Source organism: Mastacembelus armatus, chromosome 22 (genome assembly GCF_900324485.2).
Source record: "Mastacembelus armatus chromosome 22, fMasArm1.2, whole genome shotgun sequence".
NCBI classification, from domain to species: domain Eukaryota; kingdom Metazoa; phylum Chordata; class Actinopteri; order Synbranchiformes; family Mastacembelidae; genus Mastacembelus; species Mastacembelus armatus.
The window spans coordinates 9,685,176-9,811,042 of record NC_046654.1 but is presented as its reverse complement, the minus strand read 5'-3'; the positions used below and the strand labels follow the sequence as shown (position 1 = coordinate 9,811,042).

Sequence of the window (125,867 nt, the reverse complement as noted above, 5' to 3'; positions counted from 1 at the left end):
TGTCTAGAGCTTTTCATATGTCTATTCTGGGCTACGGTAGAAACATGGGGGTGCAACATGTCTGTCTACTCACTTCCTATGTAGATTTAAAAGGCTCATTATAACATTAAGGAAATGCAGCAGTTGGTATTTTCCAGTGACTACACACTAATGACAACATATTTATGAATACTATAGATAAACTAATAGATAAACAAATCTCTAAATAGTAAACACTGAACATTGAACAGGCTTCCTTTTGTGCAGCATGCAAAGTGCGTCCACTTCACATGCTGCATTGGTTTGTCTAGTGTTGCTGAACATTGGTGTGGTGGCAATGGTGTGATCATCTTAATCCCAAATCTGAGAAAAATAAGACATTGTCTTATGTTATAAAACATTGTCTGTGATGTCAGAAACAATTGTGTAATTTGTGTTGTTTGTTGCCACTATATTACATTTGTGTACGAGGAATAGCTGAAATATTGCTTTAGATTGAACGGTCTTTGCTTGGATGTATGTATCTACGCTAACAACATCAATTTTGTTTCTTACCTTGACAAGAATATTGGTTGTCTCTTTCAACTGCAATGGTAACTAATGTAGGAGAGTAAAGAAAAGGCATAAAAAACAGAAAGATGAGGGAGTGAGGGACATTAGGACATATAAGGTCAGACTGTACTGTAAGTGAGGGAAAATGAATGATTGCCCCACCCTGCAGCCAACTGTGGGCTGAAAATGAAACAATGAGCAGGGAGAGCTCATGTTACTGCCACTGAAATAGATGGTAGCTAAGGATTTGACTTGATGTGGGAAAAGTATGGGTGTGTGTTTCTGCACCCAGTGTGTCTGTGCATGTGTGTGTGTGTAGGGGGAGGTAACATGTAACTGATTTGGGGTTTTATGAACTCTTCTCAGTTTCTCTCCTCCTCTCTTTACTGAGCAGTGTTGTACAATAACCAGAACGTACTAGCCAGCAATAAACTGAAGGATCCTTCTTTTTCTCAGTTATTATTAATGTAGAATAATAACAGGACTGGTTCTATTTCAAGATGCTTCATCCAGTGGGGGAACTCTGACCTGACTCCCTCATAACACAAAGACACTTTCTGTCTGATCTGTAAAGGCTGAATGTCCCTAGAGTGCAAAACAAGAACTAGTGACTATATAAGTAGCCTATAGACTTTGTCACCACAGCACAGATCAGCCATAGAGTTTAGCTTGTAAACAAATGTCTGTCACACGGTAATGGGGTGTATTTTTCAAATAGGCAAAAAAGAAAAAAAATAACAAGGAAAGGAAAAAAAAGACTGAATACACATGAGCTGCCTGGCCTTCATTATAAACAAGTAGAAACCTCCACTAACTTATCTACCATTCACACGCCTTTTAAATAGATGAGCACAGGCTTTGTCTCATTCTGCTTTTTCTCACCGTCCCTTTTCTCTCCCAGTAAACGGCACTCTTTAGGCGGAGTATCAGTCTGTGAGAGGGGCGGTGAGGGAGGAGATGAAGTTGCCATGACGATGCCAACTTAACGAACTGTGCCTCTCCATGATTGGGGGTATAATTGGATATCACTGGGGAAGAACATAAGTGCAGATGAGAAGAGTAATGTGAATGCAATGAATCTCTGTCTGTCTATCTGTGTGCCTGTCGTAATGTCAAACTCTCTCCCCCTTTGTGTAATTATGAATGATTAATGGTGATTACATAAGAGCCATAGTACATGAAGTGCACTGCGAGTAGTTCAGGAGAGCATGTAGTAATGTAGTCAACTGAACACCAGAGAAGGGATTTCCAGAGGTGCTTGGCATAAATAACTTATAATACTAAGAGCATTTAGCGCAACCAATCTCAAATGCTTTTAAGTAAATTAAATGTTTTATTTATTTAACAACAATTTATTATACTTTTGTTGCTCTGCTCTCAAACGAAATCTTCTGTTTTGGTACCAACGTGTTTTGTTGTTTTTAATCCAGCTTTTCTTTAACATTTAATGGATTTTTTTCCCCATTCACCATAAAGTACAGCCTCAAAACCCTCGTGATACACCAGCGATTGTTAAATAATTGAATATGCCCATCCCATTGCAGGCAGACACATGCATACACACACTATATGCGCTGAGTCATTCTTCCACATACAGACAAAACGACTCATAATGGGTTTCACAAAAATGCATTGCTTGACAGCAAAATACAGATGGTTTTGAAAGATACTCTTTAAAAACAAAAACCACAGCATAAAGTACAATTAAAATTGTGCGTTGGTGTGATGCACAATTACAGGCTGCTTAAACCACTGGGGCTACGAGCTCTGGAAATGGATGCAACTGTAAGAAACAGAAAAGGTAATATGCATTAGTTCATTTTCATTTTTATCACTTTGAGTTTGTTGATCTGCTCAGTGCTGCAGCTCATTTGATGATATTGAGATCTCCACTGAGTTGGTTGGCTGGAACTTCCTCTTATTTTGTTCCTCATTCTCCTCCTGCTCAGATGCGAGAAGAGCTCGGACATAATAACTGGAACCTGTCCACCAGCACACCTAAAGGTCTTTATTCTTTATTCCTCCACTACCTTTATTCTTAATTTGTCACCCACCCTTCATTGTGGCTTGTCCTTTCCTCTTGGGCGGTTTTGTATGTACAGCTAATTTACTCTGTAATAGCATGTGGCAGCAGATCAAAGAACTGGGTTTACACACTGACCTGTGCTGAAGTAGAACAATGGGACCTGGTCCAACTAGACCATGGTGGAGCTGATTAGAATATTCAGCAATTTTTTTTTCTACATGCCCAAAACTGAGTTGGTGCCTCTTGAATTCATGATAAGCACTGCACTAATAGTGAGGAGGTCAGGTCTAGAGCTGAGATAACATTCCTGTAAGAAAGAGGAAGTTTTACAGTGTAATCTGCTGCCAACTCTTTTCTATATAAGGTGAGAAATAGCCTCCACCTTTTAAAACTCAATAAATCTGAATGTATTTGCATTGAAATATTTCCTGTCAGAACTTTATTCTACCAGTGTCATTATGACAAGTATCATATTTATTTTTCTTTATAAATTAATTTCCCAAATGAAAGACACATACCAACAAAGACATAATAACATTGTGCATGGTGTATAAAACGTTTCAGTGAAAATAGAAGTCAAACCAGGTGAGCTGTAGATGGTTAGGAAGTGCTGCCCTCTATTGGGTAATGTGATTAGGTGCAAATAACTAATTCAATGCTTTAAACTGATTATCCATCCATCCATCCATCCATCCATCCATCCATCCATCCATCCATCCATCCATCCATCATCTCTACCCACTTATTCCTATTTAGGGTCACAGGATTCTGCTGGAGCCTATCCCAGCTCTCTTTGGGTGAAAGGCAGGGGTACACCCTGGAAAGGTCACCAGTCCATCACAGGGCCACATATAGACACACAACCTCACACACTAACATTCACTCCTATGGGCAATTAAACAATGATTATTTCAGCAATAAATAAATAAACAAAGTAATCACAAAATATGATGAGAAATCCAGAATAACTTTAAACCTGCAACATTCATATTTCATTAATTATGAATGTGGTATAAAATGTTGTGTATCATCTTCCCATATTTCAATTGTTTTCTATGGAAAGATTTGTTTACCATGTTTTATTGAGGAAATACAATACTTAAAAAAAAAAACTAAATGTAACAAAGTAGGACTGTGGGACAAAAACTGCGCACCACTAGATGGTGCTAATTTACAACAAAGCCTAATAATTACTCTGCAATTCCAACTTTCATTTTTTCTGTGTATCAGCATGCAACTGATTTGTCACATTAATTTACTTTTCAATACACGAACTGTAGTGCTCATGTTCTGTTTATGCAATATTTTCATTTTCCAACAGTAACAGGTCTTTATAACGTAGCTGTAGGCCTTTTCATGTTGCTCATATTCATTTTTGCTTTTCAAGATACACAGCAGTCAGTAGGGAAAACATCCTGCATAACACAGTTGACAATTAAAGAATATAGAGTATTATAAAATGTGCATAAATAGTCTTAACATCCAATTCATACCAAATGCACTTTAATTTGCTATTTGAGACTCTAGACAAGGACACATTTGTCCTGTGCACGACTTTAAAAATAAATGTGGCTGTGAGTCAAACCATCATATAATCCTAATGTATCAGTGTATTTTATTTCATGGAGCTAAAACAGCAATGCAGGAAGTGACGATAAAACGCAACATTGTTCAGTTCAAATTGATTTGTCCATAAAGACTGTCATCGAGAGTCCCCCAAGTCCATTTACAAAAGTGGGATTGGGTGATGGAGTTCACTTTCTCCACATGATAGGTTAAAATAGAAAACTAGATTGTTATTATGGGGGGGTGGGGGTGGTCGGATCGCCATCTCTCCACCCACACATCACCATTTTTATTGTAGCCAAAAGCAAATGCAAACGTGCTGGCAAGATAGTTCACGGCCCACTCGGTTTATCCTTCGTCGTTGGTGTACAAATACAGAAAGGATGAGTAACGAGGGACAGTAGTATGATTAGAAGTCAAAAGCTTGTGGCTGCAAACACCGAAACCATATAAATCCACGTGGTACTGCAATAAAAACGCTAAATGTGAGGCCGACTCGTACACACGCACATACGCCTCCTGTGCTCCTGCCATTGGGCGAAAGGGAAAGTGGGCAGCAGTAAACGTCTCGCAGAGTTTCTACTCTTTGGTGGATGTGTACCGTGGCTGGCGACCGTTCAGCACGTCGCAGCAACAGCGGCAACGTATTTATCCTCACAGCCGCCGAGGGGACTGAAGTGCACCGGAGGAACGGCAGAGAAAGGACCCACGGACACCCGCCAGGCATGGCTACCCAAACGACAGCATCATGTACTGGATCCACTCTGCTGCAGCCAATCAGCGAAATTATCAACCTCCCTCTGGACCAGGTACGTTTCGTATTGGGGGGGAATCGGTTAATAGCGTTAAAAATACGTTAAAGAGCTTTTATCGTAGTTAGCTAGCATAGGTGGGTATAACGGTAACGTAGCACAGCCCGGGGATGGCACCGCTGTTCTTCCCAAACGTTTCTTTATTTTATTGAGTGCGGACTAACTGAAAACGAGCACACAACATCACTGTTTGTGTTTCAGCTCGTACCCCACAGCTAATGCCTTTTGTCTCTTCCCTTCGGAGCCTATAGCCTAATCCAGTGGTTGCCAAACTGGGGTCCGAGGACCCCTCAAAAATCCTTTCATCAGCCTCAAGTCGGATCAACAATTTAACGGTAATCTGGATTAGATGGTTAAATTTCACTTAACGCTAAACGTTGAAGTTAGCCTCGTTACAGTGTAAGGCCAAGGTGATTAATCTGCTATCAAATGGAAGTTATGCTTTAATCTGTTTAAGGTTAAAGAAGACTTTGGATTTGGCATGATTCTCATAGGGTCGTCCAAGTGGTCCCTCAGTTAACAGCCAGCTGAAACACTGACGTTATTTATGTTCGGGGAAGCCATGCGATTCCTGTGTAACTGTGAGGCAAAGCTTACATTTTAGAAGTCCATAGGTGTGAGGATCACATATCCATATGTTTTGTATTTACAAACAGCATAAACATGTGGTTTACGGCGTCGTAAGTCATCATTCCTACATGTGTAAAAAGAGCACACCACGCCCTCTCTGTCAGCTGTCACATGTTGACATAGGCTGATGTGGGTTGGATGGAATCATGGGAATATAATAGCTAGTGATCCTGAAGTGGAGTTCATTACAACGTGTTTGTATTGCGGATGTTTACACTAAAACACTTGGATTACTTTTAAACTAACAGGTAGTGCACCTGTACCAATACACAGCCATGTAGGTATCATGAGCTTCCACAGCAGAGAATGCAAAGCTTATATACCAGAGAGATAGGCTGTGATTGGGTGTGGAAACGTCCAGCCATGTTAGTATGGATCAGCGGCTCAGGGATTTGTTTTCAGACATGCTTCGATGGAGATCAAAGCACCACTTTCTTCACTTTTTATACTGAAGTGCTGTTGTGGCTTGTTTGAATGAAGTTGGAAATAATCCATGTTAACTGTAGTGGTGTTCTCCAAACTCTGTCATGAGTTCACTGTCTTGACATGATGCCATTTTAAATCTCCCTCTGGTAATCTACCCTGTGTTAGCCACGTATTTGCAGATGATTTTAAATTAAACTTGGTTTTGTGTTCTCTGCTAATTGACACCATAAAAGTAAAAGCTTTTTTGTTCAATTTCTGTGCTGGCACAGGTTTCACAGGCTTTCTGAGCATTTTTCCCCTTTGGCATCAGCAGAAGAGTCACTTGTTCTCATCTTTGCTCTTCCCTTATCAGCATAGGGTCACGTACTGATGAGCCCGTTTCTGCCAATCACTTTTACATGCAAACCACAAACTAATGGCTCACTTTATTCTTCCGATTAGACACAAGCAGAGCCTTGTTGTGCACATCTGAGATTCTTAGGGTGTGTGTGGTAGGAAGGTTGTGTCTTAAAAAAGACTGACTTATCTTATACCATCTTACCCTATAGCTGTGCATTTGATTATTTACAGTGTCATTTTCAAAATCGTGGCTTTCGTAAATGCTAATGTGAACTTCACTTCTTCGTCAGCAGACACTGTTCACTGCTACCAAGTTTCAGGGCTTAAGTTGTTGTGGTTCCTTCTTGCATGTGCAGTCTGGAATGGTTATGTGTGCCTATCCTCACACAGGAATGTCACATGGTGAGAACTCCCCATCAAAGGATTTGGTCAACATCATAAAAACAAATATTCACTGAACCACAGAGGTGGGGCATGATACCTGGAACCTGTCCACCGGCCATTCCGATAAGTGGAAGATTGAGTATGCATCAGAGGCATGGGACACTGCCATCAGTTTTGTGCTTGTAATTGTGTTACAGTATCTTTTAATTATAAATAGGTATTTCTCTAGTGGAATTATTAGTTAGAGATGAGTGGAAAATGAAAGGGAAACCCTGAACAAACGAGTGGAGAAGCAACGACTGCAGACGCTTCCATCTCTGGTATATAAGCTTTCTATTCTCTGCTATAGAAATGTATCCAGAGAATTGTAGAATCAATGCCAAGACACATTAAGGCTGTTGTGGTGGCACAGGGTGGCCTAACACCTTATTCAGACACTCTGTGCTGGTTTTTCTTCTAATTTGGCCCCAGTCTCAATATTAGTGTTATTGATTCAGAAGCATAATCGCCCATCAAAGCAATCCTTTTTACCCTTACATCTACTGTGCCAAAGTTCCATAGCAGTCTAGGCAGAGGAAGTCTAGTTATTATGATACAGGAAATCAGACGTCACTGTCATCTGTTGCGCCTTTGACTGTGCTAAGTTTTTCTTTATTTGACTGAATGGTGTCTGAGTAAGAGCAAATTGCATTGTACAAATGCGATATACAGTCACAGGGTATGATGGCCCACAGTACTTTGTTGCATCAGTGTCACCCTCTTGACAGTGTGGTTTGTTAGCTTCCTGCCAACTGGGTGCACTACTGTGCCAGGTCTTGCTGTAGCCCTTGCTGTGTGTTGTTAGGACAGAAAAGATCCCATGGGTGAGACAGGCCTCTGTACTGGCCTGTGTTGGAGCTATAATGGGAGCTGGGAAATCTGAACTGACACTTGGCTTCTGCATCTCTCTTTCTTTCTCTATCACACATAGCCTGTCCTCTATGTATAACATGCTTTTTCTACTTTGAATAAGACCTCCTACATGTATGTGTGCCCACATGAACACTGTGTTCACCCACTCTGGTTCAGGGGGTTCTGACATGAAAAAAGATGGCTCAAAATTACAAATCCTGATCCAAGCTATGTCTGTCCCAGAATTGGTTGTATTTGACAAAGCTTGTGAGCCATATCCAGTATGAATTTATGATCATCTTGGAGACCTGAGAGTTTTCATTAATAAAATCCTTGACATTTTACTGCATCTCATCCACCATCACCCCCCACCCCAACAACTTAAACAACCACTTGTTCAACTATTGCTTTTAGACCTTGTCATTTCCACTCACCTTATTCCCAGCTGCCGTTTTTTTGTCAGTAAACAACTCAGGCTAGAGAAAGCCAGAGAAAACTAATTTGGTTTTCTTTCAGATGGCCACAGTGTACACTTAGACTTGCTCATATTGACACAAATGATGAAATCCACCTTTAAACGTTTGACTCCATACCTGGTAGTTTATTTGACTGTGGAAACTCCCAGAACCTGCTTTATCCATGTGAAACTTGTACACTGTGTCTGAAATGGACCTTAAACACTTTCTGTCTGTTTATCCAGCCCTCCATCGTCTTGCATTACTAATATTCATTGCTCAGCGCCCTTTGGAGTACCAACAGTCTTGTGTGGTTTTGTTTGATTGATGTTTTCACCTGTACAGGCTTGCCGGTTGTCTCTTAGGAACATGGCACCGTGGAAATTTCCACCTGCACTTTTTTTTTGGCTGAGAAGCTCCACCTTATTAGCTGACAAAACCCTAAATTAAGGTGTCTTTGCTGTTGTGGTTCTTTCGTTTGATCTTATTTTACATGTTAAAAGTTTTGTATTTTGACTGGTAGAGAGTTTGGCTGATATGTTTTTAATATCAACTGAGGCCTTAGTAATAGAGCATGCTTATATACAGGTGCAGATATAGCTGTGGATACTGAGCAATGTTATCTGCTGGCTGACACGCTGCTTTCTGATACCTCATACTTCAGATACCAGCCCACGGTGGAGAGGAGTTGTCGCTGTGTGTCCTGCAGACACAAAAGGCTCCCTGCACAGCTGTACAATTGCTCTTCTGTTTTATGTGACATATTGGATTGCAGTCAATTGCCACATCTATTATCATGATAACAAGCCTCCTTTTGTTGTGGCTGCTGCATTTTCCACCACGCTGTCATGCCGTAGGCCTCGGAGCCCACTCACTGCTGATGCTTTGACTCCTAGCTCGTCTTTTATCCACCGACACATCCCTGCTATCAGGGACACTAGCCTGACGCTGTAAAATAATGATCTGGTAGATTACAATGTTAATGTAATGTATTGTTCCTCACTGTGTGTGCTCACATGTTATTCAAAGTTAATCCTGATATCTGATAGTCTACTATTGCAGGTTAATCTCTTTAGCCCTAGTTTGAACATTTCCTTTTTGAAGTGTAGTAAGGTTGTGAGTAGCTTTCCCTGAGGGCTCATGTAGGCTTCCCCCGCAGGTCTCCTGCTACTGGCTGAGTCCCAAAGCCAATGCCTAGGGAAAGCTTCTTTTACTTTTAACCTCCTGGGTATCATCAGAGTTTCCCGGCCTCCCCTTTGTCTTTAATTGGCTTTCCTCCAGGGAGTCTTATCCCTTCAATTGATTTCATTTCCCTTAGCTGTCTCTAATGGAGTATTGCTGGCCGCTGCTGTTATTATGGTGCAAAATCAACAATACAAGCATGTGTGATTCCTCCTGGGGGACAGGGAAAGACTTGGCTGGATTGTTAACATTACTGTGCTGTCGGCTGTTGTCTGTGTCGTGCACCCAGTAACAGTCACAGCGCTCTTTACAATCATGTGCTTAACGAGCCTTGTCTGTTGCAAATCTAAAATATAATCCAGACTCACTTTGAGTTTAATCATTTTGTCATTTGGCCTCAGGGAGCCTGTAAAATGGTATTTGTCATGTTAGGGTTATACCATGATGATGACTTCCCTGGGTGTGTGGGTTTATTTCCTACTATCAATAAATGTAGTTATGGTATTGCAAAGCCACCATACTGAAATCATCAATCAAATATCAAACAAAACCTCTATTACAGTTTGGGACATTATTTAAAAAAAAAAAAAAAAAAAAAAAATCATGTATATGGGGAATCTGTGTGTCTGTCATACCTCTTCACTCTGAACTGCGAAAGTGGATGTCCACATGACTCAGCTTACGAACTCATTAGTTCTGTTGGTAATAGCGTGGTGTTATGAGGGTGGATTGGGTTTCTGTGCTAAAAAAGCCTGCACTCTCAGGCTTGGAGTACATCTCAGAGAGAGAGAGTAGAGAGAGCATATTTTCAGGGAATCATTTTAACAGCTGCAAATGAACAGGCCAAGCAAAGAGCCATATTTGATGTTGTAGAGTGTAGTGTAGTGTAGTGTAGTGTAGCGTAGCGTAGGTGAATGCTAACAAGCAAGCTCAGCTTAATTTTTCTTCAAAAGTCTTACATGCAACAGCTGTTCCTTTTCATTTTATTTGCTTTTCTTGGTCAGGAGTCTAATTGGACGAATGAGATGTATCCAATATAAATGAGAGGACATGAATATTTATCAGTGCGACTTTGCAGTGTCACTTGTAACTCCAATGAGGGACATCAGTGAGGACATTCAGCTACATCTACTTTGCAGGAACAGTCACTGACACATCTTCTTTTATTTCATTACCTTTCAATGTGTTTTACATGACCCCCACTTACTAACTCAGTTTTACCTTGTATCTGCTGGTGCTGTTAATGGAAAAAGTGAGAGCAATGTAACAATAGCTAGATGAAGTATTTTTAGTTGTTTATTTTGATTATTGCACTCAACCTCTTCAGTAAGGTGTGAGCGAGATTAAAAACCTGCTGTGAGTGATTGTGGAACAGGTATCTGTGTGCACACTCACACAAACCATGTCTTGTAAAGTGCTACCACTTGTCATTAAATAACCGCCGTGAATCATGCAACAGGGCTTCAGACAATAGGCAGCTTCCATTGAGCCTTGGCTGATGCTGTCCGAGGTGACATATCTAAACAGTATCACAGCAGAGCAACCACGGCACGTTCACCCAGCTGGCAAATATCAGTTACTTAACATGTTTATGTAACATTAGCTTAACATTTTCAGTCTTTTGTGACTTTACAGAAAATCCTGATTTTTGTGCTGCGTTCAGTTCTGATGCTCAAACATTATTGGGAACGTCTGAGTGGAATTTGATTGTGACAGGCCTTGTCAGCCTGCACATTGTGCTGTAGACATTTGAAATCAGCAATGTGAGTACTTGACTGCAGAGTTTTACCAAATTTTTTTTTTGTAAAGATCTGTTGTGTAAAAGGTTTCTCCTCAGTCTGACCACACTGTTGAGAACCTTTGCATATGTTGGTGCTGTTTTGTAGCAACTGACTCCTTTCTTTTTTCATCCAGGTGCTGTACCAGTTGCCAAAGTAGGAATATTGGTGCCTTTTTCCCTTTACACATAAATTATTGTTGAAGATTTGTAGTTTTAATGATAAGGGCATACATTACCTAAAGGCATAAGTCCAAATTTGTTGCTCCCTTTTACATATTGGTCCTACATAGATCCTAAATGCACTACTGAGCATTAAAATATGTCTTGTGAGTTGAAGCTTCCAATGCAGATGTGGCACATCTGTAATGGCGATGACTGGGCTTCTGAAACAAAGAACGTCATTTCAGAAACATTCAGACTATTAACTAAAAACTAGCACCCAAAGTAGTTTCAGATGATTTCTTGGAGGGATGGAATTGGATTGGATTAGGAATAGGGTGGTGATTAAAGATTGGTTAGAGGTTATCTCAGATATTACTTGCTGTTTGTTATGAGTAGTAGAATTTTTCTGCATGAATGAAATAGGCTGAGCTGAGCATGTTGCATTTTGCACAAGTGGCACGACTGTCTCTACTCAACTAGAAAAACTCGACCAGTTATCATTCTCCATCTCCAGCTGGGTGCATGCTCAGGCTCACGTATAATGGATTCATTACAGCAGAGGTGGGTTTTTTTTTTTCTTCAGGGGTCATAGCAGCTGGTGATGGCTTCAGCCTGTGTTATTTACATGTGGAACCTGTTTGCAGTTTGCAGCCCTGAGTAATAAAAACTTGGTGTAATCTTGGTGTAAAAGAAATAGACTAATAGTCTGCATGTTTCTGAAAAGACTTAACTTGAATGAGGTGTCGTGACAAATTTACTAGACTGTGCAGGATTGTTGGAGGGAATGCTTTCACCTCCCTGCATAAAAATGAAAAACAGTCATTTGCTTTGGCACCACACTCTGTGTGTTTGTCACATGCAGAACTTAGCAGACTGCGTCCCTCTTTTACACTTGGATCGACTGTGGGACTGCACTATCACTCATTTTCCCCGATGTCTGAAACCCAAGAAAACAGCAGTAGAACCCACTGGCAAGTCTGGGGTGGTTCCAAAATTGTCGAGATTTCTATTAGGAGCTTTTATAAAATATCCAGCACCCTTTATGTGTAAGGGCAAGCATGACACTATAAATCAAATGGCTGCACCTCTGGCAGTTGCTTACTAAGAGTTATGTGCACAATTAAGTGTTATATAATGCTGCATTCTTATATTGTTTATTTATATTATCCAGCACCATGGTTGCGACGGGTATCTGCAGGCAGTATGAATATATCTGATAGATGACAAAATCAATCTGCTATAATCTCATCAATTTATAAGGTTATGTGGAACAAAATAATCCATGGAGTGCACTCCATTTTTCATTTTGACATACACCAGATTTTTTTCTGTTTCCCCCTGTTTAGCTCTGACTACACTGATGCCAGTAAATAAATCTCTTGGATAAATGATATGGCTGGCAGTTGTTTGCTTAGAGTTGCATGTATTGAAAAGGGTAAGCAGTGTTAATTTAAGAGTTGTGAAATGTAAAGTATAAGAAGGAAGGAAATGCACTCAGAAAATTGTTGGCGCTCCAAGTCTGCATGGACCCACAGAGGACCTAACTGTGGAGAACGCAGGATAATTATATATACAAGGTTTTATCTTTGGACGACATGGCCGAGCAAAGATCACTCGTCACTAATTATTTCTTTCTTGTTAAATTACTGTGCTTTCACGTTTAACACCAGGATGACACAGCGCGGATGATGCTTCTGACTGAAAGCAGGCCTGTAATTTTTGGCTATGCCCAGTTCATGTGTTTTTTTTTAAAAAGCAGTCACACACATACACACTGTGAGCCTGGTTCTGGCCCAGTGCTTCTGGTTGCCTTGTGGGGAATGGCTGATTGTTTGGCTATTAATAGCAATCCTGACCGTACTGGGATCAGCACCATACTGCAGGCTTGAACACTCGTCTGTGTGTGTGTGTGTGTGTGTGTGTGTTTGTGTGTGTGTGTGTGTGTGAGATTCCTTTGGGCCACGTCTATCTGCGTAGCATTTTTGATTTCCAGCGTCAGCACAGACACAGTTTTATCCTTTAGAGTCATCGTAACTTCAGCTATTTCTGCATTAACACAGAACAATTCAGTCAGTCTTTCTTTTTCTTTTCGTAAGCGTCCCTAAGATGGGGTTAGTTATATAGTGTTCTTGTATTGTTTTTGTTTCCATATAAGCATAGTTTTATTTAGTGGGATTGTGCATTGACTTTAGGTGAATCTCTTGTGTTGAACCTTTCTTTTTGTTGTTTTTTTTTTTGTTTTTTTGTTTTTTTTGTGTGTTTGTGATTGGACAGAAGGTGGCGCTGCCAGTGGCACAGAACAAGTCAAAGCTTTGTTGTGTTGATGCAATAAACAAGAATACTGTTGTTCATACTGTCAGCATGATCTAGTTGTACTGAGTGCACACACACACAAACACAAAAGTCAGTTTGTCTCATGGAGCCATGGCCACTTGTGCCACATTTGTTGGCCAAGACTAAAGTAGTCATGACATTACCCGTGCCTTTGTCTGGGTGCAGATATTACGTGTGTTTATGCACATGTGCTTGTGAGCGTGTTTGCATGTGGGAGAACACTGGTAGACATTTCACTCGTCTCATTTTCCTCCATCCAAGGTTGGGGTTGAATGGCAGAGGATGGAGCAGCATAATTACAATCCCCTGGTGGCTTTTCTCACTGCATTAATCTGATCAGAAGCTGAAGTTACTGTTTCATGAGTAATGAAAGTTACATTTTGTGCTTATACAGTGTTGTACAAACTTCCTCTATTATATGAAGGCTGTTTATAAAATAAAAATATGTTAGCTCTTAGTTTCTTTCTTCTTTTTTTTTTGTGCTTTTTCATGCTTTGCGTTTGAAAACAGTGTAGAACTGAGACCATGGCACTCGTTGACTTTAACTTCAGGGCTTTGATTCCCCCCCTCCACTCTGGCAGCAGCGTCGTGAATCTGCATGAATCACTGTGGACTACAGCTGATGGAAATCAAAGGAGACTGTGCAGAACGGAACTGTAGCGTCACACAGGCTGTACGGGTGGAGGAGTGTGGGGGGGGAAGGAAGAGGGGATGAGCGAGTGTGACTTAATGACATGGAAAAAAGGGTTTTATGCTAATGGCGGTCTAAATTTATCTCCCACTTTGTGTACACACACACACACACAAACACATGAAGGCACATATGCCAAGGCAGGAGCCGACCAGTCGCTGTGAGTAAGGAGTGATATACTGCTCGTTGCAAAAAGGGATGATTTTAATCTCTGGGTGCTAAACACAGCCCAGGCAGGGGGCAGAGGATAGAAGAGTACTATTTATGCAAAATGACATTACCACAGTAGTGTGAGTCTGTGTATTTGCAGGTGTGTGTATGTGAAAGAATGCAAGTCATTACCAAAGCAAACTAGATGTTCTGCAGCCAAAGAGCCAGCTTTATCAAGATGTTTATCTGCTTCAGTGCCACATGGGAACCCCAAGCACTACATTTTCTCTTGTTTGCTGATGACTCACAGAATGACCGATACGTACTTAGAGAGTGATAGTGGACAGCTTAGCCTCATTGGGTTCAAATTCTCATCTTTGCATAGATTGCTGTTGGGATAGGTTCCATATGTTATATCCCAATACTTTAATAACACCTGAACTTTTCTTCTTGAACCAACATGAGGTTTACAGTTTTGGTAAATTTGCTCTAGATAATTCAAAGCCCCTGAACAAACAATTAGTGACCCCTTTACTTTCCATTTGTGAGCATGCTTGCAGTGACTGTATGTTTATCCTAAAGCACAGCTGTGTCTAAATACAGCCTCACAGACCTGTTAGCACGACTCCAGCTTCTTGGTCTCGTTTTTGTACAAAAAGAGGAAGAGCTGTGCCCAGAGGAGAAGTGACTCGCCATCTGTCTGTTCCTTCCTGCGCCATCACTCCTTCTTTTCTTCAGACTCATTGCATGACTGCAGCTCCTGTCCATCGTGACATCTCCAGCTGATCAGTTAGACTGAAACACAATCAGGGGCCAGGGACACACGTCATATGTCGCGTCACATTTGTTGTACAGGCAAAGCACGCGTTTTGGTGATCGTTTCAGGATCATTTTTTGTTCTAGACAACACAAAACCAGAGTTTTGGGGGAATGTGGTGCAAAAAAAAGCACCGTCAGTGCTTTAACCCTGAGGGCCTTTATTCTTCTGTCCCTCACACGTACACACAGGGAGAGACACACTGTATTTCACTCAATAATGAGCTTCAGGATGGCAGCTTATCTCTCCCCTCCACCGCTCCACAATGACTTCCTCCCTCCCCTTCCTCTTCTTTCCCTCCACCAGTCTGTGTCAGTCTATAATGTATCTTCTTAAAGCTGAGCTGAGCTGAGCCCTGTGCCACAGCTGTCAGGAGGAGCAGCCTGACAGCTTATTGCCCTTAAAAGCTAGTCGCTCACTGCTCGCCTGCTACCCATCAAAACAACTGCATCTAGTCTGTCACTCCCTGCGTCCCTCTTATCCATACATGTTAGTGAATAATCTGTTAAGAGACACAAAAATTTTGATGCAGATGGTAAAAATGAAAGTAGCAGGCTCATTTTTGTGTCTGGTTTACCTGTGACATTTTACTGTTAGACCTGCAGTTATAGCTAAAGTTTTTTCGGTGTTTTTCCTCCCATCATCCCCAAAGTTATTCCCTCACCCCCATTTTATTTAGTTATTTTCCCAGGAAAGATTTTCAATGGGTTTGCTGCAGTGCATTTATCCAAAATAGCAGCTTTCCCTTTTTCCCTGACTTCCTTTGAATCTCTCTACACACTCTTGTGGAGCACAGATATTCTGCCTTACATTCGGAGACAATAAGAGTGCCGTACCCCAGGGTAAGCTTGGCTTCGGAGTGAATCAATAATAGAAGAGGAGATCCATGTATTATGAATGAAGAAACCACGCACCCTGGCACACAGGCTTGTCTGTTGCAAAATGTTTATTCAATAAACCACTATCTCAACACATTTACCCTGGTCTTTTAACAGACTGATATCATTTCTTTTGACATTTAGATCTTGCTGCGTTTGTCATGCAGTGCATTATCTTACGTTCTGATACTTTTTTGTACAGCCGTTGCTACGTAACCCGCAATGCTTTGCATCTATGAGCAAAACATGTTTCATGTGATGGTATGCTGTCGGTTCACAGTGCAAAATCACATCTGTGAGTGAAATGTAGCGAGTTGACTGGCATGTGGTCTCATACAGCTGGTATTCAGCTGAAAGAACTGCTTGCATATGCATATGCTTAGTCTGACAGTTGATTTCTCAAATGCTGCCATTACTATCTAATGCCATTCTACTATATCACAGCATGTCTTGCATCCAGTGAACTGATAAAGTGATGATTTGGCACAAGCGTGTTGGCAAGCATTTATAACATACTACAGAAATGGTATGCATTCATATTTCTGCAATAATTGGCAACAGAATAAGTCCCTCTAGTACTGCCTTTAAAGGGGTTTCTTAGTTCATTAATCATCTGAGTTTTCTGTGTGATGCTATTTTAGTGAGCTCAGCTTCAGGGAACCTGAGATCTTGATAAACCAGTCGGTTATCAACAGCTACAATTACAAGCCTGCATGGGAAGACAACAGCAAGCTGTTTCATGGTCAGACAGAACAATTTCCACGTATCATCCTCACTGCCAAAAACAGCTCTTTGGAAGCTTAGCCAATCTCATCAACAAATACAGACTGGCTGTTGGAGAGGTTTTTTTTTTTTTAAAGTATTGTTGAATGTTTTGCTGCTCTGCCAGTATTGACATCAGTTGCTCTTTGCATTTGTCATATGTCATGATGTGTCATATTCCTGTTTTTTGTTTTGTTTTGTTTTTTGATAGTGGGTGTGGGGAGGGATTGTTTTGGGCAAACAGAAAGAAAATCACCTCCTTCCCGAGGGTTTTTAAGCAACAACACTAAAATTAATATGATTTTGAATGAGGTCGTAACAGCCAGGGTTCAGTCTGTTCTACAGATTTTCATGAAGCTGCTATCATGTAGTTCAAAGTTCTGTTTTAATCAGCAGTCATTATTTAATTTTATCATAATCAAATGGTTGTGTTCAAGATGTCACGTAGTCCCACCCCACACAGCTGGAGTATGCGGCTGCCTCAAACAATACTCTTCCCCTGTCACACCCTTCTAGTCTTCGACAAGTTCCTTTCTTAGAAATGTGTTGATATCCAGAGAAGGGCTCATTTCACACTCTTTCTGTCAGGCTGGTGTAAAGGCAGAAGTTATATTTCCTCAAGTTCAGCTTTGTAAGGAAACGGTCACTTGAATTGTGTTTGTTGTAACCAAAGATATGGATCTACTGTATCAAATTGCTCTTTTAATAACATATTCTGTAAGATATGTTTGCTTGTGGTTTGTTGATTCTTTTGTGGTGGAGGCATGGTCATGAACATGCACAAAATCGCTAGTTAGTTTCATGCACAAACTATCTATTTGCCATTACTGGCTATTTTTGCCTCTGTGGGTTGCTTAGGTAAGTCAGTGACTATAGTAACTGTGGGAAGTTTGCTGGTTTACAAACGATATGGTCAGGCACTGTGTGTGCTAATAAAAACTCATCTTTATTGACATATTGCTGGGTTGGATTGTTTGTCCTTGATCCATTCTAGGTACAGTAGATTAGTTTGTTTTTTGACATCATTGGAACGATATCTGCAGCTAAATTGAAACGCCCTGATAGAAAACAAATGGCCAGAGGGATACTTTGGGTGTAGTGTACGGAACCTACAGATTGTAGCATTAGGAACAGCTCACAGTCCTTTGTCTTATGTTCTCCTGCTGGAATATTATTTATTATACTCATTGTGGTCCCTAAACCAGCCATGACAGTAGATGAACAAAAGAAGCCAGATCCTGTTGTTGCATCTCCTATGCTTTTTGTGTGTGTGTGTGTGTGTGTGTGTGTGTGTGTGTGTGTGTGTGTGTGTGTGTGTGTGTGTGTGTGTGTGTGTGTGTGTGTGTGTGTGTGTGTGTGTGTGTGTGTACACACATGGACAAAGTTCACTACCGAATGAAATGTAATATGAAGCACTGGATGCTTTGTCACATCTGTTAGCTGATGCAGACTTAAAGGGCCTAGATACTTAAGGCTGTCTGTCCGCTCCCTCTCTTTTTCATTAATCATGCAGGATCCATAGATAATGGGTAGTGCACATTGTGTTTCTATCCTTTCAAAGCTTACTAGTCTGACAGATCTGATATCATGACCTATATACTTAATTGGGCCCTTGTCCCTTCAGACATGCAAAGCTGAACATGACAATAAACAAACATGAAGTGTTCTTAGTAAAGTTTTATTTATATTGCCCAATATCATAGATATTGATATTAAAATCTGTGCAGGATATTGACTGCACATCTGCCATGGACAGGGAAGACAGAACTTCAGTTGTTACAGAGGTGAAAAAGGCAATGTTAGTGACATCTTTACAGAAGACAGTAGGATCAAATTTTTGGCTGTCAGACTGAAAAAATCACACAGTTTTCAAGTTGCTGGTGCATGATCAAAGTGCTGTCTGTGTAAGGCTGGGCCAGTGGCCAGCATCTCAGTTTTATCTGAATTTAGGAACAGAAAATTATGTGACATTCAGCTTTTTATAGCTGACTAGCAAGCCTTTAATTTAATGATTCGAGAATGATCACTCGCTTTTATAGGCACATCAGCATAGCACTGTTATTTCCATGGCTTCTTGTGAGTTGGCCAACAGGTAAAATATAAAGCAAAAGGCCAATAACAGAGCCCTGGGGTACTCCATATTTCAGAAGAGGAAATACTGATGTAGGAAATGCATGGGTTTCAGATAAGTAGGACTTCAACCAGAAGAGAGCCATGCCAGAGATACTCACTTGGTTTTCCAGTCAGTCTAGGAATAAAGGCCCAATGGTGTTAAAAATCCACACTGAGATCAGGTAAGAGACATGGAATCTGAATCACAAGTAAGTTCTATAGTAACTGCAGTTTCAGTGGGATGACAGCCCCTGAAATGAGATTTAAAAAAGGTTAGAAAGATTACTGTCAGATATGTGAGCTGAAGTCTGCTGAGACACAACTCTTTTTCTAGTAGCTACTTTTGAAAAACTGTAGACACAGTCTAACTGTTATAGATTTGGTTGTCAGTTTTATAGTCTGCACTATGAGGATTTACCTGGCAGGAGATATTAACTAAGCTAGTAGACTCCAAAAGCATGCTACCCATAAACCTAGCAGGTAATTGTGATTTGCCAAGTCCCTAATGTCAAGCCTAACTTAAACACCTGTGTATATTCCCAGATTTAAAACAGCTGTGCCTGTTCCAGTAGGATAAAGAGCATTTACTTTCAGAAGAATGAGGTTGTCCCAGAAGGAAGGCTGGGCAACAAAAACAAATCTTTCTCTATTACAGTAATGAAACCACTTACTGAACTTACTGTTCAGTGCAGTAAGCCTACTATATGTTTCGTCATTACCCTGTAGGGTTAAAGGACCAGAGACAGATAATTGACGTAACTCTTAAATGGTGATTTTAATCTTTTTACAGTATTTAGTGTAGTAATTATTTTTTTCAATTACTGGTACTCTTTTGTCGTATATCGGCCTTTTAATATTACATAATTTAGCCTGGGATTTAAAAAGATGTGGGAAGTCGCTAACCATGCAATGTGAGGTGATGTCATTGTACTAGAATAACAGCTCTTGCATTGCAGTTACTCATATTGGCCTTGTGCTTAATGTCATGTTTGTACAGAAAGGACCGACTTGGAGAGGAAATGGAAAAATAAATCTCGAACCTTTTGCTTTGTGCTTAAGTGTGTGTGTGTGTATTGTCATGATGTGAGTAAAGTATTGATTTTTAAAGCAAAACACGTAACACAAGATCCCTGAGTCATTGCTTGTGGGTAAAAGGACATACAATATGCAGACACAAACATTAGACTGTGTGATATCTACAGTGATGTCAGTGAGCAATAATTCAACAGCACATGTTTTGTCCCCCCCCTCCACATGCAGGTTAACTTCGTGGCATGTCAGCTGTTCGCCCTGCTGATGGCTGTGTGGTTCAGGATCTACCTCCACCCCAGCAAGACCAGTCCCTTCATCAGACATGTGGTGGCCACTCTGCTGGGCTTCTACTTGGCTCTCTTCTGTTTTGGCTGGTGAGTCACTCGTCGGTTTGTCAGCCAGCTCTTTTCATGCCATCTCTGTCCTTTAGTACTATTTCCTCAGGAGATCCTTTCCTCCAGACTGTGGCCGCTTTCATTCCATTATAAATACATAACTACATGCTGGTGATTTGTTTAAAGTGATATTGTTATTCTCGTGGTTCAGTTATTGGTATACTAAATGTAATGTAATCAAGTGTCCATTTCTGCCTTGTCCATTTCTATTTCTTTCCATTTCTGCCAATTTCCCAGAATGCTTCTTTACAATGTGACTGAGTATTTCACCAACACCTAAAATGACAAGTCAGTGATGAATAAAAATCCACTCCATTGTTCACTCTCCATTGATTTAAAAGAACGTATTTATACTGGGCCCAGAAAACACAATCCACATACGAGAATCTTCTTAACAAATTCTTACGCCACCAGTCCATTACAGCAAACTACAATGAGGACAAGGTCGTCACAGGTTATATTGACACTTGTTTATTATTATTTGAAAACTTATTCAGCAGTGTCATGTTACATAGTTAAATTAACTGTAAGTACATTAACTTTAGTTACAGCCTTAACTATTCAGAAATTGAAACAGAATAGACAAAGGATAATTCACACTGTGGTTAATTTTAGGTTAATGTGAATTGAATCAACTACCTATCAAATAAAGGCAAAAAGCTAAAAAGAAAAGAAAAATAAATTTCTGTTCTTCAGTACTGTGTGTATATATGTATATATATATATATATATATATATATATATATATTCCCTATAAATAACTAACCAAATGTAGATAAAGCTTATGAATGGTATTAGTGAGCCATATCAGTGATTACTAATTATAATTACAGCAATTTAATTCAATGTATTATGTTTGCAGCGATGAATCAGTTGTCATCTATCTTTTGATCTATTGATGTATTATATTTGGTGGGGGGGGTTTTTTCCCCCTCATTTTTTCCTCCTGACATACTCTTACATCCTTCTCCTCATTTGCTATTATACTTTTTCTTTCTCTCCTCTCACTTGTGCTGCTCCCCTGCCTGCCTTTCACTTTCCCATTCACCCTCAACTCGTCCTCATTCTCTTCATCCTTGCCAAAGCAAATGAGTCGATTGGGTAGTAACTGATATCCAATTAGAAAGCTATCGCCCTGTAATAGACAACCCAGTGTACCTCCGGCAGAGTGCCTCATGAAGTACTACTATGTGCATGCATGTGAGACCGTTAGCCAGTTATCCAGCTAATGGGAAAATGCTAACCCGCTAAAATGTCATCAGGTAACAGTTGAAAGGACTCTTTCATAACCTTGCCAACAGATGGTTCATGTGCACGATGTACCTAATACTGAGCTGCGGTTAGATGTTATCACTGGCTGTTTAGGAGAGAGAAACAAGAGTGTATACTAAAAACATAGCAAGATATAGGTACATAAAATTGTGATTGTAAATGTTTCTTACTCCCATTTTTCTGAATCTACATTTAACATGTGAAGTACAAGTAAAAAATATTTGGAAGAGTGCCGGATGTTGGCTTATGGAAATGGAAAAAATTAAAGAATGCAAATGGAAAACCGGACAGATAATGCAAATAAAATTACTATGGTGGCTGAGCTGTGAATAGGTTCTGTGGAATATTTCAGTGCATTGGAGAAAAAGCAGATATTGTTCTTCTTGAGAGACTCAAACAAAAAAAATGTGTATCAAAAGTGAAATGAAAAGGAAGTAATTATTAACACAATTCAGGTCTTCTAAGATGGACAAGGCCGATTTGATGTCAGATCAATTTTGCAGCCTCTTTGTTCTAATGGGCCAAACAATCAATAAATAAAGTTTGTCTGTGAAAGCCTGCCGAGAAATGTATTCTACAGTAATGAAAAGACCAAATGTCCATCTAAATACCTATAAAAAATATATTTTAAAATGGTAATATATGGAATTTATTTGAGATAACTTAGAGCCATGCATATTATCAGATATCAGTTTGTTTGCTTGTGTGTAATGCATGAATGCACACACTTTGCTCTTTGTATTAATGTACCTTTACTTCTATGAACACACACAGATACTAATTTCAATTGTCATTGTGGACTCACACAAGCACTTTTGAGTCTTAAAGGGCACCTGGAGGATCTGCTTCACTGATGCCTCAGTGTTGGTTTATTTTAGGATCTGTTTCTTCTCTGATAGACATATGAGTCTGTTTCTGCACATCACTGGAGAGAACAACTGGAGATTGTTGAGCAGTTAAAACATTTCCTCTTTTGAGGTTTTGTTTTTAGACCTAAGAACAGATTGTCATCTTTCTTTAATGTTTTGTAAGTATATAGGTCAGAATGTCTTTTTTATGAATGCAGACACTTCATAAAAAAAAATGTCTTTTAGAATTTTAGAGATTTTTTTGGTCCCCTTTTATTTTTAAACCCCTTTTTTTTTGCTGGATATATAATTTTATTCCCTGCCAAGCCCTGGTGCTTTTGCCCTCTTTGTTGACTGCAAGCACACAATGTGGCATCTCTCCTCTGCTGGAGGGTTTGACGTCGACAGCATCACATGCCGCGCCCTTCAAAGACCCATCTGGTAGCTGCTGCTCCTGTTGAAATGTTTGTTTGTGCCCTGTATGTGTGCTTCACAGGAGAGGAGAGTTGGATCCAAGTTTAGGCTTGATCAACCCCAACGCAAGTTCATGCAGAATTCACTGTAATTATGCAATATGAGGAATCATGGCAGCTGGAAGGTGTGGAAATCAATAGAGAACATAATGTAATCAACCCTAGCCTGTCCTGTGACTAAAAATGACGCATTACTAGTTATTAAAGGAGGAGTGGGACTGCACATGGCTGTTGGTGTGATTGTGGTTTCATAATGTTGTAATTTCTTCTTTGTAATAATCTCAGCATGGGATGACAAAGCAGGGTATGGATGGTATTACCACAGCAAATACAGTATAATATTGTCTATCTAAGCAAGGGGCACATGCCTTTAAAAGAATACATTTCCAGGAAATGACAAACCAAAAACAGTCCCAGGAAAATGTTTAATGGTAAATAGAGTGTTAACCTGAGAGCAAGGATCAGTCACACCAAAGTGTCTTTAAGAGGCACACTGAATACCTATCAGTGCCTCTGTATTCTCAATTGGAGCAACAATGTACATTGTTATTTATATTGTCTGTCTTCTCACAGGTATTCCCTCCATTTCCTGGTTCAGAGTGGTTTGTCCTACGGTGTGATGGTCTTCGCTGGCCTAGAGCACATGCACAAGTAAGAATAAGAGGTGCACAAATAAATTGGCAAATTTTGATTGAAAGATGTACATAAAAATATTGGTTGCCCTTACAATCCAGAATCACTCAGAATAACTTTATGAATTCCCATATTGATAAACCTGAAATGAAAAGTATGACATTTGCTTCTTTATCCGTCTGTGTCTTTTGAGGCATCTAAGCCTGAGTCACAGTGATTTGGCCTGCAGTTGGCCATCTGTGTCCATGGCTCATCACGACAATCACACATGCAGACACATACCCATACACACACATACCAGAATTCAAGGTTATGAGTGCAGGTGTAAACAGTAGATGTTTCCTGCTGGGGAACTTTAAATAGATGGTGGCAAGGCACTAACCACAGTAGCAACTGCACTCAGAAAAAGAGTGAAAACAACTGACTTTTTTTTTAACCAGACTAAAATGTGACGTCTTTGTATTATCTGTGTTTTTACCATAACGTTAATAAATATTTTAAATGTGTGATTACAAATCACAATCATTTTTCCATTCATTTGTACAGTACCAGTCAAACGTTTGGACACACTTTCTCAGTCAGTTTAGTTGTAAAGTGTGTCCAAACTTTTGACTGGTAGTGTATGGATGTATATGCAGGTGGCTAGATAAGGAGCGACTGTGTCTTCTAACTGTAGCTCTTGTGATCCTGAAAACCATCAACCAAGCCAAAACCAACACAGTTCCATCATGTTCAGAGATTATGTTCAGCCAGCTCCTGGATAAAGGTGCAGTCCAGGGGCTAAAGATGAAAGGCAGGGCATACTGACATGATCATGTTTGCAGAGGGTGTTGAACCCACTGCTGCAGGTTTTTGCATAACAAATGAGATATATATCGTTGACATTTAACTTAAGCTCTGTGCTTTTGCAGACAGAGGATGAAGTCACCACGTTAGCAAACCTCTGGGCTTTTCTCTTATAACTAGTTTGTTGCTTAGGTAGTCAAGGCTTTCAGATATTTTAAGATAGGAGTAGACCTTTTGTGAAACTCCAATCTTGCCTGATTCTACACAGCTTTCTGTTATATATCCCTTTTAGTCTACATTTCTTACTTGTGTCTTGTGAAATGTTTCAGACCTTTTTTTTTTTTTTTTTTTTGTTATTTGCTTTAGTTGTGAACTTAGTGATGCTTACTGGTTGACAGTGAAGACAGGGACAGAAAGCTGTGAAATTGTTAGATTTGGTGTAAACCAATGCAGAAGACTGTGGCAGTAATGCATGTGACCTCGTTAAGTGATAACAATTATTGCAACTCAGAGTAACAAGAATAGACGACATTTCTCAGGCTTAATGAAAATATAGTTGTTTGCTTTTATTTATTTTTGCAGCATGGCAAGTTTTATTATTTTTCTAGATGTGTGGCTTCCAAACACTTGGACTAATAACCCTTAAAATGAAGCAATTTGCTTTTGGGTAGGTTTTGACATGGAGGAAGGAAGAGTGATGCTAACAGATACAATTTGTTCTTTTATTTACTTTACTTAACCAATATCTCAACCCTGCATAACATTGCAGTTCAGGAACACTAAGGCAGACCAGATGCTTTGCAGCACTTGCAGGAGCAATGAACCTGAGCTTTCTAGGGTGGACTACCCCTCTTCAGGAGGGCTGGAGTTTAGGAAAAAAACTGAGAAATGCTTATCTATGTGTAACATAACTAAGCTATTTAATTGGAAGGCATGTGAGTTTTGGTGTGAAAATATGACTGTGAACTTGATGGGGACAAGTGTGTGAATTATTGTCTCTCAGCTACATGCTGAAGTTTCTGTGTATGCATTGAGCAAGAGTGAGGTGTACCTGGAGGCATTTACTATGTGTGCACAACCTTAGAGAGAGGTCTTGGTGTGCTCAGACATTTATTTATAGCCTGTTTTTTTTTTTTTTTTTAAATTTGTTTCTTTTTATTGCTCCATGTACAATCTGGAGCCCTACCTGAAGTTTCTACGTGGTTCCTACGCACTGGATTTTTTACTGCTGTCACACAGTGGGGGGGCCAGATTACTTTAGTCCTAGGCCCAGGATGAGGAAAAAGACATGATCACTAGTGGGCTAAATGCAAATATAAAGAAGCTACTGCATCACATACAGCTCAGATCTCCACTGATGACTGTGACTGTACAGGAAGCTGATCCTGATGAAACAGAGTTGTTGCTATGGGTAGATATTTGAAATTGTTGTGTTAACAGTAAAACCCTTTATTGCACTGCTAAAATGTTCATATTATTCTACAGAAACTTGTTTTGATCACATTTTAATGCATTAGCCATTTTTAACAATCTAACCAGATAAAAAAACATTAGTCAAAGTGTGGTCTCATGAACCCTCTTAAGTTAAGTTATGTTAATGGTAAATTAAAGTACTGATAAATTGAGCTTTTATTATTATTATTATTGCTTTTATTTTTCTGGAAACTAGTGATAATTCACTTCTCTTCAAAGTTCAGTACTGTAGCATTAGTGTTCAGTGTAGAAAGTTTTATAAAACAGAACATCATTCCAAACATAAATAACAAATAAGACATTTTACCTGAAGGTTACCTATGCAACGCGTTTATCAATCCCTCACATAAATGGACTCTATCATGGTAATTTCCTGTTTACTGACTTCTCTGAGGGGTTTGCTCAAAATTAAAAATCAGGTCATGCAACTTGGACTGTAGTCACAGAAGGGTTTTGGAAATCAAGAGGTCCCGTCATGTTTCTCCGACACAGCCTTTCTTTAGGTTGGTGTGTTGGGTCTTTGCAAAACAGCACAACCCTCCTATTGTTGGCAGCAGTGAAACGCTAGCTAGCTTTGACCTGGCCTGACTCTGCAACAGCATTGTTCCATAGGCCGCTCTGCCTTTGGTCCCTTGTCCGAAGGTTGCGTTGTCTTTTGTCTTCCTCCACTGACAGTGACACATTATTTGAGGCTCCTCTTCCTCTGACCCCCCTTCCTCTTTCCACAGCTCTGCCCTGTTACAGAGCCAAGTCTAAGGTTATTTGTTTCTCCTTTGAGCTCTGAGGTTAAATGATTCTAATACATGTATTAGGATGTCTTGCTTGAAAAACTCAATACAGCAGTGCACATTAAGATGCTGACATTGACTGCCAAGATTTCATACTTGACTCATATGCAACATTTCTGTAATTTTACATATCTGTGTTTTTTTACCAGCATACACCCTGTGGTTTTTCCTTCTCTACACAGGTACTGCTTCATAGTGACACTGGGCTATCTGATTTTGTGTCAGATCACACGAGTGTATGTGTTTGACTATGGAATGTACTCTGCAGATTTCACAGGGTGAGCTACGCTAACACTACAGAGTTCTATATAATCTTTGGGATAATTAGTTAAAAATGTAAACTCTCTCTTGGTCTTAATTTTGATTCTCAAAGATAATAAAAAAAAATGCTAAAAATGAAGTCACCAGTAAGAGTCTGGGGAGTATTGCATATGACTCAACTGGTCAAAGCTAAACAGAATCGAGAGCTAGTTCCACTGCTCAGCTGTGTCCGCAGAAGGACGTCGATGGGGAGTATAGTTCCTTGTGGTTGGTTCCCACTCCTCCAGACTGTCTGACAGTTCAAGCAGACAGCCTGCACTCCCAGCAGGGCGGGGGTGGTAGTTGCTAAGCAACCTAATGCAAACCCATACTGCCTCTGCAGAGATTTCACTCTTTCACCTACCTTGTCAGCTTTTCTTGTTTTTCTTAGAAATGTCAGATTCCTTTGTTTGTCAAAATGTGAGTGCAGCCCCTTATAGCCAGGCCTGAGTGTCTTATTCTACAGAACCAGCCAGTACTAATTTTCCCTTAACAACTATTTCATTTACCAATTTTATTAAAAAACAAAAAATATTACTGAGGAATTATACTCACTGATACTAGTATCAACATGCAGGCTAAACCACATGACAGGACAGTACAGTGACATTCATATTTTGTTTTGATAGACAATGGTTTCATGATGTCAGGAGGAAGAGGACTAAAGAAGAGTAGAAAAAAATGCTACAGGAAGTTAAAAATAAAAAGGCCTGCAATTATCCTGAAGGACATTGTGAAGATACTACTGCAGCCGACAGTGTTGCTACTGTTACTTACTGAATAAATTGGCATTAGTTACATGTTGCCACAGAAAGTTTTCAAACCCCTGCCATGTAAAGTGCAACAATGCTGGTTGAATAAATGTGGGTTTGCAGTTTAACGGAATGACTTCATGACTAAACTAATAGGACACAAACATCTAAACTAAAGACCAAGTATTTCAGAAAAATATTTTTGCAGAATGTGAATGTTTATGTTATAAAATGCATAATAGCTTTGAAATTCACAATATTAATTGGGTCTCTTTCTGTTTAATGCCATTTATTAGGCCCATGATGGTTATAACACAGAAGATTACCAGCATGGTGTTTGAAATACATGATGGTAAGTCAAGTGTCAAAGTATCTGTCTTTAAAGTGTGTTTGTGTATTTTGTGTGTGTGTGTGTGTGTGTGTATCCTGTGTATCCTGTGTGAAGAGGTGGCAGACATGACAGAAGTGAAAATGTCGGTTCCGTTCTTTTTGGAGTTTAAAAAGACATCACATGCCCACGTTTCCAAGCCAGTAGTCAGTTCTGACAGCAGACTAGTGAACCAGAAACAGAGCATAAACATAGTTATGTAATGGAGCATTGACAACTACTGTTTGCACTCTGCCTCCCTCTCTCGTTCTCTCTCTCTGACAGTTTAAACACAAATTCAGTCTCAAATGAACATTTTAAATTAAAGCAGAACAGCCTTAGTATAACAGTTCAGAGGATCCAGTGTGTTTTCTATTTAATGACCTGGATTTTGACACGATCTCAGCTTTATGAAGCAAATGGAGAGTTTTCAGCTATAACTGTGAAACGCCACATCTGCTAATGAGAAATAAATTAAGTGGGTCCTTGAAGTCGGGGTTAAAATAAACAGCTGTGATCAAGTATTAGAGGAAACGAGAGGCTTAGAGATTGTGAAGATGATGAGTCACTCAGGGCTTTTTAGTTCCCACTTGGTGTTTATGGTCCCCTCAGGACATTCTAGCACTCAGTTCCTATATTGGTGTGTTAATGGGTGCATGCATGTAGAGTAGTATGGTGTTTTCAAGTCTCATCCACTCACTCATTTTCCTTGCAACTGACTAATGAGAAACTAAAACTGTAATCCCCTCCCTAAGAGACCTATCATGCCCTGATACCTGCTTGCTGTTTATGCTGTACTGTATAAACTGACTTTCATTATGTGCTTGTGCAGCAAAATAGTTAACAGGCGCTGCTCAAATTTAAGGTCTCAAAAACAAAAACGGTCACTAAAGAGTCAGATTCATAAGTCATCCTTTCACACTAGCATCAGAGGTTTAATAATGGCCAGAGAAGTATGGTTTAACTAAACATAGCCTTGCACAATGAGCAGTACACTCAGCCTTACATGTACCCCCACAGTGCCAGAACTGGCATGATCCCTCAAGTGTTCAGGCTAATAAGTGGCATCCCCTCAGGTCTTAAAAACAAAGCGCGAACTAATTAAAACAAATTTACTCGGATATGATTTAGCCCAAAGAACAGAGCTAACCTTCACTAACATTCTTGCTCTATAAAGATAACCACTATCTGTGTCTGCCTGCAGGTTTGACCAAGCGAGAGAGCCAGCTGACCCCCAGTCAGAAATACCTAGCTATCAGGTATGTGACTCAGGTATGTTTTTGCTATTTCAGGTGATGTGTGAAATCATTCGAGTTGAATAAAAAAAAAAAACCAAAAAAAAAAACTCCACATCGATGGAGGTTGTAATGAATGTAAAAGGGTGTAGGGAGAGAGTTAATATGTGACAACATAGCTGAACACAGCAGAATGCAGGGCTGAGATAACAACAATAATAATAGTAATAATATTAATGTGTATTAATGCAGCACTTATCAAAAGCAGATATCACAATGTGCTTTACAATGACAAAATGAAAAAGAAACACTAAAAATACCATAACCTGCATTCACATGTTAAATGGTATTATAGTTATAGTAGCACTTTTCCACATTCACATGCACTCAAAGCAACTTTTACATTTGCCCATTTACCATAAACACATACAATCACACACACACACACTCATACTCCAATGAAAAGCCTCCAGGGGAGAATTGGGTTTCAGTGTCTTGCCCAAGAACAGTTCGATATGTGAACTAGAAAAGCCTGGGATCTAACTACCAACCGTTTGGTTCATGGCTGACCTTCTCTACCTCCTGGTTGCCGCTCCACATGAATACATAAATCCTAAAAAAATTACGTTATAGAAAGGCTAACCATAAATGTTGATCATTTTGGCATAATTCTTTGACAGTATTTCACTACACAGGTTGTGCATACATAAGAGGCCCCAAATATGAGTCACCAGAGCTTTGGTTTTATAAACCTTTGGTGCTCAGAGAAGGCTGCTGGGAAGGTGAGGAATTAGCATATAAAACAACAGCTCCTGCTGAGGCAGTAAAATTGCGGCCTCACCCAGCAGACTGAAATCATTTGAGATTACAAAATCACATAAACACAATGTCAGACTTAGTCACAACTCTCCTGTACAATCCTGTATTTGAAATTGATATCACCAAAAAAGATTAGGGTTTGTTGGCCTAAGGCATGGTTTTAGTCAGTCTTGGATTTTTGGACTGGACTGTGTTATGAACATGGAACAATATAATAGTAAAGCCATAAATACACTTTTCTCCTGACATATTTGCTCTTGTTTCTCCATGGGGCCCTGAAGTCGGATGCCCAGCTTACTGGAGTACCTGAGCTACAACTGTAATTTCATGGGTATCCTGGCAGGGCCCACCTGCTCTTACAATGACTACATGGCCTTCATCGAAGGCACATGCTACCAGCCACGCCACCAGGAGAACGCCAATGGCAAGGAGAATGGGAAGCACAAGCAGAGTGAACCCTCGCCCAAGGTACAACACTGATCTCTGGTCTCTCTTTGCACTTGTAAGAAACACTGGATAGTCCTATTCAATTCAGTTAAGTGGAAATGAAAATGTGGTTAAGATTTACAATAAATACACACTGCAGCTTTTACCATATGAATCCTTACATTAGATGAAGTCTGTGGTAAAACTGACTTACATTTTGTAACGGTAAGTCAACAATATTGTAAAATGCTTTAAAGAGAGTACTTGAACACATCATGAGTAGTTCTGATTTTGTTAATGGAGTCTTTAAACTATGCACTTTTCTTTTAAGTGCATATTTTAGCAACGTTTGAAAAATACCTGGAGTGGAGCACTTTTAAGGGGCCTAGGGTAATTATAATACATATGGTTCCCTGTAGAGGCTCTGAGACATTGCTGAGAATTTAATAGTCTGAATGTATAAACCTCAAGGTTATTTTTGTGTTCTTGCTACATAATGCATTAATTACAGCCCAAATTTTGAATGTATTTCTAGCTCATAAGAGAAAAGAACAGGGTGAAAAAACAGACATTGCTAAAAATAGCACATTCTTAACTACACCATCATGCCATGTGATGAGTTTTAACAGGTCTGTTTCTTTGTTTTTCACTCTCCACCCAGAATGGTGTCATCTCCAAGTTGTGTACATGTGCCATCTCTCTGTTCATCTATCTGTCGCTGTGCAAGCTGCTCCCAGTTGAGCACTCCATAGACGATGACTTTGTCAACTCCACGCCCTTCCATCTGCAGATCGTGTACCTTTACCTTGCCATGTTGGCACTGAGGCCAAAGTACTACTTTGTCTGGACACTTGGTGAGTGTGAACTGGCACATTTCCTGCTGATCATTTAATATATTTTTGAAAATGTAAAACCAAACAATATATGAGTTAGTGATAACCCTATGGATATCAAAGGAGACTGGCAGCATGACAATCAGGACATGTCATTGTCATTGACCAATCATTGACTAATCAGGACTAAAACTGCTTTGAACTTTTATGTAAAACAATTTGGTTTTATTATTTGCCGCTGCTCTTTTGAACTCACGGACCTGTTCTGATAGACTTTGGCTAGTTTTAAAATAGTGTAGGTGTTGCCAAAAAATCCCTTTTTTAAGAGCAGTTCTTGAGTTAACAGTGCCATCTAGTGCTGAATTGAAAACTGCAGCTCTTCATTTTTACATTTGAAGCTATGTCTCAATCTTTCGCTGCTTTACAAACTAATGTATTCTAAGGATGTGTAGTCTGTAGTCTTCCTTTACTGTTGCACTTATTGTGCTTAGAAATATTTCTACCTTTCTCCTGCAGCTGATGCTATCAACAATGCTGCTGGGTTTGGCTTCAATGGATACAACTTAGATGGCTCCCCACGCTGGGACCTGATATCAAATCTCAGAATTCTGGACATTGAGGTTAGGCTGTTTTAATGATATGTGCTATATCCAGATAAAGTTCATTTTCAACTCAAACCTAAAAATATATTCTTTTGGATCCAATTTCAGTTTGCCACCAGTTTTAAGATGTTCCTAGACAACTGGAATATCCAGACAGCTCTTTGGCTTAAAAGGTAAACACATTCAGGGTTTAATATTGTGCCATGCTTCATTTGTGTGAGAGCATATCTCAGGATTACCATTTTGGTTGTAGTCATATTTGACTGAAATCACAATTTGAATGATGCAAATGTTTATAGGCTTCATTATAAAATACACACAAATTATTCAAATCTCTCTGAGAAACAAACATTGGTGACTATATTTCAGTCTATAATGTGATTGACTTTGATGACACTTTTTTTTTTCTAGTTTTTTTTTTTTTTTTTTAATGGTTGCTGGAAATCTAGACTAAAACCATTAATTTCTGCTTGAACTGTTTCAACTGAGTCCTGGATGTGTGCCATGTCTGTCCTCTCCCCAGGGTATGCTATGAGCGCTGTCCCATCAACCCCACAGCTGCCACCTTCCTTTTGTCAGCCATGTGGCATGGGGTGTACCCTGGCTACTACCTGACCTTCCTCACTGGCATTGCCATGACTATGGCTGCACGTGCAGTGAGTACACTGTACAGTGAATATTGTTGTATTTTTTGCAACATTGTGCCAAATAGATAAAAATCATAAACCTAGAGTGGTTTATTTGCTATTGCAGCATTTTATAGTGTGTGAATGAGACAGTCAGTTTTCAAAGTTTGCTATGAATATTGATGTGTATGCTTTCCTCCTGCCCTGCCAGAGTCTAAGAGGTCTTTAGATTTACCACTGCTACTTAGCAAACCAACAACCACACAGCGGAATCCCTTTCCGGAGTGTATGTGGATAATGATAAAGTAGTATACCACTTATGTCTTACTTTAAGTATGAGGCCATTAGCACTAATCTATGCTAAGCCATACCTCTGCACTGTGGGCTTGTAAAAATGGAGCTTAGACAACATTTATCCAAAGACACTGGGATGATAGTACAGGAAAAACACACTATAATTCTGGAAAATCTGCTTGTGAAAGAAATTGCTAGGAGTGTAGATTTGTTGTGTTAGATGAATTGATGGTAGTGACTTTTTCTTCTTCATAGAAAATTGGACATAGGGACCACTGATCCAGGTATACCATAAAACTACTGGTCAGTGCCAAGCAGGAATGAAGAGTTATGAGATAGACAGAGACAGAAAGATGGCACAAAGAGACATGCGGATAATAAGCAGAACTGCCGTAATGCCAGTGCTCGTAAAAGATTTAAAGAAGTAGGTCATTTTGTCCTATTCAAGTGTAGTTTGCAGAGTAAGTGGAATGCGTTTTTTATTTTTATATTTTTACTTTACAGCTTCATTTACATGAACATTATGTTGAGAAATTCAGCTCACAGGATTTTTATTTATTATTTTTTTAATCTTTTCCAGGTAAGACACAACATCAGACCTTACTTTATGGTCTCTCATTCATATAAGTGCATCTATGATGTGATCACATGGGCATGGACTCAGGTTGCCATTAGTTACACAGTAGTGCCATTTGTCCTACTTGCTGTGGGACCGTCACTCAAATTCTACAGGTAAGTGTGTTTAATCAAATTGTGTGTAGATAGTGATACAATATTGCTTTGAACTGTATTGCCTACTGCACAGTCCATTAAACAAAGCATCCATGTATAAAAGAGAACACTATAAACTGATTTTCTGTAAAGTGATTAGTAGAGGGAGTTGTAAAATAACCATAATAATCCAGCTTTTAAATGTTCTGCCATGGTGTAGAAATGAACACAGAAATGAACATTAAGCTGGTTCCCGCTTGTTAAGCTGTAACAGTTAATGAAACAGCTTAATGAGTAAAAGATGAGGAGGGTTGATGAGGAGGAAATACAATGAGCAGCCTTAACATTGTTCGACCTCTGCTGCTAAATAAAGGCCCATCAATGGCCAGGGTCAATCCAAATTAGGCTGCTGTTAAATCAGCATGCAGCTGCTAGACAGTATGCATAACAGAATAGTCTGATAGAGATTGTAAGCTATATTTAGTTTACTTTGACATATTTTAATACTATGTCAGGAAAAAGTTCATTTATTTTGGGGGATTTTATTTTGTTTGTTTCCTTCCTATTTTATGGCAATCCATCTACAGATTGACAGATTAACTTTGACATTCTTTGATTTTGTTTTTTAATTCCACTCTTAACTGTTAGATAAGCTAATTCTGATTTTTGGGATGCCTCTGCAGGTCTTGGTACTTCTGCTTACACCTTCTGTGTCTGCTGGTGGTACTGGCTCTACCCGTCAAACCAAGGCGTCGGCAGGCCCAAGAGCAGCAGGAAAGCCTACAGAAGGACAGCGTACAGGACAAGCAGACAGGGCACAACAGCACAGACAACAACTGTAACCAGAAAGACAAAGACACATGAGGGTCAGGACAGTGACGCACAGTCCTTCCAGCAGCAGAAACACTGATCTGAACTAGAAACCACTGAGAGCTGGAGTATGGCGAGTCTGTTTACGTGACAAAGAACCAAATATCGGACGCTCTGAGATTCCTACAGAAAATATAATGTCCTGTCAAAAGTTCCAGTAGCAAGGTTGACAGCAGTCACACTTCTGACATGGATATGAGACCAGGATGTAACAATGACCACAGTGTAGACTAATGAGTGGTAATGGTTCCTTTGCATTGCATTAGTAGAAATGAAGACTTCCAAGCTGCCTTAAACCCTCTATGTACTCAGTTTGCAAGAACCTTAAATGCAGTTACACCATAGTGGTGTCAGGTTATATAAACAGAATAGAAGTACAGTATGTGGAGGGTTTTTGTCATTGTCTGGATTCAAGCCTCTGTTAGGTGGAAATGGAAAATGTGCTCACGTAAAAGAAATCTAACCTTTATCATCAGCTGCCAATTTCAAACAGGCCTTAGGATCCTCAAAACATTGTTTGATTTCAGTGTCTTTTTTAAAATCTTTATTCTAGACAAATTCACGTTGTATGTGTTTTGTATTTAGATGTTTGTGAAAAACACTATTTGAAATCCATTCTTAATGTTTTTTTGTTTTTTTTTAATGGATAAATTGACTTTTCCTGACATATGAGTCCCAAAGTTAAATTCAGATTTTTTCTGTCTCCAGCAGTGGAAAGTCTAAAAGACGCGATTAAGAGTTACTAAATGGATTTCCATTTCTTTTGCATTTTTCACATCTGCTGCTTTTTTTGACACATGACTCATCAGATAAATGTTTGCTTTAAAGGAGTTTATTTACCTTGCTGTGATTTAGAATACTTTTTAAGGATTTCTGACTTTGGATTTCTGACTATGATTTTCTTTTTTGAAGTATGTTCATGTTTTTCATGCAACAGGTTTCCTCTGTGTGCAAATGTCTTGAATTTGTAATACAAGTGTCAAAAATATTGAATCAATGTAAGTATTATATGATTGGTTAAAACACTGGATTGTTAACATCACTGTTGAACCTTGTACAGTCTTATATTCTACAAGTACAACAGAACTCTAAACAAGTTACCATATTCACTTATTTTACTGTCAAGAGGTTTTGTATCCATAATTAATACAAATCAACTGAATGTAAAGAAAAAGGTTTCCAAATAGATGCACCTTGCATAAAAGCACATACTGTATTCAGGCTACAAATAATGTAAGTGTGCAAATTGCATTTGCCTGTGAGGAAATCTTGTATGATTACTTATGTGTGGGACATAATGTTGTACAAATTTCAAAGACAGACCAGTTTGTTATGTCAGGTTAGGGTATGTTTCAGGATGCATTTACTGTATGGTATAAAACACACTGGTCTGTCATGTTGGTTTGCTCTGAGACTCACTATAAGCCTTTCATATCATTCAGTTTACTCTTTAAATCATGCAGTCATTCACACAGCCACCCTGTAATACATTCCTGTATCAAAAGGCATTTATTTAGGAATTTGCTGGAGAAAAAATAGAAATGTGTTGCAGAGAAGGCAACCTAAAAGCACCTCACTGTTTAAACACCCAAGGTGCATTTTTATGTATCTGTTAGAGCAGGAAATAGTCTGGGTATTTCAAGCATAAACACATTGAAGTTGTGCTTCTTTTTTTTTTTTTTTTTTTTTCTAAAAATGTGTCAGTAATTTGAGTTGATTAGATGTATTTGTGTTATGTAAAAATATAACAAAGCAGCAGAGGTGAGGTTTGAAGTATGAACCTTAATTTTACTTCTTTTTAAGACTTTTTAACATTGCATATTCCTGCCATAACTGCATATGTACCAGTATTTGTGTGATCCGTACATGTTGATGTGGTCTTAAGTAAACTATATGTGTAGCCTGGGCCCTGTGTAGGTGCGAGTGGCCCAACCAAGGGAAAGGGGATGTCATTGTACAAACATAGCGATTATTGCACTGCATGGCCACCCAAACCAGCAGATCAATGCAAACTGCTCCATACAGTATGTCCAAAGTGCCAAATCATGAATGGCGCATTTTGTTTTGTGTGTATGTGAGCATGTGTGCCTGCGTGTGTGTTTGTATGTGCGTGTGTGCCTGTGCAACATAACAGTTATTTTTGTGTCGGAAGGAAATATATTGAAAGATTTGTATGTATGACAGTACATTAAAATTCTGATTTGTGTGGCAAAATAAAGAGAAATTATTTTTAAACACTAAAATGATGCTTGAAAAATATATGGCTTGATTTTGTCTGGTAATGGTAATGATCATTGGTAAAATAAATCTTAAAAAGGTCCTGTGATGGACTGGTGACCTGTCCAGGGTGTACCCCTGCCTTTTACCTGAAGAGAGCTGGGATAGGCTCCAGCAGATCCCTGTGACCCTAATTAGGACTAAGGGGGTATAGATGATGAATGATGCTTAAAAAGCACAGGTACTGATAATTGTGTTATTAGTTAAACCTGTGCTTTTCTTACTATGACGTCAAAACATCTGCTAAGAAAAAGGTTTATGTTGCTATAAAAATGTTTTGGAGTAGGAGTGATAAGCAGCAGAAAATGGGAAAAAAAATCTCATGTAGTCTGTTTAATTTTCAGTGGACAGCTGTTCACAGTGCTGCAGTAGGCAGGGAGCCCCAGCTGTTCACGGTGACCATGTCAGATGGGTCTTTGCCTTTGTAGTATTATTAAGCATAGTACCAACGTGGAGGCGGAGCTTCGGCGTCCAGGGGCGGAGTCTGAGCAGGTTGACGCTGCTCTGTAAAGCACATGAACAACAACTATGGCATAAAAAGCTGTGTTTTTGACTATATTCCCTGGACAGGATTCAAGATACAGACGGATTCAGAGCTGCCCAGCGTAGGTAAGAGGACTTGAGTTTGTGTACTGTGTTTTTTTAAAATAGGCTCAGGACCTGTTGCAGAGCTAACATTAGCTCGTTAGCTGTTGGGAGTTGAGCTAGCTTGTGTTTGGTTGTTGCTTCCTAGTGATAAACACGATGAGTCTGTTGCTAACATCTCTTCCTAACCCCGTAGTAGTTACCTCAGAAAAACATACATTCCTTCTTCGCCTTTCTCTCTCTAGTCACATATGAAACCATACGATATAACTAATACTGTGCGTGTCGTCCAGATGTTTAACGATACTTTTTTGACGACCAGATCCCAAGACTCGCGAGTAGGTTTTTTGGGGGAAGTGTTCTGTTTTTCTTTGCTTTAATCTGAATTTTATTCTTCACCCTAATCGTAACAGACTTGTTTTACCTCATCCCAGTCTTAACCCAACTTAAATCAACCAGTTACCTGTTACTACTCCCGAGTCTTGGGATCTAACGTTCTCTGTTTTCTAACGTTGGGTCAGTAGCAGCCAGAGCAGCTGATGTGCCAAAGCACTTACAGTAATTTTACTGTAATTTTACTGAAACAGCAAAGACCCACAGAGTATCTTCATTATTGACACTATGTTGACACTGTGTCCTGCCTGGATGTTTGACAGCCCTCCAGTTTATCCCCAGCAGCTGTTCCAAGTAGCAGGTTTGCTCGGTTCCCATTTAAACCCCACTGAGCTCTCTCTAATCGATGACACACACTGATATAAAAAGACCAGCTCTGCCTCACTTCTTATTGAGGTTTTCCACGCAAAACAGTGAACCTGTTTTTGGAAGCAGACTCTGTGGTAGGGAACTGAATCCTCAGCAGTTTCAAACCCACGTGACAAACCTTAAGGAGCTGACTGGTTAAATTTAGAGATCCTGTCTTGTGTTGCCCCTTAAGTTTATACTGCCAGCACCCGTGTGTGTTCACATAACACCACAGCTGACTAAGGGTTTAAATGAACTTTTATGATGATATCTAGGTGTCTTTGTTTTTGTCTAAATACTGGATCAGACGGGACCTGAAAGTATGCCTGGGTGCTTCTGTGTATTGATATAATATTACTGTAGTCACTTGAAACAAGATATGCTTTAGGGTTTTGGTTTCTCGTATATGACATAGCATAAATTTGTGTCTTTTCTGCATTACACTGTGAGGCTTTTACTTTGGCTGTTGCTGATGCAGATTTTCAGAAATCAGGGCAGCTAATGGCTGTCACATGATTTTGATTTTTTCTTTTTTGGCCGATATGTTGGATCTATTTTCCTTTATGCAAATACACCCAGTAGTCAGGGGCAATTCTAGGATCAGACTGCCTTGTGCCCAGTGCTCTTTCTAATGACTGTCCTGGTCTCGCCCCTTCTTTCCCCTCTCTATCCTCCTCTCTTTCTCTTTGTGCTGTCACCAGATAACAAATTTAGCATCCAGTCACAGAATATAATAATCTAATCTGAAGTTATTTAATTTAAAATATTGTGCTTTTATTTGATTTCTGCCATGTTTAAGAATTTTATACATCAAACATTAGTGAGATATTTAAAGAAAACCTAGTTGTTCTTAGATTAGTTAGACATTTTGGCTTTAACTGAATACTTAGCAATTAAGTCATTTAAATGTGCTCAAGTGATTACAGTGAGCACATAAATATCAACCAAATATTACTTTATTGCACTGTTTATAAAATGAAGCCACGGAAATTAGGCCAATCTTAATCATCCCGCTCATCCTTTTATCTGTATCCCTTGGTGCTGAGCCAGTGCATGTAATGAATGGAAATCTGGTCGTGTGCCTATTGTGTTGGGAAGACATGGGCGTGGGCCAGCCCCGTCATCTCATATTCAGTCTTGAGTGAAAGGGGGGATGCTGAGGATGAGTGCGACAGTGCTTGTTGATACTGCGTGCGAGTGTGCAATGGATAAAGGTTGTTGCTGAACAGCCAAATATAAGTTTCACCTACACCAAGGTAAGGGCTTGTTCTGTTAACCTTTTTAGTGTTTTACAGAGTCCAACTCTTCTAGCAGCCTTAGTCATTTGTTTTAAAGGCTTCAGCTGTTTGTGTTCGGTCTCTGTTGGTTTTTCTATATTGAGACAAGATATGTGTGAGCTCCCCTGTGATTACTGCTCAGCAGAGAGAGCTAAATGTTTACTGATTGGTTCCTGTGTGCTCTTGCTGTCCACCCATTGTGCTGAGACACAAGGAGCCAAGGAGGGTGTGTCAACAGGCTCTTATTGCCTTTACTGAAAACAAAGGATTTTTTTTTTCTTTGTGTATAACACAGATATGACAGCACAGTAGGTGGTCCCTGACTAAAGAAACAGGGTCAAAGTTTAGAGAAAAAGCAAGAATATGTTGACATTCACTGATTGGCAGGTTTGACTGAATGGCCTGTTTGGGGCCTTTGTATTGGCAACCCAGCTGTCTTGTGATGTTTAAGCATTTATTGACCTCAGCCTGATCCTCTTGTCTGGAGGATTATGGTAAAAGAATGAGTAGCATGTTTATAGTAGTGTTTATGTCAAACCCATTGCCAAGGTAACATGCAAGCAATAAATGCAGCTCATTAATTTTTCATTGCAGACACACAAAGTCTGACCATGATGGAAGAGCTCAGCTTGTTGAATCATTTATGAGTGTTTCATCGATTGACTGAATCTCTACTAGAGAAAAGCAACTATATTTTTAAAGGGTTTTTATCTTTTAGGTGCTGTAACACTTTAAAAGCCTTGGACAGTTTGGCATTTTTATATAACTTTTTGAGAAAATCTTGTCTCAATGTAGAAAGGCAAATTTGTTAAAAAATGAAAATTTTAAATATTTCTAATTAACTTTAACTTCACTGCCAGGATATTTTTATTAGCTAAAGGAAGCATGTACAACTTGCTATGATTAAAAAGGGTTAGAATGATTCAGTAGATAGAGGAACAGGATTGTCTACGTCTGGATTTAAAATAATTCTTTAAAATGGTGTAACCTAATTATAGATAATCTCCCACAAACTGGGCCGTCTGCGTTGATTTGTCAATTGCAGACAACTAACTGCGTTTTACTGCTGTTTTCCCATCACTGCAAAGCAGTTTCTGTGAGAGTGTGCACACCTATTGCACTTTAAGGCATTTTATAAAAAACATCTTTTTTTTTTTTTTTTTAGTGTAAACAAGTTCCACAAAGTCCAATTTAAGGCAGTGAAGAAGAGTAGAACTGAGGTTGGTCTTGATATAATTGGAGCACACAGTCGAGTGCACCCATTGGATGGAAGTTTAAAGACTATTGTCTGTCTCCGGTGGTATTTGATGACTTGGTGCAGTTTCTTGAGCACAGCATTGTGATTGCTCTACTTTCATTATACCAAGCAGACACATTTCAGTGCATGTTTTCAGCATGAGCAAGCAGACTGAGTGAAACTTAACTGGACTGAGTGCTCGCTAGTTATAGTAATGAGCATGGCCAGTGCTTTGTCCTATTGTAACCATGTGTTTATATAGTCCTGAAGGTCAAGGGTTTATTTGTGGCAAGGCTCTTTATTTTTAGAAGTGTGTTTAATTCATATCTGCCTATGTATCAAAATTACATGCTCTTCTACATGTTGCATTTACTTTTAAAAGGAAAAGAAATAATCCAAAATCCAATTGAATTTGGTAAATAGGCACACAGAGGAAAGCCAATTAGGTGGTGATTTATATATATATATATATATATATATATATATATATATATAAATAGATCCTCTTCTTTTCTGATGATATTTCTTAATTTTTATACTGTAGCTGGCAATTGTAACCTACCCCCCAAAATACAGGACCTAGCACTTGTTTTTTTTGTTTGTATGGCATGCGAGTTGGATTTGGACAGTAGTTGTTTATTCCACAGCATCACTTCAAAGACACACCACACCCAATTGCTGGCCATGATTTGAACTTCGCTGCTGGTCTCATTCATTTAGCTGTGCAGACCAGATAGATGTTGTTGCTGTCCCTTGCACATTGTGAATCTTTATCTGCTTTCTTCTTGGTTTACAGTGCTGTACAGGTGTTTAGCAGTTAACCATGGATACCATCACCTCCCTGAAGATGACCTCTCTGGCTGTCCAGAGTCTGTTCAGCTACGTGGAGGAGGAGAACCTCTATGCCATCAAAGCACATCTGGACAAATTTAGAGATGTGGATAGCAGGAGTGATGTAAGTCTGTCATATCACAACAATCCTTTCTTTGGGCTAACATTGTTTATTGTAGGGAGGAGTAGAAGGCAATAGGATCTAACAAGGTTATTAGATCTTTTGTGAAGCTGTAAATACATTAATTATATTACTGAAAATGACTCATTTCGAATTTAGAAAACAGAGATACTGTACTAAACATTGGCTTCTTAAGGTTGACATTTTCTTTTATATCAGCCATGTATGAATTATATTACCTAGTTTTTCCTTTCATTGTTTTAATGACTTCTGATCACTTTGTAGATATCTGTTTTTTTGTGTTGATCAGGGTCAAAAAACACATTAAATTCCCCCTTTGATTCAGTGTTGTTAAAAAAAGAAAAAGTACTATAACCATCTGTTACTATATTATGTTCTCTTTCGGCATCTTTAAATCTTTACTACAGTTGCAATCCCTTCTCTCTCCATATCTCAGAATGGACAGACTCCCCTGATGGTGGCGGCAGAGCAGGGCAATCTGGCGATAGTACAAGAGCTCATTAAGAGAGGAGCCAACGTCAATTTGGACGATGTTGTAAGCACACACACATAACATCTCAAATTGCCTTGCATGAGCACCCTCCTAGCCACACATCTGTACAAGTGGCGTTGTGGAAATACTAAGAGTGTGTGAGACTCGTGGCACAGGTGAAAAACAATGCAGTCATTTTAACCACATCATCTACTTGTGAAAAAAAGACGTAGCTGAACTAGTGGCCTTGATGTTTCATCTTGCTGAACTCACTCCGCTTGGGCTTAGTCCTCAGCTATTATGAGCCTTCATGTGCCATAATGACAACTTATTACACACTTTTACCTTTGCTCTTTTGACTAAATGACAGGATCCATGCTCTGGCCAACACCCTGTGTCTTCAGAAACCAGGCCCCACACACGCACACACTCACGCGTGCATACACCCTCCCACTTTAGCACACGCATGCTTGCTCACACACCTCTCATTAACATCTCATGGAGAAGTAACCTGCTATTACACATAGCAAACTAAAACTTGTGCTCACTCTCGCAGAAGAGAGAACTGTTACATACTCTGGTTGCTCTTGTGTCTCTTACTCTCTGACTCTGTCTGTCCATGCGACACTGTGTTCCCATGAGCACCTGGTACGACCAGCTGGTAGGTGCTTTGTTCATTTCTATCCCATCTAGAGCTTGGACAGACTTTTGCCCAACTGGATCTGGAGTCTGATGGGAGTTTCCACGGTAACAAGTTGTCTCTGTGCACAGGACTGCTGGACGGCGCTGATCTCAGCAGCTAAGGAGGGCCACATTGAGGTGGTGAGGGAACTATTGGACAACAATGCCAACTTGGAACATCGAGACATGGTGAGAGTGCAGACAGAGACAAAAGCTCAGCAATGCAGCACGACAGGAGATGGTTTTAATTTTTCTGTATATTTGTGAGATGGTGGAAACGGTTTCTTTTATAATCTCATGTAAAAACTGATTTTCTGTTATATATGTTTGAAAACTCAGTATACTATATACTGTATCGTACTAAACATATAATGTAATATAATGATATATCAATATTACCTCAAAAAACAGGAAATAATAGAGAATATGATTAAAAAAATTGGGTTGTACAGCCTTCGTAATGAATGTCATCCCCATTACGCAATCCACATAGTTACTATCCAACCATTATATACTATATATTTGAAAACATCTTAAATGCTAAGAGAATTACCTTAAGAAAACTGCTGTGGAGTGGAGTAAGACTAAGAAATGACAATGTATCCTCAATGTTACAGTTTATTTTTGTAGGAAAAAGATCTAATTGATAAAATACTTGAATCAGTGACACAATGAATAAACTGGAAATATTCAGCTGAAACCATCAGGGGTTGATTAATAACACGCTCCAACTTATTCTGTAAGTGGACTCTTAAAACAGCTTTAAATGTAATGAAGTTATGTCTTGATTTTATGTACATCAGTTGTTTCTATTTGGTGTGATTACCCCAGTGCTGGTTGAAATGGATGATCCATTAGCCTTGAAATGGACATAAAATGAAATTACTGTCTGTGTAATGGCTCCTCTCTAGTAGTAATCCCATTTACTGAGGTCTGGTTGTCTCTGCATGAGGCAGTGATATGATTTTGTCATTGTATACAGACCTGTCAGAAGCAGACAGCCTTCTTCGGGCATACTGTAGCAGAACATTGGCAAATTGCAGATGAGATGTACATATGCTGAGCATGTTTGATAAGTGTTGTGATGTAGATGCCGTAGCTCAGGAGGCTACGGCAATTTCCAGCAGCCAGAACATTAAAAATGCTCCTGATGAACAGTAGCCATCAGTAGGTAACATGATGTATTGAATATCCATACTGACACTCACATACATTTCCATTTTCAATGTTCATGTGTTTGGCTTTATTTTAAAATCTAAAAATTTTAAAATCTAAAAAGCCTGTGGAACTTCCTGGGGACACCAGCTGACTCATTGCTGTACAGGGCGTGTCTAAGCTGCCTAGGACAGATCACAGCCAGTCATCACAGGGCGGATTATAATAAACCGCACTGTGTGATACTGTTCACTCTCTGGAAAGTGTCACACCAGCTGGAAATAGCACATTTTCCTACCACACAATCTGCTAAGATTTTAAATACTCTGTAAGAACTGAGTTATTTTGTTAGCAATTCACCTTTATCCATCCAACCATTATCTGTACTTCCTTATTCCTATTTAGGATCACAGGGATCTGATGGAGCCTGACCTGTATTATATATAATTATAAAATTATACCTAGAATTGAATGTCCAGAATATCATTTACTCTGTATATATTCCATATGTAGACTTCATCGTTATTTTTCTGTTCAACTCAGTTCTGTTCTGTGAATGTATCCTACTCAGGGAGGATGGACTGCTCTTATGTGGGCTGCCTATAAAGGCCGTACAGATGTCGCAGAGGTTCTTTTGGAAAAAGGAGCTAACCCCAACATTACTGGTCAGGTACTCAGACTGATAAACTGTATTTCTTTATAACTCTCTATAGCAACAGCAACACTGGCATCTCTTGTTCCTTCATATCAGCACTGAATGTTACACAGATAATATGTATGTTTACAGTATATGGCATTTATCTGTTGAGCAGCTTTTCAAACTGAATAGTCTTAAAGAATAGTTCCTGAAATGTTCACCTGTACAGTGTGATGCCTGTCCCACCTCAGTCATGTGAGGTGGCTTAAAGTCTCAGAACCACTCCAGGCCTGATACTAATCATTAGTTGCTGTTAGCAAGGCTTCATCCCTGTCCTCTGCCCCAACAGTACAGTGTCTACCCCATTATCTGGGCAGCAGGTCGAGGCCACGCAGAGATTGTCCATCTCCTGCTGCAGCACGGAGCCAAGGTCAACTGCTCAGACAAGGTAACCATGTACTGATAGATTTTCATCATTTATTGTTTTAATCACACTGAAGATGGAGTTGGTTGTATTAACTTAAAGGATTCCCATACTTTTCCACACTCAAATCCCTAAGTCATTTTCCCATCTTCATTTATTTATCATTTTACCATTTATGAAGCCCTTGGTTGTGAGCTAAATCAGCTTTCCTCACCAATGTCTCATACACTCTCTCATATTTTCTTATGTTTGTTTTGCAGTATGGTACTACTCCCTTGATCTGGGCAGCTAGGAAGGGCCACTTTGACAGTGTGATGCACCTTTTGGCCAACGGAGCTGATGTGGACCACGAAGGAGCGGTAACAAGATCGTAGTTTGCCATGTGACTTGTTGTTTATGCTTTGTCAGTTGTTTCCAAAACACCTGACATTATCATATTATCATCTAGAAAAACCTCTGAAAGTTTTAAATTATTACAGGTTTGTTGTTGTTTTTTTTTTTTTTTTGTTTACATATTGCCTATTCTCTGTTGCTGCCTATGTAACCAGTAAGTTATTTTGATTAATGGTCAAGCTGCAATTACATGGAACTGCAGTTTCAACAGTAGCTGACATGAGTCCATATTTGACTATTAAAAATTATATTTTCACAGTGTGTCAAACAAAGTATATAATATTGTTAATCACAATAAAACAACACTAATTATTAGGTTCGATCACACCTTCTACACAGTAATTTATAATATACTGTAGTTGCATTTTTTTATAATCACTGCGATTTGATGTATCTTAAAAGTTTGAAAACCATTGAAGTCTAGAAAAATATGCAAATGTGGGTGCCAGTATCTGATTGGTAGTGTCTCATGTATAGTGTTAAAATTTGATTTGGAAAACAGAACAGGTACTTTAACAGTCCAGTGAGTCTCATTTCGTTATGGGTTCATGGGGCTGCCATGATACACAAAACTGATTTTTATCTTCAGTGTCATTTTCACACAATTAAGATTTAATGCTGCCAAGTGCCACAAATGCGTTAGTCAACTGCAGTATTGAATAATTGATTGCATCTCTGATACAGCACATCTGTGCTCTTGTGCATCATGTGGCATCTGTGCTGACACAAACTGTCAGTAGCATCCAATATGCAGCATCAATAATCAGTTGGTACAATAGCAGCTAATACTGCAGAGCAATTAATTTATATATGATTAAGTAACTCTCATGACTGGACAAATATATGACTTACTGAGCTTGCTAAATGAGATGTCAATAATAAGTTGTCATTAAGCCTGTAATGTCTCCCAGAGCTGCTGAAATAAACTGACAACATGTGGGAAATGCAGTTTTTTAATCATCAGCCATAAATTATTTTGCATTTTTCATGAACAGCAGGGCATTTTTTTTTTTTTTTTTTTTTTTTTTTACAAGTAGTCAATTTGAGAAAAATATCTGTAATACAAAAATGTTAGAGGAACCCTCAAATATAAGTGTCTGTGTGTGTTTTCAGAACTCAATGACGGCTCTGATTGTAGCTGTGAAAGGTGGCTACACTGAAGTTGTCAAGGAGCTGCTGAAGAGAAACCCGAATGTCAACATGACTGACAAGGATGGCAACACAGCCCTGGCCATTGCTGCAAAGGAGGGACACATAGAGATCGTACAGGACCTGCTGGATGCTGAGACATATGTCAATATTCCAGACAGGGTGAGGTCTCCTCACTGCTGACATCAATCATGTTGTAAAAGTAAATCAAATACATTTACTGTCTGTTACTGTCTTTCACTTCTTTCTCACTATCTGTGTTAGAGTGGAGAAACAGTGCTGATTGGAGCAGTAAGAGGAGGTCATGTGGAGATAGTGAGAGCTCTGCTGAACAAATACGCTGACATTGACGTCACTGGCCAGGTAGGTGCTTCTCTCTCTCTCTATCTAGCTGTCTTATTGACGTTTGAAAGCAAGCAGGAGGCCTTCTTGTGTTCTCTGTATGAAATGTAACTGCTACAAAATACTGTTGATGTAGCTCTATTGTTTCTTGGTAAAATAAACTTTAATCCAAGGGTGAGAATAGCACAACAGACAACTTCACACATTTTGCATAGTCCTGAAAATAAATAAATGTAAGTGTGTGTGTGTGTGTGTGTGTGTGTGTGTGTGTATATGTATATATATATATATATATATATATAAATTTATATATTTATATGTCAGGATGGAAAGACTGCCCTCTACTGGGCAGTGGAGAAAGGCAACGCTACCATGGTGAGAGACATCCTACAGTGTAACCCTGACACAGAGAGCTGCACCAAGGTACGACATACTCCGTATTAAAAGAGCAAAAAGCTTGTTCTCTATATTTCTTAGCTGACACATCTGAAGTATAATGATTCTCGTATCTGATTTCTCACATTGTAGTTGGGAATATGTAATGTCAACTTTTTTGCTTTAGTAAATAAAAATAGTAACAACAGAAATTTGTAAAAACTCAGTTGACCAAACATTTACCTATGAATACTACCATTGACCTTAGTTCTATCTAAAAATGTTCAACTTTTAAGGTGCAGTGTATATAGATGTTTCGGTTCTAAAATACATTTCAAAATGAATTTGTAGGAAGGAGAGACACCACTTATCAAAGCAACCAAAATGAGGAACATAGAAATAGTGGAGCTGCTGCTGGATAAAGGAGCCAAGGTGTCTGCAGTTGACAAGGTACTTTATAAAACACTGTTGTTCATAACTCATGCTTGTACAGAAGACCTTCTTCATAACAGTACTTGATCTTGATTGATTTTTGCCCACTATTTCCTGACTGGTTTTACATGGTTACTTTCCAGTTTTAAATGGACAGCAATTCATCAATTTAGTGTTGTTCTTCACACAGAAAGGAGACACGCCCCTCCACATTGCCATCCGGGGCCGCAGCCGAAAATTGGCTGAGCTGTTGCTGAGGAACCCTAAAGATGGTCGCCTCCTCTACCGTCCAAACAAAGCAGGAGAGACACCATACAACATTGACTGCACCCACCAGAAAAGCATCCTCACACAGATATTTGGAGCTAGTATGACCTCTTTCTCCATCCTCTGTCATTCAGAAAGAAAAATCAATCACACAGTTCCACCTTAAGTTCTGTCACTTTTATCTGCTTTGCTATCTTTTCACATTTCTAACTCTGTTTCTCTCTCAGAGCACCTCTCCCCCTCTGAGTCCGATGGAGACATGTTGGGTTATGACCTGTATAGCAGCGCTTTAGCAGACATCCTGAGTGAACCCACAATGCAGCCACCTATCTGTGTTGGCCTGTATGCTCAGTGGGGTAGTGGCAAATCTTTCCTTCTTAAGAAACTAGAGGGTAAGTGATCCTACAGCATAGGAAATCCAGCTTACACAAAGATGTAATGTACAGAAATGTGTAAAAAAAAAAATTTGGTGAGGGACTTCTCTCGATTTTCTCAGTTCTGTACTTGATCTTCTGTTCCTTCTTCCCTTCTTGTCCATCAGATGAGATGAAGACATTTGCAGGCCAGCAGATAGAGCCATTGTTCCAGTTCTCATGGCTGGTGGTCTTCCTCACATTGCTACTCTGTGGCTCGGTTGCCGTAGTTCTGGGCTTTACTGTTGATCCCAAACTGGCAATTGCCGTCTCTCTCAGCCTCCTCGCCCTCCTCTACATCTTTTTTGGTGAGGACACGGATGGGCTAGAAATGCAGTACTGAAAACTGATGACTGGGGGGGGGGGGATGTTCACATGTTATCTGTTCTGCAGGTACAGCAGCCTAGATAGAGGTGGTTGGCATCTATTCTTAACATTGGCAATATATAAATTTGTCTTAATTTGATTCACATTGTTCACTGAGGTTATTGAATCTGTAGTCCAGTTAGTGAAGCAGGATTAGTGATGAGTGGTATAGGTTAGAGCTACTTCACATTTTAAAAACACTCATTTTGCATCATTTGCTAATGTGAAACATGCCTCACATAAAAAGGTCTCAAGACTTATGATTAAGAATTGTTGATTAGCATAATGGTGGTGACAAAGTATGGTCATCATCAAAAGAACAATTACTTCCTAGGTTTATCAGGTATCTGACCTCAGAAAGTTGTTCACACCACGTGTCCTAGCAGTGTGGCTGAGCTGAAGCAGCTCTGTAAGAAGCATTGTCCAGAAATCCTTCTGAACTTTGTGCAGATTTGATCCACAGCCATGCAAAGCACTTTTTGAGGTTATTGCTGCCAAAGGAGATTTGACCAGTTATTAGATCCAAGGGCACACTTACTTTTCACAGCACTGTAACTATTGAATGGGTGTCTAATAGAAGAATATAATTGCTTATATGTTATATAGAAATTGGAAATTTTTGTCTATACTTAAAGAATGTCGTCCACATGTTAGGGGCCTTACATCCTAAACCCAAGTTTAAGAATCTGGTGTGGACACAGCACTGCCACCTGAAATAATCTTCAGAGTATTTTAAAAAATGTGTTAATCTGTCCAAATCTGTCTATTTTGTCTATGAAGCTTTTGAAATTGTTTTGCTCACTAGAGGGTGCTAGTATACTACCAGCATCAAACATGATTTTGACAGCATATTGATTTGGCCCAAAAAGTTCCTCAGTTAATAGTCTTGTCTATTGTCTCCAGTCTTGGTATACTTTGGAAGCCGGCGTGAGAGGGAGAGCTGGAACTGGGCGTGGGTCATAAGCACCCGTCTGGCTCGCCAAGTCGGTTACCTGGAGCTGCTGCTCAAACTGATGTTTGTTAATCCCCCTGAACTTCCTGAGCAGACCACTCGTGCACTACCTGTCAGGTGACCGTCACAGACACGCACCAGCACAAAAATACACACACTGCTGTCTGTAGAGTTTTCTTCTGCATAATAATACAATGTTAGTCTCCTGGGTCTAGGAAAGAGGAATAAACATTTGTGAACGATTGCATTACCATGCCATGTATTAAGCTCAGTTGGAAGTAGTTGTGTATCTGAGAGAAATAATCATTCTCCTGTCTCTCTCACACATCACACAGGTTCTTGTTCACTGATTATAATCGTCTGTCCAGTGTTGGGGGAGAGACCTCTATGGCTGAGATGATTGCCACACTCTCAGATGCCTGTGAGAGGGAATTTGGCTTCATGGCCACCCGGCTCTTTAGGGTTTTCAAGAATGATGAGATCCAAGGTGATGTCAGTCTTTGGCTTTATATGTCATATGATGACAATTTAGCAAGTACACACACACAATCTGTTTACTGAGATTTAAAATGGATCTGATGTCTACAGTTGCCAGCTAGTGTTGTTATTATTAACCGGCTAGTGACAGGATGAAATGTTGGATAGTGGTCTTGATCTTATGCTTTTTGTCCCAACTTCACATGACACTGAAATGCTCTGCAGGTTGTGTTGACAAATAAACCAAAATAGAAAGAAGTGAAATGTATTCTTGTTTTATAGCACAGTAAACCAGTTCTCTTAATCAGGTTTCTTCTTCTAATTGGTATTGCCTTTCATCAGTATAAAATTAGATTGCTGGAAATTGGACTCTTTTAAGCATAATTGAGCTCTTGTAATCATACCCAGTGCTTAAAGCTAACTGTTTAGCAAATATTCTGATCATTAACATCTATGTGAAGGTAGTCGTAATCCTAGCTTGTGTGGAACATTGTATAAAAAATGTTTTTTTACATTTCCAGGTAAGAAATGGAAGAAAACATGCTGTGTTCCCTCCTTCGTACTGTTTGCTTTGACAGTGGGATGCCTTATCACTGGTGTGGCACTGTTGGCCATTTTTAAGGTGGGTTATATCAAAGAACTGTTGATCATACATTAAAACAGTATGTGTTCTTACCAATGTCCTAGTCATCAGTTTCCATGCTTTTATATCTCAGGTGGACCCTGAGAACTTGACTGTAAATGCAGTGCTGATCGCTATGGCCAGTGTGGTGGGCCTGGCCTTACTGCTCAACTGTAGGACCTGGTGGCAGGTGGCTGACTCTGTCCTCAACTCGCAGCGGAAACGCCTACACAGTGCTGCCAACAACTTACACAAACTAAAGAGTGAAGGATTTATGAAGGTAATGTAATTTACTTTAGTTGTTGCATCTAATCAAGAATGAATGCAAATCCTTTGACATTCTGTTTCCACGGGTCAGGGGGAATTCTGTTTGTTTATGAAGTTGTAGTTCATAATCCAATCAGCTTCCTTTCTCACATATACATATTGACATTTTTTTCAGGTTCTGAAGAATGAGGTGGAGCTAATGTCGAAAATGGCCAAAACCATTGATGGCTTCACCCAGAACCAGACACGTATGGCCGTCATTATTGATGGACTGGATGCCTGTGAACAGGACAAAGTTTTACAGATGCTGGACACGGTGTGTGTTCGCATTTACTTGTGCACACATGCAAATCTCTCTTGCAATGCAACCACCCTGGTGTTCCCAGCTGCCTCAGCTCAGCTCCAAGTTTAGATTCTTGCTCCCAGCTGCTGTAATAGAATTTCCTTTAGCTAAATGTTATTATTTGGCGAAGTAATCCCAGAGTAGATGGCAGCCTCCTGTGTGCTAATGTAATCTTCTCATCTCTGCAAGCATCTCCCAGTCACTCTAAAACCATTTTCTGTTCAGAGAAAGTCAAACACATCACTCTGAAATCCATTTTTATAGGTTACATGAATTACAAAATTAAATAATTCTTGCCCTTTCAGTCAGTCTACAAATAATGTGCATTAAAGATGCCGACACCATGTGATGGTGCCTTAGTTGATGGTGCTGTCAGCTGCTGTAGGGATGGAGGTTTGTCATCCTCTGGGGCAAGCCTGAGGGTACTGGCGAGGAAATAACAAACCCTGTATGCATGCACAAATTGATGTCCTGTGACACTTGGACAGCATCCCTTAGTTAGCAGAGTAGAAATCCCCAACACCATGTGCTGCAGATAGTCAGATCTCATTCATATTAAGTACCATACCTGACTGCTGCCTCTGGCTTTCATGTTCTTAATTAGTTAGTTTGTAAACCACCCAATATGACATTAATACTACATATACTACAAAATCACCTATGGTTCGCTTCTCATTTCAGGTGAGGGTACTCTTCTCCAAAGGGCCTTTTATCTCCATCTTTGCCAGCGACCCCCATATTATCATCAAAGCTATCAACCAAAACCTGAATAGTGTACTGAGAGACTCCAACATCAACGGCCATGACTACATGAGAAACATTGTCCACTTGCCAGTATTCCTCAACAGCAGAGGCCTCAGTACAGCCAAGAAGCTGTGCATGGAAACCCCCAACAATGGAGAAACATTGTCTGCTGAGGGTAAAGGAAAAGGGCAACACATTTTGATACATACATATAAAGTTTGTGGAGATTTTGGGGCATTTGGGCCATTGGTGTTCATGTTTATTATTTAAAGGCATTGGTCAGTTGTCATTTTGTGTCTTTCTCCAGGATGGCATGAAGACATGGACAAGAAGTTGTCTCAGAACAGTTTGGGCCCAGACCAGGCCAAGTTTGGCAGCAAAACCGCCCTCAACCGCAGGGTAATATCAGTTTAAGTCAGGTTTATTTCTATAGGCCAATTTCATGTACTATGTTTTAATTGGGCGTCACATACCCACATCATTCCAGACCTGGAACACAAACGGGGACACCCTTGGGAGAGACAGTTCAAGGAGAGATCTCTGTGCTCAGATGAATGGAATGTAATATGGGTTTTAGAGGAAAGAATGGTATTAGTGATAGGCAATAAAAAAATTCAAAAGAGTCCAAGAGTGGGATTAGGTCTGGAAATATTAAGGTGGAAACTAATATTTGATATCTGGACATTAAACAAATAAAATTAAATGGACTTAACCACAACTTGAATGGAAAAGCCACCAGTTTACAGTTAGGGATGCTGCTTTAGAAAGACAGTCTTTTCAGCCTCCTCTCTTAAGGGGGTGATCAGTACAGGCGTGGTGTTGGCAGGCAGCTCAGAGGCCAGAGGACAGAAGGGGAGACACAGAGATGAAAAGAGAGAGAGGTGCTCGGTGTGCGGCCAAGGTTCCTGCTGTAATTGATGTAATGGCTGTTTATCCTTCCTGCTGCGTTGCCACAGCCTAATGACAAGGCCTAGCAGCAGTGGGTCCCTGTGACAAAACACTGGCACCAGGTCTGCTGGCAGGAGGCTAAGTGACTCTGCTGCTGTCGCTGATGCTTTCCTCCCCCCCTGCGAGACCTTAGCAGTACTGCCTCCCGTTCTCTTGTTTGTTTGTTTGACATTTGTTTGTACCTCGGGTTTATCTAGTACCCTCAATTATTGGTCTTGGCCCTTTTATTATGGGGCGGCATGTTTTTTTTTATTTGCAGTCCGCTACTAGCTAGCTGTTGGCAGGAGGGACAACTTTCTGTAAGTGGAAATTAAAATGAGGGCAGGAGGGGAAAATTAATTTGTAGGTCCCATTTTCATGTGACTTCTCAAGTTATGGTTGATATGTGTATCTTTACAAGTTTATTTCCATTATTAGAATTATGTGCAGCACCTTTTCAAGTTATCAATTGAAATAACAGAACTCAGCATTCTGTATTTCCACCCTCTTAGAATTTTAATTTACAAAATGAATGAATGAATGACACAGTTAGGACCTGTGTATATCTTACCAGTGGCCGTATGTTTGTAATGACGCTGCCATTAATACTTCAAAGTCAACCAAAAGCCTCGGCCTTGGATCCTGACCATGGCAGCTGTCCCATATCATCACAGATGTTCTCCAGTACATCTGTATCTCATGCTTATCTGTGTGACATGACTGTTCACCTTTGGACAGTGGGTCTTCTGTTTATATTTGCTGACACAAACATCTTGTGCTGAGGAGGAGATGGTAAGGAAGGGGATGACACTGTGAGGAAAATCTTTTAATTGGTTTCCTTTAAACTGCAGGCCTTTTCTCGATAGATACATGTCCACTCCTAAAAAAACATTTAATACCATTGACATAAAGTAAATATCACAACTTCATATAGAAGAGAGTAGAATAATCACTCAATCAGAAATATATAACTTAAATGGGTATAGTTACTGTTGAAAATGTGTAAGTTTGGGATCTATCCAGCTGTTTCTCAGCTTATCCAGGCATAAGGTTTTAGAGTAATATGCCTGAAATCACATTCTGACCGTGAGAGGCCTGCTCAAGAGGCTCAGCTTGTGGCAGTATTGATGCATATGGGGTCAAACCTCTGCTAGGGTCAAGAGTCCTGCTATGCTATTGTTTCTCTTTCAGTTGCTTTTGGTGTTTTGTCTTAAGAGATTTAAGATTTTCCTTTGCAGTATATGACTGTGACATCAATGTCTCCTGTGGCTATAAGACCACTTTTCATTTCTCACTGTTATTCTGCTTTGATTGACACTGTGATTGGATTTCTTTCAAAAAATTATATAAAAAAACAGTCTGGGTTCTTTTCAACATTTTGATATGATAATTTTGCATCACACCATGTCGCTGAATCTTTGCTGCCATGGTTGAATGATGCAGGTTGCAGTAAAAAGATAAATGAAACAGGAAACAATTTTATGTTAATCTTATGCTAAGTTGACTTTCTGGTTGTCTTTGTACACTTCATGTGTGTCCGTCAAGGACACATACCGACGTCGCCAGATGCAGAGGACCATCACCAGACAGATGTCCTTCGACCTGACCAAGCTGCTGGTGACCGAGGACTGGTTTAGTGACATCAGCCCACAGAACATGAGGAGGCTGGTCAACATTGTTTCTATCACAGGTAAAGAATAACCTGCTTTCTGCTTCAGCACCATCCTTACCTCACAGTAACGACATTTGTTTTTATCGCAACATTGAATTTGTTCAGCCTTATTTTAAACTGTTACTGTTAAGGAGAATGAATGGTTCACTCATTTGGAGGGAGACAGAACAAGGCGACAAAGGTCTGATGGTATTTATTCCTAGACCAATGCGCTAAAGTGATTGCTGAATTGGTGTGTTTGATGAAGCATTTAAAATGAAGAGTGGTTTTAGTTTATTTAAATTACAAATAAGTTTTAATTGCAACAATGAGACTTTTTCTTTACCCACAATCTCCTTAATATATTTTTAACAGGTTAAATAAGGTGTTGACCAGCTTGTGTAAAAGTTGAGACGGCAAGCCTCCATAGCTGACTGGTTTGTGAGATGTGAATCATAATATAGGATATGTTAGATATACTTCAGGTATAATGTTAGATATACTTTACATACAGTTAATCAGATGCTTGTAGGATGTGAGAGTAAGTCATGTAACAACAATATCATTCTGTATAAAATAATATCCATGACACTGGATTTTGGACAGATTATTAACTGCCCATAAGGAAGATGCACAATTCTAAGAGACTTTCTCAGGCAGATTGAGATTAAGAGTAGTTTAGTGACTCCTAAAGACACTTCTGCTCCTCTGTACCTTCATTGACAGGTCGTCTGTTGCGGGCCAATCAGATCATCTTCAACTGGGATCGACTGGCATCATGGATCAACCTGACAGAAGAATGGCCATACAGGACATCATGGATTATCCTCTTTCTGGAAGAGACTGATGGAGTGTCTGACCAGGTCACGCTCAAGACCATTTATGAGAGGTATGTGAAAACATGGATAAATAAAATCATACACAAAAAAGCTTTCTTCAGCCACCTACATTGTCCTTTTTTTAAATTCTTTCTCATCTTCCCTCCCTTCTTGTTTTTTTGACTTTACATTCCCCTCTTTCTTACTTGGGGTCCAGTTTTGGCAAACTGAGATTACCTCTAATATAATATAAAAGCTCAGTTACCTTAATGGAAATTATGTCAAAGAAATGCAGCCAAATGATCAAGAATCTGTCAGTAAAACACTGACCAGGTTCCCTCTGCTCCACAAACATATCAACAAGCAAGAACCCAATCTCAGTCTGTTGGGAAGATTTTATTCTTTGTTACGCTCTGTCTCATTTTGACCAGCAGGTGGCAGTAGAGGATTTTGCTTTCTATATAGGCTACAATAGTGCACTGCCGGTGGCTGTGAATACCACACTAATTGGCAACTGACAGATTTTGTAATTGGTCATAATGCACAAAAAATGATGTCTCTTTTTTTCATAGGATTTCTTCAGATCCATGAAAGGACACATTTCCTTAGGCTCAAGTGTCTTTAATTGAGCAATGAAGGGAGAGTCTTGTCTGTGTGCGTATACAGGATGGGCATTTATGCCTTTTTATGTCTATAGTCATGACTGCTTATAGGTGTGCTCACTGTAGACAGGATGGAGGAGGCCGGGTTTGCTGGGTTTGGGTGCTGTTGTGCATCAGTTGCTGGCCTTTAAAGGTTGCACTCTGTCACAATACACTAGCGCCCACAACTCCTGCGGCAGGGAAGTGTCACAGACAGTTACTATCAGCCAGTCAGCCAGCTAGATTCAGCAGACCTCCCTCCCCCATATCCATGGCAAACCACTTCCTCATTAGACAATTTTTTTTGCTGTTTTTATGTTTTTAAAGGACAATAGGTATTTCATTAGGTATTACTTGTGTAAGTGTCATGTGGGCAGTATGAGAAGCTTCTCAGAATGCTGTAACTCAGTTATATGCTGGACAGCTATGTGTTTAATCATCAGATGAGGGGGGACAATTATTACACTTTGAGAGTGAATATATGTGGTGTGTAATAGAATACAAAAAATACAGTCAACAGCAAAAATAAAATGTTCATGTTTTTCTAAGACCAGAATAGCCATAAAATTCAACTATGTCTAACTAGGGTCCTGGATTCAAGTAATTTTACCACAGCATGGGATTGTGCTTACAGTGCTCATTAGACTTAATATAGCCACAGTCCTGTCTTTCTTTATCTTCCTCCTCACTGGGTGTGTTTCCAAATGACTGCTCTGTTCCACAGTAGCCATCGGAGAAGCGGCCTTAATGATGATGACAGGAAGCCTCAAACAGGCTAAACACAACGCCTTGCCCAGAGGCCCTATCTCTTGCGCTAATCTTCCAGTGATAAGACTCAGGCCTCTGTCTGCATATCTTTTTCTGTCTCTCTGTGCTTTTCTTCCTCTTTCTTATGATCTAAGGCTTTTGAGGTCACTTTTCTCTTCTGGATGACTTAGTCTTTTTCCCTTAGCGATGGATGAGCTCCTCACGGGCCTCTCAGAATTTCAGGCCCCTTCTTCTGACTGTCTGTCTGCTTGAGAAATGGATATCTACTCCTGTGCTTTCCTTTTAAGCAGTCTATATGTATACACACATGCACAGCATATGTTTGCACAAGCACACATCTTCTTTTTTTTTTTTTTTGTAGCATCAACCGGTCAGCCATTTTCTGTATAATTAGCTTGTTACCACAAAACCAGCATGTTTCAGACCTCACACATATTTTGTTTGCATTTTAGCGTGAATGCATGTGTATGATTGGTTTGGCTCAGCCATTTTTACACAGCGAAACTGCACCTCCCCTGAACACTACTGAGTGAATATATTAGTGGTGAAGTGAACGTGGGGGTGAGTCAGCCCCTTATAGGTCAACTGTCGCTGTGCATCTCAGTCACAAGGCTGCATGCTCTTCCTCTCCTTTCCACTTTGTAAGGTTTGCTGCAGCTTGCTAGGCCACAACACATACAGCATCATAAATATTAGACAATAGACTGTATGAGTATGAACATTTATATAACTGTGGCAGTACAGAAGATATTTCTCTCATCTCCACCAGTAAGAAATACCTTGTATAAGGTTTTTAAAATGTGACTCAGTGCTAGAAACTGGTCTCAGTTTAGATTCTATGCCCTACCCAGCCTGTTAAATTAAAACCAAATTAAGGAAATGCATGAATAACACAGAGTGCCTCACAGTAATGAAGGTGACAGCCACTCTCTATGGCATATACCTGAACTCAGGTATATGAAGAGGAAAAAAAAAAAACAAAATAGAAACACCCACCTTCCTTCATATCTCACACAAAAACACATGTTCAGAACAGCTAAAAGCTGTTTTTAGCAACTTGCCTGGCAATAACAAGTGTCCATGAAGGGCTGTGAAGTGTCATTGTAGGACAGGGCGTAAAATGTGCTGTGTTAATTCCCATAGCAGGAGCAGACCAGTACAGCCTTCCTAATCTGATGGAGAATGCGTAATCGGTTAATAACCTCAGCGATTTCTATCATTAACAATAAGACTGGAGACTGCCCAGACTAATGCGAGATAGCAGGGAAAGAACTGTGTTACAAAGATGGCACTGTCTGTAGGAAATATTGGCTCAAAGCAAGCAAGCTTACACACACACATGCAAACACACAGCCAGCGTCATGACTTGCCCACCATACTGACACCAGCTAAACAGAAAGGAAAACAACAAACTATGGGACCAACCCTCCTATTCGTAGCTGTCAAATTAACAACCCCGAATCCATGTTTTGAATGCTGTTTTTTGATTACTAGCAAATTGAATTTGGAGTGTGCAGCCTTGTGACTACCATTTTCAGCTCTATCATTTCTTCCTTCTCAGAATCGGCTTTTCTCAGGAGTCAGTTGTTCCTTGTTTTAGCTGCCATTAGAGACTTAATGGCGATAGCTAACCTGTTTCATGGTTATTGCTTTAAAGCAGGCTTGCCATTTCCAGAGAGTGGTAATGGGCTTTTGTATCTTTATTTCCTTGATGTTGTTTAGACTCATTACATTTAGCCATTTAGATGCTCTTCCATAGAGTGACTTCATATGAGCAAACAAGTGTGATTTTGGGTGTGTTCTCAAGGACATATGCATGTTACTGTGACCTTTACAGTGTTTTTGAAAATCTGCTCACTGTTTGGTTTTTTTTTTGGTATTTAGATGCTCATTAGTGTTTGGTAGTCTTCCCTGGAGCCTGAGTCAGTTGTGTCATGTTTTGTGACCTCACTATCCACTATCTGAGTCTAGTATCAGGGAGAGTTCCCCCTGATATGAGTCAGTTCCTTTGTGTCCAGATACATCTTTAAGGACTATTAATAAAAACTTTATGTATCCGTTAACATTGTCAGTTTAATTTTTTTTGTTTGATGAAAGCATTTCTTTCTTAAAGGGTTAACATATTTTACCTAATGATGTATAGGGGTGTGCTCACTTGGCCCTCAAGAGAGTTTATTCCTGGATGCCCAGATCCCGTTTTCAACTCTAGAAAAAAAAAGTGTCACCGTTCCACTGAGCAGGTTCCTGCACTGCTCTGACATCTGGTGCCCTGTCTGTGCCAGGATGCCCCTGCTGCACTCAGGAGTGTGTTTCTGGCGCTGCACCTGAATCTTCTGTTCATTTCACACACCCGCACATACATACACACAATCTAATGCATGCCTTACACTTACAGATACACATAGACACAGCATTTGTGGTAAAATACATGCATGTCATAACCACAATAAGCACATGTCGCAATTACTACTTGCCTTTTCAAGCATTTGTGATTGAACACACCTCGTATCACACTTAAAACTAGTGTGGTTACACATGGAAAACACACACACACACACCTAGCTCTCACGCCAGTGCAAGAACATATGCCACCCCCAACTCCTCTGAGACTCAGTGTAATTAATCAGACCCTGAGATGCAGGCTGCATTCACTAAAAATGTGTATGCACACACACACACACACACGTTCAAACAGCACAGGAAGCAGAACACAACGGACAAATCGTTAAGTTACAAACTAGTGGTTAGAAGTGTCATTCATTAGGATATTTGCCAGTTTTTGTATGTAAAACAACCTTCAAATCTTGATGCACTTTCTATTTGCTCTGTATGTCAGTGCTTGTGAAGAGCGAACTGTTCCTCTCTCCCTCTTCATCTTCTCTTTACTTCTGAATTGTTGGCCTGCTCCGGCATTCATGCACCAAACAATCCCCCTTTCAGACACGTGACTAGAACCAGGCACTTCTCGGACACTTCAAAACTTTTTTTTTTTTTTTTTTTTTGCTTGCACTAATCGCACTTTGAATGAATATGTAGCCAGGCAATTCAGTCTTAATTAGAGAGACTCTTATCCCAAGTACTGAAACATTAAGATGACACTCTCTCCATTCAGGATTACTTTAATTGGCACAATTATTGTAATTTGGTGGCAATTATGTTTCGGGATAAAAGCGCTGTTCCAAAGCTTGTGTGGGTGATTCCGTTTATGTGGAATATTTTAATAAGCTCTTAAATATCGTTTAAAAAAAAATAGCAAGGTCCTATTCTTTTTTTTTTTTTTTTTTTTTTTTTAATATGATGAATACTTTCGAACTTTTATTGCCCCCCAATGAAAAGTCTTTATTTTTTGCCACACTGTTCATATGAATTCCCTTAAGATTCATAACACTTTGTGTAATTTACATTCACTTCATACATTCAAAAATAGTTTTTCTCTCTTTCTCTGTCCTCTGAGCGAGCCTGTTGTTCTTGTGCTAAATCCCTCCAGGAGATTTTTCAGCAAAAGATGGTGTAAAACTGGTAATTTGATCGCTCATCTCACAGCCATTTGCCAAGAGGCCTGAAAACGTGAGTGAATTTGTAAAATCTGGTGTGAAGCCACCTATGTCTCAATAGAGACTCCGTCACCAGCTTGTGGGTCTACACACCACTGTGTTGACAGTGCACCTGACTGATGAACAGATAAAGGCAAAGATGAAAAAAAAAAAACAAGGTATGGTAGATATGAGATAAAGGTTGAATAGGAAGAGGAGTGAAAAAAGACAAGAAGGGGCATTAGAGAAAAGAGAGTTCAATCTCAGGAGATAAAATGAGCTAAAGGAATCAAAGTGAGTGAATACTGTAGCGAATCAGAACAGGTAGCAACAGGATGACTACTAGACGAATTTTAGTATTAGTGTGTTTATGTCTCAGGTGAATTCAAAGCCTGAGGTGATGCTGCTGCTGCAAGTGAGATGTCCAGGTGGTAGACACACACACAGATTCATGCACGTGCCCCCTTGGGTCCCATATGGCTGTTTATATTAGTGAAACTGGTCCTCTGTTGAATCCATTTGAGTGCGTGTGTGTGTGGCTGCATTGTCGTTCCTCCATCCCTCAGGTGTTTGGCGGTGGTGACTCAGACATGAATCAGCCACAGCCAGTTCCACCAACACTCAACCCCCGCTGAGCTGCTCGAAATGTAAGAAAAACACACGGCAACCACAGCCAGTGTGTACAGGTGACACATGACGAGGTGTCTGTGTGTGTGCGTTCCAGGTGATGTTTTGAACGTGTGTGCTTCTCCGTGTATTTGCGTGTGGGGGCTACCATGTGAGTATGGAAAGAACGTCATGCAGCATTCTTTGTTAGAAAATCCTTAAAGCCTTTTTCATTCCTGCCTGTAAGTCGAGGTTCATGGATTAGTGTGATGGGTGTGAAACAAGAGAGCGGATGGGTTCCACTTTTTGTACAAAGCATAGTCATTTTAAATGCAATAAAGGCCTGTACTATGACTCTGACTGGCCTCTCCTCTCAGTCATAGTTGTCCATCAGTGACAGCAAAGTTGGATTAGCATTTAATTGTGACACAGATGGAAGGAAAGGGAGGGAGGGGGGGGGGGCAGAGTAGCAGAAATCTGCCTATTACTTTGGTATTTCTCTTGTGTTGAGCTTCATCACTGATTTCTTTATCGCTCTCCTGTCTCTTTGTGCAGGAACTGCCAAAAGGGAGGGGCAGGCTAATTATAAATAGCAGTGCAGGGTTACAAGAAGGGCAGCACTGACCTTTAAGTGGTCAGTGAGATTCGCCGCTCAGACGTGCCGAAGGCCACATGCACACTTGATAGTTGTTGCGTGCGCACACACACACACACACACACACACACACAGATATCCTGGCCCTTAACTGATGTTCACATCCTGGCCCTTCAAGTGTCAACAGAGGTCAGGTTCATTTAAGTTGCGTCTGTGTGTGGAAGCTGCACTGAAATAGTAAATTGAAGATTTAGTCTGTCTAGTCTATATAGAGGGGGATCACAAGTGTCCTTTTCTACACCATCTTTGCTTTTAAAGCAGCTTTTAATTTGCCACATGATCATGCTGCCAGCCATCCTAGAGCTTAAGGATTTAGTTATCAGATTTGTCTGCTGGAGTCTCTTGAGCTGTATGCTCCGGGTTCTAAAGAAAGTTCTTAATCTAGAGAGGCTTTTACTCACTGCCTCTGACTGGGACACAAACTGGGGTGTGGAAGCTTTTGTGAAAAATCTGTTTTACTATACAACATGCTGTCTTTGTCTGTTTCTTTCTCTCCCCTGCTCATGCGCTTATTGACATTCTTTTATCCCACTCTGATCATATTTCTGTTGCATGCATGCCTCTCAGGGAAGCTAACTGGGGGATTACCAGTTCAGCCTGAGAATCCCAAGATTTATTTGTCACATTTCATCACTCGCTATATGGATTTTAGTTCTATAAGTGGTTTATTCCAGATGCATTATTTACTATGGAACATTTGTCTTTACTTTAGCAGTCCACTCCACTTACACAGTATCATACAGATTATCAATTGGCCATTACAGCTCTCAAACCACCACATACACGGATATGAACTTTGTGGTCCAATTACTGTCATAATGAACAAACTCTGCCACGGCCCTGGGAAGCGCCAAACTCTCCTCTTGTAGATAAATCAACAAGCTGAGGTTTGGTGTTTTTTTTTTTTTTTTTTTTTTTTTTACTATTTGTCAAGTATAAAACCTTAGTTACTTAGAGTGCAGGGTTCAGTTAAGGTTTTTGGGGTCTGGAACAAGGAGGCTCAGTTTCAGCACTACACATGAGTTTAATCAACATTTCAGGGAACCACTGAGTCCTGAGCCCAACTCACCAAGAGGCCGCTCGCTCCGAAGCTGCTTGGTTTTTATCAGCCTGGTGTGTTTCCCATTAGCCTGCTTGTCTTTGTGGTTTGATTTGGGATGCACAGGTCCAGCTTAGTACAAGAGAGTTTCAATTATTGGACTAAACTTTACCACGAATATGTATGGAAAGCAGACGCTGCCACAAGTTGGCACTGGGCACTGCCAAGACAAGGAAGCAAGAGAAAGTTAGAGAGAAACACAGGGTGTCCACATTACTTGAAGCGTTTGATTTAAATCAAGGAAATACGTCTGGATTCTAAGGAGACGAAGAACATGGCGTCATCTAAAGTAAAAACATATTTTGCCCCCCGCCTTTGGGGTTGTGGAGGGCTTGGCAGCTTCAACTGTAACAATAACCTCTCTCAGCATTGATGCTGTGAGTCCACGCGCCAGCTTGCTGGTCTGTCTGCCTGTCCATTGTTTTCCCAGTGAGAGCCTCACTGGTTTCATCCATGCGCTTGGCAGACACTGTGCCAGCAGCTCTGACCAGGGGAGGAATGTGCCGGACTCGGGCCTGGTTAACTTCTTCACCCACACATTGTTGTATTGGTGGCACTGTGTCTGACATTGAAACTCTTGAGCTTCTCAAACACAATGTGCACAGGCGTTTGTCTGTTCTGCAGGCTTCTCTCTGTTTTTGGGCCCCTTTATGGAAATGTTTGGCAGTGAGACCACCTCTTTATGGCGTGTGCGCGCATGTCATTCGTAAGCACAGAGGGCAGCTGTAAAGCAAAGTCAAGTGGCACATTCATAGTTTCAGTGTCCAGAGGGAGGACAGAAGGGATAGAGAGAAGAATTCTGTTCGTTCCCATCAGCTGCAGCATGTGGGAGGTTGAGAGGAGAAGAAAGGCTATGCTCCAGTCAGCTTTGGAACCTATTAGCATTTGGATAAGCTCAGAAAGCTCCCAGTGGCCACACCACACAGAGAGTAGCTGGGCCTAAGCGCCTGTACTGCTGCAGCTATAAGCTGGGTCGTGTCAATGGGCTCATTGTGCAGAATGCCTGCTGGGATGCCTGACGGCCTTTATCTCACTCATCCTTGGTCTGCTTGAAAGTAGCACAACGATTTCCTTGGCACTCCAACCCGAGCATCCATTTTGTCATTTGGCATCTGATTGCTGATAAGAATGGTTTTGTTCATTTTGTCCGTGTCGTCTGTTCACTGTGAGGATGACTAAGTCTGAAGTGATTTGTGTCAATTGCTTAATGCCAAGGCCAATAACTCATCGTTAGTTAACTGCAAAGGATGTCATTTAAAGTGGTTAAACCTAATTGATGAACTGCTGTTGTCATTTAATGGCCACTGTTTATTATGTAACACCATGCAGTTCAACATGTGGACCAGAATCGCTCTTAATGAATCCGTTGGTTCATCGGTATTCAGGTAACTGGCCTTTCTTCATTGTTCTTTCTTTCCTTGTCTTGCATTTGTAGAATTCTCCTTATCAATGACCCACTGATTGGTGCCCTCAGATCTTTGCCAGTCATCTCAAAAGGCTGGTGTTGAAGTGTGAGCCTCACCTGTGTTTGTCCTGCAGACAGATCGGAGCATTCAGCCGGAGGCCTCAGGACTAGACCTGTAACTCTTCTGCGCTTTCTCTTTTTCTATCCATCTGCCTGGGTGTAAATCAGTGATGAATGTCCTTGATTTGTTCCTCTCACAAAGCTCAGCCCAGTTGTCTTTGGAATTCACCACTGTCTGGGCTATTCCACGTTTGCAATGGTACAACAGCTCGCCAGAGCAAACATGCAGGTCAGCAAAATCTGAGCAATTTCAGCTAATTTAGTGGATGGCCCTGTTGTTGGATGGCGTGTGCTGAGCAAAGCATGTGAAGGATGAATTTTTATACCTAATTGATATAATTTTGACTTGATAAGTCTTTGTGTTAAATTTTTATTCTTTGTCCTCACTTTTGCCACAGAACTTGTGTGATGACCAGTGAGCTATGTTCAATGGTCCTATAAAAAGACTCAAGTTTCCTTAGAAAGTCTTTGGAGGGTGTTCTCTATATAGCAAAAGGAAGTGCCCTGTTTGTGTGTGAGTCACTGGCTCCTGTTGGTCTGTGTCTAAGGGCCCACAAATAAACAGCAGTAAGCCAGCTGGAAATGGGGAAAAGCACAGGCTTCACTCAGTCTGTATATGGGTTAATACAGTTCATGGGAAAATGAACCAAACAACTGCTGTAGCCATAGCTGCTAGCTGTAGCTGTTGATGTCCTTGTACATTCACACTCCACCCTTTGTCTGTGCCTTAATATTTCCCAAACTTGCTGCCCAGGTGTCTGTGTTGGACATTACACAGCTGTTTTTGTCATTATTTGAATCAACACTGGTGCCAGGCATCGGTGCTGTTTGTGTGTGTGTGTGTGTGTGTGTGTGTGTGCGCGCGCGCGCGCACGTGTGTGTGTGTGTGTGTGCGCGCGCGCACGTGTGTGTGTGTGTGTGCGTGCGTGTGTGTGGGGGTGTCTGTGTGTGGGTGTGTGTGGACACAGGTAACATCTGTGCCTTCAGAGTCCAACTCTTCCTCCCAAGCAAAGGTTACATGAGTGGGGTTCATCTGAGTGCCAACATGGAGTTTTCTCGACCTTTTAATTCTTGTTAAAGGTTCTAATGGAGGAAAAAACTGAGAGGGCTTTGTCCACTGGAGCCCAGCTGTGCCTCTGTGTCCTCCCGGCTCACAGCCTGTTCTCTCTTCTATCAGTGAAAGTGTCTGTGCTGGCAGTTGGGTGGGTACGGTGAGGTTAAGGGTGACCCACCTGACGTGAGTCTGCATGATTGTGTAGAGGTGGATGAGATGCAAAAATTTTGTGTCAAAAATATTGCCACTTTTTTTTTTTTTTTTCCTTTTTGGACTTTGGCACGTGCTGCAAAATGAGTCACAGCTTTGCGGTGACAATCTATGGCAATACAATCTACACAAAGTTACTCATTTTTGCTTTTAGCATCTCAACATGCAGCTCTAGGACACCCCCATCTCTGCATTTCTTGCCAGACGTGTACATTTGGCTGGAGACATCTTGCAACCACAAGGCTGTTCCAGGGTTTGAACCTGTGACCTTGCGTCCATCACCAACCATCTGTCCTGTCAAAATGTCCTTGAGCAAAAAAATGGACCCCTACCTGTTCACTTACTGTAAGCATTCTTGGAAGGAGTATAATCTAAAATCCAAAACTGGAAATAATGTAACCTTTGTTGCTTTGTTTCTGTCCACCAGTACCCTCACTGGTTTAGGCATATTTGGGACATTTCAGCCAATATAGTAACTGGATTATGTTAACTGGTAGTTTGTATTATTAGCTAACAGTGTGTTTTGTTGAGCTCTGGCCAGATACTGACCTCACCCTGACTCAGCTAGCATGTTGTAGCAGTGGTACTAATCATCCAAATCAAGTCACAGAAAGGCCTGCCTGTTTTCACTCTCAAACAGAGAGGGCCCAGGGAAAAACCCAACTCATCAGCCTATGTTCTCAGCAGAGCACACCAGCCCACAGACTGGGTGATGTATGAGGAGGTGAATCCAGGGCGATCTGAGAGAGGTTTAAGCTGAATGTAGGGAGAGAAGAGCATCTACTGAGAAAAAGATGAGAAAAGAAGAGTGAGGAAGATGAGTTTGGATGAGAAATTGAGGCAGACATGAGAAAAATGTCTGCCCCCCACTGCTGTCTCCTCATTCATCTGATAAGAGTGGCACATTTGGGTGATGAATGACCGGTGTCATAAGTCACTCAGAGCTTCATATTTTCATGTCTGAATGATGGGATTAACGAGATGCACTGATTGCTCTGGGTTGTTGCTGTTTGCCTCCCTCGTAGCCCCAGCCTGTCTCTGTCTGTCCCAGAGTCAATATCTTTTTCAGCCTTGTGCAACTAGAATCAGACTTTGTACCTCAAAACACAGGCCGGTATTCATATTTATTAATCATTGTTTAACAGATGCTGGCTTAAGCTTCCTTTTATACTGTTGGTGCAGTTTTAAAATAATGTTTAAAGTTGGTATTCCATGAGCTGTAACAATCTCCAAACATGGTGTTTACTTAAAGCCTGTGATAACAAACATCATATTAACTGTAGCAGTGCATCATGATGTGCTTCCGTCTGGCGCTTGCTAAATTACCCTGATTGTCATCTTCTCAGGTTTCCTCCTCTGCTGAGAAAAGATAACATCCCTCAGTCTATCTCTCCTCAAACATACTCCCCTTTTACTATCTTGCCTTCTCTAAATCCAGTTATCTTTCTGTTCTCATGATGATGATGACCGTTGTATATCTGTTCAATCTTAACAGTACTGTTTGCTATTTCCTCTTTTCTTTTCTACCAGAATGTGATGCTTTGTGTTTACTGCTTCAAATGTACAAGTCAGAGCTTAGTGTAAACTGCATGTTGACATATTTTTCAATTGTCAATAGGGCTTCATAATTTATAGAGTTGTCCTTTACAGCCCTTTGATTTTCCTCAGTGAAGAGTTGGAAAATTCTTCTAAAAGTAACGTATTTTCTTTTTTTTTTTATTTTTCATTTACTGTCTTTGAAGACCCTAAGATCCAACAACAAAATAGCGTTGAAATCAAGGACTAATATATGTAAAATAATTGACATGATGAGTGGATTTAGCACCTTATTCTCTTTTTCTTTTCTGTCTGAAGAATCTCCAAAAGCATCCCCACCACAAAGGATGTGGAGCCGCTGCTGGAGATTGATGGAGACATCCGCAGCTTTGAAGTCTTTCTCTCCTCCAGGACGCCTGTCCTCTCTGCCAGGGATGTGGAGATGTTCCTCCCCTGCACAGTCAACCTGGACCCTAAGCTCAGGGAAATAATTGCAGGTTTGCATACACTATATATTGTACAGATGGTAAAGAACTGAGAAAAAAATTTCATAAAATGGTGTTGGCAGCCACAGGCCACCAACAGATTCATTGCACATTGTGTAGATTCTACAGGTCTTATGTGGCACTTCAACAAAAGTGCTAGAGTGTAGTGTAACATGTCAAAGTCTCCCATAGCCTTCTGAGTTCTGTTGAGGCCTGATTACTGTGAAGGCTGTAGCATAATGAGGATGCTGGTTCATTCTTGATGTCTAAAACAGCAGGTTAATGAAAATAAATTTGAGGACAAGGTCCAGCTTCTCTCTGAAGCTTTGAACCATGGCCTTCCTCAGTGAGTGAAGTTGCTCAGTTGTCATGGAGATGTTTTAGTTGTAATCACGTCACATCGCTCATTCAATCATTGAATATCCTATCATAGAAACCTCTGTACATTTGTATTCCTGTAAGACTCTTTGGTTTTGATATTCTGAAATGAGTGCTGTATTTGGATATTTTTAATGTTCGACTTATTTAAAAATCTGTACATGTTGTGAGAACAGATATTTAGGTATTAACAGGTATCTCAACATGTGGATGATAAACATCATTTATCTTTTAGCAAGTTCTTTTATCTCAAGATGATATTGTTTTCATATTTTTATTTTATTATCATATGTCTTGTCTGCAACTTTTTATATGTGAGAGAAAGAGGCTAATCATACAGTTGTGTCTAAAGTGCATAAAAGGATTCAGTATTCAGTGGCACAGAGAGAACTGTCCTCTATGTGATGTGTTGAAATCACTGCCAGCTCATTTGGCAGAGACATTACTCATAACATTACAGGAGGGTCTGCTCTAAAATCACCCACTGCAGGGACTCTCAGAAACCCACAGCTTGCTTCTCATTTCCAAACAATCAAATGTCGACCAGGTTTTCACTGCAGCACTGAGGGATCAGGACAATATTTTCACTTGCTGTCACCAATCTGCCTGTACTGCTGCACCAAATTTCACAGTTTGTAGTTACAGTGATGTAATACTGTAAGCCTGTACTTTAGCTACTGTGCGTCAGCGTCCATTCAGCCTATACAGGAGTGTCAATGATGCCTAGTGTGAAGCTGCTGCATCATAGTGTTATGAGACCACTGAACACACACACACACACACACACACACACACACACTGTCTGTTCCATTAAGCTAAGGTTGAGTCATGAAGGGCGCAGCTGACCAAGCGCTACAACCAGATGTCCAGTCTGTGACTACAGGACTCCTTTCGTACAAGTGTGTATACTGTACATATCCGTGAAACAGGTGTTTATTTGTGTGTTTGCTCAAAAGTGTGTAGGTGTTTCTCATCACCACACATGTCCCCTGAGAGCGGAAGCTGAGCAGCGCTCCTGCCCAGTCATCCCGCTCCCTACATTCCCTCTGTGGCCTGTCGGTACTTGGTGCCCAGTGTCCTGTGGCCAGCCAGTGGGCAGTGCTGTCAGTGATACCCACCCCTGAGCCTGACTCACATCATAAGGACCCCATTGTGTTCACAGGCTGGATTAAGTCTCACTCAGTGTGTCATTCAGCAGACACTTGTATAACCAGGAGACATTCTGGTGCCTGCTTCTGTTTCTGGTTCCTACTTTCTTGCCAGCCACACAGAGCCACTCTGTTCTGTCTCTGGGCTTATTTAACTGTAATTTGGGAGGTTTTACCAAATTTCCCTACTCAGCTCTGGCTTGACTCCTCTCAAAGTTATATTGATTTATGTGAAAACAATTGTGGCAAAGCACTTATGAGATAGTGTCTATGAGTTCACATGGTTTGCTTTGTTTTTGCGAAGAGAGTAAGAGAAATCAAAGTTAGAACAGAACTCACAGATGACCGTCATTGCGATCATAACATCTGCTCTCATTTTCTTTCCAGTATTTAGTTGTCTGTCTCCTATTTTGGATAAGGAGAACATGTTCATGCAAAATGTTCTTGGTGTATTCCCTACAGTGTTTTAAGAATCAAGGAATTTTGCTCTTGTGTCCTTCATTTGTTTGATATGTATTTTTCTCTTCAGATCCACAACTGTCTAAACTCTCTAGAGATGATGAAATAAAGTTAAATTATTGATGTGTGGGTGGATCTTAAGGGGCTTTATAGTCATCGCCAAGACATGATCATCAGCATCGCAGATAAACAGTCCCTTTTCTCTCCGGCTCTTGTTCTCCCCCCATCCTCCGGCTCTGTCCTCTTTTAGATGTGCGTGCGGCCAGGGAGCAGATGAACATGGGAGGAGTGACCTATCCCACGCTGCCCCTGCAGGAGGCAGTGCCCCGTCCCCAGTCAGGTTATGGCCAGCTCTCTGCAGCCTGCTCCCCAACAGGCTCCTTTCCTGGGCCCCTGCCTCCCCAGCCCCACAGTGCCTACTTCAGCGGGATGACTGGCCCCCAGCACCCCTTCTACAACCGGGTGAGAAAAAACAGGGACAGGTGTTATGACAACCAGCCTTGTACTGTTTAGAATCTAACACGTTCATATTGATGTAGAATAACTTAAGTGAAAAAATAATCATCCAGTGCCTAAAATAAAATTTGAATCACTTGCTGCCATTTAACAGAAACGGCTTCTGTAACCTGACACTCACTGATCCACACAACCACAAACACTTTTTATAAAAAATGTCCCTTTCTGAATTTAGCTGCACCAGCCTCTGCATATTACCATAATGTAGCCTTGCAATGACCTGCTTTGCAGTAGTCCCTGAGTACTTTTTGAAGCTATTAGTAGTGTTTCATATGCCCATAGTTATTGAATAAGCACTTCACTTTACTGAACAGGACTGGCGAAGTTAGCAATGTTATCTCTTCCCCATATCATTTTTGTCATATGTGTGCCTGAGTTTCCCCATATGATTTTATGATTTTCAATATGTTTGTACCTCCTCTCCTCTCCCCATCCTCTTCTCCTCATTCCTTTCATCCCCTTCGTAGCCTTATTTCCCTCATCATGTGTATCATCAGCCACGGCATTACTCCCACCATGTCCCCTCATCCTTGCGCCCTTCCATTAAACTACACGGTCAACCTAAGGACACCAATGGACTTGTAAGTAAAGAAGTAGCACATCAATGCACTTAACGTGCTTTTCTCTTGCACTTGAGCTGACATACCATTTGTTGTTGTAGTTACAATATGCAACAACATTGTCCGTGTAATTGGATTGATGGAATGTTTAAGCAGCCATTACTGTGCTCACGATTCACTGTATCTCCTTTTAAAAACTTTCTGTCATCTAAATTACTTTGAGCAGTGTGTTCCCCGCAGCACCATTCAAGGGAGATCTCATTCCATTTTTTTTCTTTTCAATGTTCAAACTGTAATTAAACTTCCAAAGATTCACACTAATGATATAGTGTTATTATATGCCACTCAGTGTTCAATATGCTCTGAGGTCCATTGTGTCAGACCACTGCATGAACATACCCTAAGGTCTAACTGCCTTTTCTTTTGTTAACTCTTCCTTTTCTCTCACCTCCTGTACTTCTTTCCTTTATCCCCCTCTTTGCTATGATTTCATATGTTTGGTCTTGACCTCCCAATGATTCTCCAACCACTGTCCAAGGGGACTGTTTCCCATTTTCTGAGCCCAGACTCAGAGTAAAGTGGAAGGTTATCCTATGAATTGAACCATCATAAACTCAATCTTCATCAGCCATTTCTTTCTATGTACAATCCTTGTCTCCATTCTGTGTCCATGTCAGGATGTTATTGCAGAGGATGCCAGAGAAAGTCTCCCCTCCTGTCCCTCTGACCCCACCATGGTAACCTGACTAACAGTAGCAGACACATTAGTACATACACTGCATAGATATACGTGTAATCGTGGAGGACTCCGGGTGTGGACATATACATCCAGTCCATCATTTTCAGCCCATTAGCCTTATGCTGAAACCTCATTTGTTGTTTTAATGCATGGCTAATGCATTTGTTGCTGATTATAAATGACAGAATAAATATACCATCACACTTGGTTGCTCGAATACTTGCAATAAATACTTTAGCTGCATCCGGTGTGACAATGAGCTCCCTTTATCTATTAAGAGATTGTGTTTGTAAATGCAATATGCTATATGTAAATATAGCATGCTGAAGAAAGTTAACTGATGGTGGCAGAGTAGCAGTTCCCATTTTCTCTTAAATGGACATAGAAGTGTTGTTAACCCAGAGAATGCATGGAGTTGCATTGGAAAGAACTACATCTCTACACTCAGATATTTACATGTTTAAGAGAAAGTAGTAAAAGAATTTGATAATACTTCTCAGGAGATTTTGGCTTACCAAAGCCACTTATCTAGGCACTGCCAGAGAACATTTAAAGGAGCTGTATGAAAGATTTAAATATAGATTAGTTGGTAATGTTCCTTCGCTCTATCTTGTCTTCATCTGTACAATTCTTCAAAATCCCTTTCGGTTTTTAAACCGTTTCATTTTTTTCCCCCTACTTTTTTGTCTCCTTTCCTCCACAGTATAAATTTTCAGATCCTTTCAATTCTGGATTTTCACTGTACATTAGCCCATCTTATGCCTTTTTGGTTCACACTTCAGTCGCTTTGTGCAGCGCTCACGCATGCCTGTATTTCTACAGATTTGTGAATGTGGATGTGTGTGCGCACTCGCTCATTTGCGTGTGACTCTTTGGATATGTATGCAGGCCTAACCCAGTGTAATTGCCTCGCTGATATAAAGCGCAAGTATGGATTTCTTGGGCTGCCGGGATTATCATCAGAGCGACTGTTGGGGCTGGCAACACACACACACACACACACACACACACACTGACAATGAGCCCAGCGCTGGTAGAGCTTATCTCCTTACCAAGACACTTCCTCCCTCACAGAGCTCTGTTTCCTCTTCCCCATCCTTCTGCCCAGCCCTGAGCTCAACCCAGCTGTAATTACAGTCTTATCGCGCACACACTGGGAGGTTCACCCAAACACGCAGACACAGCCACAGACATTTACGCCTTTGCTCACGCTAGAACGCACGCTCGCAGTCTGAATCGAGGAGTCATATTCACACCCCTCCCTGGGTTAAAACTTCTGCTTTTTCTGCACAGTAGTGAGAGATGTCTCTTTCTCTTACTGGCCTGTCTGTCTGTCTGTCTGTCTTATCCCTGGTCCATTCTCCCTGCAAAGATTATGACTGTAAAATCCTACCAACTGCAGCTAAAACAAAATCTTCAGGTCTAATAATTCTACTCCCAATAGCCTCCTCTTTTCCAGTCTGATGTGACTGGCTGGCTGTGCGGCTGCTGTAGAGGAACCATCTCCTCTCCTGCTGTGAGGCAGATAAATGTCTGTATGTCAGTGCTGTATGTTGTCAGTGCTTCTCCTGTCCCCTGATGATGACTTCAACATGTGTGCAGCTTGTCTCTCTGTCCAGTCTGAATTTTTTCAGCCTCTTTCCTTTTTGCACAGGTACAGTCCTGAGTTGTATAATAATTACAATAATGTTCATGTGTATTTTTGCCTGACTGTTTGTCTGTCTGCTTCTTTTTGTCTCCTTGTGAAGCATTTAAAGTCGATGCCTTACAAATTAAAGCAGGTACACTTTGGTTTCATGGCTATTTACACCTCCAACCCTTTCTCCACCCATCTCTACATTATCTCTAACACTTAGTTTCATTGCTACCGAGCATGCTATAGAAAGAGATGTTTTACACTCCTCACGTAGATGTCACTGCAAAAAAATAACTGAAGGTCATGTGGTAGTTCATTAGAATCACTAACACAGTTTCATTCCAGAGAAAAACCCATAACATGTGTAGATAAACATGTAGTTAAACTCCCTGATTGCCAGTCTTACTTCTCTTGTCCACCACTACAGAAACTTGGCACCTACTATTGTTTACTGTTGTGTGTGAGCTGCTTATTTATTTGTCTAACAACCACTCAAAGTCTGACTAAGCTCTGCTCTCCTCTTCCTCGAAGTCAGAAACAAAGCTGGAGGGTTTAGTCTGAAGCCATGTCTTAATGGTGTTAATAGCTGGGAGAGAGCGGAGATGATGAGGGAGGGAGCAGGAAGAAGAGATGGGGGAGAGAAACAGAGTAATGGAAAACAGAAAGAGGTCAGTACAGGAGGCTGAGAGGAAGGAAGGAAGGAAGGGAGGGAGGGAGCGAAGGAAGGAACGAGAGTGAGACTTGACAAAGACGAGCAAGGATGAGAGAAGAAAGGCAGGAGAGTGGGATGAAGGAGGGTGGATGAGGTTTGTTTAGTTTTTGTGCCAGCGGGGTGGCATGTTGGCTGTCTGTGTGGCCTTAGACGGCATCAGCAGGCCGCTGGTATTAGTCACATCAGAGCCTCGTAGCTGCGTGGCACACTGCTTCAGTGTGGTTCAGCTCACAGACTTACAGACTCCATCCCTTAAGTGTCGTGTACGCACTTTACATACTCACATATACAGTGAGAATACACCATAGGTAACAGTGTATTTGGATTGGTTGGCAGCTATATTTACTTTTACACTTAAACTGTGTGACTGAGGAAGAGAAATACAGTGTTGGATTGTGGTTTTGCACCTCTGTATGTCTGACAGTAACAGGCCTGCGTGTCCTGCACTCTTTGCCAGGAATTGCTGCTTGTTTTGCTCTAATCAATCCGTCGGTAGTGATGAGTTGCTCTAACAGTGTCCAATTTACCCTGGTAACCTTAACTCCCATATACAAAAACTCTCTGAACAAGTCATTTGTTTTCCAGTTTCATATATGTGTGTGTGTGTGTGTGTGTGTGTGTGTGTGTGTGTGTGTGTGTGTGTGTGTGTGTGTGTGTGTGTGTGTGTGTGTGTGTGTGTGTGTGTGTGTGTGTGTGTGTGTTTACACAGGCCTCTCCTGTGGTCCAGCTCAGCTCTATGAGCACTGATGCCGTGTGTGAGCGTCTCAAACAGATCGATGGACTCGACCCCAGTATGCTGCCCCAGTACACCTCCACAATAAAGAAGGTGCATCTTCAGACTGGTGGTCCATTTCTGTTACTTTTCCACATGCTTACTGGATGTTTTCTTTCCATACTCTTTGTATGACATCTTCCTCCCACGTAGTTCCTTCTGGACTACAGACAGACACTATACTACTGTACTTTTTGAGCCGATTGAACTTTACACTTTAATAAATTCAGTCAGACAGTGAGCAGACTGGTATGTGTCTTCCCTGTCCATTGCAGGCTAACATAAATGGCCGAGTGCTGTCTCAGTGCAACCTGGACGATTTGAAGAAAGAGATGGAGATGAACTTTGGTGACTGGCAGCTCTTCAGGGGAATGGTGATTTTAAATTCCTGTCTAATATGGATTACAGCCTATTTTAATACTGTTTCCAGATCAGTACTGTTGGGATAAAGAAAGATTTTTGTTTGGTGAGTCAAACCAAAAGAATTGTGCCATTAGTGGAGAAAGTACAGTCCACAGGCAATAGCAACCACCCTTTTCATTACTCTAATATAAAGGCCTGAAATAGATTCACATTAGCATACATTCTCCTCACTCTGATGCTTCACAGGTCCATCCTGTTAATACATGTCAGCTCTAGTTTGCTTCCAAAAAGCAGCAAGACAGCATCTCATAATACAACATCTTGTGCTACACTGAGATATTGGAATATGAGATTTTATAATCCATATTACGAGAAGGGGGCTAGTGAGGCAGCCAGGAGTCCAGTCAGCTGAGCTGGGGCTGAAATCACTAACACATGTAGCTGACTCCACTTCATCAGATGTTAGTCTGTCCTCTTAATACCAAACCAGAACCCAATATTGGTCATGTTTTTTTGGAGATCCAACGCAGAGCTCACGCAGGAACAGCTGGAAAGTGCGGTGGCCTTACAGCTTCTTGTATTAACCAATGTTGTGTTGCCAGGACGCAGCCAGCGCAGCCATCTGGTTCAAGATGGCTGACTGATATCTGGATGAAGGGAGGTTATTGTCAGGGAGGAGTGCACAGCTGAAATGCTCTGCTTTGCACCGACCAGCTCACTGCTCTCCTCTCACAAGCTGTTGTTGTCGCTGATCTATAACACACTTAGTTCGTACGTTACATGCTGTCAAAGAACATGTTTATCATTGACTCCTGAAAGTCAAGCCCTGTGTCCCGAAGCAGTTGGTCTGAAGTATTAAACTGTGACATATTTTTCCAGGTGATGGAGCAACGTCATGTTGAAAGCCAGGCTCTGGTGCAGGATCAGTCCCGAGCTGCTAGCGAGCAGGGTAGCAGCGTGCACCATGGGGAACCCAGCAAACGCTCAGGGAGGGCCCAGCATGAAGCAGCAGCCTTCAGCCTCAACCTCAGCTTCGAGGAGCTCAGTGGAGCAGGGCTGGAGGAGATTCCAAAACATAGCAACAACTCGCACTGGCCGGTCAGTCTTCCTGTCAAGAGCTCATCGTGAATATACCACAACAGCAGATATGATCACACATGTATGCTATGTACTCAGCCATATTTACATGTGCAAAAGAGATAAGAAGTGTAAAAGTGGCTGGTGTAAGCATACATGTGTATGGGATCACAAGGTCACACAGCCCAAACTGTCAAATGGCCACGCGTCCTTTGCACCAAGCACTGAATTAGCCAGCATGCTGGTGACCACAGAGGTTTCACATTGATGTGGTTTTTAGCGAGAAAAGAGAACAGCAGAGGAAGCTTATGGTGCTCTTCAACATAGCAGAATTAAAAATACACGTGCGCACACACACACACGCACACATACATACAGTGCAGCAAAAGGTGTTGAGGGGCCCCCTGTTCGTTATTTTCACCTTCCCTATTCCCAATTTGCAAAATCTCTGAGACACGCGCAAACACTCACACGTAGGCAGCTGGCTCCACTGCTATTTTATATGATCTCACTTTGTGATCTGTTTCAAATTCAAATTATCCAACACTGAAAACACACCACAGCTTTCATTACCACTCTGTCTGCACTCTTTGCCAGTAACTTTTTCACTGTATCCAATTCTCATACTCTGAATATTTCCTTGGTTACTAATGCAACTCTAACACATTATTTTAATAAATGCTATTATAACTGCCACATTTTTCTATTTATTATATTTAGGTGTCCTGTACTCTGGGTTAACCCACTAAAACCACAGAGCAGTTTATTCTTTAACAAACTAGCGGATGTTTGCAAACCAGCCCAAGTCTTTTTTTGTCTTGTCAGGTGGCAAATCACCGCACTTCAAGCATGTCCAGCCTCAACTCCCAGGAATCCTCGAATGACATCTGCAAGCTGACAGACAAGCAGCAGGCTGAGTATCATGATGCCTACAGGGAGTACATCGCTCAGATGGCCCAGCTGGAGATGTCCGGCAGTGGGGGAGAGCGGCCCTTGCAGTCCCACCCTGGACAGTTCCTTCAGGCTGCCAGCTCAGAGGACAAAGGGGTGGGTGTACAGTCACAAGTACACCGTCACAGTTTTGTCACCGATAGCGTAACTTCCACTGTCACATTACAGGAAAATAACTTTTAACGCATGCGGACATCATTTAAAGGATAGTCTGTATGTTATGTTGTTTTACTTGTTGTATTTCTCTGGTCTGCAACAGCAAAAGTCTTATTCTGCGCTGGGAAAGGGGAAATCACTGCTTTCTTGTGTTTCTTAATTATTGGCTTATACTATTTATTTCTCTTGGCACATGAAGAAGAGACAGGAATCTCCTCTTCAGAGGCCTCTCAGCCAATAGCACAGGATCCTGTATATTTTCATGTTCTCACTGAATCCTCTTCCCACTCCTCAGGCCAAGGAAGGAGCTGACCAAGACAGCCGCAAGCCTTTCACCAAGAGAGGCTCCAAGACTGGTGACGCCACAGACTTCGCCTCAGGGACCGATGCCCCTTCACTAGACCCCATCAGTGAAGAGGATGAGAGGCTGGACCACAGTTCGGCCTCCAGGACTCCAGTCTGCAGGAAGAAGACAACTGGGTCATACTACCACAAGCTGCCCAATGATGACGACTCAGGCCCAGAAGAAGCTGACAATACTACACCTCTCCTCCACAAAGAGGAAATAGCTGGTCCGTCATCCCACCGAATCTCCCAGCCCATTCGGCTCCTGACCAAGCCTGGCTTCCTCACCGACATCCTCCTGGATAAGAAGGACTCGTCCGACTCAGGGATGCGGTCCAGTGACAGCTCCTCGGACCGCTCCCTGGAGGAGGTTGAAGGAGATGCTGACAAAGAGGGAGAAGCCCTGAACCCCACTTTAATTGAACTGGAGCTGGAGGGTGTAGTGAAGAAGAGAAGCCCCCTCCCTAGCAGCCTGAGTGGCCTGCAGGACACCACCATGGCCCGCATGTCCATCTGCTCAGAGGCTCCTTCTGAGGCCAGCCTAATGGCCAGCAGCCCAGATGAAGGGTGGCCGTCGAGCAGCGTCAGCAACCTCAACCGCACAGCCAGCAACACCACCCTGAATAACAACACGAGCAGCCCCACTGACAGCACCATCAACACTAACACCAACAACAGTCATCAGCAGCAAGCTAACATCACAGGCAAAGAGTCCAACACCCGCCACTCCAGCATCGACATCTCACCAGCTGTCATCATCACCCCCGGCAGCAGCAGCGGCACCGCCAACACCACAGCCACCGCCATCCGCAACCAGAACCTGCGCTCCATCAGCCTGGGAGATGAGAGGGAGAGTGTCCTCTGAGGCGCTGCTCGTTATTCTGAGAGGGATGTAGGCTGTTGGTCCTGGTGTCGGTAGAGATAACCACACTGTTGATGTTAGAGTAGATCCGTGTTCTGCTGTTAGGAAGAAACTGTAGGAAGTGTTGCTGTGAATCAAAAGTAGCGCTTTAATGTCATTCTTGTGTTAGGAGGCTGTTTGCTGTCTCATGTGTTTGGATAGTTACAAAATGAATCTCTCTGTGTCGTGAATGTGGTGCTGTACTGTGGAAAAGGTGAATTTACTGAAGGAGTGTTATGTGCTGTGGACATCACACACAGCAGGAAAGAAATCTGGTTTTTATAAATGCAGTGACGACTGAAATAGCTGATGTCAGCGCTTGTGTGTGCGGTGTCTTGTTTGGTAGTTAAAATATTTCGAATAGATGGTAATGTAGAGTCACACTGTGAGTTGTTGGTAGTTTTTGTGATATAAAAAAAAAATGTGCATGTGCTCGACTGGTGATGATTCTTCGTGAAACATGTAGTGACCCATTAAACATTTTATTGAAATTAATTTGTCTTGTCTGCACCTTCTTGTAGGAAAACCAGCAGTTTCTACAGTGAATCTTTTTAGAGTAGAATGTAGCTGGTAAATAACTTTAATATTTAATCTAATGCATTTCAAGGGAAACGCTGGTACATGCAGGATGGTGTCATATGAAGGATTGATATTGTCCGATAGATGGCGCACTTTCCATACAAACGTGCTGCAGGCTGATGACACGGACTCTACCTGTCTTATCTACTGAGAGTAAGAGCTTGAGCTCAGACACTCCCAGAGTTGGTTGTGGGGTCCTGCTGAGGTCTTTGAGGAGGATTTTAGGAGCTTTCAATTTACATGTAGATTAGTCTCAATTAGACATTTGATAGATTTCATGTGTTGTAACAAAGAATGACTTTTTTTTTTTTCCTACAGCTTACACACTCGATCAGTAAAGATCCCATTAAGTGATCCTTGTGGTAAAGTCGTCAGATGTAGGTCTGTTTCCTAATGAGCGGGTCTGTGCTGTGAAAATGTCTGAGAAGCCTCTGAAAGCAGGTAAGTTCTCACTACACTACATCACCCAGAAGCCCAGATATTTGTACCTTCCTGTGATTGATGCCACCTTTGCATTACAGTGCTCAATACCTTGTCCCAGTGAAGTGCACGTAAGGTCGATTAACTCATTAATTCATTCATTAAACCTAAAGAGAAATTGCAGAAGTCACCCTCAATAATAATTCAATTATCTCACGAGCACACACTTTTTGACCGTGTTCATGTTACCTGGTCATGTTTTGGCAACAAGCAGTAAATTTACTCTCCTCTAGGTGTTCCCACTGCTTAAAATAAAACACACCAGGGCAATTTGACCTGTCGGATGACGGAAAAAACCTTTTTTTAAAAAAAAAAAAAAAAGGTGCATTTGGAAACGGAAAGCAACACAGGCTCAAAGTGTTTTTTTTTAATAAGACATTTTAGAATCACTGCTCTAATGAACCAATAAGGCAGAGCATCACCTCAAGTTAAACTGTCCACTTTAATTAAAAACACAGTAACTTACAGCCCAGCGCTTTAATGGCTCAGGCTGTCACGCCAAAGCATTTAATCCCATTTATTTTACAAAGCATGTGGGGAAAGTAAAAGTGAAGTCACTGCGTCCTAAATAACGTTTACTTTGACGCATAGACCGTTATAGCTCACATTCTGCAGCCCTGATTAGGACACTTTGTTGTTGGATTTGTTTTTGGGTGTGCGTCACATGCTCGGTGTGTGTAGAGCGCAGTCACGTCTATACGCTTAAATTCAGCTGGACGCGCAGCTGGGAAACATTTTGCGCACTGATTTGATGGCACTGACACCAACACTGGAGCCTCACCCTCACCCTCACCACCATCACCACCCCCAAAACCTGTAGGCCTTCCCCCAAATCAAAACATGTCCACATTGCGTTTTTGATTTATTTTTGTATAAAAAAAAGGTACAATTTACATTACTTTTATAAAAAGTTTCAGCATAATTAGGTACAACATTACACTTTGCAGAAGTTTCAAATTCCTGCAACTATACAAGATAAACTCCCCGATAAGAGTTCACAAGGTTTCATTCGTTCATTTTAACTTTTTTTCTTTTTAAAACAACGTCCAGTCCTTCATGTGCCAACATTTCTGACAAGACAAGACTAAACTTTTTACAGTAACTAACCAAGTTGTCTTTTCTATTCACGTTCCCACCTCCGCAAAAAAAGCGAAGACTTCAACAAGGAGAGGGACAAGGGTGAAGGGGAGGGGGGGGGAATAATCCTTGTGACAATAATCTCGTTTTTTCCTCCCACTGTCGGGAATATAACGCGCCTTCCATTTCCAGAAAGGACCCACAAATAAAAAGTCTTTTAAGTTAAATAATAATGAAGTGTCCAAACAGAAAACACATCACATAAGATTGTCCCATAATAAGCAAAAGTCTCTTGATTTCAGCGTCAGAAGAAAAAAAAAAATTAAAAAAAAAGAAAATTCCAGGCCTGGAGGACAGAGGTTGGAGGTGGGGAGGGGTGGTGGAAGTCCTGCTCCCCAGGTCCTGTCTGTCTGTGTGTATGTGTATATATATATGTGTGTTTTTGCGTCTTGACCAAACACCTGCAAAAGATTGAGAAAGAGAGGCGTGTTTAGAAAATGCAAACAGGGCAGAGATCCGGACAGACTGGCGCCAGAGAGGAAGCCGCAGTTTTTAACATTTAACCAAACACTCCCAATACTAAGCAAACCCTGCGCTCCAGATGTACACACACACACACACACACACACACACACAGAAGGGAGGACGCGCGCTTCTCGCACAACTTCAGCCTACAATCTGGGGAAGAATCAGCGTAATTGCCGCTCAGCTGGCGCCTACCCACTTCTTGTACCAATTATGTGCAGACATCGTAGTAGCAGTAATCCAAACAGCCATTATTTTTCCTGTTGCAGATGCTCTTCATTATAGACACAAGAGGCTATAATACAACCCTGACGACTGCTACTTCTATACAGTAACGAAAGCAGCCTGGAGCGAATATCTTTTGATTCCACTGAACTCCAGTGTGGAAAAAAAAGAAAATAGGTGCCAGCAAAATGTCTTTGGACTCATCTGAGGAGTCGCAGAACTATTTGATTAATGCAATAAATCTTTAGATCTGGGTCAGCTCCAGTCCTGGAGGAGCCCCACGGTGTGATGTTTGTTTGAGACACTAAAAAAAAAAAAAAAAAAAAAAAAAAATTTAAATGTCGGATTTTCAAGCCTCTATTGCAAATTGCTTTTAAATATATATTTATATTGCGATTAAATTTGGATTGAAGTCAAGCCAGCTGTCCGTGCCTCGTCAGAACTGACGCCCTGTAGTGTTGCGGTGCATTCTCGTGCAGAAAAAAAAAGCAACATATTGGGAGCATTACAGCGACGTGAGACGACGACCACATTAGTGGGAAACAAATGCATTGGTAAATGGTAATTCTAGCTCATTCTGCTCCAGCAGACTGGGAGACAGGCTGTAGCGGAGCCTAAAAAGCCCTGGACAGAATGCAGCAGCAGACATGAGGACAGCCTACTTACCGCTTTAACGATGCAGAGTCCGGCTGTCATCTGTCATCAGCTCTGATGGCAACTCCGGGGACTGAAAACAAACAAACAAACAAACGGACCAAATGTTAATTCTTTACGCAGCATCCGACTGAGGTGCCTGGTGTTGCAGCAGTGTTATGTAGGTCGAATCTCTTCCCCCATCTGATTCTGAACAAAAGAAGGAAAGAAAAATGCCATTTTCTTTTCCAACAAGCCATTTTGTGCGAGTTACGCAAAGGTTACAAAGGGGGAACTGCCTATGCGCACTGATACAAAAAAAGCAAAACACTAAAACAGCTCTCACAACACACCAGGCTGTCGTTTTCCAATTAAGATACTCGTTTGGTTACGGTGTAATTACCTGTAATGACAAGATGCTGATATCTGTGTTGAGGGTGGTCAGAGGGGTCCTGGATGGCGCCTGCCCCGGTCGCGCTGGGTGATGCAGGCTGGTTAGTGCGACACTGGAGTCCAGCGCAATCTGCAGGTCCAGGATGTAGTCGATTACATGCTGCAGGATTTCCATCTTGCTGACGTTCTTGTTCTGGGGGATGCTGGGCACCAGCTCCTTCAGCTTGGAGTAGCAGTCGTTCATGTTGTACAGCAGGCTGAGCGGGTCATCCACCGGGGTCTTGCTCCGAGAGATTCCCAAGGAGTGCTCTGATAAATTCGCGTTGTTTTTCCGGAAGGACCGCACTGGGCTTATTGCTTTCATTTTGTCAGAGTTGGGTTCAGCGAGAGGCTTTGATTGTGTCGATTTCTTGCTTCTTTAAGTCCTGATTTTTCCAGACGATCAGCGACCAGACTGGGCTACTAAGCTGTCAGTGTGGTTTATATAGGCAGCAGGCTGGGCATGCGACAGAGGCGGGTCAAACGCGCTGATTGGGAGCGGCCACGGCGTCAATCGACGCCTCTTTGCTCTGCCATTGGCTCTTCTCGCTGAAATCCCGCCCCTTCCCCTCCGCGTTACCAGTGGCAACGCATGTTGGAGGCGGAACCCAGAGGGCGCTTCAGCAGCTCCGGTGGGCAATTTGGAAAATTAAGCCCTTACCTGTTTCTGATCAAGAAAATTAATGATTCGCATGGCTGTCAGCTCTCTGTGGCAGAGTGCGAGCACGCGTCGATACCTTCGCCTGCGCGCTTTAAATCTGATCCTGTAGTTTTTGTCAACACGGAAATGCAGCTTCTTAGTAAAAAAAGAATAAATGAAAGGTTGCAGTCATAATAAAATGGCTTCATATATGTGGACAGTTTAAAATATTAATAATAACATTAATAATATATTTTTGGCCAGCACTCATTCTTCTGCTTGGCGCGGGGCTTTGGAGATGTGGAGCACTGATGACAGGAATGAGCCCAAATTCACAGCAGCCCGGACCAGTGTGAAGGCAAGTTTCTGAGTTTGAATAGCAAAGTATGGGGAGAGTGGCAAATCGAAACAGGAAACTTCCACACAGGCGACGAGGAACCTGGTTGTTTAGCGTTTTTACGCATGAGAAAATGTGCATGGTGCGCTTTTAAAAGCGTGGAGATGTATTTGATCTTATTTGACCATACTTACCATACTTATATGATTCAGTAAAATGACGCTCCTTAGCCTCCTTTATTCTACAGCCAATTTAATAAAAGGTGCCATGTCTCTAATCTACCACAGACGAGTGGGATATATTTATGTATTTGGTGTGATATGTGTGACCTGTCGTTTTTTAGAGATGGTAAGCCACGTGGTCGATATAAATAAATGATTCGGAGTTGATTTGTTTAGTGCATTGTTTGTCACGTTTGAGTCTTTTAACGAATCGTAAACAACATTTCTGTATAATATATATGAAGCGTTTAGTCATCACAGGCCTGTGCGTGTTGAATCTCATTTAAAAAGGTGTAGTTTTAGCCGTCACATTGACGTACGCCTGCGTGATTGTGGAGTGGCTTTGCATATCTTAACGCATCAGTAATGGTCCCGTGCACCTCGGTGCTAATAGTCACCTGACCATGTTATGTGTCAAAGTTCATTAAGTCACGACCTACCAATGTGGCTTTCATATCTGAGCACGTGAAGAGGTGATTAACTACTATTGACACTTTAATGTTTTCTGAATGAGTCATTTGTTCGTGGGAATTACACGCTTCATTCTTCAGCTGGAGCTGATGGGACGCTCGTTTGATGTTGCACTAACTAACTGCCCCCGGGGGCATTTGTGAAGTGTTCATTCTGGCTCTACGCGTTCAATTTCTTCCACATAAAGTAATCATCATTCTAAAATAAATATATCTGCGCACATTGAAACCAGCGGGGAGAAGTGTGAGTGTTAAAAGTTGGACTGGAGAGCGACAGGAGGAAGGAAGAGATTATAGTTTTGATGTTTTCGGTTTATTTTTGCAAGACAATTCAGCAGAAAGACACAAACAAGGAAATCCTAAAAGCCGAAGTAATTCCGTGTAAAGGACAAGAAGAGACGCAGTTTAGAGTGCACAGTCTGCAGAGACAGGTAGGGAAAACACAAGCAAGCTGTTCACTGATTGTGCGCAGAAACAGTGAAGAAAGGGGACGTCGATCTAACCTATAATAATGTAGGATATATAGAGTAATGATAATTTCACTGAATCCAGCAAAAAAGAAGAAAAAAACACACACACACACCATCTGTGTGTTTTTACGCGCGGTCCTATTCACCAGGCACGGACAGCTTCTCCTTCCGCTGCCTTTTTTTTAAACAATGTATTTCTAATATGATCTGGAACTCGTGAGTCTGTGTCCACATCTGGCGCGGTGCGATTTTTCCATTTTCCCCTCTTCTTCCTTTCGCTCCCGCAGCTGTGTACATTTCGCGCGACGCCCCTGACTGATGCCTGACAGGCAGGTGATGAATTGGTGCAAGAGCGCGTCGGTGCAAAGCCGAGCGAACCGCCGGCACCAGCAGCCTCACATTTACCTCTCCTCTTCCCTGTTCCTCCTCTCTCTCTCTCTCTCTCTCCCTCTCTCTCTGGAGCAGACTCTCTGGCGCCGGCGCCGTGACGTCACCCCATTCACTGCAGCCCTCGAGCCAGCCCTCGCGGCGCCGCTGAGGCGGTTTCCATGGAGACGGGATTTCGGGGTTGTCAATCAGAGGCGGTTCTCAGCTGATCAAGCCCGGGGCTGAACAGGGGCAGTGTGACCACCGGGGACAGGGCGGATTTTCTCCTCGGTGGTGCAGTCAAGGTCCAGCAAACATTTGTCAGGAGGCAGGAGCACATGTGCGCTGTGCTGACTAGTATGTTACACATGTAGAGGGCACAACACACCGATACCTCCAAACATCACGTGATACAAATCACAAGGTTCAGGCTTCTTATTCTACTATTAGTAAATTATACCTGTACTTTCCATGTTGTTTCAGCTCCATAACATTTCTCTGTCTACTTTTTATTTATATTTGGTAGCTTTACTAGTTATTTTACTAAGTCAAACTAACCAACTAATTAAACTGAACTAAATCTTGCGGTCAGTAATGATCATCCCAAAAAGTAGCATTTTCCTGCAGTAATGCTGATAGATGATATATTGACCCAGCTTTAATTAAGTCACTGTATATTTGTAATGGTGCGTTTTTATAGCCCTTGCTACTTTTATTTAAGGACCTGAATGGAACTCTCATATTTGTTTTCTGATATTAACCCATTAAGATCAAATTTCCTCACGCACATTTTCACTCCTGAGCAGGTTTATCTCAGGCAAAAACAAAATGTTTTGCAAAATGTTTGTGGAGCACAATTTAAAGAAACATTTTGGTTATAAGAGTTTTGATACTTGGGGGCTGCTACATCAGAATGAAAGTTAAAACTAAGTTAACTTCGTTTTCACTCGACTTGTTTGTTTTAGAAGAGCTGTCATCTCTGCATGTGTCCTAGTTGTTTCCAGATGTGGCAGTATATGATGACCCAACATAAGCCTGACAAGCTGCACGAATAGCCCCAGATTTGTTTATTTATTTACGATTTGCCTTCAAGGGCAAGGACCTTAAAAAAAAAGTTACCAAACAGCCAAACTTTTTCCCACGCAGCCCACGCTCAAGCAAAGACCTACAAGTCATTTTTGAAGTTTCTCTAAAGACTCTAGGACTCAAAGACATTCCACAGTCCCAGAGAACAAATAAAAGCCTCCCTATCCCCCTTCTCTTCCCGGTCACCAACCTATTAGTTTGGGTTCAGGAGATAAGGTTTGGAAAACAAAGCGGAGCTGCCAGCCATCTGAACTGCGCCCTGCAGCCCCGGCGTCGGACTGTCTGCGCTCCGGTCAACTTGTTGATCCTCCTCCCTGCAGCTGCACTCAGGTCTTGCAGTAAAAATATAAGGAGGCTGATTTTAAACAATTTCCCATCTTTTAATGACAGAAAAGAGGCGCTTTATTTTGAAATACAACTTTTTGTGTGTGTGATCTGTCCTGATGTTAAATAAAGTCCCGTCACAGTGGATGGAGTTTAAGTTTTAGGAGCCCGCAGTTTCGATCATAATGCAGGTCACAAATTCCCGACTACGCGCATTAAAAGCATATTTAAATGTATTTAAACGGCTGAGGAGCAGGCACCTACACCTTAAAAAACCCTGCAGCTTTGATTTAGACTTTTTATTTTCCAAATGTGAGCCTGAATCTACAAACCGCGCACTTTCTAACCAAAACGCACCGCGTCCTCCGAAGTAACACAATACAATAACACACCAACACCACCCGAGAGCCGCAAATAACTTTTTGCTTTTTTTTCTGCTCCGTCCGCTCAGTCGTCAGTCTCGCGCTCTACTCTTCTTCGTCGCTCTGCCACGCGCCTGTCGCGTGGAGGAGTGTACACATGGACTGTGGTGCAGGGACTCTTGTAGCAGCGTCGAGCCCCGTGGGGCGTGGTTTGCTGTTATACACCCCCAAACTGCAGCGATGTGGAGAAAATCCACCGTGAGCGAGATCCACCGGGGCAGGTTGTTTACATCCAGTGCTGCTTGCAGGTCTGGAGGTACAGAAAAGGTTTGGATTCGGACTGATCTGCAGATTAGTTTTGCAGTTAATCATTTTTGCCTATAAAATGCACTGCACCATGTTAGACTATCTGCAACTTCCCACTGTCCAATGCAGTGTCTTCAGATTTCTTGTTTCAGCTAAAAAGTCCATAACTTAAAGATGTTCAGTGTATGATCATCAATGAAACAAAAAAGGGAAACATCCTCATGTCTCAGAAGCTGGAACCAGAGAATGTCTTGGTTTTTTGCTTGAAAATTGACTGAAGGCATTTATCGCCTATATATTTGACTTGTCTCAGCTCTGAAGCAGTCTCACACACACACACACACACAAATATGCATTAAAAGTTAGGTGACTGAATTTAGCAGTCAGCCAACACTCACCAGATCATTACTGTGAAATGATGTTCTGCTCTCTGGAAGCAGTGCGAGTGTTACTGCACACGTTTTATGATCATTGAAACATTTCATTGCCTGAAACAACCATCACAGCATGAGTTAATCTGTGCGGAATGGAAAAACTACTACATCAAGGTAGAAAGTAGCTCTGATTTGACCAGTTTTTGGCCTTGACTGATCTGGTCAGTCTCTATCTTCCTCACTCCGTCCACCTCTTGCCTCTGTTCAGTCTCTCCTGTGATCCAGATGGGACTCTCTCTGCTCTCTGAGCTACAGCCATTTGAGGCCTGGCTCTATTGTAATGTGAGAGGCTGCAGCAGGCACATGGACAGGCAGGAAGCACTGGGAGAGATGAATGGATGGGAGAGATTAGGTGGCCAGATTGGACTGGGAGACAAAGGCACCATGGCTGCCCGAGTGCCTTCCAGGCTAGTTGTGGAGTGGCCACTCCAAGCCTCCCTGGAGGCTGGCCCTCACACACACACACACACACACACACACACACACACACACACACACACACACAGCTGGCTGCAAACTCTAAGGCAGGAGGAGAAAGATGGAGGTGGACGGCTGAGTTATTATACTATAACCTGTATCTTTTAATGTAAACAACCTAAGCAGCTAGTCACTCAGATTCAGAATGATTAAAAATCCACACATTTTCTGTTAAAGTTTAAACCACTTAGATGTTTTGGCCAGTGTGAAATCCAGCGACCAGTTGGCAGCTTGGAAAAGTTGGCTGCAGTTTAACTTTTGGGCAATATTGCCCGTTGGCATACAATCAGTCGTTAACATTGCTGTGTCGCCCACCTATCACTGCAGCACAGCTGTCACTGCAGCTAGTGGTCTGTACCTTCACAATCAGCTATCTGCATATTTTACCTGTAACACAGGGACCATGGTGGTCTGGTTTCTAGTTTAATGTGTTGTTGAAAACAGATTTTTATTTTTATTTTTTTAAAGCAGCAGGGACAATGGATGTGAGGTGAGGTCTGTTGAGCTGGGATGTAAAATCTGTCTCAGAGATCGGTTACAGAAAATGATCAACATTAACATTTGGTGTTAATGGCCACTGAGGCAGTTACTGTAGGGATGTGACAGGTGCAGCAGCAATGTAACATCATCTCACAGGGTCTGCACCTTTACCCTCTAACAGGAGTTTCAGCAAGTGAATTGATGAAGTTGGTGGTGTTTCAATCCCAGGCTGCAGTTTGTCAGCTTCCTCTATTCCAGGGGGAATTGAGAATATCTGTGAGACCTGAAACTTGCTTCTGATACCACCTTGGCTTGAGACTTCTTGGATTCTGTGGTAACAGTCGTGTTTTACGTGATTCTTGGAGACTTTGCATTCTGATGTTGTGGTTTTGTTTCATGGAACCCCGCCCTTCCATGTGTTGTTGGTCACTGCTTTTGGAAGAGGCTTTAACAAAAAAAAAAAAAAAACAAGATTATAAATATTCAGGGTGAAACTTAATGCTTCTTGCTACGACTGTGACACAAGGTCCATTCAGCAACTGTTGTGAAGTTTTTAGTTGGATCACATAATCTTCCTCAGCAGACTTTAGGTCAGGAATGAACTATCAATCTCAACTTTCAAACCCAAAGGATGAGACGTTCATAAAGGGGTCAGAAAAAATGGAAATTTGAACATTGTGTATGCCAGGACAACCAGAGATAGTCTGACTGCTGAGGAAGATCACATGATATGATTAAAACAGCTACAGCTACAACTATCAATATGATACATACCTTCTCCTTTAGTGTTACAGTATTTGATAGTGTCCTGTAACATAAAATATGGCGTTTTTCTGAACATCCTCCAAAGTGTTGTACAGGACCACAAGCATGTATATTGCACCAGCTTTTTCCAAATCCATTACATGTTAAGTGCCTCCTAAGCTCTTAGCAACAACTAGCTGCTTTCAAACTAGTGATTTAATGAATCTTGCTGCACAACTAAAAACTAATAAACTGTTTTAGCGTGTAAAGGTTTTTGTCCTGTAAATGAATCCATAGCACTCCCATCAAAAGCAATTCACAATGTAAACACTACATTATAACATCAGAATTTGTAGCCTGATTTCTAAAAATCATTGTTACTGTTGGGCTGATATTCCAGGTATGCTGTGTTATTTTTATAAAATGCAGTTTACATAAGTCAGATGTGTCAAAGATGATCTCTTTTTCTCCTTAGGCTAAACCGATCACATAGAGATCATCTTATTTTTCTCCATTTACCTGTAAATAATTAGTAAGAACTAATCTCAGCATAAGAAAATCACCTTGTTTTTTTAGTGAGAAAGAACAGGAAGACAGTAGGACAACACTGTAAACCAAGCTCTCCCTCACTCTGCAGAACTCAGCTTTCCTCAGCTGTATCTCCTTTTTGCAGCAGAGCCCACTTCCTTATAACCCCAAACCCTCTGACCACAGTCATCTTGCTCTTACTCAATCTTTATCTATTTATACAGCACAGAGGGAAGAGAGAGTTAATGCAGGAAACACACTCCTTTCTGTGAAAACAGAGAACAGGTCAGTCCTGGCTGATTCATTGTGCTGTCCAATGCCTTCTCTGACCACCCATCCTCGTGTTATTTATACTGAGGTAAATGATGTGTCTGGTGTTTGGGTAAAGCCTGGACTAGTAGGTTGAGGAGCTTCTAGGTGCTGCCATAACACATAGTTCTTGGTGTAATCTGTGCTCTGGAGAAGCCGTGTGCACATTCATAACTCCTCAGGCGGTTTCTGAATGGGATTTCTGTGGTCTGTGATAAAACATGGCTGTATTAAAGACATGGACTTATCACTTATTGTTTACAGAGAGAGTATGGAAGTGTGGATTCCACCAGTAGGTCCAGACTCTAAAGACTAAATCACAGCACTGTGACACTGTGTCCGAAATCATTCGCCCGTTATCTTACTCACCATATATGGTTCTATAGGCAATTCCATGTAGAGGACACGATTTTAAAAGTACTTACAGGACATATGCCAAAGTTCCCCTGGAATTCCCCAACCATACATCAAACAGAAAGGCTCTGAATAATTTCAGTTGTTTTAAGGCAATTAGTCTGTGGCTATTAAAGTTTAAAATGTTCTTGTTAATAAGAAAGTGTTACAGCGAAGTTGGATCAAACTCGGTGACTCCAAAATATCCAAAAATTCCTGCATTTTATTTGCTTTGCTCTGGTCCTCTTTCACACACTCCACAGTAAATCAGGTAAAAGTGAAATAAGTCATGGTGAACATAGTGGAGCACTGAGCAGCTGAAAAGCCAAAACAAAATTGGTAGAGACCAAAAACAGAGCTAAAAGGAGACAGATTATTAGACTTCAGGTGGGCACAAGAAATACTTCAAATAGTAATATGTTTTTTAGTATATAAAATCTCTTGATATACTATCAAAGACACAAGAATTGAGACAATTCTGTTTTTAATTGTAGAAAATTGTAAAATATCCCACTTCCCCAGAAAAAAGTAGACTGTTGAGTCCAGCCCTGATCGAAGACTTAGTGTGTCAGATGCCAAATAAATCTAAATAGCTAAATATTGAATACTGTTTTTAAAATCCACTTCCTGCTACACAAGATGCCCTGTGAATGCACTTTATTTGACTTTAAAACTATTTGTCAAAAAAGCCAAATGTGTCCAGTTGCTGCAGACGCTGCCTTGCTTCAGTCCTTGTGTTTCAAAGGGTTGCTGAAGGTGTCTTCTCATCCCTCACATGCAGATTTGCTGCTGTAAGCACGTTGAAGTGGTCAGGTGGATCATTGAGAGCCAGTGCTTTTAACTGATCACAACAACAAAGGTTCTCACAGCTCTAATCCTCTTTGGCTCTTATCTCTCACCCCTCCTCACCCGTCACCCATCTCATCGGCTCACGTAGGATCAGACCTACCAGCGCAGACTTTCTCATGCCTCTCTCTTTTACCGTGCTCTTACTATCCCCATTATTTTTCTTTTTCTTCCCTTTCAGATTTTCTGTCTCATGCTGCTGTCACTCTCTCTCTGTTGTTGTTGTTCTTTTTTTTTTATCTCTGTTTCTTCACTGCCTCTCACATTTACCAGTTTATCTGTTCTTTCACACCAAGGGCATATGGGTGTTAAAGGAGCCTCTTCACTCTTTGACTAACAAAAGCTGAGTCACTTTTGAAATGAAGAGCAGAGTCCCTGAATGACACTTGCTAAGCCCCATTTTCAGGAAAGCTTCAGTCTCTTATCAACAATAGCTTCAGCCTTGTGTGTGGACTGTGACCAAGCATAGGGCGGTTCATTGAGGATGGTGGGAAACCAAAGCGGCCGCGGGAGAGAAGAAGCGTTTGAATAACTTTCCTCGGCTGTGGCATCCTTAAATCTTTGTGATGTAATTATATTAAATACTCTGAACCTGCTGTGTTTCATATTGCCACCGGTTTTTACTGGCGACTGGCACCATAGTTAGTCCCAGCCAGCACAGGTTAATGTGGCCATTTACTTTGATATCAGTAGAATGAATCAACCTTTAAAGGCTATTAGTGTTATTAAAATTGCCCCAGAGGGAGCAGCTATGGCGCGTTTATTTCCAAGGTCTGTGTATGTGCTGCAGTTAGCTTTAGATTATTGGGACTTATTGGAGTAACAAGCTAATGGAATTAAGGTGCTGGATTTCATGCGCCGTTGCCAAGATTCAGCATTAAAAAGGATGTGTGCTGAATAAATAGTGCTTTAAGTAGATGAGATTCCGACACAGGAGAGATTCGCTTGTCAGAGCAGCATTGTTTGCTTGGCTCCTGAGCCAGTGAAACTGTCAAGTGTACGTCTGGCCACGGATAGATGGATGGATGGAGGTTACAGAGAGCTGGTTTCTCTTCTTTTCAAAGTACATTTTTAGAAGTTGAAGTTGACAAATTCTTCAAATGCTGAAAGGAAAAGAAACTTCTCCTATAATATTGAGTTTTCAGAATAAAAATGCACAATGCAGTTTCTAAAGGGAACTACTGGAAGCACACCTAAAGGCACCAACACCCTCTTGATGAAAAAGCGAGCGTTTCTGTACAGATCTATATTTGCAAGCTAATTACGTACATGAAAAGCAGAATCAAAATGAAATCCAAATATTTACCAAAATAAACTCATGTTTTGTTTCATTTCTCCATCAGCGGTGCCAGAACAGAGTCCTCTCCATTACAGATAATTCATCTGATGTTTGTGTTTGTTTGTGGATTAGCTGGGAGGCGTTGCTGTTGGCCCAGGCTGTAAAATGCTCTCATCTGTATTTTAATGGACTAAGAAGCAGTGGGAGGATGTGGCTTCATGCCACAATTTCACAGTGAAAGAGGAGATCGTATGTAGCAGGTAATCTATTTGTGAGAGTGTTTTATCCATATAAATGGAATTAGTGGCTGGTTTGACAACACGTTAGAAAGGCAACAGTGTGTGTGTGTGTGTGTGTGTGTGTGTATGTGTGTGCCTCCGTGCTCAAAGATCCATATTTGATCAACCCTAATTAAGATTTCTGTGCAAAACGTTTCTATGCTTTAATGATGCAGGGGATGGGGAGTAAAATAATAAAAAAAAAAAGATAAATGAAACACATTGGTATGAAATTAGAGTGCATGCAGATTGAATTGGGAGTGGATTCACAGAATACACATGGCGTGAAGTCAACATGGAAAAGATGGGGCTGTATGTAGATGTATGGATGAAATACATTACCTGCTGTGAGTAGCATGGAAGTGGTTATGTTCAGCAGTACGATGGAGTCTTTTCACAGAGACTGCTATAAATTTCTGCTAGTTTCCTGTTAAGATAAAGACACTGATTAGAGAACCTGCAGATGCTTTATTTCCCACATTTCACTGCAAATGATTTAAAGTTGAAAACAAGATCACAGCATGCATGCAACACACACACACACACACACACACACACACACACACACAGAGCTTGCAGATGGTAGGGTCTCTCTAACCCGGCTCATTTTTGTAGCCTTTTCACAGTATGGGTAGAGGAAGAAAAGGCTTGTCTTTTATCAGACTCTGAACACAGCAGTGTTGACATTGTGATGGCACCTAATTAGGTTAGGCCCAACACAGCATGCATGGTTAACTAGGCTGGCCTAGGCCTCAGGCTCCACAGATCCCAAGGTGACTGCCACACTACAGCTGAGGAATGATACCTCTGACTACTAATGTGCTTTTAACATGATCTATTTTCTAAAAATATTGTCACTACAAATACACACAGTGAAAGTTTTTTTTAATCTCTCTGTGCAATCAGCAGGTAAAACTCTTGATTAATATGTAGGCATCACTCTGGTTAGGGAACTGGGACTTAAAGCCAAGTTTTGACCTGCCTCATGCAGCAAGAGGGCAACAGTCCAGAATTCAGTGACATGCCTTAAAAGAGAGCTATGTTTTATGACAAGTTAGGTTTCTTTTCGCTTTGGCCCTTTGTTCTGTTGCAATCAAAAGATTAACTGTTCATCTTTGAATGTGGCAACATCACTTTTCCCCAGATCACATAAACAAGACGACTGTTTTGCCAGAGAAACTAGCAACTTCCACAAGGATGCAACTAAGGTTTAGCACCCATGTAATACCATGTTAATCCACACAGGAAAGCTGTGAATTAATTACTGTGGCACATAAAATGGGTCAGAGTTGAACCGGGGAGCCAGTTTGTAAACTGGATGCTACAGACTTTAACAGCGTTGTTTACCCACTTTTCTTTAGCTTCTCTTGGCTAAGGAGCTTGTTTGCAACCTGTTTGCTCTGTTTGCTCATGCTTGTTGCACTGAGGTATTATTACTGATGTTGCCTTGGTGAGTAAAATTGTGGAAAACTGTAAAAAAATTAAAAAAAAAGTTGTAACATAAGTGATATATGTGATGGTCAGAACAACAACATTAAAACCTAATCTGTAATAGACTGAAGTTTGCATTTAAGGCCTGAAAATCATTAAGGTAACATAGAGGCCTTGTTTGTTAGTTTAAGCAGGTAACAGTGTCAAGGGAGACATGTCTAAGGTGGGATCAGAAACACAAAATCTAATTCCTTAATTTTAATTCATTTCACACGTTAGTCTAACCATCGGTCTCAGAAAATATGAAGGACCTTTTTCTTATCTCTACATTTGGGAAAATACCACACACACATCTTCTGTTATATATGTTTGCAGAGGTATAATGGAAGTTTGGCTTTGTAAAAATTTAAAACAAAACCATTCAAGTACAAGTTTCTGTGTGTCCACCAACTAAAGGGCTGGAGTGGGACACGGAGAAAGGCAGACAGAAGCTCTGTTTGAGTTTAGTTTCACAGGCGTCTTACTTCCCTCACGGGGCTGCGCTTTGTAGCATCATTAACAGCTTCCTTGTGTGGAATCCCCTTCTCTGATTCCATTTCCACTTTATTGCCAGTTTGGCCTCTCTGAAGTGAGATGGTCAAGCTGGAAAGGGGATGTGAGCTGAAAAAAGAGGATGTGGTGTGGGAGTACCCAATCTTTGTGCTGTCATGTGACGTGAATGTTTTTAAAAAATTACATTTTGACTCATTGCTGCTTCGGTATATAAGTGAATGTATGAGCGTTGGTGGGGATGGAGAGGCTCGTGTGTACAGTAAGACTGGCAACGGAACATCTTAGCCACTTAAGGTCACATCAGCTCCTCGCAGGTGTCAGGGAATGAAATCAGATCATTTGAAAGTCTGAGTGTGGGTAAAGGGAAGAGATGAGAGTGTCTGGGCTCCCTGAGAAGAAAGACAGAAGGAGAGAACTGCAAGGGGAGGAGGAGGAGGAGAGTAATAGGAAGAAAACAGGAGGGAAGGAGGAGGGGGTGTCCGGTCATGCTCAAGCCCAGCGTCTTTGAGAGAGAAGAGGGGAAAGACACAGGGAGAAAGAGGGGGGAAAAAGAAAGGAGAGCGCTTTGCAAGCCACCCAGGCTTCATTACCATGTCAATCTGAAGAGAGAGCGATAGAGAGGGAGAAACAGGCCGGCCAGGGCCCAGCAGTGGGGCCGGATCCATATGGTGCTGCCGGCTCTGGAATGAATAGTGAATGGAGCGGCTGGGCGCTGGGCTGCTGGAATCTGCCTCCAAGCCTTTGTGAACAGGATGACCAAAGACAAGAGGGAGCTCTGCAGATGGCCTGGGCTATAAATAGGTAGCTAGTCTATCTCCGTGCTGTCACTCTTCTTGTCTATCTGCCTCCCAGCTTCTCCCTCACCCCACCCCACATGCTGCCAGGCCCCTGGACACCACTAAACCAAGGAAATAAAAGCCTGTGGTTGCATGCCTCTATGATATCGCCACCGGGTTGAGAATCTCAGTTGTCCTCTCTTCTTTTTTTCAGCCGTCCCCCCCGTCTTCAAACATTTATCATTCAGATTTGTTACAGATGCAGGAGAGGTATGGGATTCAGTGTGTGGGAAAGTTGATGAGTGTGTGTGTGTGAGGGAGTGTGGTCTACAAGGAGAGACAGAGAGAGAGAGAGTCACTAAGTTGCTCAAACACAAGCTGAGGAAGGCAAAGAGATTGAGCAGTTGTGTTTTCATTCCAAACTTCTCGCAGATGGACTTTAAAGTGAGTGATAAATCCATGTCCAGATTGAGGGTCCTTTTGTCATTAAACTAAGCCTTAGCACTGCTGTCCATCTGGCTGTGTGTATGTGTGTGCATATTTATGTATCTCTGTGTGTGTGTGTATGTGTGTAGACACTGGACATGATCCGGTAGCAGAAAGTGCAGTACAAACCTTCCTTATAAAGTGCTGCCGACTGTGGAACACTATAAGCTAGCCTTCTGCTCTTACTTCACATACATTTTTTTGTCTCGCACACTTGCACACACAGACATACACACTTTCCCCCAGTTCTTGTAAACACACAGCCAATGTGCGCTTCGTCTGTAACAGCCCCAGACTCCGAGCTGCCCAATCTGTGAGCCAACACCAAAGATAATTGTTAGGAGTGATGGAGCTCAGAACCAGACCTATGGTGACAGAGTAAGAAATGATGTGTGAGTGTGTGTGTGTGTGTGTGTAAGAACAAGCCCACCAGTAAACAGAGTAAGGCAAGTGGGCTGGATGACTTACGTCTGGACCACACAGAGCAGGAGGCATCACTTAGGCCGTGGCATCGAGGCTGGGTGGCACCAGAGGGACAGAAAACAGACAGATTTTACCAGGTCTCTTAACCCTTCAATGCAATTTATTATTTAGTTGCATTGCATATCAGCTGCTGGCTTTGTGATATATATATATATATATATAAAGGTAGGTAATGCATCTGTGTGTGTATAATGGCTCTCTTGTGGTGAAGGCAGGCGGGTGCTCAACACTGTGTGTGTGTGTTTAAAATATCCCAATCAAGCCATAAAATGTAGAATCTGAGAAATCTGTGAATTATATAAGAACAGAAGAAAATGATCTTCCAAAAGCTTATTAGCGTGTAATTTCAGTTGTTTCCACTACGTATCAAATTGGTTCAAGATTTTCCTGAGGTCGAGTCATTTTCACTCATTCTCAATTAAGACAGCTTTGGAAACAAAGTCAACAGCAGCTATTGTTTGGGCTCTAAATAAAACCAAGATTTTAAAGACTGAATGAGATAATAAATATCTTGTTAAAGAAGACATTTTTCCTTTGCTTTTTTTCAGAAACCTCTTTAAAAGCCCTTCCCAGTAGAGGCCCTCCATCTGTTTAAAGTCAGGCAGACACTATGTATTGGTATCTTTACTTTGAATAGATGTTACTGAGCGGAGAAAGATGAACTTGCACAAGTTATCCAACCGAACAGTCAGATATGCTGCTGAGAAAATCAAAAATACAGTGTTTATCAGCTGGAGTGAGTTTTTTGTTTTGGTGCGTGGCAACAGTCAGTATCCATCACAGTTGTGTTGTGTCACAGCAACCCAGAGGTTGTTAAATGTCTGCTACTATTGCTGTCGGAGAATGTGCTATTATCAAGCATGCTTCACGCAGATGGACATAAAAAATATCTGTGCTGTGGCGCCATGACATCACAAACGCTCTATTTGCGAGGGGAAAAGGTCACGTAATTGCAATACACTCTGTTATTAGAAGGGCACGATGTCATTATATTACATGAGTTATTATGAAAGATAAAAAAACACATTCTTCTCCTGCTTTGACCTTGTGTTAGTGCTGGTGTTTTCCCCAGTTTGCAAATGCCCGCCCCCTCTCTCTGTATGTCTGTCCATCCATCTCCTCAAAGCTTCAACTCCCAGCTGGCCAGGGTGGGATTCAGCTCACCTCCGTGCTGTTCAGGCTTTAGGATGGTGCGGGACTTAGTAGGTTTAGACCAAAGCAAACAGGAGACCGCTAGAGATGAAGGAAGGGATGAAGGAGATAGAAGGGGTTTGAGAAGCAGGACAGATGGGGTAGAAAACATCCCTCTGTCCCTCTGCCTCTGCCACACTCATGACTTTTTTTTTTCAGTTCAGGCCTTTTAATGCCCCTCTCATTAGGACTACAGATGTCTTTTCATTACTCCTCTTAAAATGTTATATTTCTATCTCTAAGACATTAGGACTATAAGACTTTGCTTTCTATTTATGAAACTACTTTGTACATAAAGGATTTCACTCAACAGAGATTAATCTGGCAACCTGCCTTTCCCATGCCCCCCCCCCACTTAGCCACCACCACCGACACATGCACATAGAAAGCACCAGAAAATGACAGACAACGAGACAGAAGTTGTTTTTGTCTTTTCCCTTTTCTCCCTTGCTTCCGCATATGGTCATCCGTTCTGCCTGTCTATCTGTCTGTCTGTCATTACAGTAAATCAGAGGGCTCTTCGGCTTTATCTGAGCGTCCTTCTGGCTGGGACGGCTGCAGCAGATGTTGGAGCCTGGGACAAAATGGATTTCCCCCTGCCGAGAGCAGCTTTTCTTGCCCTCCTTAATGGAGGTTCCTTGAAATGCTAATGCCCCACCATTAGTATAGAGGTGGTCTAGCATAGTGATGGTGGGAAAAAAAGGGAAGATCCCAGCTGAAAAAAAAAAAAAAATCCTTTGTTGCTCAACAACCCCTGGAAAATATACTTTACTGTACCAGACAGAGAAGCATCTAGTAGAGGTTTGGAAACAAGAAAGCAAGAGAACTCACCACACACTGAGTTAGGGTGTGTGATGGCATCTCATCCACTGGCCTCCTCCCCTGTCTCTACACCTCCTCAGAGTTCAGTTCAAAGGAGGGATAATGATTACTGAACATATGAATGGAGCATATAAAGAACCAATTTCTACTCTGCACTAAGCACTGGCATTTAAAGGATCAGGCGGCGATTCAGAAATTAGGAAGCTTAACTCGTTTGAAAACACTTGATGATCAGCCGCTGCTTGCTGTTATCAGAGGAATCAAACAGCGGAAAGCAAAGCTGCTTTGCTGAACAGCATGTACCACATGTTTTCACTCTTGGAGGCGTAGTGTAGGTACAGAGGAGAGGATGGCAGTCCTAGGAATTTATACTTCTTTTTTGTGCACAGAGGCGGGTTATTGTGAGATGAAAATTTCAGGTATGAGTGAGGCAAATTTTGATAAAGTAGCTGTGACTAGCATGCTGGGCTGGCATCACATTTTTATGCAAATCTGCAAATGTTATGATATACAGTGGGTTTTTTTTTTTTTTTGCAGCATTTAAGGTTAGAAGTAGCTCTTTGCTCTTTTGCTATATCTTCCTTAATGCCCCTTTTCCCTCTCCCACACACACATGCTCAGATTTATCGCTCTGGACACTCTTGTCCCTGTCAGCAGCTGGCGGGTTGAGTCTTGTTTGCTTGTGTGTGTATGAATGCTTGTACACGAGTGTGTGTGTGTGTGTGTGTGTGTGTGTGTGTGTGTGTGTGTGTGTGTGTGTGTGTGTGTGTGTGTGTGTGTGTGTGTGTGTGTGTGTGTGTGTGTGTGTGTGTGCGTGTGCATGCATGTGCAGAGCCCCAGTAAAGCCTGCTGCTCTGCTCTGCTGTGCTGGCCAGGCCATGTGGCCACTTTAAAGCTCCTTTCTGAGAGGCCTGTGAAGTTGTTAAGGAGCTCCACTACACTGGCAGTTGGCTCTGGGAATCCCTCTGCCAGCTGTAGCCTGCACACCCCTCCCTGCTTCACTTCCCTCTCTCTGTCTCTCATGTTTTCCCTCTCATGCTTACACTTGCTCCGTTTCTCTGTGTTTGCTCCCATCTCTGTCCTTTCTTTCTGTCTGTATTTGTTTGTTCGCCTACTCTCTGTCTGTTTCACGTATTCTGGTCCTCTCCCTCTCTCTGTTTCCCTCTCTCTGTCTGTTCCTCGTTCTGACCGCAGTATCTGCATAATCTATGTAGTGAAACATCATTGCGGACCTTCTGTCTCTTCTGGCACCGGTCCGGCTGCACATGTTTTCTCCTGTATACCTGCTCAGATCGGTGGAAACACACTTTGGCAACCATCACAGAGCCACGTGTGGCAATGATGGCTATTTAGGAAAAAAAAAAGAGTGTACTGAAGATGGCTACAGAAAAAAAAAAGATGCTGGGAATAGATTGCAACACTAATTCATCAAATAATAGAACTTAATAGATATTTACTGTGTGTATTCAGACTCTAAATTTATCATAATGGTCCTTGTGTCACTCACTCACTTTGTGTCACTGGCTCATGCACACTCACACACCAATACTGGAAGGTTGCATCCCTCTATGAATTTGGCTGACCTTTCATCGAGAGCAGAGAGCAGGTGCACCTGTGTCCTGTTCCCTGGCTCATACTCCCAAGGTCTGCGGTGCACATCTGCTTGAGTGCACTTGCTTGTACACACAAGGAGGACATTTGCTTGTATTGTCATCAACTCCATTTGCTGTGGATGTCCCTGGCTGCAGGCGTTGTGGATGAAGTGTTGAAGAAGGCCAGCGTCCTTAATATCCATTGGCTGATCTGATATAAATAAATTTTTTTCACAAAGGTACTTTTTTATTTTATACACATCATGCCAACACTCTTATTTAGAGGAAATTGTGAAACAAGGTTACTTGTTGACTTGAAAATTTGGTATGGGCAAATTTCAGTGATGATTGCAAAACCTTACATCAATTATTTTCATGTCTACAGTATCTAAAACAGACAGGCCTAATTATCAGCGGACAGATGAGGTTTGGAGCTCCTGTACTGTCTCCTCCATCCACCTGCCTGTTACTCTTCATCATCTTCCTTTTCCTCCTCCTCTCCTTTCCTCTCCTCTCTCCTCTCCTCTCTCCTCTCCTCTCCAGAGACGGCCATGCAAGCTGGCGTCCTTTCACTCCACAGATGTCTCTGTTCCTATAGGGCTCTCGCTGCGAGGAGATGTGTTGGCAATCCTGTGAAACACACCTAACACACGCGCCCAGGCGCACACAAACACACACACACACAGATAAAAACACACTGCAGAAACACCCAAACACACGGTGTGATACTGCTGTTGTCGCTGCTGGAGTCGATGTCTGTGAAGACGCTCTCATCTTCGCTCTTTCACTCTTTTGTTTCTTCCTTTTCCTGTGTGTCTCTGTTCAAAAAACGAGACAGAGAAAAGTGTGGAGAAGCAGATTATTTGTGTGTGTGTCTGTGTGTGTCTACGCACAACACATCCTGTGTGACAACCTGGCATAGCAGAGATCCGCCAGAGCTCTCAAGTTGGGTGTGAGAAGTTTGTCACCAGATACCTGAGACTGGCAGGATTAACACCTGTAATGTTATGTTATGAGCAAAGTGTGTTATGTGTGTTTGTCATGAGCATCTCACTATATTCACTGTAGACTTTAAAATTTTAGGCACTCAGCTGAGCTTGTATGGAGAAACTCTGGGTGAAGAGACAACGGATGCAGCTTATACTAATGATGTCTTCAGGTGAACTTTGGCTTCAAGAGTTTTGTTTGCAGATTGAAATGGTTTTTCCTCAAATGTGCTGCGTGTGTCCAAGACGCCTGTTTAGGCTAGCATGTTGGTGTGTTTTTCTGTTTTCAGCCTCCGTGCTCTGATATGTTCTCTTGTTGGATGTACTGTTGTGTGTCACTCTGTGCATGTGTGTGTGTGAGTTTGTGTGTGTGTGTCCACAGCATGGCAGTCCATCTGTCTCCAGGAGAGCAGCTTCCTGTTCTTTCCCTCTCATCTCTGCCACTGCAGAAACACACAACCTGGTCTGACATCCGCTCACACACACATACACAAACACGCATGCACAAACACACATGTATATATACCTTCTGTCTGTCTGTCTGTCTGACTGTCTGTTTGCTGACACACATTTGTCTGTCTTTCTGCGCACATCCTGATAAAGCTCATCAAAGCCAGTCATCTGCCTTCCTTCTGTCTCTCTGTCTGCCTGCGTGTCTGCCCATCTATTTGTCTGTCATCCAAACGGTCACAAATGACAGAGAGGGGGGGTTTGTGGGGTGTGTGGGGGGTTCACACGCACCATTTGGCATCCCCAACTGAAGCTCAATAGAGTGCTAAATGGCAGGGACACAAAATGGCTGCAACAAAGTAGCTGCTGCAAAATGGCGACAGATGGGAGGTGAGACACTGAGTCAAAGGTTTCAGGATCTCTTCGGCCATTCTAGTCTGAGCGAAGTTCAAGGAGGATGCAACGTGCTGTGTTGACTTTCTGTACCAGGCGAGCTGATCGATCGCCCTGACTGTGGGCCGGGGTGGTTTATAGTAATTGTTCCACAGATCCTTGTTTGCTGGAGAACAGCGGTGCCTGGGGTGTGGGCGAGCATAGCGTGCGTGTGTGTGTGCGCGTCCGTGTGTGTGTGTGTGTGTGTGTGTGTGTGTGTGTGTGTGTGTGTGTGTCCGAGGGGGACATTGATTGGAGCTATTTCTGCTTTGCCACATGACAGATGCAGCCTGTTCACAGCAGAAACGTCAATGCCCACACCTGCTTGTGTGGTGAATGTGAGGCATCACTGACGATTGCCTCTGTGGAGCCAGACTGAGAGACTGACAAAGCAGGAGGAAGGACTTTGTTAGGACGCAGATATCTGTTAAAACCTGAGTTATTACTGTGGCATGCCATCAGCACTTCATTAGCGATGAAAAATCAATCAAGATAAAAGTTAGCAGGCATTCCTGTAGTAGCAACATGGGTTTGCAACATGTGATTTCAAGCAGAGAGTTGTTTATTGTTGCTACAGTGCAGTTGTAGAATATAGTATTAATAAAATCAATATTGTGTATGACTAGCCTTTACAGTTGGTGAAAATGATCGTACTCTGCATGGTGTGCCTGCATTTCCATTCAGTACTATCAGCTTCCAGCTCTGCACCATCATGGGGCAATCTGTTGACTGTTGATTTAAAGGAAAGATACCCATATATCTTCCTTTTCCTGCGCATATGTCTCAGCTGTGCAGTTTGCAGATTAAAAATACAGGGAGAGATAGAAAGACAGAGAAAATCGTGATGAGGACTTTTCTGGCACATACAACTGTTTTAAATGAGGCAAAAAAAAGGAAAAAAAAAAAGAGAGCCAGCCCTAAGCGTCGGGGCGTGTTTGACGCAGGTAGGATTATAGGCCCTAATAAGTTATAAATGATAGTAATGGCCATCTGTTCGCCTATAGGGAGCTCCTAGCCAGCTCTGATTTGGCACGCCGAGCCGCGGCACGACAGACACTCCTTTGAGCATTGGGTGTTTAGAACGCAGCCACCTCGTGCCTGGGCATTTGCTAAATTCAGACGTGACACTCTGGCAGCAGATGCTCAAAGCTAGACTTCAAGACGAGGATAAGTAGAGATTTTTCTCTCCTCACCAGGAGCATTATGAACGCTGTCGTTATGGAACTGTCAAATGTGCTTCCTCCATGGACGACTAATACCAACCAATTAGGACTGATGGTTGCAGCACAGGGACAGAAAATCCACACTCCGCAGGAAAAACACAGTTTAAAATGAAAATATACTTTTAAACAATACAAAAACACCTGAAGGTCACCTCTGCTTTGCCAGTAATCGAGTAACTACTTTGTCCATGGTAACCGTGGCCTTTCCATCTGTGTGTGTTTGTGCATCAGGGCTCCGGTCTTAGCCCTGTGGCAGGTGTCTCATCCCAGTGCAGTGTTTGCAGTCTGGCCCCTCTAAGCACTGTAGCCTGTCTGAGGCAGATTACACACACAGGAGCAGATGGGTGCAGACCTCAGCACCCACAAATACACAAAGCAAGGCCAGGGCAGCTCAATATACTGGCTTTATATGAGTCTATGTATATATATATGAAATTATGTGTGCATAATGTGTCTGTACTTACATCAGTGTTTGCATGTACTGTATCTGTATTACTTGTATCAGAGCGTGGATGTATTTGTGTGTTTCTTGCTCCAGCGTAGCTAAAGACATTAGCAAGTAAACATTCTAATCCTGCTGCCCAGAGATGAGGAGAAGAGTCTCTCTACTTCTTCCTCTATCTCCCACACACGTCTAGTCCCATATCACGGCTGGTTTAACTGGCATGGCTGGCGAAGATATTTCTCTCGTCCTCCTCAGGTTCACTCATATCAAAGCGGGAATTAGTATCAGCACTGGCTGAAGTGTGACACTAAGGCATCAAATGTCTTCTTCCTTATCAGACCCTGTGTGGCTGGAATAAAATGCTATTCCATGGTAAATGCGAAAGTACCCAAGACTAGGCTTGCTGACACAAGAACAGGAGGAGAAATGCTCTTGAAAGTCAAGGCAGGCATTGTAAGGCTCATTTATTCTTAAAGCAACGCTAGGCAAGATTTTTATGAGATTACTCCAGTCAGATTAGGTTAATTCACAAAGAACACCTCATTTCAGAAAGTTTGGTTCACAAAATTGAACTTTTAAGATTTTTACACACAGTGAAACTGCTGCACTTTACATAATGAACGGATATTGAAGCTTTCTGCCTCTATTAGTTTTTCAGTCTGCACACAAAGTCACTTAAAGAAGTCAACCTCAGTCACCTCATAAGGTAAAAAAAAAAACAAAAGTGCCCTCAAAAACATATGTGGATAAACATTACAATCATATGTGATCATCTTGGACATTGATATGGTGCCTCTACTTCTCCAGCAGCCTCCAATTGTCTGGTAAGGCTTTACACAAGGTTTTCAAACCTGGCTGTAGAGATTTTCACCTGTCTGGCCACTAGAGGATTATGAGGTCAGGTGCTGATGTAAGGTGAAAAGGCCTGTCACATATGTTAGATGGGGTTGCAGTCAGGGCCCTGTGTAGGCTTAAAGCAATAGTTTGATGCTTAAATCGATACCATTGTCATGACTGTACGGCAAAAATGAAGCAACCGGCAACCACTTACTTAGCATAAAGGCTGCATGGAAAAAGGTGGGGCACAATCCACCTACCATCATCTCTAAACTGTTTTGTTTTGCTTGTTTATTTCATACAAAACCAAAGTGTAAAAATGACAGTTTCACATGTGGTTATGTGCTGGACTATTTCTTGGTCGGGACCAGTTACTTCTTTGAGTCTCTGCTGGTTGCCTGGCAACTGCTCCCAGGTATGGCCCTCGTTTGTGCAGGCAGGCACTGTCATGTTGAAAGACAAAAGGGCCTTTCCCTAAGTGTTGCCACCAAGTGGGAAATATTCTGTCTAAAACCACAAGTACATTAAAACTGACAGGCGTTACTTTTAAGTATACAGTAGTACAAAGTCAGTGCTGCAGATCATATGTCTGATGTCTTATGTGATTTGTTATGCCAGTGCTATCATCTGGGCGGCCACAGTTCCACGGAGGGAGTTTGATTTGCACACGCTGACCTCCCAAACTAAAGCAAACTGAAAATGATACAAGAAAAAAGATCACATTTTGATCCAACTGGTCCCAACAAGCAGGTGTGAGACCTTGCTTTGTCTTGTTTGTCTCTCTACTTTGTGACAGTTGACTCATCCTGCTCGGCGTTGCAGCTGTGGTTTTACATTGATTTGCAGCATTTGTTTTTTTCTTTTGTCAGAGTCATTTTCTGGATACTGTAGCTTCACACAAATGACAAGGTGAAATCAGAAGAAACTTCTTTGGCTCAGACTAGTCAGAAACATCCACACATATACAAACATACACAGATGCTCCTATGTGTTATTCACAGCTGCTGTTAGATCCTTCATGTGACCATGAAGAGAAGAATATGTTGCCCACAAAACTGATACATGGGATTTTATTGGCAACACCGAGGTGTGTGTGTGGATGTAAAGATCTCTATCTCCAGCTGTGTGTGTCCCCTTGATGTCCAAACAGGAAGCTCCTTGGGTATCAGATGGTCCAGGGATATAACTATGGGACACAAGAACTGAAGAACTGTCTGTATCCAAATTTCTTACACACACACACACACACACACACACACAGACACGCACCCACAAACTTCCATTTATACGTCACAGCAGCAGTTTGTCTTCATTCCCCCAGCACACTGCATGAATGCTCAGTCGACAGGAGCCTCCTTCCTTCCGAGTGTGTGCCTGCCTCCTGTTTGCATCTGTTGGCAAATGTACACACATCTACCAATCCATACACACACCCGGGGAAGCTCAGATAATGAGTAATTAGCCCACCAAACAGGTAGTACCACAGCTAATGGTTCAGGGTGCAGTACTGAGGTAAGCAGGAAGGTGCTGATGAGGAAAAGGAGGAAAGAGGACTCTTCCTCTTTTATTATACAATAGAGTCTGAGTTTGACTTCAACAGTTTCATATTGTTTGATATTATAATTCATGGCTGACATGAGAAATTACTGTCACTTCTCACTATTTAGAAATGAGTTTAGACATGGGTGTGTGTGTGAGCATGCACGTAGGTTGTGTTTCTGTTCTTACATTATTCCACCTCATGTTGTTGACATTGTGTTTACGCTAGAGGGTATAAAAAGAAGAGAGATTGTGTGTCAGTGCATAAGTGTAGCCTTGTATTTGTGTATGATGAGACAAATTAGTTTTCAGGTTGATTGCTTGTGTGTGTAAATGAGTTTGAAAGGCTATGTAATCACCCAAGACGGGGACTGAGCTGAACTTCAGCCAAAACCCTTTATAGGTCCTTATTGGTATGTCCTTTTAAGAATGAAGAGCACTTTTAAAACAGTATGTATTTGTGTAAGAGAGAACTACATCAATACATAATACAATCACATCAAGAAAATGTCATTAATTTAAATGTCACAGATCTGCAACGTGCCCTCTGGTCCTACTACTATGCCATGGAAAGTAAGCTGGGTGGGTTTTAGGAAATTCCTGTTGGTGTTTTTGAAAGTGTTAGCAGGGGTGATTCAACCAAACATCTGAGATGGAAAGTGCCCCCCCGCATAACCCCAGGAACACACCCACACGTACCCATCTCACATACAGATGGGGGCTCACTAAAATAGTACAAAGGGCAGTTTTGTACAGCGATGGTAAGCTGTGTACAGAAAGAGGTCAGTATAGTCTGCAGGCAGGGGACAGTTACTCTCTGCACATACTTATTTGCCTTTAACTTTCATTGAACATCTGGCCATACAAGAAAGTGGCACAGTGGCAAAGACCACTCACGGGGCCAGTTGGTGAACTATTGCAGTCAGCTTTTATCTCTGTACTGTCCTGTTTATTTACCCAGGGTATTTTGCCCTCTGTGTTGTACACTGCAAAGAAAGCACTGCCAATCCATTGAAATTAATTGATTTTGCCCACTTTTGTTTTTTTTTTTTTGTTTTGTCGCTGCAAAAACATTCTTCACATAACACTACCTGTAATAGGTCTATGTGCATTTTAGAGGGACGTACTATAAAGATAATAGAAGCAATGGTGAATGTAGACTAATAGAAAATGTTTATCCACAGGGAAAATAAGATATTTAAGAAGAAGGTGATTAAACTATGACAGTTCCTTAAACATGTCGTCCTGAATCTTGGTGCTCCTTCCCAATTTTTCCATTTTAACTGTAGAAGTTTAGTTTTATTGCGTACACTTTATCTGTCATCCATCCTTTCATCCATTTACCCATCCATCCCCTTTAAATGTTCCCACACTATTCATGGTTGAATTCCTTTCCATTTCACTCATTCCTCCTCTCTCAATTGCTTTCTCACCATTTCCAATGTTATTCCTGCTTCTCTCTCTTCTGATATATTTAAACCATCCCCCTGGGGAGAACAGAAGCCCGCTTCAATCTGGAACCAATTGTTTTGTTCGGTTCATGAATCCAGAACCAGACCCTGACAAAGGAACTCTTGTAAGGACCGCTGTGTTATTTGTTTTTGCCCGAGTTACAGATTGTGCTGTTATCAAAGTATTTATTGAGCTGTTGTGCTGCAGTTGTAGATGCAGAGAGGGCCCTGAAGTCTTGCAGCACATCAAAGCTGTCACAAATATGGAGCAAGGGCCAAATGGCAAGATACGCTGTGGGCACAAATGAAATAAGCCCAAACTATTACTGATAAGAAGCTACTCGCTCAGTGTTGTAGTGATTGTGCTCTGCAAGTTTGAGCTGCTGGTTAATATTCTCACACTTCTATCACTTTGCTGACTTCTCAGAGTGACTGAGTTTATTTTTGCTCAAATGTTCAAAGCGTGAACTAATTGGAAAGAAGCTCGACATTGCAGAGCATTGATAAGCAACTGATTAATAAGCAGAATTTTGAATTGTTCCTTTGTCAAACTAAATGAGTTAAAACAAACCTAAGCCCTGCTCTACTTCAGTACCCATCAGAGGAGCCTCGTGCAGTAGCACATGTGAGATCAGGGAATTACAGAGGACAGCAGACTGCATGATGCCTATCCTCTTGAGGTCATCTGGGACAGGACCTCTGGCTGTGTATTCATGATTGTTATAGGTGTGTGTGTGTGTGTGTGTGTGTGTGTGTGTGTGTGTGTGTGTGTGCATCTGTTACGGGCTGAACCACTCAGCTAGGAGCCTGTCAGCATATGCCAACAAGCTGAGTAATGCTGCCGAGAGTTAGCTTAGTGAGTGGGGTCACCTGACCCCAATAGGTCACCTAATGACCTTTACTTCAGTTGTGGAACTGCAGACACAAGGTCCAAAGTTACCAACTGCCCAGTGCCAAATGCCAGATCAATCAATAATAGACGCCACAGAGAATTTTTTTGGTACAGTAACATTTAAATGCCTGTGTGTGTGTCTGTGTTGGTCATCGTGCTCTCTCCTTGACTGTCAGCAACTCAAAACAACTTAAAAAACAAATCTGACCAATTTCGACAAATTCAACAAATTTGTTTCAAGCTGTATTACATTCCACTTATAGTCACTTTAAAAACGCTATCGCCATGGTGTCTTTTTGTGACTTCTTGACTCTTTGACCTCTCACGTGTCCTTCTGTGCAGTCACATGTGGCTCAGGTTTGGACAGAAACGGAGGAGAATATCCGACTGCTCTTAAACCCATTAAGGCCACCTGGGTGTGTAGCCATGCATGGCGAGAAAGACGGCGACGAGGTGAGGTGTGCATATTTGTGTGCGTACGGGCTGAGAGGTGGCCAGGAGGAGCAGGCTGTTCGGTAAGATTAGCAGGCTCTCACATGTTGCATAACAGATTCCCCCTCTTGTGAAAAACCTGCCTACATGCTGCTGCCCGCTAAGCAGGATGGCCTTTCACTAACGCCCTCTTTACTCACACACGGACACGTATGCATGAACGTACACTTTGCCAATGCATTGTTAAGTCTCTTCACCAAGGTACTTCTTCCGTTTTGCTTTGCACAGTTTGTATGGCTGTTTATTCATTTTTTTTCTCCATTTTTATAGGTGATGTGTGAGAAGAAAGCTAGCCAGACTGACCTCTTTACTCACACAGGTTGAGTCAAAGCCTTAACAAATGTCATTATCCCAACCAGCCTGGAGGTGATTAGGTAGTGTGCTACTTATGGCTCTGTGTTTAGCATGGGCCTCCTGCATCCATCCAGGCCAACTGCTGTGTGTGTGTGTGTGTGTGTGTGTGTGTGTGTGTTTGTGCATATTGGCCTGGGCTCTTTGGAAGCTGCGATCCGATGGGTCCTATAACACCAAATCAAACACAGAGGGAGATGCAGCCGGCCTATTTCTCTGTCATAGTGAGTGTGTATGTGTGTTTGTGAGCAGGGGGGGTTAAGTAATAAACAAGATCTCCATGGTGACAACAGATGCAGCTGCAGCAGAGAATGAAGTTGAGTGTCAGCACTAAGGGCCCACCGTGTGCATGTTTTTGCGTGTGTGTGTGTGTGTGCGGGGGAAAAACACCAACAGTAGAGGCCCAGTGAGGGTCGTAAACACCAGCAGGCCATGACTTCCACAAATAGACCTCTTAGAGAAAAAAATAAAAAGGAGAGGCTGGAAAAGGAGGGAGAAAGATTATTTCACACGCAACATGAAAAGAAAGACTTGTAGCACAAGAAGGCACGGAATGTAATGAGTTTACAGTTGTGGCTTAAATTAAAAAGAACACAAACAAGCAATCAATAACGCTGAAAAAAATCAACACATTTCTTTGCAGTTGAAATCCTGAGCTCTGGCATCCACTCCTAAAATGTCACGTTCTTCAGAGAAGCACGTCGTCCTCCCTCCCCCATAGCTAAAGCACCAACAATCTATTCATCAGTCTTCATCATCTTTCATCATTATATGATAATCCTCCCAGCTCACTCTGGGTCTGTCTTGACAGCCCCCCGCAGTGTCTCTTTCTAGTCCTGTTGTGTGGTGAGTGTGCCGTCTTGATTCACGCATCCTGTCAGTGGTTCATAATCCCTCCTTTATGGAGACAGAATAGTGCACCGCTGTCTCTCTTCAACACATAACGTCAAGGCCAGATCTCGGTGCAGCAGCCTCACGATGCGTTCCCATTGTCAGATCACCTCTGCTGACACTGCACATCTCACCCCAGCATGACCCCACGATGCCCAAGCTATTTTCCAATATTATTTATGCAGGGACCCTCTTAGGCCTCTCTAAGCTGGCTTTTTCAAGGCTTTTCACTGAAAGGCTAAAAACATACAAATCCCCCCCCAAAAAACCCTCTGAAAAACCATATGGGGCACTATACCTTAATCAGAGCAGGCACTGAGTGTGTGTGTGCGTGTCTGTGTGTGTATGTGTGTGTGTGTGCTCACTAATATTAGAATAATCCCTGGTGATTATGGGAGTGGTTATTAGGATGAATATGGCAGCGGGGTTGGGTCGGGCCGAGCTGAGCTGAGCTGAGCTGAGCCCAGGCTGTAGTGAGAAACAGATGTCAGTTGACCCACATCTGCCGAGCATGCTGGGACATTGGAGTGTCAGGTCATGGCTCTGATCACCTCAGGGACACTGTACATCTGGGCGCTGAAAGATCATTGGCTTTTTCACTTGGTTCACAGTGTCCCCTGAAAGCTTTCTCTGACTGTGGTTCTGCTGCTGTCTCTCCTTCTACCTGTCTGTCTCTCTCTTTTTCTCTCTCATGCCCAAAAACACGCAGACTACCGGACACACATGCTCACAGACTTACAAATAATTCTGGCATAAAGAGCAAATTTCAGACTCTGATCTTGAGATCAAAGGTTTTGACCAACCTACTCTCTTGGTTTGTGACCCACACTGGTAAAGTCTGGAGATGACTCACTATTCTAACACTGTGGTTGAAACGGAAATTACATTAAGTTCTGGCAATTAACTGCATCTAACTGCACTAATTCTATACAGTAATTATGTGTATATACAATATGTACATCTTTGGCAACTCTGATCCCTTCTCTTCCTGCAAGCTGCCACACACCAGCTGCCATTCCTTTACTGGTCACCTCAGACCATGAGGAGAATATACTGCATGTGATAACTGATATAAAGTGTTGTTCAGTGAGAGAAATGGGCTCTTTTGAAACAAAGATAAAACAAGATTAAATCTAAAAGTAAGATTAATGTAATCCCAGGTCCCCACTTCTGTGGGCAGGTGGAAAGGTGGCATCTTATTAATATAAATATATATATATATATATATATAAATAAATATATATATATATATAATATATATATATATATTTATATTTATATTAATAAGATGCCATATATATATATATATATATATATATATATATATATATATATATATATATATATATATATATATTCATTATTTGAAGCAGACATCTTTACATGATGTGTAGAGTGAAACAGCAGAAGATGATCAGTACATTGGTATGTGCTAAACATGCGTAGTAAGTGTGATTTCTAATCATTATGGTACTTTTATCATAATCACTATACAATACTCTTCTGATACTTTATCTTCATATTTTGTGGTTTGTGGCTCGTTTTGTTCTATTGTCTTTTTGATTTACTATTTTCTTTTTTTTTTAAACTTCTTTCAAACTGTTTTAAATGCCACATAAATACAGTTTGCTTACCTGTACAATGAACTCACACAATTATAGTCTCATTGAAGCATTGATAATGTGTTTCTTCTCACTGTTGCAACTTTTTGTCCATTTGCTACATTTTGTATTTTTGAAGTATGGCTCCAGGCATACCTTGCTATTTCCCTTTCAGAATTTCTTCTCTTCTTGTCTTCTGGACTGAAGGCTTCTAGACCTTAGACCTATAAAGCCCACTGAGACACTACACTGAATATATTTTCCTTAACTATTAAAGTAATGCTGCAGTCATACCCCATTCCCAAGAGAACATCCTTCAAGAAGTATATTTATGTTAGGTTTTGAATTTATTCTGATTTTCCGACTGACATATTTGGCATCTCCAGTGATGTGGTTGCTGTAGTTGGTTAAAAGATGTGAGCTTTGCATTACATTTTCAAACCATTACATCACTGTAAAACAGAAAAGAGATTTTATCGGCTGCACAACTGAAGGGTCGAACGCAAATTCATTTTAGTGCACTTCTGTTGCGGCTACCACTAACAAGAGAAAGGAAAGAAGCACAGATTTCCTCATAGCCAAACCAAACATTGTGGCTTTAAGTTATAGTTGCATTTACTTGAAATGATGCGGTAGACCAACAGAGAGCATCAGCAAGCACTAATTGAAAACAGCTTGCTGGAGTTCCAGTATATACTGACTGTGGGATACAATTTTTCTGTTTTTTTTTTTCTATTGTGTTCAAATATACTGGTTCCATGGACATTCCTCTGTGTTCCCAGGAGGACTGAGGGCTTACGGTCCTAGATAGCTGGATGATGACTTATATGGGCCTTTCTCGCCATCCAATGACAAGTTCACACACTGTCAAATTGCCTACTAAGAATTGGGACATCAAATATTTCATTTCCCATGATAGATGACTCCATGGTGAAGTCCAAAGTGACAAGTGAGTCTCTACAAATTCCCCTGACTGTTGTAGAATGGAACAAACTTTATGAGGTTACACAATTAGTTCAGTCTAATTTCCTTCAATGCGCAAAGTTACATTTACAATACATTTCTTGAATAGTCATCTTTCAAACACATTCCTTATTGCTTTTCTTCTTTCTGTCTACCAACTCTCACCCAGTCTTTCTCTGATCTTTTCTCATTTCTCCCTGTCTAATTTCACTCTTCAGCCTTTCCATCACTCCCCCTCCTCCTTGTCGCTCTCCTCAACAGGATTAAGGACCATCCTTGTCATTCCATAGGGCAGAGTGGTTTGATTGACAGCTGAGTTCAGCGCCTTGACACAGGTCCGTGCCCCTGTCATCATCGCTGATCGTCCCATGTCGGCCCTCAGAGTGACAGGCGCCTGCAGAGCCATTTACTACGGGTGCAGTCGAAAAAAGCCTCCTCGATCCCCAGCTTTCACTGACACTTCAGACGAACGCCCTCTTTTTTGTCCTCCCCTCCCCTTTCGTAACATTTCTGCACTCCCTTGAACTTTACAGGCGCTTTACCTTTGTTCCCTAATCAATTTTTCCTCCTCATCCACTAGTCCCTTTTTAAGATTTTTAATTTATCTGTTGTTCTCTCCTTCCTCTTCCTATTCTTGACCTCTTCTAATCCCCCTTTTCTTGCCTCTGATATCAACTATCTAGTATCTCATGCAGGCTACTGTTAATCTAAAGGAACCTGCCAGATCTTAATTGGGGTAATTACTGTGTTTGTTTTAACTTAACACTGATGACTCCACTTGAGCTACTATCTTTGAGCAGGCCATAACAGATGGGGTGCTTAGTACTCTTTTGGGAAGGCTGACAGGAGTCAGGATGGAGCTGTATGATTTCTGAGCTTGATGTTTATTGGATTAATTTACCTTGCAAAACTGTTTAGTAGGAATTTCTTCTAAACATTTTTCACACAAGAGGTGAAAGCTTTTAGAGTGAAAGTAATATACTAGAAATGAATTGGAAATAAGTATTAGTTATGGCCAAATGTCTGGTCTTGGATCAAAAGGAAATGTCACATTTGTTTAGACTGATGTGGTACGTCCACTAGCAAAACTAGTTAAGCTTCATTCATTGCTTCTTCATGTTTTACTAATAGTTAAAAGACTTTTCAAATTCATCTTGCAACCTGTTGTGGAAGGACTAAGAACTACCCTTCCTACCTTATAATTCACTCTACAATTGTAGGAAACTCCCGAGCTCAAGTAGAACGTCATTTTTAATAACATTAACATTGCTCTAAGTATGCTGGCAGTTTGTAATGTCATTTCTACTTTCTGTGTAACTGGGGACTGCCACCGGACGATGTGCTACAAAGCATCTCAATCTGAAACAAAGATACGGTTATTGTACATACAGTAATTTGACAGTACGGTTATGAGCAATTACATATTGTGTATGTGTGTGTGTGTGTGTGTGTGTGAGAGAGAGAGAGAGCAGAGAAGGACAGGAGGGCATCAGATGAGTACAGACTGCTTCCACCTGCCAGGTGCCTGGTCTCTAATCCCCCCCTCTCTGTCTGATTAAACACACATAAACACACACTCACACAAACACACACCCAGGGACAACAAGGTCATCTCTCTGTCAACCATACAATGGAGCTGTGTATCCATCTGGCCTACATCCTAAATACTTCCTCTTTAGAAAGCAAATAACAGACTTAACACTTACTAACACTTACTATCAAGTTACAACAATACATCTGTATTGTATTTACCACAATCTTGTATAGTAACATATTGTGTCTGTCATCTTAGACACATAATCTTGCTCACCGTGAGACTAGCAGCCGAGTTGTTTTTTTCTTGTTTTCTCTGTCTTGCTCACTCCTGAAACGCTGAGCTCACCTCAGTGAGAAAGATGCCTCACACAATGCTCTCTTTGTATGATATCCAAAACATCAAGAACAATGTTGTGTGCCTTTGCCTTGCCAAAACCACTTAACCCCCCCCCCCCCCCCCCCCATTTTTGGGATGATGAAACTTTTTTTTTTCTTCCTGATTTTAGTTTGGCAATGGTTGAGCTCCCCCTGTGGTGAGTCATATCATTCTGATAATATTTTATGTGGGGAGTACAGTGCTTTGATATCAAGAGGATAAGAAAGCTTTGTAGAAACAGTGACACCCACCCTCCTCCTTCTCCTCCTCCTTCTCCTCCTCCGTCTCCTCCCACTTCTCTGCTTTTCCTTCCCCTGGGGAGGCTTGGCTTCTTCTGCCCCCTCTGACGGCTTTTATGTCTGATGAGGATCTGTGCTGTTGAGGTGAGGATGAGGTCAAATGACTTCAAACACTGTGCTGAGGGGTATCACATTGTAAATGAATAAAGTTTAACACAATAATGTTTGTGTACACTTGAATGAATCCCTAAATACTGTGGCCTTTGTGTGCGGTTCTTGTAGATTTGATCCCATTAGACTCCACTGTGAATAGTTCCACACTGTAAAATACTATAGTGTTTTGTTTATGATATCACATGTGGTGCAAGTTGTACAGTGCATTGTTTACTGTGCTTAGTATCACAGTTGAGAGCAGTATATAATCATAAATCCTGGATACTGTGTGTGTGGTTTGATCTACATTATGATAGTGGAGGAATTCCATGTGGTGCCGAGCTGTCTGCGACGTCTCCTCTCCTCACCTGTTGAGGCTGTGATTAGATACTGTCAACCCTCAGGCCACAGTGATCACATACAGGTAGAGCACAGTCAGGCTATAGCTTTCCCTTATGCTTTGGGATGGGAGAAAACTGGTGAACTCCAGAAACTGCAGACGGTGCTGAAAGTTTGTTTCACACTAATGAGCAATCTGTCAACAAGTGTACGCTACAGGGAACTGGAGGGGAAAAAAAGAGAAGCATTATCAAAAAATGTAGATTATATGGCAGAAAGTCTTATATAAATCCCCCTCCCAATCACACACATGCCAACTTCCATGACAGTAAAATAAGAAAATAATCCCTCTGTAACAGAATTTGTTCTAGGTGTCACAGTTTTCAACCTCTCACATTTTTTCTTTAAGTGTGTAGACTATTGGATGGTGGTGATTTAAAAAAAAAAAAGTCCCACATTTTTGTAATTCCTTCATATGTTTGGATCTGTACCTTTTTTGAATATGGCTGGTAATTATCAGATTAAAGAATTGGAATCTGACAATAGCATGATGTTTCACACAATCATCACTAATAATATTAAAAAAATGTGAATTGTCCACTTCAGTATACACAAACTGATTTAATCACCTACATTCTTATATTTTCTGAAGTATAGGAAAATACAGCTTGTGGTTTGAGGACTTGTTCATTGTCATTGAAGACTTGTTTATAAATATTATTGGTTATGATGTTTAGTCCCCACAAACATGTCTATTAGCCATAAAGAATTATATTGTCATTTTGGGAAACGTGTTTATTTGCTAGTGTAGAGCTGCATGGTGACTAGCCTAGCTTAGCATAAACACCTGAAACATCCATCCATTTTCCATACCTGCTTATTCCTTAACCAGGGTCACAGGGATCTGCTGGAGCCTATCCCAGTTCTCTTTTGGGTGAAAGGCAGGGGTCCACCCTGGACAGGTCACCAGTCCATCACAGGGCCACATAGAGACAAACAACCACACACACTCACACTCACTGCTATGGGCAATTTAGAGTCACCAATCAGATGCTTTTGGACTGTGGGAGTAAACCCACAGAGAACATGCAAACTCCACACAGAAAGGCCGGGTTGCGAACCCACAACCTTCTTGAGGCAACAGTGCTAACCCACTCATGTACCATACCGCCAGCAGGGAAAACAGCTCAGATAAAAAATATACCAACATGTCTAACACCTCACTAATCAGCATATTGTATTGTTGCCTGTAAACTAGCTTTAGCCAAATATTTAGATTAGAAATATTTATTTTTTAGGATGATTATTCTGCTGTTCGTTATGGCCCTTTGTTCTTTACTTCTGGCAGTTAATGTAACAAACTAAATGTGGACCTGAGGCTTTCTACAGCCTGAAGTAGTTAAATTTAATATATTTTCTTTAAAATATGGTGCAAATCATTAAATTCAACTATGTTTTCCTCCGTGTCCAGCTCCTAGATGTATATGGACTGATGTAGTTGTACCTGTATGTCTAACAAATTATGTCGCTAATATTTTTCTGTCATAATACAAATACCAGCCCGTGCCCATAAAGCGAAGGACTTCCTCTCAGCCGGAAACACGTGTGCTTTATTCCTCTAACGCTACCTGATGGTGTTTATGTAAATACTAAATGTAAACGTAACGTGAGGCTCCTAAAGTGTTTGGCCTAAAAAAAAAAAAAAAAACCTTCATGATGACGCTGTTTGTTTTTTTTTTTTTTTTTTTTTTGGTCAAACGTTTTTCGGTCCTGAAACCGGGTCACAAAATCTTGATGTCGGACACCTGTGGCCATTTTCCATTACAGACTAACCGAGCAAGGTACGTGACCTGTATGTTTAATAATATGAAAGTGGTGTAAGTTAAGTTTCATCTTCAATTGAAAATTTCTTTGCGTTATCTAGGTAACTGTGTTTGTTATGCTAATTATTTACACCACATTTAATTTAGTCCTGTAAGTGCCATGTGAAGCCTCCTGCAGTATTTGTCCATATGCTACACTGAAAACAGCAGAACACACTGTCAATCTTTTTCATAAATGAGTATTTATAGAAAGTAGTCCATTCATCTCCATTGTATAGGGGAGTAGATAGAAATCTTTCTTATCTCAAACCTTTGGCACATAAATCAAATGCATTACAGCATATGAGTATGTCTTTTAGTTTAAATATAACTACCCTAAAGGTGCAATAAAATGCTCTACATTGTCTGAAGCTCTCAGACAAGGTTGTTCCTGCTTGTGGATTTAAGGGGTCCATCTTGCATGCAGGGAGGCTGACAAGAAAGGCCTGACCCTGTGCTGAGGCTTGTTTTGGCTCTGTGTCTCTGGAGGGCTTGTCTGGAGGTTGGCTGTGCTCTGTCTGGGCCGCGTTGCTCTCTAATCACCCTGACAGTGCACTTACAGGGCTGACAGCTATGGCGCCAGAGAGAGATTGTACACGTGACGAGGCCCACCTTGGCTCTCGCCTTGTTCCTTCTAAAGATAATCACTTTCTATTGATTTTCTTGGAGCACACAGCTCCCTGTTACCTTTCAACCTCTCTGATACTGCTTGTCAAAATATCTTAGGGCCACAGCAGATCTGTTACCTTCCCTGATCCACTTAATAATGCATAATGTGTGCCAATGAAAGGAGTAGAATATTGAAGCTGCTGCAGGCCTTCAATTTTGTGCCATGATCAATATTGAAACTTAATCTTAAACACAGAATATATCTATCCTGTTTGAAAATAATCAGGGCTATTATTGAGGTTAGAGGGTTAGGGTGCATGTGCAGTGAAACATAAACTCTGTGTGCGAGAATGTGTGCAGTCTATGTTTCATTCCTTTACAGCTCGTATCGGTGAGCTGGGGCGTCACAGCCGGCGCCCTCTGCTACTTACCTAATTAGCTCTAGGAGCCCCTGCATTATTAACAGACCCCCTAAATCATTCAGAGGGGCCCTAATGTGTGTGTGTGTGTGTGTGTGTGTGTGTGAGAGAACACACAGAAGGGGTATTGAGGATCACTGTGATAATGTTCCTCCCTATTCATGACATGTCAGACGTAATTATTCACCCTGGGAAGACACAGGTCCAGAGGACTGGTAATGGCACTCTTCTTATCCCCTCCTCCTTTCCCTCCTCCACTTCCTTCCCCCATTTCCCACTGCTATTATGAGTGACAAGGTGCTAGATGGCTCAGACACACTCTATAGATAGACAAATAGAGGAGGACAACTAGTATTGTTAGACAAGAATGGTAACGTTATGGTAATGGTAAAGGCCATGTGTTAATGCGGGCACATCAGCAGAAATAGATGGATAATGTTTATTTTATTGTGTACATGGCTCTCATTAACATAAGCAGCTATGTCATTTGTAGGCCTCATTTGATTAGACTGCATGTAATGTACCGCTCATTTTATAGAAATTTCAGTGTGATAATAGTGTCAGTGTCACTTAACCACTGTGTGACTCTCGCTTGTAGTTATTGAGCAACAGAAGTGCTTGATGAAATAAAACTAATTTAGGAAACAGAATGCAGCTGAACCATGTTCCGCAGAACGAGGTTGTTTTCTCTAGGTTTAGCAACTGGAAGTGGTTTGGTTCTTTTGTCAGCAGAGTCAGCAAGACACAAATGAAAAGTCAATATACATCACTTCCTCCCTCTAAACCAATAGCTGCTGTGTAGGGGGGTGATATTGTTCTGTATGTGATAATATTTGGCTAGGCTGGTGACCAGGAGCTCTTGCCCTGGTAATTCCACATGTGTTTACTGGAATGTGACTGTTTCCTGAAGCTCTGCTGTAGCTCTGGTATGTGGGTTGAATTCCAACACATTGCTTCCTTCTCTGCGGCCTAGTTCGTTCCCCCGTATAGACCGGGTAGAACATGATGGGTATGTGGAGACAAAAATACACAGTGTACAGACTTAATATTTTATTATGTTAATGCTAACAAATGCATGCTCATAGATGTTTTAGCAAAACCCCTGTCTTGACTTCAAGACATAAACAAATTACAGGCATTTTACTGCAGTAGCAGGATGGAAAAAGGTATAGTGAAAACTGTAGTGGGAAATGGAATCAGATAAGTCTCAGCATGGTGGGGAAGTGAGACTGACAGAAAAACACTCTTTTAGATCATTAATCTGGTCTGCCCCTCCCTTCTGTGTTTCAATTAAGAAAATTACTTTTAGCTCAATTAACAATAATTCGCGCTTAACTGAATAAAGTTTATTACACAATGAAGGTGATAACAGAGCATGTAACAGGAGCATGCATGGACATTTCCACTCTCAAGTGTGCAGACACAGACACAAGGTCCTTGTTCTAGTGAGGGTCGGGGCCTTTGATCTGTTGACCCACAGGCTTTGCTGACCTGTGGGAAGGCAGGAGGCTCTTGAGGGCCTGATGCTGGAGATTGGGGGCAGATGCTGCTGTGAAGGGATGTTGGGGAGAAATGTCACACTCTTAGATGGAGGGGGGCCTCTATACTTGGACTCAGGCCTCAGCTTGCATCACAGCGATTTGCTCCCAAACACAGACAATAACACTAGCAGCCACATTGTCATAATCGCCATTACCACCACCCCCTCCCCATTCCACAGATCATGGCATGGACTCATTTCAGGGAGCTCCCAGTCTCTTTTATGCAACTACAGATGAGCTGTGTGCCTATAAATATTTAGAAAGCTGAAATAGCATAGCGTATAAATTGTCCTCTTTTACATTTTTATATCAACAATAAGGTGTTCTCTGCTTCAGCTGTGGCTCATCCTCCTTTGTTCCCTCCCTCTTCCCATCTCTTACCCTACTCTTCTTCCTTTTGCCCTGCTCTGAAATGATTTACGCTGCTACAATTATTGGGTAATCTCCACTGTCATTACTCTTAACATCTGCTCTGTCACAATGCTAAGGGCTTTTGGCTGTGCTCTGCGACAGTTACTCTGTGTGCTTACAGTCCTGTGATGCAGACAGACGCTGCCTTCTCACTTTATGTGCTATCTGCATTACAGAAATGAAATGGCTTTTATATGAGCAGGAGCAGTATGGTGCTATTTGGTATTTTGCTCTAGCTGGTGTGTGTGAGTGAGACTGAGAGGAAAAAAAGAGGATTTGATTGGAGAGGTAGGCTAAGGAGTGGACTTGGCTGACAGACACTGCTGCAGAATCTAGAGGTCAAAGGTCAACTGAAAAGTCAAAATATCAGGAAACCTTTTAATATATATACTACAGCAAAGGCAACAGATGTAGCTCTTTGTTAATATGTGAAACTGACAAAACTATCCCCCACTGGATAGATTCCCTCTTATACATACACCCGTTCCCTCGTATTTCTGTCTGTCTCTCTGAATGAATAACAAGCAGCCACCCAGCCGACAGGCAGTTAAACAGGCTAACCTTTAGTGAGCAGAGAGAGGAACATTCAAAGATTTCCATCAGATTACCCTCTCCAGTTTCCATTGTGTGTGATGCCGCCCTTCGTGGTATATCACCTCTCCACACACACACACACACACACACACACACACACACACACACACACACACACACACACACACACACACACACACACACACACACACAGACCAGGCAAATTGGAACCATTTGGTATTCAGATAACAGCACAGATCTGCTGGAACAATAAGCAGTTTCCAACCAATCGCCCACCTGGACTGAGCTGTGCTAGGACAGTCTTGATAGTTGTCAGTTCTTTCATCACCGCTCAGCTGCCAGCATGGGATTCTTTTTTTTTTTTTTCCCAACCACTAGCATTTCAGAAATGTCCCTTCTGATTCTAGTTTTACCTCTCTCTCTTGGCTCGTTGCTGAGTGACCTTCAGTTTCTTCACGAATCAAATATCACTCAGGAGTGCCATGCAAGATGAATTCTAGTGGATGTTGCAACCTGGCAAGTGTTATGACTTTTTGTCTGTAATGGAGGCTTTCTCCATGCACTGAAGCAGTTGTCTGTGAGTGTACATTGTCGGTGCTTCACCCCAGTGAGAGGGTTGTAATGACATGGGTCCAATATTGTGTGATTGAGATGGAAGACCTGTTTTATGATCTATGTTTTGTATGTGTGCTTATACTCCCAGAGTGTTGAGGCAACACATTGTGACCCTAGTTGTGTTTAGCCACCAGAGGCCATGCTGGCAAAGGCTGAAATGATGATTAAGGACAGGGGGGCTGAATGGGAAAATGTGGATTAATGGAGCTCAGATAGAATTAATAGCCATGACATCCCACAACAGCGGAGCCGCTAAATGAGAATATGTTGAGGGTCCACCAGAGTCTCAACGCTTGTTTCGCTTTCAAGGTGGTAGGAGTGAAGAAGGAAAAGTTACATCTTTCAGCTGATTTACCTAACTTGTCCTGTCATAACAACAGAAAGAACGTGTAGTGTTTGACTCAGGCTTTAGTCATGGTGTTCCCAGGCCTGTGGTGCTAGGAATTATATTTATATAGTCTTGGACAGCTTTGCAGCATGAATTGACTTTTCATGGCAGTGTGCCTTTTAATTCACTGAGCAATTTGTGGACGTTGCACTGTGGAGGTTGATGGGTGTGTAGTGTATTTTCTTAAGAACTGTAACCATAGTCTTTATATTATCATAAACACACAATTTCTTCCTTAAGGCACTACTTTTAGTAAGGAAACAGTGTGACGGAGTGAAAACCAGTTTGATTTAACGAGATGGGTGGTGTTCAAAAATATGCAATGAGCTTCCAGTAGAGAAGTGCAAAAGTATAAAAATGAAGAAGAAAAATGATTCTCTTTGGGGTGGACATCTCTACACTATCTTTAGCCCCGACATGTTTATCTCACAGATGTTTTTAGCAGCAGCTACAAAGACTACAGATTCAGCCCCCTAAAGTTTTAGCATGGCTGTTTGAGGATAACAGTTGCTGGACAGACTTGTCTTCCTTTTGATTTCACCACCTGGTTTGTTGTTCAGTTGGTGGTCTTTCACTTTCTACCTCCTGTGGGCTACAAACATCCCAGTTTCCCACACACACACACCTGGACCACTTTTTACTATGTTAAGTCAGGAACTGGAGAATAGTTTAGCTCCAGGTGGTGATCATTGATTAATGTCTGATTAGTTGTGCAGGTAAATGTTTACCTCAGACTGGTTAGACATTTCTGGAGCCTGGGGGCTAGGATCATTAAACCTTCACTTATTTGTAACAGTTTGCAACTATCTGTAACTGTTGTAGCACAAGATAACGGCTAATTTGTTTCTTAAAGAACTGGAAAAAGTGCAAACAAGCAAAGTAACAGTCAAGGTGTGTTATATAAACAAAGTAGTATCTTTTTGACATTTAATTGTTGTGTTTTTAGAGGGAACTCACAAAATGAGTAAAATTCTAGGAAAGTACTTGGCCAGTTTTTGTTTTAGTGATGGGTAACATGATAGTACACCATATAGTTTGATAGTGTTTTAGAGAAAACAAGGGGAGAGTGGGTGGCAGTTCATGGAGTTCACTCCAGATTGTCTCACTTTCTATGAAAACATGGGAATGTTTTTTTTTTTTTTTTTTTTGTCCATTGAGTGTGAGAGGGAAAGTCCAAATGGGACAGAAAGAATTACAGTTAAAATGTTTAACGGTTTACTAACTCACTGTGCTTTATTCTGATGTAGAAGATCCTGGTGAACTTGGAACGGTAAAAAGTAAAAATGCTGCAGGACACCAACCGACAAACCTGTCCAGCATTGAAGGTATATATTAAAGGTGAATTTCACAATGGTATCAAATGCATCTAAACATTTGGGTAAATATAGTTCACAATATGGCAAACATTTTATGTCTCTGTAGGCCTCAACAAAAAGCATCAGTCATCCCTTCTCTGCAAGAATACTGAGGACTACAGGTAGGTGGCATTTTGTTTCCTCCCCTCTCTTAATCCCGATAAGGACATTTTCCGTCTTTTCAAGTGGGCTTGAACTCTTAACGTTAAAGACTGATCCCTCATTACGCCACCTTGCTCTCTCTTTGTAAGTACAGAGAGCTGTGACTGAGGTTAATACAGACCTGGGTGGGTGGGGTGGGGGGACTGTGAGAATGACTGTAACAAGAGAGAGTAGGAGACTGAAAGGGAAACTGAGATAGCAAGCATTGACAGGATTGAGCCCCAGGTGGGGTGTCACCCTCAGGGGAGGCAACAGTTGCTGATAGAGCTGTGTATATGTGTTACATGAGAAGGTCTTGGCAGGTGAAGTTCTCTTTTCATGAATGAAGATTATTTGGTTAGTGCTCATTAGAAGCCAGTGTAGGTGTGGTGCAGGGATTGTTCAAGGATGTAATAATGATAATTACACGTATGGAAGCGCCTAAGTGGTCATTGTTGTGGAAAGTCAGATACAAAAGTATCGAAAATAAATCATTAACAAAGCATTATCCTCTGTATGCTAATATTTATCTGTAAAATGACAGGGTGAGCAGTCACAAGACAGTAAAATAGTAGATATTTGCCCTTTGCCCTGACTTTTTAATTTTTTTTTTTTTAAACTATAACTTTAGTCACGCAGCAAATGTTGTTGACTTTGCCGCTACCTTCCCATTGTGAAAGGGTGACCTTCCTCTTTCTCCCACTCTCTGTTCTGCTCAGCTCCGTACATCTGTGTCTGTTTACCAGCCTGCCTGTGTCTCCCTCAATCTGAACTGATGAGTGCAACTCACAGCTGCTCCTCTCTTGTTTCCCACTGCTTAGGTTGTGTGTGTCTGTGTGTATGTGTGCGTGTGTAAGCGCATATGTCATCGTGTTTGGTGGCGACAATGCCATTCTCCCAAATCAAAGAAGATTGGTTCACTACCATAACACACCTCTGACATAAAGCTTAGATATAAGGAGTAAAGATATTTGTACTTTCATTCTTCTGTTGTATTTGTATATCATTATGACTAAATCAAGTTTGGACAAGCTTGTGCATACACTTCCACATCCACCCGTGTCCCGTTCTGACCTGCATTCCTTTCTTGCTTCTCCTTCATGTGTCACTGCTTTGTCTTTTACTGTGGTACTTCAAACAAAATGACACAAATCTTGTTTCTGGCATAGAAGAGTAGTGGTCTGGGGCTGAAAACTCTGCACCGTTTAAAGCCTAAGATGACAAAAGTGTGACTTTTAATAATTTTAAGGTGTATTTAATAGAATTGTTGCTTGTCAGTGGTGAATAATGGGAACAGGAAGTGTGTGGTTTCAGGGAGGGTAGGGAGAGGTGAAGAAGATGATCTGAATGTGTCTTCAGGCAGGTATGGGATACCAGTTAGAGCATGACATCATCAGGACAGGTGTTGTTTGATGTTGTTGTTGTCCTGGGGCTTGGGCCTTGAGGTTGTTTGACTGTCAGCCTGTACCTGTCTAACCCGTTTTAGACCCTCAGGACCACTTCTCACCTCAGGTGGTTGGGTGAAAGTGGGAAGGTTGTGCAGTCGAGTTTGACACATGATGAATAAAGAGTTCAGTGCAATTTGTCACACAGTAACTACAGAACATGAATTGCCACCATTGATTTGAGAAGATTCTTAAATAACATGCTGGGATGTTTTCGCATTATTATATGTGAAAATGAAGTGTTTAGTGATCACTTTTTTTCACATTTTTTATTATTATTTATTATTATTATTTGCACTTTTGGGATAGGTTTAATACAACAACCAGATGCTCTTGTTTTAATTCATTTTTAAGCAAAAATAATTCAAAACAAACAAACAAAAATTGCCATTAAATTGATTTGTGTTAGTAAACTGACTGTTTTCAAAACTGTGGCAAGATGGAGCAATTTGATGACATCTTGATTTTAAATTGAAAAGGGCATTTGTCGCCCTTTTCTGACATTTAATGGACTGATTTATCTGGAAAATCAACAGCAGACTAATTTATAATGAAAACATTGCTAGATGTGACCCTGCCTATAATGTTTTATCATTAAAACCACAACAGATGAAGGTTTAAAATATGACAAAAAGCAGAAATTCACATTGTGGGAGAGAGACATGGATTTCATGAGCCTCGGAAAAACCTTGCATTGCAACAAGCCTGTTAGATGATATAAGGTGCACTGTTTTGTACACAAAGACTGTACGCACAGTTGTTTTTTCTGTTGAGCAGATTCAAAGCTCCTGCATAAACTCCACAGTTACTTATGTATGTACACATATATTTGCATTCCAACATACATCCAAACAGACTTCAGGGGACTGCTGGCTTATGTGGAAGTTTTCTAAGCCTCCTATAAATATTTCTGTGAAAACACTTTCTCCTTCAGGTAGAACTTGTCTCTCTGTCGTGTTGCCTGTCGGTGTTGGTGAAATGTTTCTTTGGTAATTCATTTGCAATTAGGAAATGTAAATCAGACAGGTGCTGCTGGCATCTATCAGAGTCTGTATTTGTTTTACCTAAGGCATCTCAGATCCTCCCTTTGTAATCTCATGCACATGCACGTTTACACATTCAGACACACACACACGCACATAGACACAACAAGGTCACCTCCGTGTATCACTTAGGGTCTTTCTACACAACTCTGAGGAGACTTTGGAAGTGCTGAATAAAAAGTGAAGCAAACTTTTTATTCAGCAGAAGGAATACAGAGTCTGCCTTGTTTCTGACTGACATATGTTCACTGTGTGTGAGAAAAGAACTGGGATCAACACTCTCTGCGCATAAGGAGAGGTACAGCTGCTAGATAGCATTGCTTAGTTTGTGTGTGTGAAGTCAGGGAAAGTGTGTGTGTTTGGGGGGG

General features: G+C 41.4%; 3 protein-coding genes across 7 annotated transcripts; 2 read left to right on the top strand and 1 right to left on the bottom strand.

Annotated features, from left to right (window-relative positions):
- The first annotated feature begins 4,718 nt into the window (after positions 1-4,718).
- Positions 4,719-36,146, top strand: mboat2a (membrane bound O-acyltransferase domain containing 2a). 2 transcript variants are annotated; one of them, XM_026307277.1, is made up of 13 exons: positions 4,719-4,932; positions 20,189-20,334; positions 23,522-23,599; positions 26,811-26,906; positions 27,977-28,032; positions 29,252-29,306; positions 30,383-30,569; positions 31,189-31,381; positions 31,877-31,980; positions 32,071-32,135; positions 32,486-32,618; positions 33,463-33,614; positions 34,277-36,146. In XM_026307277.1, the coding sequence occupies exons 1-13, from the start codon at positions 4,849-4,851 to the stop codon at positions 34,455-34,457; spliced, it is 1,530 nt and encodes a 509-aa protein (XP_026163062.1). In that variant the 5' UTR covers positions 4,719-4,848; the 3' UTR covers positions 34,458-36,146. The 2 variants fall into 2 exon arrangements, with proteins under 2 accessions (XP_026163062.1, XP_026163070.1); XM_026307285.1 differs by lacking the exon at positions 4,719-4,932 and adding an exon at positions 22,972-23,099 and having other exon boundaries at positions 20,205-20,334; positions 34,277-34,457.
- A 1,070-nt stretch (positions 36,147-37,216) lies between these two features.
- kidins220a (kinase D-interacting substrate 220a) lies at positions 37,217-78,780 on the top strand. Of its 4 annotated transcripts, XM_026299865.1 has the most exons (32): positions 37,217-37,349; positions 41,377-41,535; positions 41,990-42,088; positions 42,797-42,895; positions 44,433-44,531; positions 44,848-44,946; positions 45,183-45,281; positions 46,429-46,626; positions 46,729-46,827; positions 47,131-47,229; positions 47,533-47,631; positions 47,804-47,981; positions 48,108-48,272; positions 48,422-48,601; positions 49,563-49,728; positions 49,947-50,098; positions 50,610-50,710; positions 50,805-50,990; positions 51,153-51,293; positions 52,002-52,239; positions 52,372-52,463; positions 54,537-54,681; positions 55,369-55,531; positions 67,406-67,584; positions 69,808-70,019; positions 70,541-70,654; positions 71,311-71,370; positions 74,430-74,546; positions 74,768-74,866; positions 75,735-75,953; positions 76,758-76,979; positions 77,335-78,249. In XM_026299865.1, exons 2-32 carry the CDS (start codon positions 41,404-41,406, stop codon positions 78,247-78,249), a joined length of 5,166 nt encoding a protein of 1,721 aa, XP_026155650.1. In that variant the 5' UTR covers positions 37,217-37,349; positions 41,377-41,403. The 4 variants fall into 4 exon arrangements, with proteins under 4 accessions (XP_026155650.1, XP_026155656.1, XP_026155667.1 ...); XM_026299871.1 differs by lacking the exon at positions 37,217-37,349 and having other exon boundaries at positions 41,404-41,535; positions 77,335-78,780; XM_026299882.1 differs by lacking the exons at positions 37,217-37,349; positions 71,311-71,370 and adding an exon at positions 73,121-73,153 and having other exon boundaries at positions 41,404-41,535.
- Positions 78,781-80,193: 1,413 nt separating this feature from the next.
- id2a (inhibitor of DNA binding 2a) lies at positions 80,194-82,663 on the bottom strand. The gene is made up of 3 exons (XM_026310016.1): positions 82,208-82,663; positions 81,838-81,898; positions 80,194-80,882 (listed from the first exon to the last, which is right to left on the bottom strand). Exons 1-2 carry the CDS (start codon positions 82,559-82,561, stop codon positions 81,842-81,844), a joined length of 411 nt encoding a protein of 136 aa, XP_026165801.1. The 5' UTR covers positions 82,562-82,663; the 3' UTR covers positions 80,194-80,882; positions 81,838-81,841.
- Positions 82,664-125,867: the final 43,204 nt, after the last annotated feature.

Coding starts and splice junctions, on each gene's coding strand:
- id2a (XM_026310016.1), bottom strand. CDS start 82,561: ATGAAAGCAATAAGCCCAGTGCGGTCCTTCCGGAAAAACAACGCGAAT. Junction 81,899..82,207: donor TCAGCATCTTGTCATTACAG/GTAATTACACCG, acceptor GTTTGTTTTCAG/TCCCCGGAGTTGCCATCAGA.
- kidins220a (XM_026299871.1), top strand. CDS start 41,404: ATGGATACCATCACCTCCCTGAAGATGACCTCTCTGGCTGTCCAGAGT. Junction 54,682..55,368: donor CAACATTGTTTCTATCACAG/GTAAAGAATAAC, acceptor CTTCATTGACAG/GTCGTCTGTTGCGGGCCAAT. Junction 76,980..77,334: donor CCAGCTCAGAGGACAAAGGG/GTGGGTGTACAG, acceptor CCCACTCCTCAG/GCCAAGGAAGGAGCTGACCA.
- mboat2a (XM_026307277.1), top strand. CDS start 4,849: ATGGCTACCCAAACGACAGCATCATGTACTGGATCCACTCTGCTGCAG. Junction 23,600..26,810: donor GGCCTAGAGCACATGCACAA/GTAAGAATAAGA, acceptor TTCTCTACACAG/GTACTGCTTCATAGTGACAC. Junction 31,981..32,070: donor TCAGAATTCTGGACATTGAG/GTTAGGCTGTTT, acceptor ATCCAATTTCAG/TTTGCCACCAGTTTTAAGAT.